This window comes from Sander lucioperca, chromosome 10 (assembly GCF_008315115.2).
Source record: "Sander lucioperca isolate FBNREF2018 chromosome 10, SLUC_FBN_1.2, whole genome shotgun sequence".
Taxonomy (NCBI): Eukaryota; Metazoa; Chordata; class Actinopteri; order Perciformes; family Percidae; genus Sander; species Sander lucioperca.
The window spans coordinates 34,392,753-34,535,902 of NC_050182.1; the positions used below are offsets into that span (position 1 = coordinate 34,392,753).

General features: G+C 41.1%; 9 protein-coding genes and 2 long non-coding RNA genes across 20 annotated transcripts; 7 read left to right on the plus strand and 4 right to left on the minus strand.

Annotated features, from left to right (window-relative positions):
- Positions 1 to 6,634: 6,634 nt before the first annotated feature.
- Positions 6,635 to 11,161, plus strand: LOC116035259 (kelch-like protein 38). 2 transcript variants are annotated; one of them, XM_031278261.2, is made up of 5 exons: positions 6,635 to 6,953; positions 8,047 to 9,267; positions 9,381 to 9,522; positions 9,671 to 9,776; positions 9,991 to 10,313. In XM_031278261.2, exons 2-5 carry the CDS (start codon positions 8,048 to 8,050, stop codon positions 10,311 to 10,313), a joined length of 1,791 nt encoding a protein of 596 aa, XP_031134121.1. In that variant the 5' UTR covers positions 6,635 to 6,953; position 8,047. The 2 variants fall into 2 exon arrangements, with proteins under 2 accessions (XP_031134121.1, XP_031134123.1); XM_031278263.2 differs by lacking the exon at positions 6,635 to 6,953 and having other exon boundaries at positions 8,048 to 9,267; positions 9,991 to 11,161.
- Positions 11,162 to 17,942: 6,781 nt separating this feature from the next.
- Positions 17,943 to 26,052, plus strand: fbxo32 (F-box protein 32). Its single transcript, XM_031278264.2, has 9 exons — positions 17,943 to 18,214; positions 18,766 to 18,887; positions 19,236 to 19,285; positions 19,415 to 19,507; positions 22,267 to 22,360; positions 23,029 to 23,213; positions 23,717 to 23,899; positions 24,453 to 24,596; positions 24,732 to 26,052. Exons 1-9 carry the CDS (start codon positions 18,102 to 18,104, stop codon positions 24,819 to 24,821), a joined length of 1,074 nt encoding a protein of 357 aa, XP_031134124.1. The 5' UTR covers positions 17,943 to 18,101; the 3' UTR covers positions 24,822 to 26,052.
- On the minus strand, positions 23,757 to 24,088 carry LOC116035262. The gene is made up of 2 exons (XR_004101311.1): positions 23,955 to 24,088; positions 23,757 to 23,924 (listed from the first exon to the last, which is right to left on the minus strand). It is a non-coding gene; the product is annotated as an uncharacterized LOC116035262 (long non-coding RNA).
- Positions 26,053 to 29,875: 3,823 nt separating the features above from the next.
- On the minus strand, positions 29,876 to 33,211 carry prelid3a (PRELI domain containing 3A). Its single transcript, XM_031278265.2, has 7 exons — positions 32,828 to 33,211; positions 32,207 to 32,375; positions 31,633 to 31,722; positions 31,399 to 31,469; positions 31,140 to 31,242; positions 30,283 to 30,357; positions 29,876 to 30,119 (listed from the first exon to the last, which is right to left on the minus strand). Exons 1-6 carry the CDS (start codon positions 32,857 to 32,859, stop codon positions 30,298 to 30,300), a joined length of 525 nt encoding a protein of 174 aa, XP_031134125.1. The 5' UTR covers positions 32,860 to 33,211; the 3' UTR covers positions 29,876 to 30,119; positions 30,283 to 30,297.
- Positions 33,212 to 34,715: 1,504 nt separating this feature from the next.
- Positions 34,716 to 41,383, plus strand: elovl4a (ELOVL fatty acid elongase 4a). 2 transcript variants are annotated; one of them, XM_031278326.2, is made up of 7 exons: positions 34,716 to 34,969; positions 35,954 to 36,036; positions 36,711 to 36,898; positions 37,086 to 37,166; positions 37,780 to 37,951; positions 38,494 to 38,621; positions 39,258 to 41,383. In XM_031278326.2, exons 2-7 carry the CDS (start codon positions 35,970 to 35,972, stop codon positions 39,573 to 39,575), a joined length of 954 nt encoding a protein of 317 aa, XP_031134186.1. In that variant the 5' UTR covers positions 34,716 to 34,969; positions 35,954 to 35,969; the 3' UTR covers positions 39,576 to 41,383. The 2 variants fall into 2 exon arrangements, with proteins under 2 accessions (XP_031134186.1, XP_031134187.1); XM_031278327.2 differs by having other exon boundaries at positions 34,724 to 34,974.
- Positions 37,968 to 38,366, plus strand: LOC118496127. Its single transcript, XR_004898589.1, has 2 exons — positions 37,968 to 38,070; positions 38,103 to 38,366. It is a non-coding gene; the product is annotated as an uncharacterized LOC118496127 (long non-coding RNA).
- A 4,797-nt stretch (positions 41,384 to 46,180) lies between the features above and the next one.
- On the plus strand, positions 46,181 to 72,560 carry LOC116035282 (protein SOGA3). Of its 7 annotated transcripts, none has more exons than XM_036006242.1 (13): positions 46,181 to 46,323; positions 47,348 to 48,195; positions 48,445 to 48,669; positions 49,163 to 49,321; positions 49,885 to 49,956; positions 50,326 to 50,645; positions 50,905 to 51,064; positions 51,560 to 51,629; positions 51,850 to 52,396; positions 52,523 to 52,652; positions 53,010 to 53,123; positions 56,260 to 56,432; positions 63,765 to 64,015. In XM_036006242.1, exons 2-12 carry the CDS (start codon positions 47,440 to 47,442, stop codon positions 56,296 to 56,298), a joined length of 2,592 nt encoding a protein of 863 aa, XP_035862135.1. In that variant the 5' UTR covers positions 46,181 to 46,323; positions 47,348 to 47,439; the 3' UTR covers positions 56,299 to 56,432; positions 63,765 to 64,015. The 7 variants fall into 7 exon arrangements, with proteins under 7 accessions (XP_035862135.1, XP_035862136.1, XP_035862137.1 ...); XM_036006243.1 differs by having other exon boundaries at positions 47,386 to 48,195; XM_036006244.1 differs by lacking the exon at positions 63,765 to 64,015 and having other exon boundaries at positions 53,010 to 53,126; positions 56,265 to 56,397.
- A 6,127-nt stretch (positions 72,561 to 78,687) lies between these two features.
- Positions 78,688 to 82,121, plus strand: echdc1 (enoyl CoA hydratase domain containing 1). The gene is made up of 7 exons (XM_031278204.1): positions 78,688 to 78,761; positions 79,329 to 79,397; positions 79,955 to 80,121; positions 80,273 to 80,415; positions 80,525 to 80,577; positions 81,123 to 81,203; positions 81,370 to 82,121. The coding sequence occupies exons 2-7, from the start codon at positions 79,330 to 79,332 to the stop codon at positions 81,785 to 81,787; spliced, it is 930 nt and encodes a 309-aa protein (XP_031134064.1). The 5' UTR covers positions 78,688 to 78,761; position 79,329; the 3' UTR covers positions 81,788 to 82,121.
- Positions 82,122 to 84,194: 2,073 nt separating this feature from the next.
- LOC116035223 (E3 ubiquitin-protein ligase rnf146) lies at positions 84,195 to 88,248 on the minus strand. Its single transcript, XM_031278200.2, has 3 exons — positions 88,103 to 88,248; positions 87,421 to 87,484; positions 84,195 to 87,048 (listed from the first exon to the last, which is right to left on the minus strand). The coding sequence occupies exon 3, from the start codon at positions 87,034 to 87,036 to the stop codon at positions 85,888 to 85,890; it is 1,149 nt and encodes a 382-aa protein (XP_031134060.1). The 5' UTR covers positions 87,037 to 87,048; positions 87,421 to 87,484; positions 88,103 to 88,248; the 3' UTR covers positions 84,195 to 85,887.
- Positions 88,249 to 88,286: 38 nt separating this feature from the next.
- Positions 88,287 to 89,882, plus strand: mdh2 (malate dehydrogenase 2, NAD (mitochondrial)). The gene has a single exon (XM_031278201.2). It carries the CDS (start codon positions 88,424 to 88,426, stop codon positions 89,435 to 89,437), a length of 1,014 nt encoding a protein of 337 aa, XP_031134061.1. The 5' UTR covers positions 88,287 to 88,423; the 3' UTR covers positions 89,438 to 89,882.
- A 723-nt stretch (positions 89,883 to 90,605) lies between these two features.
- rspo3 (R-spondin 3) lies at positions 90,606 to 108,668 on the minus strand. Of its 2 annotated transcripts, none has more exons than XM_031278203.2 (6): positions 107,728 to 108,668; positions 101,976 to 102,170; positions 101,264 to 101,407; positions 100,897 to 101,043; positions 97,623 to 97,808; positions 90,606 to 91,670 (listed from the first exon to the last, which is right to left on the minus strand). In XM_031278203.2, the coding sequence occupies exons 1-6, from the start codon at positions 107,825 to 107,827 to the stop codon at positions 91,456 to 91,458; spliced, it is 987 nt and encodes a 328-aa protein (XP_031134063.1). In that variant the 5' UTR covers positions 107,828 to 108,668; the 3' UTR covers positions 90,606 to 91,455. The 2 variants fall into 2 exon arrangements, with proteins under 2 accessions (XP_031134063.1, XP_031134062.1); XM_031278202.2 differs by having other exon boundaries at positions 90,606 to 91,673; positions 107,728 to 108,667.
- Positions 108,669 to 143,150: the final 34,482 nt, after the last annotated feature.

Here is a 143,150-nt window from a genome sequence, read left to right on the forward strand (position 1 = left end):
ACTTGTTACCACCTTTGTAGAGAGTAAGGTACGATAAGTATAGAGTTGAAGCCAAAGCCCTTTAATGTGTTGCAGCATTTTTGATTGGTGGTCTGTTTAATGGCAGGCCGTGCCTTTTCATGTCTTTGTCAATTATTCTTTTGTGTTATTATGGACACACTGACCCTAACTGAATCTTAAAACCACTCATTTGCTCTGTTTTCCACCACTCCCTCTGTGTCCATCTGTTTCTCTGTCTGTCTGCCTGACAGCCAGAATACAGAGGGCGATGACTTGTTTCACCTCCAGAAACCCCGCAAAAGTGTTCTTTCTCTTCATCCCCTCTCAATATATTTTCTCTCTTTCCGTCTCTCTCTGCAGCGCTTTCCTCTCTCTGTGTCTGCCTATTCATCTCCTCTGCCTTTGTATTTCTGCTGTCTTTCCTGCCCCCTCTCTTTTCCTCTGTATATTTCTATCTCACTCCATTGTTCCTTTTCCTCGCTTTCCTCACTTGCCCTCTCTCTTCTAAACGTCGGGTACACCTGGCTGGCTGCTGAGGGCTGACACTTTAAAGACATTGGCTTCAGCTTCGGCTGCTAGTGGAATATCAATATCTGCTGCACGCACGCACGCACACGCACGCACGCACGCACGCACGCACACACACACACACACCTACCTACCTCCCTCCTGCACATGTATAGCACACATAAAGGCACACACACATCAACAAACACCCCCCTTCATCCGCACACCACCCACTAACCCCCATAGCTGACTCTATTAGAGCAGACATATATTGAGGCTATCTGCCATGTTGCACTGAATGACCGCCATACTAGCAAGAGGGGAACCTTGGGAGGGTTACAGTGGAGGCCACAATGAGTAAACACAAAGCATTCCCCCCTCCACCTCCACATTTTTTTTGTCGCTACAAAGCACTTTTTTCTCTCCAAATAACATGTCCTGCATGTGTTGGTTACATCTGAAGAATTTTAAGCAGCTAACTGTAAGCCCTTTAAGACCTCATCCCTGCATGTGAAGATGTACAGAAACACACACACACACACACACACACACACCTCCCCACCACCCAACTCTCTCTCTCTCTCTCTCTCTCTCGCATTATCTCTGTAGGCTCCTCAAACCTCCCTCTCTCCTCTTCGCTCTTTGTTGATTTACGTGGACGTCTCTCCATCAAAGCCAGATTACTGCTCTTAGCGTTGCCTGGCATGGATCTCTCTGCACTTGGGAGTAATAGCCCGTGGCAGATTGACTCAAGAGGTTATCATATGATTCTCACTGTCTGTATCAATTGGTTTGGCTATCTGTGTCTGAGTAAATGGCCATTTAAAATTCTGCACTATACGTGCAATGTTTGCAGCAGTAGATGGATTGGTGGATTACAGTTTTTTTTCGATTGCTAAACAACAGTGGGCACGACTAGAGACATGCAAAACCCTAACCACAGTCTGCACAGCTGCAGTTCATGCGGACCAAACTCTAGTTTCATTGCTTGAACACAGTTTCAAAACTCTACACACTTGTCTCATGGCTTTAACCACAACGTGCACAACACTGTTTACAGCACTTTGTTCAAATGCTAACACACTGCTGTTAAAACTGTTAACCACACATTAAAAAAAAATTGATTTCAGCCCGGTGCATTTCAAACACTGCTGATTGCAATTTCAGCTGAAAGTCTTGTTGAAACGTTTATAAATTGTACCGTTCAAGAGAAACAGGTAAAAGAGCAAAGATACCAATATGTCCAGGTAAGATGTCTGAGGTTCCATACACAGCTATCAAAATGTGAAAACACTAGCTGTACTACGGTAAAACTGTGCACTTTCAGAAAGTAATGGAGGTGGAAGCAATGGAAACACCACATTCATTTGTATTTATAGATGATACAGGTGCATGGCAAGCCAGGATCTCCAATGTGTTGATGAAAACGTGTGGCCTGATGCTGGAGACAGCAGGTAGGATTAGCCCCACAATTCTTTGTTACTTTTCCCCCCAGTAATTACATAAATTACTACAGATGGAAAAAAAAAAAAAAAAAATATATATATATATATATATATATATATATATATATATATATATATTGAAGCAAACATTCCTTCTTATTTGCCTAGAAAACTGGTTATGTTATAAAACAAAATAAATTCATGTGAAAGAATTTCACTCTTTTCTTTAAAGAAAGTATTGATTGAAACTGTAAAGATGAAAAGTTTCTTTTTCTGTATTCGTGTTTGATGCAAGTGTTTTTACTCTCCATGTGTTCTGAGTGACCGTGTATTATCGCGATGAGAATTGTTCAAAGTGTTTCGCTGCACTGAGTCTGTTTTGAGAAGAGCAGTGGTGTACGTGATACGCAGGTCTTCACAGTATACCCACTAAGAAAGATCCAGGATTTCCATATACCCACTTAAAAATGCCCAATGACATGCAACAACATACTTTCCATTATATTTTTGATATATTTTGAATGTCATCTGTGTTTTTCTTCTTCGCATAGGCTAAATAAAGGTATTTCCACCGTAAATTGGTGCATAAAAGTGTATCCGAATACAGGAAATGAAGTATTTGACGCTCAAAATTTCCCTGGGGGAGGACACCCAGACCCCCCCACTATGATATGCCCCCCTCCCCCAAAGGCAGATTCTGGCCCATATATATATATATATATATATATATATATATATATATATATATATATATATATATATATATATATATATATACCCACTACAATACATTAGACTACACCACTGGCGAAGAGTTGTGTTGTTTGGAATGAGTTTAGCAGGTGATGTGAACTGTTTAGCTCAGGTGGCTGTTGGTAATGCAGACTGTAGTTTGAGTTTGGCACATGTGGCTCCAGTTGTGACCACTGTCGTTTAGCAATTGAAAAAAATTGTAATAGCTTCATGTTCTTTCTGTGAATTCTTTAGAAAAAATTGCCTAAAAATAGTTAAAATAATAGGGAAACAATTCTCATCGTACCAGTTTCTGCAAATTTTGTGTTTACGGACTGAATGTGAGTTTAGCCTTGATAGCTTCTGTAATTTCCATTTTTATGGATGAAATAAACTTGACTTGACTTGACTTCTTGGAAGACACAGTGGATAAAGTCAGCTTTTCATTACTCTGACATTTGCATAACGTTGGCCTGACACCTAGTGGATAAAATTATTTTGGTCTAAAGGGGGAAGCAAGACACTGAGAATCAGAATTTCTCATCTCCATCTGCTTTCTTAAAATCAACAATCCCTCATGATTCAGCTGCAATATGATGAATATTTTTTTTGTGCACTCTACTCCTACAAAATTAAGTACAGTATAATAGTCCATAGACATATAGGTGTCTGACTTGAACTGATGTTTAATTTACAAACGAGACACACATGTTAAGTCAAGTTAATACCAATCATCCAGGTCATTTAATACTTTAAGATGTTATCAAACATCTGAGCCAGAACAATATCAGCTGTGGGAGTCAGCAAATTAAACCTTACAGGAGAAAAGGCCATGTAATCTTAATTTATAATACTTACAATTTTTATCATTTCAAACCATTTTTGGATGTTATTCATGGCTGTTATATCCATTAGATTAATATGCACTCATCAGTTTCCTCTATGTAGAAGTTTGCAATGTAAGTGTCAGAGTCCGCCATTCCTGTGCTGGATTCAAATGGCGTGCAAATGCACAAGAGATTCACAAGAAAAGATGAATGCACATACTGGAAGAAGATGGTGGCCAGTGATGCACACATTGCACATAATTTGTGCACATGTAATGACATAATCTGGAAGTGCAGCACAGCCAGTCCCGGTCATTTTGAATTTGAAGAGAAACATATCAGTACGAGTATAACTACCGTGACACACAAGCTGCGTGGGTTGCTCATTTACCTCTAGTGTATTTCTGACAGATCAGCTCTATAAACCGAGTTTCCTCCTGGGCCGGCCCTGGTGATGAATAAATGTGTCATTTCAAACTGAAATCTACGAGTTGTATTATTAAGACATTCTCGTACCTTTACCACCAGCAATCACGGGTGTCACTAAATCAACCAGAACTACAAATCTTTAAGAGCTTTACTAGAACCTGACCTAATGGGGGCATTTATGGCTCAAGTCTAAGTCTTCATAAAGCTTTATATTGACCTTGTATAGCTTAGATAACAATCCATTCCCATTAGGAATGTAAGAATCATTAATTGGATTTTTTCTACTCAAAAGTCAGGGACACAAATCACAAGCGCTGGCTAGTCTTCTTTGACACTGCTGTGGAAGCGAGGCTTGTTTGGGCTGCAAGACTCAGCAAGCAATTCTCAGTCAAGCGCAGAATCGGTGTCGCGGCCAATGCAAGTTATATTAACAGACATGACAAAGTGACAAACCAATATACTTTAGACCAAGCCTTACATTTATAAAAAAAAACACCAGGAAAGAGAGGCAGGAAGAAACCTACAATTGAGGGATAGAAACAAGCACCATACAGAGTCAAAAAGAAAAGGCTGAAGGTTTATCGAGTGGTTAGGGCTAGATTAAGTGCTGGTGAGCACTGTAATCTCAAAAAACATAACTGTCTGCAGGAAACCTTAACTTTTACCTGATGGGCTGTGGAATAGCACTGTACAGCGATGATAAAAAGGGGTTTTATTCACATTCGAATTGATTTCATAACAAAGGATTTGCATTTAAGTGGTAAAAAAACAAAGGTCTCCACATGCAAAAACCAAATATTACCTGCAGCTCTGCACTACGTAGAGTGTAATCAACTCATCATGAAGTCAAGTACAGAACAGAATATAGACTCATGTGAACTCACAGTCCATGTCGCTTTCAAATAGTGTTTTATTTGACCAAGGAGAGCAGTCTGCCCTTCACACACACAGACACACAGACACACACAGACACAAAGACACACACACACACACACACACACACACACAATACTAATCAGCGAGATCTAAATCCTCTGGGTATAGGCTCTATTAGACCATGTGCTTATGAGAAGATAATCATTTGGTGATATGAAGACACAGCACCAGGCAGTGGGTGGCAACAGTAATGCTGCTGCATGAAAATGCTCTGCTGCACACTGTGTGCCAAAGCCTTAACTTTTAATATAAGTTGTTGCCTGAAGGCAGACATTAATGAGTCCTTTTTGTCAAGGTGAAGGAGCAGAGATAGCAGACAATGTGCTCAACTTTAATGGATGCAATCACAGCTTTGAATATGAGAGTGAGGGTTATAAAATGACACTGCTGTCCTCTGGGCAAACAAGTTAAGCTTTAGCCCTCGGCTATACAGATCAATAAGATAGTTTTAATGTCAATATCACGCAAGAAGGGCAGATTTTTGACATTTTATTTAATGACACAGTCAGGGTTGTCCTGCAAGTATAGATAACAACTTATTACCTTACAATTTAGCTGACCTGTTTATTGTGTATTTTACTTAGAAACAACCCTCTAAAAAGTCACAAATGCCACGGAGTTAATTAGAAAAAGAACCAGTTTTTTCAAATGTGCCAAACTGAAATGTTGTAGACACAAACACTAGATGGTGCTGTTTAGTTTGGACTGCTTGCTTCATGGTGCATCGCGTATGAATATTGTGACCTCAGTTTTCAGTATCACACGTAAGTTTTCAGTCTGCCTTGATATATAGTTCCCTTTCTTGTCAAATTTGTTGCATCAATCAAATTCATGCATGTCATTTGGCAATTTTAGAGTTTCACTGAATGTATTTGCTGCAGTGTATTCCACAAACACACATGACAAAGTGTCCACAGAAGACTTGGTTTTTGGTCTCAGCTAGTGATTGTTGTGCAATCCACAATTAACAGCAGTCTAGTGGTCGTCGAAGCTCAAGTAGCTATTTATGTCTGATTTGCCGAGCTCTGTGTTAACAAGCCTAAGTACAAGAAAAAATGTCACGTGTAAATGCACTCTAATGTTGTTTTTATGTCGCCACACTTATGAAACAGACCAGAGAGCATTGATTATTCTCCGGCTTTAAGGAATGGAAACCTTGTGGGATGCACTCCATGAAAGCTGGAACTATGACGAATACACTTGCTTTGTTTCAGGGAGCATGAAACAAATGAGATGGAAATGAGCTTAACAAATACAAAGGATAGGAAACACAAGCATCTGTTGTTGATGTACGACATGTTAAATGAGGACATTTCTTTATGCTTAAAGGATGAATGCCATAATAAAACAATTTTTTCTCTATTAACCTGAGGCTCTTGGTAAATCTGAAACATATTCACTGAACTCATGGCGACTTTGTTGTGATGCCAATAGTATTGGCCAGTTTTAAATGGGGTTGCTATCTATGTGTTTATGTTGCTTCTACAGTAACCTAATCCTGTTTTTGTATCTCTGTGTTTTCAACCAGCAGACCGTCGGTGTGAGCAGCCAAAAAAAATGGGTGTTATCAAGTATCAGTGCTGTTTTTACTGCTACAATCACGCAGCAGACAGAGATAGAGATGATGGAGTAAATAGGAATGCCCTTTATAGAGAAGAAAGGAGAGATCAGGCCAGGAAGCACTAAAGTAAGTGTATAATAAAAGGGAAAGAGGGAAAGAAAGACATTAAGATATTACAGATATTAAGTGAGGGAGTCAGGCACATACTGAGAAAACGCTCTGTAACATGTGACATGTGAGTCTGCTGCTGTGTTGCCAAAGACAGGCTCTATTTTTAGGGGAGGAATGTACACAGAGGCCTCGTGGAGGAGACCATAACAAACAAACAGTACACAGCACACTCATACAAAGAGACAGCCCCCTTTGAATCACTCACACAGCATCAACACGAGAGCAAAGAGGAAGAAAGTACAGGAAAATCAAAAATCAAGGCATCTGATTATCTGCTGAGATCTTGCTTCGAAAACAGAGCGGGACCTGAGAATACATTTAAAGAGAGAGAGAGACGAGAAACAGGTAAGTGATGTATTCCAGTAAGGCTTCATGAGCTGCCAGGATGCTATAATGTTGGCATGGAATTAAATACATTAGATGTAAATATTAAACAAAAGCTTTTTTATACTTAGTTAAGTGTGTACAATCATCTGTTAAAGTTGACATGTTGTATTATTTTGCTTTAAATGTAGACTAATACATTTATTTGTTATTTTACACATTTATCTAATGAATGCAATGGAAAAGCTGCAGTAAAATGTATCTAGTTTTAAAGCCAAAATGAAAACCAATTTGTGAGGCTCCACATAAAATACCATCATCTAACAGAAGCACCACTTTTTCCATGAGAATGACTCCAGCAGCAGAAATAGTTGTGCAGGTGTTTCTGGAGTAATCTTCTTAGACACCTAGTCTCCAAAGTAATCAGACAGGCTTCTGTAGGCTCTATTTGGAAAATGTCTGAGTGCAGCAGCGCTGAATTGGGTCCATGTGCCATAAGCCAATGATCTAAAGCCATATGATTAAGTTTCTGTTATAGTTGAACAGGTTTCAAATTACTTGCAATCTGTAAACTAGACATTAAGCAGTGGTTTGGGGGAAATCTTACCAAGAGTATTTGCAGGCTATATTTGAATACATGATACAGGACTTTATTAAATCTAATTCCACTAGCCACATTACTAACCTTGTGTGGTAATGTGTTTGTTTCACTACCCTTATGATCTTTGTAAATTCTGAGGATTTTAATCAGTATGGACAGTAGTTAATTCTAAGATGTCTTACGAGCAAATGTGACTTTTTCTCAAAATCTTTTTATTGCTGCACTAAAATCTATACTAAAACTAAATTGTAATCCAGTTTTGATGAAGTCTACGCCGCATTTAAGTAGAGCTACTGATCACTCATATTATGGTTGATAATCAATCTTTCACAGCAAGCCCTCAAATGGCTACTTAGTGAGCGAACATATAGCAAAAATGCTTGAGTTTGAAATTGTGTAAGAGTATGTGACTGCTTATAAAAGTTGATGGAGGAGGTTTGAGCTTCAATTAAAAAAAATTTAAATAAGCCTTCAAACCAACCGAGTTAATAATAACATGGTCTCTCTCCTCAGCATGGACCGACCAGTCAAGGTCTTCCACTACAAAGACCAGGAGCAGTCGTCCAGCCTGCTCCTGCAGCTCAACAGACTGAGACAGGAGAACATCCTGACTGATGTGTCACTGTGTTCAGGGATCAACACAGAGATCCCATGCCATCGCAACGTCCTGGTCTCCAGCAGCCCCTACTTCAGAGCCATGTTCTGCAACAACTTCATAGAGAGACAGCAGACCAAGATCACCTTGAAAGGTGTCCCATCGGCCATTCTGAGCAGCATCATTGACTATGTTTACACAGGACTCATCAGTATCAGCATGGAGATTGTGCTGCCTCTGATGCAGGCGGCTTCCATGTTGCAATATGGCCGCCTTTTTGAGGCCTGCTCAAGCTTCCTTCAGGAGCAACTGAGCCCTGACAACTGTTTGAGCATGATAAGACTCTCCGAGATCGTGGCTTGTAACAGTTTGAGAGACAAAGCAAAGGAGATGGCCGTGAAGAGCTTCTCCGATGTGTCGGCATCTGAGGATCTGTGTGAGCTCTCCTTACCAGAGCTCATGGGATACCTGGAGGATGATGGTCTTTGCGCAGAGGAGGAGCAGGTCTTTGAGACACTTGTTGCTTGGATCCACCATGATCCTCTATCAAGGCGTGGCGCCATCAGTGACCTTTTTAAGAAAGTTCGCCTACGTCACATCCATCCCACCTACCTCTTCCAATTCATAGCCAACGACCCGCTGATCCAGTCCTCCCCGCTCTGCACCGAGCTCATAGAATCTGTGAGACGCCTGATGTTTTCCGGCAGCACAAAATGCAATGGTGACTCAGCAGTTGGCTTCAAACCCCTCTGGGTGGCACCGAGGCGCTACTCCTACCACGACATGTTGGTGGTTGTGGGAGGGAGGAAGAACAACGAGCAGACCTCGAGGGAGGCCCTCTTCTTTGATGAGAAGATCGATAAATGGCAGTGGCTCGCCAAGCTGCCCATTCGTCTGTACAAAGCCTCCTACGTCGCCCTTCACAGTGTCCTGTATGTTATCGGAGGCCTAACCGCAAACACAAAGTGCAGCCAAGTCAGTACGACTGTCTACACACTCTCCCTCAAGACCAACCAGTGGAGGACGGCAGAGCCCATGCTGGAGCCACGCTTTGCCCACCAGAGTGTCTCATATCTCCACTTCATCTTTGTCCTGGGCGGCCTGGGGCCTGACAAACGACTGACAGGCAGTGTGGAGAGGTAAGGTGCACCATAATTATCCTCAATCAAAACTTCTGTTGGTAATAGCCTACAACACATACAGCATACATACATGTGGCAAATAATAACACATCTGTCAATAATGCTATCAGGTACAACAGTATGTTCAACCAATGGGAGACGATGGCGCCCATGCCTGAGGCTGTGTTGCACCCTGCAGTGGCTGCTACTAACCAAAGGATATATGTGTTTGGAGGAGCGGATGCCATGCAGAACCCAGTCAGAATAATACAGGTACGACACAATGTTCTTTAATCACTAAGTCACGGTTTACGTTTTGATTAGTCTGCGGCCCTATTCATTCACCCATCTATCCATTCTCATTTATTTACTCATGAAGCATCTATTTCTCTTCACCCCTGCTCCCCCTCCCCTCCTGTAGGTGTATCACATTGCCAGGAACATGTGGTCTAAGATGGAGAACAGAACAGTGAAGAATGTGTCTGCTCCTGCAGCCATTGTGGATGACAAAATCTACATCATTGGAGGTAGATACTAGCGGTGATAAGGGCTAATAAATGTATACACATTGCACCTTTGATTCAGCTAAGAGAAGAGGGAAAAAAATAGAACCTTATTCATTTTGCTATAATTCCTTACTATCGATTTATGTCTTGATGAATCAGATTGTAGAGTTACATCATGGCATTCTGCTTGAGCCACACGTGCTGCTCTCTTAAATGAATGTCTCTCCTGTCACAGGGTACACCAGGAGAATGATTGCATACGACACCAAGGCCAACCGGTTCGTCAAGTGTGCCAACCTGAAGGAGAGGAGGATGCACCACTCTGCCACCGTTCTCAACGACAAAGTCTACGTCACCGGCGGACGTCACATCAACGGCCACGACGTCATCGAGGACTCAGACAATTTTGAGTGCTACGACCCAAAAACAGACACTTGGACATCTAAGGGGTCTCTGCCGTATAAACTGTTTGACCATGGCTCGCTGACTCTGACGTATTTCTCAAACAGACACGGACAAAATCAAAGCTCTGATTCATATTCTAATGCTATTATTTGAAACCAGTTTATTTATAACTGACGATGTAGAAAAAAGGACTAATTTCAGAGGATTTCATTTTGTAGCAGATCTGCACTATTCCCATTTTAATGAGTAATGGACTTATTTAAAAGTCCCTGACACATTAAATCAAGCATACCTCAAGAAATCTAAATATATATATCGTATGATTTGTTAAATGCGTAAGTCATTTTTATACCTGGAAATGTACTTTTATATGTATAACATGTATATGTTTTATATTTATTTCTATGTTGTCTATGTACAACTAAAGCTATGAAAACAAGCTATCCTGTTCCACATCCCCTTCTCAACCTGTCTGACTTCACAAAGGGTGAAAGTGCTATTTTCGGCCTGCTTTAAATCATGAGATTTGACTTGTTGTGTTTATATCCCGGGGCTGTGTACTGTTTGGTACAAGTCAAAGCTGTGCTCAGCTGTTAGGTCTGAACCTGCTGCTGTGTCTAGTGAATGTTTGGGTCACTATCTGTTGCTTCAATGCAAAATGATGAAAATATTATGAGACATCAAATATCCAAATATTTCATGCAGTGTTGAAATCAAAATAGAAGCAATGAACATGTGTTTAAAATGTAGCTTTAGACTAAATTTAAACAAAAACTTTGGTAGTGTTTTTAGGTTTTGTATTTTTCCACTGCTGTGGACCCATTACCCTATGTAATATATTGCACAACATAGTTCTGCATTATCAGCATATACCATATATCTACTGATATATCTACTGTATGTTGAAATAATACCTGACTTTGCTTTATGAATCTGTGGCTAAAGGAAAAGTCTCAAATTCTGTATTTAGTAAGGTACAATTTTACTTTTTTTTAAAAATGGTTTTCTGATGTTTTTGTACTGTTTTTTTCTGGTTTTGTTTACTGATTTTTCACAATAAAAAATTCAATCCATATATGAGGCCTCTCTCCATCTGTCAGTGCAGCATGTCTTCACAGTGTTTAGTCAGTTGACAGTGAATGCAATCTGAGCGTCTGTGTGTCCGGTATGTGTCATCATGTGTCCGCTCACACTCCTGTCCACACAGGCCTTTAACATGCCCAGGCAGGTTCCTGACATCCACACACAGGGGGACACACAGGATATTATAGAAAATGTATCATTTTACAAAGAACAGCTTTAAAATGATCCAGTGGGGAACAGGATGAAATGGCTTTGCTCTACTTGTTGCAGGTGGAATTAAAGCCAGGGGTGCATCAAGGGGTCTCAGCTGGCTAACATGGATTTATATGTTTCTGCTCATGCAGAAAACACATGAGCTATGTCCCAATTCAGGGGCTGCAGCCTTCGGGATTGCATTTGTAGACCGATTGCGTCACACCGGCGCAACAAAGGCTGTCCCATTTAATTTCATTTCGAAGGCTCCTTCAAATGCGGCCTCCTTGAAAATGGAATGACATTAAAGCCTGATTTTGTTGCCTGTTTAGCCAGCAAGACAGAATAACAATAATACTACTAAAGTGTTTGTCGCACCACAATTTAGAGGGCTGGAATTGTTAATATATATTGATGCAGACAATTCAGATCTTTAGTAGAGTAAGAATCAGCAACAGCGATTACATTACATTAATTTCATTCATCAATTACTTTTAGAGACCAATGTCAGCTGTTTTGTGTGGAGTAAACATAATGTGACCAGGCGATATAACACAGGACTCTCTGTGTGCATTTCTTTAAAACTAGAAGTCACTGGGTCGGATGTTTCAGGTGCTCACTGCCAGCAAATAGAGTCCAGGGGACAGTGGGTGGAGCAGCTGAGAAGAGGTGGGGGACTGGAAAAACTATAGGTGATCTGATGTTATTTTGAGAAACAAACAAGAGGGCGAATGTTACACCACGTGAGGCACGTGGTCCTGCCGGTTGCCACGCAAGCTGGCAGATGTGAGAGACGACTTAGAGAGAGAGAGAGAGACTGATGAGCGGGGTTTCACAACAGAGAATCTGAGCGTGTGATGAAACTCATCCAGGAGGAGCAGCAACAGGTGTGTGTGTAACTATGTTTATATGGGAGAGTGTGTGTGTTTGTGATTACGGTTTTTGGAGGGGAAGGACAGCTGTCTCATCTAGTCACAACATCACAACAAAAACAGGGATCATGGACAGAGGAGAGAGAGGGAGTGGGATGATTCACTACTAACCTTTAAAATCGTTTATCGTCTAATTTGCTACTTAAAACTAAACACAAAGTACAGTTGAGGCTGATGGGAAGTCGGGTGATAACCAGTGAAGAAGTATTCAGATCCTTTACTTATGTAAAAGTGCTAAAACCACACTGTAAAAAATACTGTTACAAGTAAAAGTCCTGCATTGAAAATGTTACTTAAGTAAAACTATGTAAGTATCATCAGGAAAATGTACTGAAAGTATTGAAAGTAAAAGTACTCAATGCAGAAAAATCCTCACATTTTAAAAACGGGTTCGATCAAAACAGTTCTGTCAATCAACTACGTGTTTAATCGGCTAATCATTTCAGCTGGCCTTGTAGGCCTACAGTATATATTGTTGGGTAGTTTAATTTATAATAAAACATCATATTTTATACACGTGTTATAGAGCTGAACCATTAATCGTTTTCAAATCGAAATTGAGATTTGAAATAATGCGACTAGGGAATCGTGAAGACCGTGATAATCGAATGTGCAATACTTAGTTTGGTGTAACATTTGGTTTAACATTTTAACATTTATTTCTCTTTTTATTATTATATTTATGTATGTTTTTTTCATAAGATAAATGCTGGAATAATGTTACATATCACTTACTGCTGGAAATTCATATCTATGTTCCACGCATAAAGATATAGAGCAGTTTTGATGGTGTCTCATGTTATAATGTTCCATGACATGTTTTATTTGTTACACAGACAATATTGAACTTTAGCTAAAAAAAATCTTAAACTGAATCCGAATCGCAAAATCTGGCAAAAATGTTTCCTTAAATTGTTTAGCCCTAATGTGTCATGTGTAATGGCTGTAAATATTAACTCATTTTACAGTCTATGGTTATGTGTGAAAACATCTTAATTTGTAAAGTAACTAGTAACTAAAGCTGTCAGATTAATAAAAAAAGTGAAATTCCCTCTGAAATGTAATGGAGTAGAAGTAGAAAGTGGCATGAAAAGAAAAGACTCAAGTAAAGTACAAGTACCTCAAATTTGTACTTAAGTACAGTACTTAAGTAAATGTACATAGTTACATTCCACCACTGGGGAACATAAATATCTATACAAACTGTTGCGGCAATCAATTAAGTAGATGTTTTAAGATATTTCAATAAGTAAAAACGTTTGACCTGGTCGTGCTAGGTAGAAAGTCAGGGGATCACCAAAGTCAGTAGGGTCCATCCCTAGGGGACAATGAATATCTGTACAAACTTTCATGGCAATCCATCTTATAGATGTTGATATATTGCAGCCTGGAGCAAAGTGGTGAACAGACAAACCAACACTGCTATAGGTTGTTAATTCCTAACCTCTAATACGACCCATTGGAGCGTTTCATAAATTAGAGCCCCTAGCGGTGGCAGGAAACACGACGGTGCGCAATCACAGAAGGACTGTATCATGTGAATTTGCCGAAGGTTTTGTTATCATTACTTAGAATTTCTCATGGGGGAGACAGGAACTACGTACTATATCTTTAAACTAGTGTTGACGAACTGACCGAAGAGCCGGTTAATTAACCCGACTCATGTCACTGAACCGGAAGAACCGAGTGCCATACGTCAATGAACCGACTCACTCCTGTTGTTTTCTTTTACCTCATTCATTGTGTGTAGCTGGTATTCTTCTGCTACTGTGTGTGTAGTAATTTAGTTCATTAGCGCCTCCACTGGAGTGGTGGTGGTAGAATCAATCAGGAAATGAGCTACCTAGATGGCGCACCAGGCTACTGAACGAAACCAAATGTAACCGTGCAACCGGCCGCTCGAGTCTGCCGAGGACACGCGAATCGGTGACCGAATCTATTAACTCGGTAGGCCAACCAACGACCGTCCGGTTCAACCGACTCACGTAAAACAGTCGGTTGTCCCATCACTACTTTAAACATGCAAAGAAACATAACAAATATAAAACAATAGGCTACTTATCAATACTACAGAAATAATTTGTGTATATAAATATTGTTTTTTCCTGTGTGTCAGTAGAATTTGAAGAATAATGTATTCAATACATTTATTCCAAAAACACAGAAAGGAAATCATTCAACATAAAACACTGAAATTTCCAAGTACTGTGCTGCATAGAGAGTTGCTCTCAGGAGACAGAGTTTCTAATTTCCAATCAGTGAACAGTCCCCACCCGGGTCTCGGTCATGGTGCAACAATAAATGTAGATAAACATGAACACTAAATCAATCATACAAAACTAAAACCCAGATAACATAAATGCAGACCCAAAACATTAACAGAACATTATTAAAACACACTTTAACTAGGACAGAAACCGTTCAGAACATATTTTTTTCCCATGAGCCTTTGCATTGCTTCAGAGTAGAACATAGGCACAGAACAGTTCAAATGACCCCGTCCCTCCCATACAGAAACTTAACATCCTTAGTTATCTCTGCTTAATAAGATCTGTGCACTGCATACTTAATCTGATTATTACAAGCCACTAATGTGATTTAGTAATGAATATGGTAGTGACCACTAAAAAGTTTAATTACAACTAAATCTGGGTTTACAGTGTAGTTTGTTTGACCTATCCAGCAACCTATCCTAACTCCTTACGCAAAGGCGCTCCCATCATAATTACTATGGCTTCCTAACATTAATATGACCATATGGTTTGTAATTGCTGATTGTATAGACGATTTATGACGTTTTTCTGAAGGAAAGTCTCACAGAGCCACATCACTAACACTAAACCAAGCACATCTCTGATTCAACATTGTTTGTGATTCACTGAAAAAACTAAACTGATACTCTTTTCAGCAGTAGGTCATAGCTTCCTTCTCAGTTAGTCAGCCACCAACTGACCAAACACTTGCAGGGACTTTCCATGTTATCCTGTAGTTTGGCCTAGTCTAGAAATAGACATAATTAAACTTCAGGGACTCACAACACCATACACATCACTGTATACCCCCTGCAGTTCACACTATAATAACTTGAATAGTCTCAAAGTTCCACTTTCTACACACACCACTGGGCTCTGTGTGGTTATACGCATGGGGAACTGCTGAACTATTTCAGCGTGGCTCACTTCTGCAGTGACTGCAATTGTAATCAGTACATATTCTCATGTGACGTCTTGTTGACAGATTTTAAAATGCAGAGTGTGTGCAGAGCTTTGACCTCTTGCATATATCAGGGCGTTACAAAACGCCAGACACACAGCCCCAGATGCACCTGCTCCAAAAACTTCAGCAACACATGATCTGTAATGAACAGTGCAGTAATGTTTGAAATGAATTCAATGATTTCAATAACACTGAGATTGAAATGCACTTTTGCTGAGGGAGAACCACTTCCCATACTTGTTCATTCTTTGTGAATGTCACAATAAGGCAACTAATTAAACAGAAGAACAGAAGGAATCAACAGAGCCATTGTCAAAAATAAGTTCACTTTATAGCACAAAATGGTAGTTTGTAACCACAACTGAAGAGCCTGCATTGCGTAAACCAGATCAGTTAACAAGCCTGGTCATGCTATACACACACACGATGTGTCCAATACAAGCACTGAATGAGCCGAAATACTGGCCTGTTGGTTCTTGGAAAAAGTGCACGCTTGTTGTGCACCATGTGATGCTGCTGACATGTTTCCCAGATCGTAACCGCTTATATTTCCAGAATGTGTCATGAATTATGAGGACCCACAAGGTAAGAGACAGGTGAGACATTAACAGCACTTCCTCAATTGATGCCTTTGCTATCATCCTTACTGTATGCTGATAAAAAATCCAATCCACAACACTTTGGTCTTTCCCAAAAGCCTCACAGATGAGTGTGCAAACATGTCTTGTGTTTAATTAAGCTGATAAGAGTTGACCCAGTGGCCTGGACAGACTTAGTTACACATTGTCTTTGATGACATCATCCAAAATAAACAAAATACCCTGATTCAGTCTTCACAGATCAGTTAGTGCTGTTTTGGGATAATTGAAATACAATGGTACGCACACACATACACACACACACACACACACACACACACACACACACACACACACACACACACACACATAGTGCGTCTCACTATCTTTGTGGGGACCCGTCATTGACATAATGCATTCCCTAGCTGCTTACCCTAACCTTAACCATCACAACTAAATCGCTAACCTTAACCCTTACCCCCACCCTAACCATAACCTAATTCTAACCCTAATCCTAAAATCAAGTCTTAACCCTCAAACAGCCCTTTAACCTTGTGGGGTCCAGCATTTTGGCCCAACAAAGCTGTCGGGACCCCACAAATATACTGGACTCCTGGTTTTTGGACCCCACGAATATAGTTAAACAAGAACACACACACACACACACACACAATCCACAATGCAACATGATATTCTGGAGGACAACTTGATCTATTTATAATACCAGGAGTGACTAAGAATCAGGGGACTTTGTAGCTACGTTACTGTGAGGCTGAATGTTTCCTTTATATTTACACTAACATAAAGCCAGTACTGAAAAGCCTGGGCAAAACACTTCCTGAACGGTAATTACTTTTATCAGCACCAATGCATTAGCCATTAAAAACTGTAGTGCTACTATTGTTATAGTGCAGAGGTTTTCAAACTGTGGGTTCCTGAATGGGGTCTGTAACAAAGTCAGAAGCAGGCTGCAGTTTGGTTTCACTATTATATCACATACTTGGATGAAGAGTTTGATGTAAGCAACTAAGCAATACTACAATGTAAAAATACTTTAAGGTTCTGCATAGACAATTCTACTTCTGTAAAAGGACATAGTTTTGTTGTGGGACAGGTTACAAGACAAGGCCTTTAATATAGCCCATAATAATGTATCATATTTTATAAGTTGATCATATGTTTGGGCCAATGTCTCTACAACTACAAAAGACTCAAAACAACTACAAAAAGGCTTAAAACAACTACAAAGAGACTGATAAGAACAACGACAGAGCGACACAAAATTAGTAGAGACGTGAAACAACTACACAGAGGCTGATAATCGGTCCCTGACTTGTTAAATACATGTAGTGAAGTAAAAAGCACAATATTTCTCTCTGAAATGTGGCGGAGTACAGAGTATCAAAAAGTGGTAACACTCAAGTAAATGTATGTATTTTCAAAGTAAGTACAGCTGTACTTACTTTGAAAATACATACATACAATACAGTGTATTTGTTAATGTAGCCTAGCTACTTTCGACCCTACAGCAGAGGTTAACCTACACAATATTCTCCCAAGCCGTTTCACATTTAATAAATGCTTTCCTATGGGATTCATCTTATTGAAATCCTTACAAATTAATTGCCTTGGTGTCCCGTGTCTCTACCTTTCCATGACATGACACAGTTTTGTTACCTCTGCTGTTCTCGCCAAGAGATTTTGCAACGCTCAAGTTGATAAACAAAGCCACGTGTTGCAGGGAAGTTTCCAAAGAGGGCGGAGCTCATGTATTTCCGGGTTCTGAGTTGAGGATATAAGAAGAGCTGCGCAATGACAATATTAGACCAGAAATACGTCCAGAACACATTGCTTTCAAGAAGGGATACACATTAACTCAAACAGGGACTGTTTCCTGATATTATTTTAGATTTATTTTAACTCGACGTCATCGAACCAGGATGCCTTTCCTCGGACAGGACTGGAGGTCGCCGGGTCAGAGTTGGGTTAAAACCGAGGAGGGGTGGAAAAAGACAACAGCAGACGAGAAAAACAACAACGTCTCCGTGGAGAGGTTGGTCCTGAAAACAAGTCCTGAGAAATGTCGCTGTCTGCATCACAACAGTTTGCGCAACTCTTAAATGCGCCATCACTAGTAGTGAGAGGGAGATGGGGGGGATATTTTAAAGAAAGTCCAAGCAGCATTATGAACAAAGGCAGAGTGGTAGACACACAGTAGGCCTAACACCTTCATGTTTTTTTTTTGTTGTTTTTTCATCTTATTAACCTCTTTGTTTTTCTGAGGCCATATGTTCCTTTTCCAGGCTAATCACTGAGCTATTAATACGCTCACAACAAGTGAGGGGATTAACAAACGTCTGTTGAGTCTGTCCACTTTCCAAAATGCCCACACTAGCACGAAAAGCTTTCCTTTAACACGGCCTATGGTTACAGTTAAAACACATATATGTATATTAACAAAGGCAGTATGTATTTGACACCTTGTTTTGGTGTTGTGATGAGTATGCTCTCTGTCCTGAAAAAGAAACCGTTGAAAAAGCATAAAAAATGCCAAATATAATTGTAAAGTGGTGGCTTAATGAAATATGTGTGGTGTTTTTCCAGCTTCTGCAAAGCCGAGAAGGAGGAGTGTTTCAACAAGGAGAACCTGCTGCTCTCTCTTAGCTTCGACATGTCTGCCAAGAAGAGGAAAAAAGACCAAATGAACAACAACACCAAGGTCCCCTGTGAGTCACAATGAAAGGGCCACACAGTGCAAAGGATAATATTTTGTAATTTAATATGTGGGGTTACAATTTGCAATAATAATATCCCAAAGTTAGCTTCCAGACCAAAAACATTAACAGGAGAGGGTTGGGAGGATGTTATGCAATGTTCATGAGGGGAACACTTCTCTGATAATACTGTTTCTGATTAATTTTCCATCATTTATAAACTATTTCAATAACTATACTGACTTTGAAATTGCATCTTATTGGTGCTGTGTGTGTGTCTGTGAGTGTGCATTTGTCAGAATGCTTCTAAGCTGCTTAATGAGGGCAGGCCACTAATATAAACATTCTGTTTTCTCACAGATTTCCACAGGGAAAACTGGATTTATGTTCATAAAGGAAGCACCAAGGAGGTAACAAACCAACTCATTCACTTTCTCATCAACTTTTCATATCAACATTGCTAATGTAAACATGCTGAAAAAACCCTGTACTCCTGCTGAGGATTTCAATCTAATACCCTGATAATTGAATTTTCCCAGCGCCACGGATATTGTACACTGGGAGAGGCCTTCAACCGCTTGGATTTCTGCAGTGCCATCAAGGACACGAGGAGATTTAATTATGTCGTCAGAGTGAGTCCTCCTCTCTTTCTTTTTCTTCCAGTTTCTTCTGACCCCTTGTGATTCTCTTCCTCTGTGGTTGTCAATAAGTAATGTTTTGGAGAGGTTAAGGTTAAGCGGGGGGTGTATGCTTCTGCCTGGCTCTTATCAATGCTCTGCAGACAGGACTCTCTCAATGGTGATGATACCAACCCAAGGGAGTGTATGCGTGTCTTTTGTGGTAGGGTAAAAGTGTGACATAGCATGACATTTAGCTGTAAAAAATTGAATCAACCCAATGCTTTTATTTAAAAATCAATTCCTGTTTGCTAACCAGTGCTGTTTATTCACTTCAAGCATTTTATATGACTCTGAATTATAAGTGTACATCTGATGCACTATCATTATCAATAATGTAATTGCATTATGGGATATTAATAGAGAATCCCTTAGTTGAATTTGGAGCTTTTCCCCTCCATGTCAAAGTGTCATCACACTGAACCAAACACCAGCTCTCCCACATGTGCTCCCATGTGAGCTGAATGCATTGGTGTTCTCCTGTCCCGGGTTGGGTGTGGGGGAGGGGGGGGGGGTGACAGCTGTGCGGTGAGGTGCGACCACCCGACAGGGGTTTATGAAACATGATCCGGTAGTTGCCAGAGGATTCAGGATTCAGATATTCAGATATATACACACACACACACACACACACACACACACACACACACTTGTCTCTGCCAGACTCGGGCATCCTCCTTTTGCGTTAATCCTCTCTTTTATGTCTCTCTCTTTACCTAACCTATGCCTCAATTTTCTGTTGAGCTTTCTCTTTCCTATTTAAGTGCCTGCCTAATGAGATGTGATGGGATGTACCAATTGCTGCTTGACCAGGAGGAGACGTACCGATTTTCCATTTTGGCCGAACAGTAACATTGCAGAGGATCATGTTTTATGACTTGTTGTTTTTTTTTATCTACAGTCATAAACACAAGTATAGGGTAGAGATATCAGAATATAAAATAATCCATCATTCCACAAGTGATCTAAGTTTCTAATCTCTTTACACAGAACTTTCAACAGAAAGTTTGACATATACAGTTTTGGATTGACCTTTTTAGTGCAGGTTTCAGCTAACAAGTGCACTGCAGTGTGGTAAGCCCCAAAAACAATATCGCTGTGTAACACTAGCGTCTAGTCTGGACACGGTGTCCTAGGTCACTGCTCTTCACTGGTTGTGTCTGATGGCATTTGCGGGTTCATTTAACTCCATCTCAGTTACAGGGATCGGGTTCTTCCACAAAGAGACAACAAGAGGTCCTCTTTTCTTTCTCAAAGCAGACCAATGGATGCTGTTTTCAAGGAGACAGAAACCTTAAAATGAACGTGTTTTAGCAGAGCCATTATAAAATAACAAGAAGATGCCGTGCTTCTGATACTGTTGGGTGTGTTTGTGGAAAACTATTGAGCCACACGCCAAGCTGTGAAGTGGTGCAGTTTAGCGAACAGTAGGAGCTAAAAGTAGATATGGAAACGCACATTGTTCTGCACGGCTGCTCTACAAAGAGAGGAACACTTGATGAGCTGCTAAAAGAAGAAAGGCATGGGATTAGGTTTTAGGAATGGAGCTGAAAAAAATGAAAAAGGAGAGCCAGGAGGAAGCAAAGAAGCTTAAAATTGGTAAAAACACAAGCACGAAGGGTGAGGATGTAGAAGAAGTAATTTAGTTTAAAGTTGGGTACTATTAATAAAGATTATATTTTGGGCTTTTCCGCCTTTTTAATTTTTGACAGGACAGCAAGGTTAGAAAGGGGGGAGAGAGAGGGGGGAAGACATGCAGGAAATTGTCACAGGTTCGGATTCAAACCCTGGACCTCTGTGTCGAGGCATAAAACTCTCAGTATATGTGCGCCTGCTCTACCACTGAGCCAACCCGACCACATAAAGTTGGGTACTATTAAGAACCCCAAACTCATCTACTTTTCATTTAGGAATTTGGCTGAATGCTTACTTTGAGTAGGCCCAATTTGTAGTAATGAACCTGCATCTTTCGTTAACCAGTTTTATGAGCTTAGAGTTATGCAATGAGGAACGTTTGTGCTGTCTTCTTTTTATGCCTGCCATAACTTACTATCGCGAATATCCCCTCCAGTTTACCAGAAAGCTCCCAACAATATGTTGACGTTGGAATGATGACAAAGGTCATATGCTCTGCTCAGAATTGAGCAACGGGGAACTTAAGTTTCTCCATGATGTCACAGACATGCCACCTTGGAACCCACTGTTTGTCCGCTAGCCAACGGCAACAACTGCACAGACACACACACACACACACACACACACACACACACACGCACACAAGCATGCATGGACGCACGCACAAGTGCAGACACACTCTGTCAAATGATTCAGCTAATTCACATGACAGGAGGGTCAGGTGTCAAATGATTATACGCTTGTTTACAGAGGCTGATGTTGTTGACAGCACGGGCTGTTGTCCAACACCTTTCTAGTAGCTTCTTTCCCAAAAGAGACTCTGATCAAGAGCGATCAGAGCCAAACATGCTGTTAAATGGTTGTTGGATCCAGCTTCAGTTGAGAGGAATGACCAGTCGGAGCGGCTCCAAATTTGTTCTGGACAGCATTTATTGTTAGGATTGCAAGTGCCTTTTCTAAGAATGCAGCATAACAAACCTAAAGTAATGAGGCAGTGGAACAGGGAGTCTGAGCAGCTGACAGGATGGAATTTATGTTGTGTTTCTTTCTTTCTTTCTTTCTGTCTTTCTCTGCTCTAGCTTCTGGAGCTTATCGCCAAGTCCCAGCTCCCCTCGCTCAGCGGAGTGGCGCAGAAAAACTACATGAATATTCTGGAGAGAGTGGTACAGAAAGGTGAGCCCTGTTGCTCTTCTCCCATTCTTTTAAATTCATACTCAACTAGTTTGCCTCTCAGTTTCTCTCCTTTTGGTCCACGGGTTGATTTTCTGCTTCACACGCATATGTACATTTTCCATGCACAACAATACACAAATGCACAAATTGCCCCTCATTCAGTCTATTTAATTTTCTTCATTGTTGGATCAAATGTTAAGAGACTCCTCGTCTTTCTAAAAGACATAAATGCAAACGAATGAGGCCTTCCTGCTCAGTTTGCAGTAATAGGTGAGGAAATGAGCCCTAACGACCTGTAAAGAAGGCCGAGGAGTGAATTTAGTGCTTTAATGGCACAGTGAAAAACACTGACAGTCACCAGACGCCTCAGCAAGCCTTAGTGTAAACTAAATGTTCCCTCTGCTAAACAGAGATTCAGGTTGTTTAGGTGGCGTTCTGAAACCTGTTGGCCAAATATTATAAACGTCACAGGAGAAGAGTACAGCCACTCCAAAACATTTGCTTTAGTAATGTGCTTTTCGATGACTCACAATACATATTTCACTTTTTAGCGGTTTGCATGGTAGCTGCTAATCTCTCTGTAATACCCAGGCTTTAAAACCTCACTTATGAGTCACGATTGAAGTAATAAATTGAGGTAAATGAATATCTTCTGATTTCCTCCTCAGTTCTGGATGACCAGCAGAACGTTCGCCCCATCAAAGAGCTGCTGCAGATGCTCTATGTCTCCCTGTGTGGTCTGGTTCAGGACATGGGCAAGTCTGTCCTGGTGGGGAACATCAACACCTGGCTGCACCGCATGGAGAACATCCTGCAGTGGCAGCAGCAGCTAGACAACATCCAGATCAACAGGGTAAGCATCTGCCCAAAATACAGGGCTAGGAGCCTGATCCACCAAAGTTCTCTTATGATTAGGGCTGCACAATTAATCGTAATTTTATCGCAAAATGGACTAGTGCAATATCCAAATCGCAAGGGGCGCAACTATTGTTAAAGGCAATATGTGTCAAACATTCTTAATTAGGATGGTGCTGCAGAGACGTCCCGGCCTACAAATGCTATCCTACAGACTAAAGACAAAATCTTTGTTTGGTACAGATCCTTGCAAAAATCACACTTAAAATTTTAATATTTTTGAATGAAATAGGAAATAATGACACAAAAATTATCATTCCCTCCAATATCGCAAATCGTATTACAATCGCAATATCAGTCAAAATAATCGCAATTAGATATTTTCCTCATATCGTGCAGCTCTACTTAGGATGGAAAATTTAGAGAATTCAAGAAGGGCCTAAATGCAAATGTCCATTACTGTGTATTCACAACTTTCCTTATGCCTTCTGTTTTCTTCAGCCCACATCTACAGGCATGACTCTGACCGACCTGCCTGTCAGTCTCCAGTTGAACATCATGCAGCGTCTGACGGATGGCAGGGACCTGGTCAGCCTGGGCCAGGTGTGCCCCGAGCTGGGGGCCCTCACTGAGGACCGGCTGCTGTGGAAGAGACTCTGCCAGTACCACTTCACAGACAGACAGGCATGTAGAAATGAATGGATGATCCCTAAATGCATATAGAATGAGAATGATGCACTCTTCCTTGCCCTTACACACATTTGCATACATGGCAGGTTGCCAGTGTTCCTCGTTGTCCTCACAATAACAAGGTTACATACTTGAGACCCTAAAACATAAGACGACAGAGCTGTCTTTTTGACATGCACGTCATTAAAATCACTCTACGAGGAGTTCAAGCATCTCTGATAAACGAGACTTGCTACTGGAAAATAGGAGGCCTTAGTGTGCATACTGACAACCTAGCGAGTAACCTAGCGCCATGCTCAAAAGCATGCACTTGATAAGCGAGACGTTCTCAGGCGTTAAAAGTAGGTTACAGTGAAACTTTCCTACAGGTTAGAGTGCTTTTTAGATTTAGTTGTCCTATCTATTAATGCTCCATCTTTTACTCTGTGTGTAGTAGTGAATTGGGATACAAAAGAAATTCTCAAGAACGTTGACATTAAAGTAGATATTTCAAAGTATTTTTTCTCTCCTTGGGCCCTGTCTTAAAGTCTGTTTACCTCTTCTTTAGATCCGGAAGCGCCTGATGGTGTCAGACAAAGGACAGCTGGAGTGGAAGAAGATGTACTTTAAGCTGAGTCGCTGCTATCCTCACAGAGAGCAATACAGTGACACCCTGCACTTCTGCACACACTGCCACATCCTTTTCTGGAAGGTAGTATTTTTTTTCTTCTTCTTTTGTGCACTTGATCAAAGTGGATAAGAAACTCAAATGTCAGTGTTAGTAAAGCAAAAACAGAAAATAAACCATTTAATATTGATAGTTGTGTGTCTTTGTTTCTTTTCCCAGGACACAAACCATCCCTGCACAGCCAACAACCCAGACAGTTGCACCATGTCCCTCTACCCTCAAGACTTTATTAACCTTTTCAACTTCTGATCCCACCCCCCAAAAAAAAATCCAGATGAACTGACTGTACATACTGTAAATAGAAATGTACAATATTGTTTTTGTTTAATGGCACAATCAATTCCTGGATGTGTTTTTAGTTGAGGTGTGACTGGAGGGGGTTCAGGCAGTGGGACATTATGCAATCGAGTTTCTTTGAAAGGGTACGGAGACCTCTGGGAGAGTTCAGTTGAAAGCAAGTGAATGTGACGGAGAGGAAAAGAGATGTAGCAGCCAGTTGGCCCGTGGGTGAAGGAGCGGCGGATAAAGGGAACACTCAGCTGTCAGAGTTTAGTCTTAGTTCAGTTTTTTTTGGAAGTACACCTCCAAAGTAAACAGTAAACCTGTTGACCTCAGATGTGTGCACTTGTTTTTCCAAATTTGGAGAATTTGGTTATACTTTTATTTTTGGTTTTCAACCCTTTGTTTTTTTTTTTTTTTTTTTTTTTAATTCAAACCTGTTTGAAATTGTGATTTGTTATTTATGTTACAAAGCCTGCTCACATGGGGGAGATGCCATGTGTTGATGTTCAGATGCAATAATATCCTGTGCGCTGGGACGGAGAGATGTAAATCTTGAGTTGCTGCAGAGATATTGAATGTAAGCAAGGGAGTTGAAATTGATCGTTAGACTGAGTGAGGATTCTATATGTTGACACACCACAGTGTGTTTTCTATTTTCTTTGTTTTTTCACTTTTATAAAGATTTGATATGACTTTTCTTTTTTTATTGTGTGTTTTCTGCTGTGGCTGCTATAGCAACAGCACGGGAGTGCAGTATTACCAAAGATTGTAATCAAAGTCAGTATAAAGATGGCATGTGCCTTATCACGAAACTTGAAACCAGTACAGCTAAATCCTCGTTTGCAATGTTTTTTAGATCCTGATGCTGTTTTTATCATCAACAAATGTCTCATTTACAGAAGAGTGGTATTTAAGATCTGATGCTCTGATACCAAAGTTGACTGTCTTGGTGAAACACCTTGTTTTCTTTCTGTAGCCTCCTGCATGATTTTTTTTTTTAAAACACCCAGCTGATTGTGTTTACTTATTTATTAATTGAGATTCTGGCAAGGAATGGAAATATTTGTATAAAGGTGCAATTTGACCCAGACTTTCCTCTATTACTGCTCAGACAGTGAGGAATGATGTACATGCTATGCAATGCATTCTGTTTATGTTCTGTTGAATGAATAAATAAAAGAAAATAATCTTACTTCCATCTGTTTTTATGTAGTCATCACATCTTAAGCACACACTGAAGCATTATGTATATTATGTTGGTGAGTAAGAAGCCAGGCTCTGGCTGATGGCAAAATTGTGCTCTCTATTGGACAAATGATGAACTGCAAGGTAGTGGTTAAAAAAACAGAAATCTTGGTATGGGTACTGTTTGTACTCAGGACATCCTTACAACAACTATCTCTATGAGTGATGTTTTCTCTGCCTCAGAGTTTCCATCACTCTTCATACCTGAGTGTTTCTTTCTGGAGCAGAGAAGTGGAACAGTGCTTAGATGATGAAACACTAAGCTGAGGCTCTAATAAAAAACAAATGGCATTCCCCCACCACTCGTAATCACTATCTTCAAATACAAGTGTCCAATAATAACTCTGGGGCATTAGTGTTAATTAGGCAGCAGTATAATAACACTAGGTTGCTAAACAATGAATTGTTTGATCAACAACACTATGTTCTACGTTTGCAGATTATCTGTATCGGCGTTTTATTTGCCTGATAACCGATGAAGTTAATTAGTTAAAAAGTGCGCTACTTTGGCTCTGCTACAGCTCTGTGTCTGTCCCTCTGCTTCGGTTTCACTCACCACTGAGTCTGACTTAATGTCCCGCCCACAACACTATCAGACTATCTTTTACTGTGTATTATGTCGAAAGTTTCTCATTTATTAAATAATTGCTTAAAGCATCTAAACAATGTTTTATGTTGGAGGTTGTAACATTCTAAAATCTTAATTTTGACTTAAAGATTTTCATTTTCAATGTAAATGCATATCGGTTCCAAATATCGGTTAAGGCTTTCATTAACTACTAATAATCTGTGTCAGTATCGGCCTTGAAAAACCAGCATCGGTCGATCTCTACTATGTTCAAGCTTCAGAAAGTCATTTTCTCAAACAATTCTTTTAATTTTCAATAGGAGAACAGTTGAAGTTAAAACAAAATGTAAAAAGCAAATGAAATGCATGACATTCAGACAATATAAACAATTCACTGCTTGTTATACAATGTTTTTTTAAAATAAATAATATTTCTACAAATATGTAAATATTATTCACTTTAACAAAGAAATATGATTTAGCACATACGTCATTGTAATTATGTGCATCTTCCTCTGCACACAGTAGCGCCCTGCTCCTCAGGGTGTGTAGGTAGCTTTTACAGAGAAGTTCAACATTTGGTAGCATCGTGTGCGTGATTTGCAAAGGCATGAATGATACAGCTGCCAAAGCAATAATACACAGGCATCATTTAAGGCCATTTAAAAAAAAGGAATCCTGCCCACAGAGAGATTCACACTATCTTTTTACTATACTGGTCACAAAAGCTAAACATGCATCTTCCTCTTTAACCCTCTGAGGTCTAAAGGCATTTTCACATATCTTCTTAAGTTGACCTTTTTAGGGTATTTGTATATACCTGATCCCCATGTGTTTCATATCAAAATGTTCAGAACAAACTCAGCTTTCCGTATAGTGATGCCCACATTTTTTCTAGAGCAGTGTGTATAGAGATAATTTGGCGCTAAAGCTGGAACGTTGATGTTGGCTTTTTGAAAGTCCTCAAATCTCTTATGAAAACAAACCTTAAAGGTCCCATGGCATGAAAATTTCACTTTATGAGGTTTTTTAACATTAATATGAGTTCCCCCAGCCTGCCTATGGTCCCCCAGTGGCTAGAAATGGTGATGGGTGTAAACCAAGACCTGGGTATCCTGCTCTGCCTTTGAGAAAATGAAAGCTCAGATGGGCCGATCTGGAATCTTCCCTTTATGACGTCATAAGGAGAAAGGTTACCTCCCCTTTCTCTGCTTTGCCCGCCCAGAGAATTTGGCCCGAATGAGAGAATACGACAGAGAGACATCATGGGTTGCAAACAAGCGAAGCATGGCAGTTGGTCAAGGCCACACCCCCACCCTCCACCTTGCCCCCCCCCTCTCCTCCTCAATAGCATTTAAAGCTACAGACACAGAAATGGCACATCTTAAGGAAAGCTCATTGTGGGACTGGCTCTAGTGGCTGTTATTCTGCACCAAGGCTGAATTTCGGGAAAGAGACTTCAGATACAGTATTAGGGGACCACTATGGTCTAGGGCTGAACGATTTTTGAAAATAATCTAATTGCGATTTTTTTTCCCAAATATTGCGATTATTTTTTTAAGCTTTGTCTTCTGTATTATTCAACAAAGACAAACAATAAATCATTTTATAGTATGAACAACACACAATTACACACTAGACGTAGAAGTAAAGTAAAAGTATAGTATACACACACACACACACACACAACAGTGTATTTTTTTTTACAGTGCACAGAGGAGCTGCCTCCAGCCCCTCCCCCTCGTGAAGTTGCGTGCTGTGCACTTGTTCAGAGAGGCTATCGTTGCGTTAGCTAGTTGCTGGTGTTCTTGCCGTGGGATTAACTGTACTAATAAAACCGTTGAAACACCGCGGCCACGCTGCTGTGAAAGCTCCCCGAACGTCATTTATCAGAGTCTGGTTGATTACCCCTCTCAGTGGCAGCTCCTCCACTCATATCTTTATAACGGAGCTAACCGCTAACCGGAGCTAACCGCTAATCAGAGCTAACCGCTAATCAGAGCTAGTTGCAAACCGAGCCTTCAGTTCTGCGTGTCTGTATCCATTAACTGCACGTATGGACTTGAACCAGAATAAAACCCTTCATTTTATTAAAATGGCTGTAAAAGTTTTAAACTACAACTCAGAGTTGTTTGAATGACAGAAATCAGCTCAAGGTACAGTGTAGCGTTAGCATGCTAAGTTGATGCTTTCTCTGCGGAGTGCAGACTGATTTGCTCTCGCGAGTCATGTGACCAAATCGCAGCCTTTGCGATTAGGAAATCGCGTTTTAACATATCGCGATATTATCGCAAATGCAATTAATCGTTCAGCCCTACTATGGTCTATATAAAAGCATCCAAAAAGCAGCATGTCATAGGACCTTTAACTTCTGATGTGTTGTACAAGTTGTTTCAGTGCTTGAAATGAATTTACCAAAGTCTTAGGTTATATATGATTAAAATAGTAAATAAATGTCTGAAATGAAATTTTGTAATATCGCTTTTTGAGTAGGAGTTTTGTCAAACATCGTTTGCGTCTTTCATCCTCAGAGGGTTAACCCAGTTACAAATCTGCTGGTTTAAGGCAGTAATGCCCAGAATGTGTACATCAAAAAGGAGCCCCTGTATTGTTGCCTTGACAGCAGAAAAAGAAGGCAACGGTACATTCCCATCTTTTTTTCTGACATAAACAATATCATTTCTTTGAATTCTTTCTATCTAAAGCTGCATTAGCAAATGTATAGGCCGCTACTACAGATTTTTCTTTAATAACCCTCCTCCCCTTTTTTTTTCACGACTATCATGCAAACATATCATCTACAGTTTGTGCCTTTTGAAACACATAAGCACCAGTAAAAAAACTTTTATTTTTAAATAAAAAAAATGTAAACTCCTGCAATAGGAGTCTCCAATGTTTGACATTACAGAAGAATTACATCAGTTCAAATAAAAGTTATGAAGTTTGTTGCATATTTATTGTGCCATACCTTGCTTTCTAAGAATGTGTGTACCTCCTGCATTCCTCCTCCTCTGCATCTCTTCCACAGTATGCTAAACTATGACATGAGAGCAACGGAAATGTGGGGTAGTGATATTATATTCAAACTAGTGAAGTCTCATGATGTTGAGAGCAGCACCCTTACATTTTAGACCTTCAGTTTATTGACGGTACAGCTTGTTTAACACGTGGAGGGAAAAATGTCCTTTTCACCTCACTTGCCTCGATTAGAATAACTGTTAATGGATTTTAAAGTACTGAGTTAGCATTGAGCCACACCTACTAGACTTGGAAACACAACCCTTAAATCCAACTCTATAACCATTCAGCTTTGGCAACATTTCACTGTCTGTCTGAGTTTCCAGTGCATGGCGATATAAGTACCAACTGCAGAGGATCCCGAGACGCTGAGAATCCCCCGGTGGTGTATGAGGTGTAGCGGGGAAAGCAGTTGTCACTGTAGAACTGCAGTCCTGTGTATGCAAAAAAAATGAGCACTGAGCATTATGTGCCACATGCATACACACATGGAAGACTTTAGATTGTTGTAGTTTTGAGAGAGAACAAAAGAGTGGCATGCTTATAATGATCTGGTAAGACTGAAGGTTGCAAAGGAAAAATCAGGAGAAGAGTTACCAGAGTTAGTAAATGTCACAGAGGTATGTTCTCGCTTTCAGAGTTCTGAATAATCCACTCAATAGCATCCCAACCCTACAGATCCACACAGAAGAGAAACAGAAGATTAAAGAGGAGAAGAAAAAGTCATACACAGTGATAGACAGTGCTGGAAATAGTAACTTTTGACTATAGGTCCAATGAACTCACCCTGGAACTGCAGATACAGTAAAGTCCCAGTTAGAAGCATAGACTGTATATAAGAAGGTTAGAAGGCATGCAAAGAAATCCTCAGCAATGTCTTTATAACTTGCATCGACGTTTAGACTGCATGCAAAAGATACAACGAGCGTATAGGTATAAATGTACTGATTTGTATTACCAGGGTTGTTCCTGCATAGAGGACTTTTTGGCGCCCCCAAAGAGGTTATAGCCAGTCCAAAAGGGAAATCAGTGCCAAAATGAGAAGAATTGAGAGACAAAATAGCAATTCAAATCTTCTTTGACTGTGTTTAACAGCAATTTACCAAACAACAGTTGAAAAAGCAGAACATAAACTTAAATAGGAGTGCTTATATCAGTTTTACCGTCCAGAGTCTGGCTGCGTCAGGCTCTCCTGGTGATTTTAACGGTGGTATTTAAATATTTATATTACTTTTTTAAGCAGTTTTGTTGATTGGGGTTTCACTTACTTAGGTGTAATCAACATTTTTGTTTATCAAATTGTCAGAAATAACAGGCAAATGCACACAGATTTCTGTCAAATAAGGTAACACAGACTCATTGCCTTTACTGTACGCGGACCGATCATGCTTACTGTCGTGCGTAGTCATCCCCCCCCCCAAGGCCCATTCTGAGGCAGGAAAAACCCTGGTTACCTTCCTGGCGTTAGCTGACATTCTCCTAGCCATCATCCCCTCCAGGTAACTGCTTAGACTCACTCCCTTAACTGTGATGATGGCCTCCTGGGTCAGGACGGTACTAAGGAGGGAGGGGGACAGAATGTGATTACTGTAAGACATTAACAAATAGAATAACACCCTTACCTGCATGAAAGTATGAAACTAGGACAATAGTACACACACTCTGTACCCAGAGATGCTTTCAGAAATGATATAAAGTTGAACAAATACTTACACCTCAGGGTTGTCTGGATGCGGTCTGTAAAGAAGCCTCTCATCCACTGAAATCAGGTTGGTGAGAGTAATCTGGAAGATAAAATACATTTGGATTTCCTTATTTATGGAATATTATGATGCAAACACAGTGCACGCCATTGATTTGGAAATAACAATTTGTATTATAAGGTACCACGGTATTTCCTGTAAATTAGGTTTATGTTGGCAGTTGATGGACTCAGTATTAACTTACATTTGTTGAGCACAGCTCCATCTTTTTCTCCTCTGGGTCCACTATGGAGTGTTCCTTCACATACGTCTGTGTATGGTTGGTTCCCAATATCTACACACACACACACACACACACACACACACACACACACACACACACACACACACACACACACACACACAATAATACACATTGAGTACAATAAAATCAGTCCAAATATCACTTGCCTTGTGTATGCACGTGCCACAACTTTTAGAGGACACACTTTTGAATTTTTGCTCTGAAAACCTCGATGGAACGACCGCTGAACGACCCATTCTAGAAGCTGTGGTTTGTTTCTACAGCACGGTACTGTCGGTGGGGAATGGACAGAGTGAAACTGTTGTAAATGACTTCAGATGAATAACAACACATTAGCTGTCCAGACCCCTGCAGGTCACTGAACACCCAGTCAAGAAACCTATGTCTTAGTCTTCTCCATGTATGCACCTCACCTGTCTGCCTCTGACCGTGTATTCTTCTATATTTCTATACATCTCAATGTGTGTGTGTGTGTGTGTGTGTGTGTGTGTGTGTGTGTGTGTTGATGACTTACCGCTCGCACAATGCCCGGGAGGCCCCACTCTGTGCTGAGCAGTCTGTGGCTGTGCAGGCGTCCCTGTGTATCCAGGCTGCGGTCCAGAACGTCCACCCCGACCACATTAGTGTTCATGGGGTTTGGGTACTTTCTCATGGCAGCCTTGATCACCGTCTCCCATGGGTAACTGCACACAAAACATCCACATATTCAATGTTACTATTGGCTAAAACATGCTGGGCATCTTTTTGATAAACTGACAAAAGACTTAACTAACAGAGTGTATGGGACTATGTTTTATGATCTCCTTATTAAGTCAAGTGTGCAGGGTTATTGCAGAAAGTGCTTAAAAACCTTCCCTAATGTGCTTCTCCGGGACAAAACTGTGACTGGAGAGGCTATGGTTGTGGCTGACTCCTGATGTCAAAGGCTCATAGTGATCACCATCACCATGGGCTATAATATAGAGCAGGTGGCATTTACTGTCCAGAATCATAAAGTCGTGAGCTTCAGAGTTCTATTAAATTCAGATTTATTTTTAAACGAGTTATTGAAGTTGAAGGTCCCATCAACCTAGCCCATATGACAGACCAGTTCATTCTGCTTTAGGAATGTCCTAAACAATAACCGATGACCAACCTGAAAACATGTTCCGTGCTCCAAATTTTCATTTTTCAAAAAGACAAGTCTTGACCTTATCGCTGAGAAACCCTCCGTGATCGGAAACTACATTTCAACGGACCATTTTCATATGAGGAACTGGCTCCAGTAATCAGATAGTAACGTTACAGGGCCTGTGATGGAAGCTCACGACCATCAATGAAGTGAGTCCGGAGAGCACATCTCTGCTTTTCTTCGCATATCGACCTTGCGTAAAGAGTGCGCAATATGCTCTTCTGATCCCCCCGTCACAGGAAAAACATGTAATTCAGAGATTCGAACAGACAGCTCGTACAGTAGAGGACAAGAGAGAAGCCGGCTGGTGCAACAGCGGAGAAAAACCAAATGTCAAGCCAGACAAAGTGAGATAGCCTACAGGGGTATTGTCATAGATTTCAAAATAAAACCATTCACCTGTCACGATTGAAACTTCCGTTTAACTGACATCATCCTCAGCCTTTGAAATATCTGATGAAGATATAGAGCCTAAGGTTTTAGAAACGTTATACAGTTTGAGTCAGTTACAAATGATTTAAGACGAGGCTTTTTCTGTGTGACACAACAAGTTCGTACAGGCTAGTTTAGGCTACCCTTTTAAACAGCTGGGGATCAAAATACTTCAATAGCCTACTACACATTATCTTAATAACCAACTCCTAAATTCATTAACATGTTTGCTGGGTGAGTCATTCAATACGTTTCCTTTATTAGGCATATAAGCCTATATCCATTACCCACTTTTATCATTAGACCTTAATGCACTATGGTGCTATTCTCTTGGATTTATTTTACAGCGATGCTGACTCACTTTTAATGTGTTATGTCCACCAAGAACTTTTATGTACAATTGTTCTTTGGTCCAGTTAGGCGACACAAGACCAATGCGTTTCCTGTCTTACTGTGGTTGCGTCTGGCTGACTTGACGAAGCTGATATGTAGCCTTGCTGCAGCTGCATCCGCCTCCATTTGTGCGCATGCGCTTACCATCTTTCCATCATCCCGGTCAAGTGGCACCAAAAGAGCAAAGCTTTATCAAGCTAGACACAGACAGCAAGAAGCAAGCAGGAAATATAGTGACACCGCTTTCAAACAAAAGGATTTGGTTTGTAGACTAAAAGAATAATCACTAGAACGTGCCCTCTACTGCAGCAGTTAAATACGTGAAGGAAAATGTAACCAATGGTGTAGTCTAATGTATTGTAGTGGGTATACTGTACTATATATTGGCTTATAAATATGGGCCAGAATTTGCCTTTGGTTTGAGGGGGGCATATCATAGTGGGGGGTCTGGGTGTCCTCCCCCAGGGTTATTTTCAGCGTCAAATACTTCATTTCCTGCATTCGGATACACTTTTATGCACCACTTTATGGCGGAAATACTTTTATTTAGCCAATGCGAAGAAGAAAAACACAGATGAAACTTCAAAATACATCAAAAATATAATGGGAAGTATGTTGTTGCATGTCATTGGGTATTTTTAAGTGGGTATATGGAAATCCTGGATCTTAACATTATTATTATTATAATTAACATTATCTACACAGTATACCCACTAAGAAATTTCTTAGTGGGTATACTGTGTAGACCTGCGTACCACGTAGACTACACCACTGAATGTAAGTCCATGCATTGCCATTTAAAGGTTTCAACTCTAACTTACGATTTCATTCATTTTTGGTTGGATTATTATTAAAATAATAACATTTGATACAATCTTTTTTTTTTATTGAATTGATTTAATGGCTATGACACATTACATATTTTGTAAATGAACATTGTTACTGTGCTGTAAGGAAAACCTGCGTTAATGCATTTTTATTTGGAAAGTTTGACCGGAAGTGTAAGGTGTATTCTCTTTGTCTTGCTGCTGGGTTTTTTTTTGGGGGGGAATCAGAGGAGGAATTCAGTGAAGCAGACGCGCAGTCTAGGCTAGTGTGGTCCATTAACGAGGAATTCATGCCATCGCCGTTTATTCAGCGGCCCGTTTATTTCACTCCGGATACGGAACACTCCATCAATCCATAGAGAACAGGCTCAGCCGATTACAAGCCGGGATAACGCACACTGCATGACCTTGCATTGAATGTCATTAGACGGGTTTTTTTTAAAGCACCGACACGGTAAGGTAATAAGCATCTTCATCCGCACGGAGTAGCCTACAAGGCGAGACCAATGTCGATATTACGGGATAGTATGTCGCCTGTGTGCAGTCGTGATTTTGAGATAATATCTTTTATAGACTGTAATCGTGTTGTTTTACAGATGTAAGAGGAAACAGCTCAGGCGTTTTGGAAAAATCATATTGATGATAGGACTGCTCATGCAGCCTATAGCCTAGGTGAAGGCCGGACTGCATAGCCTACCGCAGAATGCAAATTATTCGCCACTCAAATAGTTAATAGTCCTGTTGTAAATATATGAGCCTTTAAGCCTTTTAGAAACACACCATTTGCGGTTAAATGTTTATTCTAACAATGATGTATGGTTTATTCTCAGGGCAGTTTACGAGGACAGCGCGTGCGGGACTGAGGCAGATGCTGCAGCAGCGCTTGATCCTCTCAGGGCGGGAGAGAGAGAAATGGGGCGTCATCTTTTTAGGGATCATTAAATCACACTGTGTCCGACTGTGCACCCTGCTACTTATCAGCCTCAGTCTGGTACCGTATAGGAGATGACCCATTTCAATGTAGAAGTGGGGCACGATGCCCTTATAAGGTCACACCAGGTTGGCTGGTGGTCGTGCTCACGCCAAAAATCTGCTGACACATGCGCTCTGCCGGCCGGTGCTCCCAGCTTTTGTGCGTAATGAAGCCTATAGTCTATCTATCATGGCTTCACGAGGCCACAGGCTCCTAGGCTTTAAACTGGCCTGGGCTCATTTCTTTTAAAGCTTCACACTATTTAAATATGAATCATTTTCAAAAATGGAGTTATTGTTATGTTCTACTAGAAAAACAAGCATATGGTGACATTGTTGATTACTGATCTTATGGAAAATGACACCATTCTTATTCAGTGGATCCAGTGCTCTAAACTAAATGCTGGTTAAAGCTGCTGAGATTTTATAGAGGCCTCTATTCTCACACCTGTCTCTTTAATTCCAGGTCATTGGCCACAGCCATGGAGATTGTCACACATTTCATTAATGACACCATAGAATTCTACAAATGGACTCTAACTATTGCAGGTAATAATCTTGTATGTTTGTCATTGTCAGATCTTTCTGAGAAAAATAGTGTGTTTTTTTGCAAGTGACTAAATACGCAAGTTCTTGTGTGTAGTCTTGTATACATTACGTGTACATCTACAGGTATGTTTTTCCTGCAATGAGTCAGTAGATGCATGGATGGTGCTTCAGTGGGAATTTGCAAAAGGATGAGTCAAAGTTGCACCATTGTTCAAGAATGTGTGTATGCGCCGGGACATATATTGACATGAAATATACAGCAATATATGGATTCTTAATGTGTCTTGTTCCGTTTTGCTCCTTCATTTGTACCTCTTTTTTTATAACTAAACTGGAATCAGTAAGCCTACATGAAATCATGCAGTAAAGGATCATATATTTCGCTTTGATTCACCCACTAAATCAATGTATGACTATTATATCCTTCACCCCATAAGATAATTAAAATTCACACTCATATATAACATTCTGAACATACCACATGCACTATTAATTAAACAAGGGTGTCTACATCAAACTGACCTCCAGACAAGTCACCTCTGGACAAAATCTGGCACCTGTTGTGTTTGACCTGCACTCCCCTTAAAATAAACTGCCATGGAACCCACGCTGTGTCAGTGTAATGCCAACATTAAGAATAGTTATGTAATGCTATGAGAACCTCTGTCCCACAGACAAGCGAGTGCAGAAATGGCCTCTGATGGACAACCCCCTTCCTACGCTGGCCATCAGCATCTCCTACCTGCTATTCCTCTGGCTGGGGCCCAAATACATGAAGAACAGAGAGCCTTTCCAGCTCCGCAAAACCCTCATTGTCTACAACTTCAGCATGGTTTTCCTCAACTTCTTCATCTTTAAAGAGGTAGGTTACTAGTAACTAGATGTGTTTCTGTTTAATGGCATGTGTGCAAAATTCTGTAGTGAGTAATGTTGAATCTGTGGCACAGAATCTGCCTGCACTCAGTCTCTCTGTCACTCTCACTGTGTGGTTCTGCCTTTGTCCATTAATATCAGTGATTCATTACAGATATTCTCTGGTTTTTTTTTAGCTGTTTATGGCAGCACGGTCAGCTAGCTACAGTTACATTTGTCAACCAGTGGACTATTCAGAGGACCCCAATGAAGTCAGGGTGAGTGTTTGCAGCTGAGACACACAAATACAAGACACATGCACACATACACCCACTTGTGTTAAAAGAAAATGCAACATTTACTGCAGTGGATCACACCACACCTGCCCTATTATGTAACTTACTTTCTTATGGTCTATGTGTGTGCAGTAATTAGCTTCCAGAAGTAACAAGACACCTCAGCTAATTTATTACGATGTAACATGTCTCACAGATACATCTAATTTTACTTCAGTGCTCTACTGTACTCCAGTGATTAAGAAAATCCTTTCCAGCATGCCAGGGAAGCTTTGCGCTTAGTGGATTTTAGAAACATGATCAGCTTCTGTTCATTTGGACCCTGCTTTTGTTATCAGAAAAAGTGCGAGCTGGAAGAGGGATCATGGAAGGTGTTTGCTTTCACCTTCCTTCCAACTGCTCCATGACGTAGTTACACATCTGACACATCTGTTGGTGGGGTCTCAGGTGACATTGTAGGATTAGAAATGAGAGTCCAACTACTCTTCTTTTTCTCTGTCTGTGTTCCCCTCTTTGTTTCTATTTCCTTCCTTCCTTTCTCCACCTGTGTCTGTCTTCTCCCATCAACCTATTTCTCATGTTCTGTGTGAGACAGGTGGCAGGAGCTCTGTGGTGGTATTTCATCTCTAAGGGCATCGAGTATCTGGACACAGTGTTTTTCATCCTGAGGAAAAAATTCAACCAGGTTACTTTCTTGCATGTCTACCACCACTGCACCATGTTCACGCTCTGGTGGATCGGCATCAAATGGGTGGCAGGAGGACAGTGTGAGTAGCTCATGCTACAATAGAGTTCTATATTGTGCCCAATGCTTATTCTTAACCTGTAAAGTAATACATTGTCACCCAACAATGAAAATTGTGGTCTTTACCCCCTATTTCCTGTAGTTCTTGTTAAAATGAACATTTCTTGTTGGAGGGTCAAAGGGCTTGATTATGTGTTTCTGTTTTGCTCCTGATCCTAAACTGAGTCCTTTCCTATTGAGCTTTTTGTGGTAGGAAGAGGATCCTTTTACATGTCTGTGCCCAGGCGCTCTTTGTGTCACAATACGTCCATGTCAACAGTATGAAAAACATGTGTGCCAAATTATTTCTTGGTAAAAAAAACTGTGTCAATGTGTGTTAACGTTAATCTGAAAATGAATCAATAATGTCAAGTATTCACAATTTGTCATTGTATTATATAAAACAAACTACCATTATTGACCTTAAATGGAAAAAAAAGTACAATAAAGTGTTAATTTGTGTAACAAAACTGTATTCTAGCAACACAGTTAGCGTGACAAAACGAAACTTTCTTTTATTTGCAGCATTCTTTGATGCACACATGAACGCGGCAATCCATGTCTTGATGTACCTGTATTATGGCCTGGCATCCTGTGGACCTAAGATCCAAAAGTACCTGTGGTGGAAGAAGTACTTGACCATCATCCAGATGGTAAGATATCACCTTACCATGTTGCTAATTGAAATTAATTTATTCCTTTAAAGTGCTCATATTATGCTCATTTTCAGGTTCATAATTGTATTTAGAGGTTATGTCAGAATAGGTTTATGTGGTTTAATTTTCAAAAAACATCATATTTTTGTAGTACTGCACATTGCTGCAGCTCCTTTTTTCACCCTGTGTGTTGAGCTCTCTGTTTTAGCTACAGAGTGAGGCATCTCACTTGTATTCCATCTTTGTTGGGAGTCACACATGCGCAGTACCTAGGTCAGCACTACTAGCCAGTCAGAAGCAGAGTATAAGGGCGTGCCACGCTAGCAGCTAGGCGAGCATTATAACGTGTGTTACAAAGTGACGCACGTTCATCACGGAATTAAAGGCTGGACTACAATAGAGCTGTTTGGAGCAGTTTGTGAACAGTGTTTTCTGTTGGAGATGGTAAGTCCCTTTGGGGTGGACTTTGGGCTTTTTACGTTGTAAACCTATAACATGCACAAAAAAAGATATATAACACAATAAAGGAAAGGGAAAAAGCCAAAAACCATAATATGAGCATTTTGGAAGGTTAACCCTAACTCGCGTCTTGAATCTTACAGTGAATCTCACAGATCTCTCTTTGTGTCTCAGATCCAGTTCCACATCACCATCGGCCACACGGCCTTGTCCCTCTACGTCAACTGCGACTTCCCCCACTGGATGCACTACTCCCTCATCTGCTACGCCATCACCTTCATCATCCTCTTCGGCAACTTCTACTACCAGACCTACCGGCGCCAGCAGCCCAGACGCGACGCCTCCTCCAAAGCAGGCAAGGCCCTCTCTAACGGGACCCTCAACGGGCTCAGCAAGGCCGCCAACGGAGCAGTGCTGACAGGGAGCAAAGAGGAGAAGCCCCAGGAGAACTCTGGGAGGAGGAAGAGGAAAGGAAGAGCTAAGCGAGATTAGAGGAAGAGGAGCGAGAGAGGTAGAGGTGAGGTAGGGCCTTGCTTTGGGTTCTAGGTTGACAGTGCTAAAAACATGAAAGACTTAATTTGAGTACAATTTAGATGGATGGATGCGTTAAGGTGAGATGTGTTTATTTAAGCCATGATCTGAGTTGTTGTAGATAAAATATGAGACAGGCTTGTGTTGAGAGAGGATCATTCCTAAGAGGTGTCAAAGGCCAAGGTGGCCGTTCTCACAAATAACCCAAAATACAGTAGTGTATGGTACGGTACGGGATAGATCTTAGTATTCCCTCTCTTTATTGTGGTGCCAAGTACTGTAGATCTGGTTCAAAAAGTGACTTTCAGCTACTAAAAACTGAGCCTTGAAAGGAAACAAAGAGTCGACCAGGCCCATTTGGCATGCTGGGAAAGCTACTTTAATGCGCCTGAGCTGCTTGAAAAAGATGATATACCATTCTTATTGTTACTGCTGTATTGAGACAGGAATACACATCATAACACGCACACAACCATTCATTGATATTTGAGCTATTCTTTTTTGTTCTTCACTTTTCCAGATGTAACTGATGATAATGTACAGTACCATGTCATTTTTGTCCTCATCTTCTTCAAGTTGTCATTGATGTTCTGTGAGAGAGACTTACGTTTACAGCTCTTGTTTACTGAATAGACACCTCTGCAGTTGTCCACTTATTTATGAACATGGAATTGTCTTATTTATTCTTATTTATTTCAAGTTGTGGACTCAGCTGCCACTCATATTTGAGCTGTCACCCATTAGTGTACAGTTACATTCTGAAGAAGGAAAATAAATCAATATCCACAGGTAAGATGTACATAGAAATAGAAATTATAGATCTAATCCTTTGAGACTTGGATGAGATTGTTCCATCACTGGTTTATGATGGAACAATCGCCAACTGTATCTCATAGGAGGTTAAAAATGTTCTATTTCTGTATACATCCATAGCAGGTTTTATATATCCCTACTTGTATGTAATGCGATGAAAATGTAATGAATATTATCCAGAGAAATTATGGATCTGATGATTATCTCAATGTTTCTCGTTTTGACAGAAAAGCCGGTGGAGTGAGTTTTGTCGCTGCAGATGTTTACCTGTCTTTTTATATTATATCTGACGTTGTTGTTTGTCTTACATGCAGGTGAAAATGTGTGCCGAACAAAGAAATGATGGTGGAGAATTCAGAACTAGCTTACAGCCAAGTTAGCTAGGCTTACCTTAAGCACCATTTTCTTCCCATGTTCAATCAGATATCTTTTGTGTCTATGTTTTTAGGCTTAATCTGAACTGGCTTGAATGTAAATTTATCAAGGGAAAGATTTGGATTTAAGAAGATAAACGTTATGAATTATATACAAAAAGAGCTGGTGGACCTCTATAGTGACTTTGTATGTTATACTATGATGAATAACTTTGCTCTGCCTGTAGTATATAGAGTATAATTCAGTCGCCGGTTCTATATCAGCAAATCAGCTTTATGTCATCCATTAACCAATGCATTTTGATGTTATTTATTGTTGTTTTTTTCTATTTATTTTTATGTAAATACAAATTTTCATGTTATTGAGAGTGCTTGTCTGTGTATTTGTGTTATGTTTGTGTTGTACATACTGTATTACATTGTGATATTTTGTACACTGCACATTTGGGAATGTTCCCAGCTTGTTAGCTCGGACAAAACACCTCCACATTGCTTCTGTGTTTTTTTTTTTTTTTTTTTTTTTTTAAGTATCATAATTTTGAACTCTCTTCAAATTCAATTAAACTGAATGCCTGTACAAATGATGGCTTCCTTTTGCCACTTCATTTCACTGTATACTTCATAATGTAGTAAATGTAATGCTTCTTTAATGATGATATACATCAAGACTATGTTTTGACATTGATGACTTGAAATGACAATAATGGTTACAGATTAGCAGAGTGGCTTTCCAACACTAGAGGGCACCCGGTTTGCATGGCAGTAAATTGACATCAGTGTTACTGTACAGTATGCTTACTGTGTTCCCCACGATTTCAACCAGCCACTGTTATTATGGAAATGACTTCTCCTCAAGATAAAGAACTTCATCAAGTTTCAAGAGGATTACAACATAAATAAGACCAATATATTACATGACGTATATGTGTGTGTGTGTGTGTGTGTGTGTGTGTGTGTGTGTGTGTGTGTGTGTGCCAATACAAATACAGTTAAAATGAGCTCCACCTTGACCAACTACAACATTACAACACTGCTTCCATATTAATGCATTGGCAATGATAATCAAAAAGCATACAATATTTTAACACTCTGAAATGGGACATTCAGCCAAATTAGTTATTTATTTACTTTGAATACTTTAATATATATATATATATATATATATATATATTAATTTGTAAATATTTGTTCACGGGTTTTCCCAAACTGTTCATCAGTGAAAGAAATCCTGGTGTGAAATGTGTTTAATAGGCCTACTGTTGCGATGCAGCTTCAGCTTCTCACTTTGCCATGTACTGTAAGTCTGTTTGCCAGTTTTGTTTGGTTATGAACAAACTAAATAAACTATCAACATTACAATTTTTATTGATTTTAAAAGGTCCCTACCCCTTCAGCGATCCATATTTATGGCAAATAAGCATAACAAATCTGTAGCGGTATAGAAGTGTGGTTCCAATATAGGGTGGAGTCATGTCTTGAGTCATATGTTGCTTATATGTTACTTGTCTGATACATTTTTTTTAATAACTGTGCTAAAGGTTAATCTCTGGAAACCTGTTTGGTAGACAAAAAGAGAAAACCCTCCTAAAATTTAATTTATTACATTGCTCATCCCATCCCTGAATTCTCCTCCCATTTTGATGAGTATAGACAAAGGTTTCCATGGAAACTGTACACAGCAGCTGCCTGACCCCTCCTACCCACCCATCCTCCCAAATACCATTCACCCCGACCCACTGCATCTCCTCCTCCTCCTGCTTCTGAATCAGCTGTGGTCTATGTGGGAAACAGTACCAGCGCAATAAACTATTTAACAGTGTTTTAGTGCTTGTGTGTGTGGGGGTGGGTGTGTGGATTAGAGATTGGAGGTTTCATTTGTGTGTGTGTGTGTGTGTGTGTGTGTGTGTGTGTGTGTGTGTGTGTGTGTGTGCTTGTGTAATAGGTGGAGAGATTGAGAAACACATTAGTATGTGTGTGTGCGTTTGTAATCCCCCGCAGAGTTTATGAGTGGGAGGCCTCCACTAGCAGAGGGGTATAACATGGATGATGTTTGTGTTATTCTTCAACCCAGAGCAATAATTTAACAACTCGGTAACAGAAAACCATAACCTCGTCATCATCAGCATTTCCCTTGGATGGTGGCCCCATATCCTTCCAACTGTTTCAGCCCTTTCCTCCAGTCTCTTCTGCTTGATAAACACATATCTGTAGCATGAGAGCTCTGTGAATGAGGTTTCTTAAGGGAAAATGATTTATAGCTGCAGATTTTTCATTGGCACTCAAACGCCTTGAAGTGCTTTTTAAATCGTGAGCCATTACACATCTTTTATAATGGACACAATGGCAGATTTGGCCTGCATGCATCACTAGCCTTGTCTGCCAGTTCATTGGTTACTGTACGTGTTAGTTTTAACCCTCATTAGTGTAATCTCATTAATGTGTAGCTTTTCAATTTCATGCCAGTCAACCCAATGCATTCACTCTTTTCTATATCTTCACACACAACATGAATAGAGCATAAGCATTAAACACATCTAGATTGTGTAGGCCATTATACATAAATGTATATGTGTACAGAACGCAAATGACCACATCAGCATTTATATGAGTGGGTGTCTTTGTCTGTGCAGAAGCACCTCCTTCAGTGAAATCCCATGTGGATTTCACAGCAAAGTAAAAACATTTTCCTGCCTGTCAGAAGCTCAGTTGATATCTGGAGCACAACAACTGAGACCGGAGACAGGTGTGTTTCTTTTATGCCTCATGGGAGAAACGTATTGCACCAATAAGGCACAGGCTTCACAAAGCCCTCCTCTGCGTATACCTGCTAGAATAATACGACTCATTATTTTTCATTACCTCATCCATGGCATTGTTTTAGCAATAATTATTAATGAATAATTATAATTTTTTTTACACTGGAGTTTAAGGCCAAAACCAACAATCTCTATGTGAAATTCTGTGTGTCCTCTTTTAATATGGCACACTTAATATGGCAATTATGCTAATGTATCAAACTTCATGTGGAAAGGATAGGATGCTAAAATGTTTTATGCAGCCATCTTAAATAATAGGAAACTACAACATGACACTGCAGATTATTCCTGACTGTGTAATAAAGAGTGTAAAGTACAGCGCCTGGGATCCCCCTCTACACATGGTGTTACTGTGATGATCTGGGGTAAGGGTGTTAATATAGAGAAAGTGAGAATGAGAGAGAGACTTGGAAGTGTAAAATGAATGAGGGTGATATTTTTAGATGAAAGTTCATCATGGCCTCTCTCTCTCTATACTCGCTCTCTCTCTTTCTCTCTCTCTCTCTCTCTCTCTCTCTCTCTCTCTCTCTTTCTCTCTCTTTCTCTCTCTGTCTGTCACTGCTCTCATCAGTACATGGTGTGGGATGAAGGACTGGGAAGTGAAAGATGTACTACTCAAGATGGACACAATGGGAAAAAAACTAAAACAATTGTGAACATATTGGCAACAATTTCTTCAGCCACCATCAGTTGGGGTTGCATATAAGTCATGTCAACATTTTCTGTCATGGGATAAGATACAGAGAGGCAACTTAAAGTGCAGAAATAAGTGCTAATAATGTATTTTAACAAAAAGACAAGATAAGGTATTTGATCCACGTTGAAAATTACAGTCGATTAATGTACCTCGTCCAAACGGATTTATACTGGAATGGGTTTTAATGTAATAATGAAAGAAACTAATGTCTTCTCAGTGCGTGAAATGACATTCTCTTGGCCAAACATTTCTCTCTTTTGTTTTATTTCAACAAAGCAGTATTAGTCATCTTGTCTGGCACATGGGAGCCTCCATGATGCAGACATCTGTCACTTTAATGCAAGCAAATGATTGAATAGTCCTGGGGCAGAAGGAGAGGATAGGTGGGGGGAAGTGGTGAATGTGTGTGTATGTGTGTGTGTCACTGTGAAAGGGAGTGCAAAACCCCAAACATCTGTTATCCCATTCAGGGAAAATGGATCATTGCAATGCAGTGCAACATCTTGTCTGGTAATTAAAATGTGATTACAATAGAGAGCAGTCTTATTTCTGAATAGATCAAGATATAGTGTTGTAAAAGCCTACAGTGACAGAAAGCAAATGGATTGCACAGAGGTAGGAGGCTAAGAGGAGCTGTGGTTACTGAAGCCTTAGCAGTGCTGTGGAGTAGGTTCTGGCAATGGCCGACTACTGAATCCTTAACAGAAGCTAAAATCCATGCCATAAAACTTCCAGAGCAGAGAAAATCCTAGCTTTCCCACAAGTCAATCCCTTACTTCCTGCAAACTTACTTGTTAGTTTACTCAGGAATGATGCATGCAACACCAGTCCGCCTCCTTTGCCGTGTATCTTCAAACAACAATGAGCCATTATCTTGTCGTGCTTTATCTTGTCGGCACTGGGCCAAGAGTTAAAAACTCTACATGACTGGTGAGATGGGTCTGGTCTGCTGTAATATAATTCATTCAAAGTGAAGATGCCTTAAGGAACCAATGAGAGTTGGGCCTGTTTCCAAACAGAATAAAAAGTCCTCAGTAACCATTTCCAATGGAAAACCTCACACATGAACCTGTTTTCAAACCAAATCCAATATAATTGCACATTTCCATTTTGTTACACAAGATTAAAAAACATATTCTGGGAGAAATGAATGGCAGGCAGAACTCCAAAATGAAATGTATTATTTATCCCTTGACAATGTTAAGTAAGGCCCATTCTCCTCTTTCCAAACACTAAAGAGTTTGACAACTAATTCCTGTGCATTCATGGAAAACTTTTGTCCAACAGCTTCAGTTTGGGGTTTGAGAGAAAGAAAGAAAGGAAGGAAGGAAAAAGGATGAGAGATGGGAGAAAGAGGACAGCAGCCAAGAAACAATAATATAGAACAATGATGGACAAAACTGTATGAGACAATCTATCATCACATCCTGTACAGTGTGTCGAAAATCCTAAATTCTTGATAAATATGCTGTACGCTACTTGCTGTAGTTCGATGACAGCGGTTGAATATTGTCCATTGAGGTCTCCATTTTTTACTGGCATAATGTGCAATGTTGTTCCCTTGGAAAGTTAAACGTTTTATAAAACTTTGGAAGAGTCACATTCTCTCTAGTGGTCAATTCAAATCCATATACTTAAGGTCACATCAAAATGACTGAATGCAAGGTGAATGCACAAGTGAATGTAAGTGGCTGCATCCAATCACTGTTGAGACAGCCAGACAGAGATAGCGATAGAAAGAGAGAGAGAGAGAGAGAGAGAGAGAGAGAGAGAGAGAGAGAGAGAGAGAGAGAGAGAGAGAGAGAGAGAGAGAAAATCCAGTTTTCTTCCAATGAGAGCAGCCTGCTGCGTGCAGCTTCATTTCCGTGCAGCCCCGGTCCTCCCAGCGATGATGTAATGTCATGAATATTGAAACAGGTTGTTTGGTGATCGGGAGGCGCTCGAGTCAGCATCCCTTCTGCCTCCCCATCACCACTACCCTTCAGCATCCGACAAAACACCCAGAAAAGGTAAGAAATTAATTTGGAGCTTCATGATTTTCACGTGATAATCTATTGTCTTTGAGCACACATGCGTTTTTTACATGAATGTGACAACAGTAAACTGTACGAAGGGCAAATGTCTGACTGTGCTTGCCATAGTCCACCCTATGTTCTGTATACTGTCAGGCCTCCAAGGTGGTTTGATTGACTGTTGCTGCTCCCAGTTGTTTATATGAAGAAAACACGAAACGGAGTTATGCTTTCTTCCTTGTTTAGACTAATTTGATATTCTTTATTTAATCAGCACTGAGTGAGCGATTGTGTGGCTGGCAGTCGTTTTTTGTGCTTTTAATACCAAAGAGACAAAAGAAGAAATGCATAAACTGTGGAACAGGTCAAAGCAGCGTTGTGTCCGTTGCTTCTGATACTTTTATTGCTCATCTTCCATCCACTTGAGTAATGAGTCATCGGGCATGTTGGATAGCCTGTGAGGAGATGGCTGACGGAAAACGGCAGAACTCCTGTAAGCCTGGATGTGGCTCATCTGATCTGATCTATCAACAAACTGGACCGTGCTTTGTTTCTTTTGGGTCGATCGAGAATCAGATCAGAGGCCACTCAAACCCTTATTCCTGTCAAGTGAACAGGCGGCGCGGATTAATTGGCTGGCTGCTGCTCCAGGTTTAACAGCCAATGACATTTTCTTCTCTTTGCTCTCTCTCTCTTTTTCTCGCCCATTGCCCATTCGGCACATGAAGCAAATGGCTGTCTAATTACCCGAGCTGCAGCTGATCTCACCGGCCGAGTGCATATAATCACTGGTGGTCACGTACCTGTCTCTGGGCGCTAGCCTAATTAGCCTCGCTTTATGTAGCCTAAAAACCCATCTAAAACATTCACGGTGCGTTTTTTTTGGAGTGCCTGTTTTTCAATAACCACATTATATCGTTTTTCAATCTGGTAACAAACTTGGACTATTTGGTCGACCTGTAGAGAATAACCTTTCATTGTTGAGTGTAATTTAGCCTTAATCATATCCATCTTTTTGTAGCTTTTAGGTCTGGAAAGGCTATTCTTTTCCAACTGCAGGGATACTGGAGGAGGGGATGGATGCTGTTGAGGATGAGCTGAGCCTTTGACACCATGATGAACCCATCCTCTGCCGACTCACCGCGGCAGCCAGACAATAGCAGCCGGAAGCAGCAGCGGTCGTCGTCTCCGGCCGGGCTCAAAGACAGTGGCTCTAAAGCTACACAGAAGGGCAGCAACTCGTCAAAACCCATCACGTCAAAGCAAGGAGGAGGGGGAGGGGGAGGGGGAGGAGGAAGAAACAGCCGAGGTCATTCTCCAGTTTCCACAGGCAGGGAGCGGCAGGCCGGAAGCGCTCCTGCCGTCAGAGGCGCGGCTGCTGTCCAGGCTGCTGGTGCTGAAAGCCCGACGCTGAGCAGGCCGGCGGCGGCAGCAGACAGAGGTGGCATCCAGACAGCAGAAGACTCCCCTCGCCTTGTCGCTGATACCTCCTCATCCTCTAGAGCAGATCCGAACCGCGTCGTCTCCGACCAGCCCTGCGCATCCAAATCCCCCAAACTGAGGAGCAAAAATCCGAGAGGTGGGGAGGCGGCAGCGGCGACGAGCGGCAACAAGAAGAGCTCCAAAAGCACAATAGGATGCGGACCCGGTTTCTGGAAGGAGGGATGCTTGCAGTCCGAGCTAATACAGTTTCATTTAAATAAGAGCTTGGGGAAGAAAGGGACAAAGATGCAGACGAAATCAGCATCCCCGCCGACCTCAGAGCCGGAGCTGTCCCCCGAGCGTGACAGTCCACGAGCAGCTCCACAGCCGGACACGAGACTACAAGAAAATATGGAGAGGCTGGAGGAGGAAAACGAGGATCTTAAGGTAAATTAGTAATATATTACAAGCCTAACAATTTGTATTTGTTTATAGAAGTTGCCATTTTTAGCGTGCGCAATGGTTGCACCTGTTGAATTTGGTTACCGGCTGAATAATGACTACTGCACGTAGAGCTGCAGGCTTTATTTCGATAAATATATTCTGAAAAGGCCCAGAACAATTTTCCTTTGGAGGGCCAGGTTGGATTAAATTATTTTGATACGCATTGTCGTATTTTTCTCCGTGTTTTGCTAGATTGAAATCGAGGAGATGCGGGCAGAAATGGATGAGATGCGGGACACCTTTTATGAGGAAGACGCCTGCCAGCTGCAGGACATGCGCAGAGAGCTGGAGAGAGCCAACAAGAACTGTAGGATCCTTCAGTACCGACTGAAGAAGGCCGAAAGGAAGAGGCTGCGGTTCGCAGAGAGTGGCCAGGTGGATGGAGAGCTGCTCAGAAGTCTGGAGCAAGACCTCAAGGTGAGTCTGTGGCGGGTTGATCATCATTATATAATATCCTCACTTTCCTTCTGCCCAGGTTAATTATCATAATCATATTAACAATTGTTAAATGAGGTTAATGCTGTATTTGCAATTTAGTATACTTTTTAAAAGTACACTTAAGTACAATTTACAAGTACGTTTTTAATAAGTACACTGAAATACCACTTTATGTATTGTAGAATTTGTATATTTATTATTAGTACATCAATTTTGTACTTAATGACATCTATTATGAAGTACACTCTTAGATGTATATATATATATATATATATATATATATATATATATATATATATATATATAGACATATATGTGTTAAATATACTATATAAGTTAAGTTAAGCACAAAAAGTAAAAGTGTACTTAGTACGTAGTAGCAATACATTTTGTATACTTGAATTATATTTCTAATTCACTGAAGTATACTATGTTTTCACCTGGGTGTCTTCTTTTTCTGTCCCTCTCCCAGGTGGCGAAGGATGTGTCTGTGCGCTTGCACCACGAGCTGGAGAATGTGGAGGAGAAGAGGACGAAGACAGAGGACGAGAATGAGAAGCTGAGGCAGCAGCTGATAAAGGTGGAGGTCACCAAGCAGGCCCTGCAGAATGAACTGGAGAAAGCCAAAGAGGTGAAGGGCTGATGACAGTGTGTTGCGTATTGTTTATTTCACCTACTGTGTCTGTGTGCTTATTCAAGTGCAATGCAAATTTGGCCTGAACCATATTGAAGGTCAGGTTGAAGATATTGTAAAATGCCAGAGCAAGATATAGAGTGTTTTCGAGGCGGTAATGGTGCATTCCCATTGCCCAGATTTATGTCCTAATATCCTTTGTACAGTAATATTTGTGAGATAATCATTCATACTTACAAACATGACAAAATGAAAAAACAAATACAATTTCTTTTTGGGGGTGTTTTTACTTTAAGCCTATAAAATCGCACTTGCACTTTCAGTTTAAATTGAATATTTTCATTTTATTTAATTTCATTTATTATACAGGAAAGAATTAAAAGTAACATTAAGTTACAGTTTAAACGGGCCTTTACCAGATATGTCCTCGAGGATGGCTTTAAACAGTCCTGTTCTTCCAATACTGAGTCTTCAGTGCTCCATAAATCTGGATGATATCATTGCCTTCAGTAAGAAAACAGTGAGCTGATGATAATGATGTAACCACTGTTTCCCTGCAGCTCTCGCTGAAAAGAAAAGGAAGCAAGGATGGGCAGAGAGCAGAGAGAAAGACTCCACAGACCCCCACCGAGGTGAGTCAGCATTTACATTATTAGATTATATAGTTATAAACTTGAATGAGGATGAAGATGTTTAATAATGAGGTTGCTGTTGCAATGCAATTTCCAAATAAAAACAAAATGTTATATGCAGAACTAGGCATTAGAGAGTCATACTTTGTATTGAGTGCAAGTAATGTAAGGAAGAATGACTATCACCCACTGCAATAGGCTATGTGCTGAGGTAATGAAACTGATCCCAGGAATGTACATTTATAACTTATACGAGAAAAACTACATTGCTAGGGTCTTTTTTCCCATGTTAACTTTGTGAAAATATATTTACAACTCAGAGGACTGAAAGTAATGGGCAAATGAAGAATAGTTCCTCTCTCTTCACAGGAAGAAAATGATGATTTAAAATGCCAGTTGGCCTTCATCAAGGAGGAAGCCATTTTGATGAGGAAAAAAATGGCAAAGATTGACAAGGAGAAGGACCGACTAGAACAGGAGCTGCAGAAGTACCGCTCTTTCTACGGGGATGTGGACAGCCCTCTGCCTAAAGGTGAGGCCGGAGGGCCTCCCACCACCCGCGAATCAGAGCTGAAACTCCGCTTACGCCTGGTGGAGGAGGAGGCAAACATCTTGGGGAGGAAGATTGTGGAGCTGGAGGTGGAGAACAGGGGGCTGAAGGCTGAACTGGATGACATGAGGGAGGACAGGTACTTTGCACTCATTCGTTAGAAAATGATCTTGATTTACAAGACTTGTTGAAATGTAGTAATAGTTGTAATGGAAAGGAAGTGCATCATATTCCCATATTAGGGAGAATTCAATCCTTAATTTGTGACAAGGACAATCATTTTCATTGTTGAGCTTATCCAGATTGTATAGTGAAAATGTTTAAAAAACAATGGAATAGAAACGAGGGGGCTGTTAAAACATTCAGTCACAGTTATCAATGCTTATTTCCTCTCCTAGTCTGGTGGCAGCAGGAGTGGACAGCTCTGGGATTGGAGGTCAACAGTGCAGAGAGCAGGGCGAGGCCCTGTCAGAGCTGAGGCAGCAGCTTCAGCTGGTGGAGGATGAGGCAGAACTTCTCCGCAGGAATTTAGCAGATGTGGAAGAAGAGAACAAAAAGGTAGATGGATTAGACTGTGCTCCAAAAAGGGCCAATTTCCTCAGCAGGTCCATTGCATTGTTACCTAAGATCCAAGAACAAAACTACTCACAGTGTGACTGTAATACAATAACAACTTTATACACTGAATGGAAATACTCCCCCTTAGTTTCTCTGTCTGGGACTGCTATCTATATACTGTAGTTCGCCCTCAATTTAAAGCCTTGTTAAGCATTGTGACATTTTAAATGTTTCAATCAAAATGGCAACAGACTGTAAATAGTATATGACGTATGTTTTCTGATATTAATAATAATGTTGCTTTAATTTCAGCGATGTAAGATGTAAAGTGTCTCCTCTTCCCTTGAGCTATTATTGGTATCATCTATGACTTTTGATGCCTTTTATAAAAGTCGTCTGTTATCTGAGCCTCATACATAAGAAATTCATATGTGCAAACTAATCATACTCGCAGCACTAAATACACATGGGAATAACATTCTTTTCCATCTTTAGGTGACTAATGAACTCAATAAACTGAAATACAAGGCTGGATCCTATGAAGCTGGATCGAGACATGGAGGAGGTTTGTTTGTTTTTCATCTTTTCAGTGTCTGTCAGTAAGTCATTGTTGCAGGAGACAAAACAACTGCACTGCAGAGCGTGATATATCTGTTCTTTTTCAGCTTGATAAATCTCTATCTGATGTAAAATGCATATGTTTCATAAAGCCTCCAGGAGCTGCACATTCAAGTCTCATTTGCAGAGGCGTTCCACTTTTCATTGTTGGCTTGTTTCAACCCCAGGAGGAGCTGACCCCGCTAAAGTGGAGGCCCTCCAGGAGGAGCTGAAAGCAGCACGTCTGCAGATCAATGAACTGAGCGGCAAAGTCATGCAGCTCCAGTACGAGAACCGCGTGCTGCTCTCCAACATGCAGCGCTATGACCTGGCATCCCACCTGGGCATCCGCGGCAGCCCTCGGGACAGTGACGCAGAGAGCGACGGAGGACGGGATGACGACACCCCCTCAGCCTCAGCGTCCTCCCCCCGCCTCCTCCCTCCCCACCGCAAGCGAGAGGGCCCTATTGGAGGGGAGAGTGACTCAGATGAGGTGAGGAACATCCGCTGCCTCACCCCGACACGTACCCTTTACTCACCTGTAGACAGCCGTTTTTTATCCAGAAGCCTGAAGGACCGGCAGCACATGATAGACATCCGCATCGAGGCGGAGAGGCTGGGTCGGACCATCGATAGGCTCATCACTGACACCAGCACTATCATCGCCGAGGCACGAGTATATGTCACCAACGGGGAGCTGTTTGCAAGGCTGGATGACGATGAGGAAGGTGGCAGGTATAAACATATGAAAGTGGTTAGGAATCACAGTATTTCCCCATTCAACTCACCCTGACCCTTTGTTTAACTAAAGCATGTCAAGAGCTATTTTGAGTCCAAACACACTCTACCTGTGCTCAACAGGATCCGAGAGCATGAGCTGCTGTATCGTATCACCGCCCAGATGAAAGCCTTCAGGAAGGAGTTGCAGAGCTTCATAGACCGGCTGGATGTCCCCAAGCAGGAGGATAAACAGGAAGAGGAGCCACTGTCTGTAAGATGATGCAAACACATGAATGAATGACATGAATGACTGTAATTTCTGTGTTCTCTAATATTCACTTTTCTTACGAATTGTCAATCTGCCCCTCATTCCCTCTGCCCCCCCCAACCTTTTCATTTTACCTGTCATCCATCAAGATGTTCCAGCCCATTATTTTGCTGATCCTCATTCTTGTTCTTTTTTCCTCACTCTCTTATGCTACCATTTTTAAATTGGTATTTCTTTTCACCCTGTTCTTTGTTCTGTAAAGCACACCCTCAATATCATATTATGTACATTTTTTAATGGGTTCTTTTTTTACTTATTCATTGATTTTTAATTTCTGTTATTTTGAACACATCACATAAGGTCACTCAAGGTACAGGACATTATCATTTTCCATGTATGATCCAAGCCACTCATCTACTCAGATGCTTTCAACATTTATTGGAGACCAAACACCTTGGAGCGACACTAGACCGTTAGGTGAGTAATGAGCTTTTTGCTGCCAATCTGATTTCCTTACCCACACAGGTGTTTTAATTTGTGCCTAATTTATCAGGATCTGTCTCACTTTCCTGTTAGTTTACACTTTTTTCACTCTCATTAGAGATTGGGGGCATTATGTAATTCTTCCGAGCATAGCTCGGTCCAATTTCAGCCTAAGCAGACGTGTGTAATCAGCCACAATAACTAAAAACACCTGTGTGATGGGTGTGGAGGGTCTTTTATTAGATTCAAAATGTTATGTTTATAGTGGAGATTTTAATGGGTCTGTAAAGCCAAAAGGTCAAAAAATGGTTTTACCCACACAGATACTTGAACCATTAGGATACTGCTGCAAATGTGTCTCTACAGTATGAAGTTTTCACATGACCGTAGCAATAATCAGGTTGGTGAGCAGTACATTGTAAATACTGAAGTTTGTGTTATGACTGTTGGGGCAATGCACACAGACTATACACAGACACTGTGCATGCCCAGTCACAATAATAACATTGTCATTCATACATTCACACACCATCTGACATTGAAACAAACAATAGGCCAGTGTCTTTCAAGTTCTTCTTCTGCAACTGTCTGAGTCATAATGGAATGTCAACATAATCTGTAACAAATCATACAAATGCCCATGGGGAATATGATAGGAGCGTTGGCATTTCACCCATAGGCCTACATTTGGATTTGACTTATGGGACTCTTAAAATGTCCTTGGTTGGGTCTGAATAATCAAGGCAAAAATGTGCTGATTTGTTTAACCAACGGACCTGACCACCAGGATGGGGGCGGAACAGGTCCACTTCTTTCATCCCACCGGTGGGAAGTTGTACGTCACATATTAGGGCCAGCTGTGGAGAGAGAGAGGGAGAGAGAGGGGGAGACATAGAGGAAAAGAGAGAGAAAGGAGGATTTTATTCCCGTTAATGAAAGCATCATTTCAGCTGTAGGCTGTCGCTCTCCAGTTGTTTTTGCCACTGCATTCCAGTCCAGACTTCATTTCAACTACTTCGTTGGCTCTTGTGCCTGTTTTTCAAGGATATTTATTGCAACTTTCAATATTAGAGGCAGAGGTAAGGGTCGCTTCATCCAAATGGCACGTGCTTCATATGGTGGGAGATGGGAGTCGTTTCAAGATTGATTTTGCGCTCGAGCGGAACAAAAACCGTCAACATCAGAAGTTTGTGTAGAAAGCAAGCTAACTCGCGCGTTATTAGCCTACTACTAACGTTACTTAGCCTATAGGCTACTATGTCGCGAGTAACAAGAGCAACGAATTACTTTTTTCACAGACAGGCTACAGGTCCAGCTACTTGTGTTATCTCTATCAAGATGAAAAACCCCACCCTACCCTCTCTCTTTCCTCGTGATACTCATCCCCCTCTCATGCTAAGTTAGCAGATGAGAAATGGCAGAAGAGTGGGAGTAGCTACTACAGCTACGGATGAGAAAGAGGAAAGGTAACGTTAGGCAAAATAGCTTTTTTTACGGGCAATGTAAGACCTACCGCTTATTTTGCCAGGGACACTCTCATTTAGTGTAACAAACAAATACTGCCCTCAGGTCGTAGCCTACTAAGTGGTTTATTGCCTCTAAAATGAGTGACAGTACTGCTGTTTTTTGTTTTGTTTTTACTATCAACGAGTCTACCACGGCGTAAATTGATTTGTTGCCATGGATACAGCGCATGGCGGTGTCCTGCGACGTAATTAGAGCAATCCGGTGTTGACTAATTGTCGCTCCTGCTGCTTCTTCCAGCTAATCTGGCTCTAGGAAAATACTCATGGTTACAGTGGGTAAAAATACTCCACTGCTCTTACATCAGTGCGCTCCGTGATATTTTTGGCAACCATTTGCGTCGGAGTGGTTATACTGGGTGTCTGTCTTTGCCAGCCCTGGAGTGTCGCCTGCAACGACTCGCGTCCTGTGATTTCGACATAAACATGTAAAAGGAAAACAGCGCAGGGGTGCAGCAGTGAGGAAGTCTTTGAGATAAAAAAGCACCGTGGAGACTCTGGCACACGAATGGCGGTTTGACGTTGTCTCTGTGAGGATATGGAAGGGACCAAAGCGTCCTGTCCCGTCGCCTGTATGAGCACAGCGGGGGCTGCTGTCCCGAGCGCTGCTGTGCGGCCGACGGGGGATTTGGCCGGGTTTGGATAATTGGCGCTTTCAGTATGTGACCGGTCACCAACTGAAAAACAGTTTCAATTAGGACATGGCTGAGTGAACTGTAAAACGTATTTCAATGTATGCTTACAGAGCAGAAATGGATACTTACAAAATAGCTTGGTTGCAACTTCTGATAATTTATCTCATTAAGTTGTTTTTTTAATGTTTTATTTTAATGCGCTGGAGAAATGTGGAGTGCGTTTATGAACGGCTCGGGGCTGCACAGCGGGGGCGGTGCTCGTGGGGGCTACGTCCCGTCTCAGGGATGGGAGTTTGTGCCGTGCTCCGGGATGGAGAGGGCTGATAGAGGCAGGGGCAAAAGTCGCAGCCCGTCGAGGAGGATCTCTTCTCCGCCCACCGTCTTCAGTCACATCTACGATTCCCAGTTCGGTGCTTCAGCGGATGGTAGAGAAGGTGGAGCAGGGACACAGCTTGAACTCCTCAGGGATCAAATGTGGCCGGGTCCCGAAGCCCAGCAGCAGCAAACACAACACACGCGGCTTAAAAAGAAATTTGAGGATTTGAAAAAGCGACACGTACAGGATAAGGAAGGATGGATGCGCGAGAAGGAGTCATTGTTGAGAGAAGTAGCTGACATACAAGTGATTGAACATATTTACTACCCCTGTGAAAGCTATATCTGTGTTTGCCTTTAATGCGACCTGTAGTACCAGTAGCCTATTAACCATGGTCAATGGTACATATGTTCAAGGTGAATTTGTTGTGTTTTATGGTATCATCTCTTATATTCCCAGAATATTCATCAGGGGTTCAAATTAAAAAATATATATATACTTTGATACACCATTGTAAGCATCAGTTTATTATAAAGTACTGATGTCCTTAGTTCTTCTCTGATTGCACTGTGTGATAGCCTATACTGACTGACTAACTTTTAAAAATATGTTCATCTAGCATGGTTGACAAGATTGCTGCCAATGTGTTTCCATGCAGGGGGGGGAGAACAGAAGGATTCTGCTGGACCTGAAGACGGTTTTGGAGGAAGTGCAGGCAGAGGTGAAGAAAGAGGAGGAGAAGAGGGGCGAGCTCCAGCTGCAGTACACCAGAGACAGATGTGCCTGGGAGCTGGAAAAGGCCGAGCTCAAATGCAGGATTGCACAGGTAACTCAGGAATGGTGAAGTGTGGGTGGGTTTTGAGGGTTAAGTCTGTATTCAAAAGCATCTCCAAACAAATAATTAGTCAGTTGCAATTTCAGTGTTTGTGTGTTAGAGCAATGTATAGCTGTGTATGTCTGGTGTGTGTGCTTGAAGACAGTTGTCCAAATACAAATGAACACTAATCTTGTTTAACAACAATATCTAAGTAACTTCACATAAAGAATGCTTTATTGCTATTAATATCTATATGGTTTCTTGTGTGTATCATGTTTGTGTATTTTGTCATGTCTTTGCATGTCTGGCCTCCAGTTTGGTGTAAATTGGGATCGCCACGTTTGCCACCCACATGGCAGGGTGATAAGTCACCCTGGCATCCATCCAACTCAAGCTTCAGCTTAGACAAAAGATTTGCACCAAGTAGACAAATGTTATCCCCGCTTAGCTAGACACAGACACCCAACTTGGCTTTTAACAGCTAACTCTAAGAAGGTAAAATATTAACCTATTGTTGCCTTTGGACAGCTACTGTTAAGTGTTTCTTGAAATGGGCAGAAAATACTTAGAGTTAAGTTTGCATACCTGTGCCACGCTGTGTCAGGCATTGCATGGAACACTTGAAGGACCATGGCTTTTCTTCAAAGCAATATGCTTTTAGGGATTTAGCTTTTTTCTGGTTATATCAGAAGATGGATTTGTGTGGTTGCCCTAAAGTGGCTGTACTCAAAATGCTAAAATAAACAGCTGGCTAGGATTGCTACCACAGGGCTCTCACAGACCGTTCCCCATTACATGAAATATCTAGTGACGTTGACCTTTGACCTTTTGGATATAACATGTCATTACTTTATATTTTTGTCCTATTGGACATTTGATTAGCGTAGGAATTCTTGAGTTATGGCTAAAACCATGTTTTGTGAGGTCACAGTGACTTTAACCTTTGACCACCACAATCTAATCAGTTTGTCCCTGAGTCCAAGTGGACGTTGTGCAAAATCTGAAGGAATTCCCTCCAGGGGGTCCTGAGAAATTGTGTTCACATGAATGGGAAGGGCGTATGTACAAACAGATGGACGGACAACCCGAAAACATAATGCCTCTGGTCACAGCTATTTTCGGCGCGGAGGCATACAAATTAAATGATTCTCTGAGTGAAGTGATGAAGCTCAGAAATGTGGTGCTGGAAGGAAAAAAAGGTGGTGTGCAATCACACTGCAGAGCAGCTGGACGAGACCGCTGCTGACACGACGACACAGGAATGCAACATGTTAACATGGCTTTCCCAGACACAGATGGTTTAACTGCTATAATGTCATTCCCTCTGTGTGAGTAGATGGCACAGTGTTACTGTTCAGCTCTTCTCTTTGTCCTGCTGGCTCTGTGCCTTCTCACGGTGTGGTTGACAGAGAGCCTTATAAAAACAGAGACTTTTACTGTTCTGTTTTGTGTTTGTAAAGCCCATTGTGGCAGTGGGAGAAAGAGGCTTAATCTACTGCAGGAGGTTATAGCATAATCACACGCACGCACGCACGCACGCACACACACGCACACGCACACACACACACACACACACACACACACACACACACACATGTTATCCCTGCTTAGCCAGAGAGACACCCAACTTAGCTTTTAACAGCTAACTCTAATACCCCTTTCACACTGATGGCTCAATCAGGGTTATACCCAGGTTGACTGTGTGTTTGAATGGGGTAATCCTTCTCGATCTACTCGACTTCCTGACCCAGGTCGCCAGGTGGGATTGATCAGGGTAGACTAGGGTTGTTTTCAATGTGAATTGCGCACGACCTGGGCCACTAACAGCCTGGCGGGGCAAATTATGTGATTGGTTGGAAATGACAGTTGGACAGTCGTCACAGGTCCCCGCACACTTTGAAAAAACAACAACATCAATTTTGTCTCACTGTGCTTTACGCTGGGTTTTTACCATAAAACTAGGATTTTCACAGGCAGCTTCAACAACAGCCGAGTGGGTGCCTGGATGTTCACTAGTCTGCCTTTGCAGAGCGGTAGCGGAGTTTTACAAGCAAAACTGCCTGTAATCATTTGTTTGGGACAGGAGAGATGTCTGAATGATTTGTTTCTTTACATATTTGCAAAGTGCTTATGGAAGTCTTTGTGTTTTTACTTGTGTGTGTGAACATGGGTACACAATAATTTGGAATGGAACATGCACACGCACACTATGCAGAAATGTCTATATTTGTTGCACAAACAGACCAAGGGAAATGTGACTTGGAGTTAAGCCATGCTGGGCGGGGATGGCTCCATTGTAAAAGTTGTTTTGTCTTGATGCCACATCCTGCCACAATTTATAGTTTTGGGTATGTGTTTACCCAGTGGTAATCTGGGGTTGCTCATCAGGTTCAAAACACATCAAGTCAAGTTTTCTGAAATCATTAGCAGCTCAGTAATCAAATGACTAATTTACAGACTATCCCTCATTGGGCAGTTTAGAGTAAATTTGTAATGAGTCTTTAACCAAAGTTTGGTCAGCTTTTAGTTCAAGAAAGTAGAATCAAACTGAATATGGCTGTTGATCTTAGACAAGGTTGTTGAAATCCTATTTTCTATAATCAATGTAATTCACTCTTTTATGCTACATTAGACAGAACACAAAAATGAATAGCCTGATAATCAGACTGATTTTTTAACTATTTATTTGTATGATACAGCTGCAAATAAGTATTTGAACACCTGTCTATCAGCTAGAATTCTGACCCTCAAAGACCTGTTAGTCTGCCTTTAAAATGTCCACCTCCACTCCATTTATTATCCTAAATTAGATGCCCTGTTTGAGGTTGTTAGCTGCATAAAGACACCTGTCCACCCCATACAATCAGTAAGAATCCAACTACTAACATGGCCAAGACCAAAGAGCTGTCCAAAGACACTAGAGACAAAATTGTACACCTCCACAAGGCTGGAAAGGGCTACGGGGAAATTGCCAAGCAGCTTGGTGAAAAAAGGTCCACTGTTGGAGCAATCATTAGAAAATGGAAGAAGCTAAACATGACTGTCAATCTCCCTCGGACTGGGGCTCCATGCAAGATCTCACCTCGTGGGGTCTCAATGATCCTAAGAAAGGTGAGAAATCAGCCCAGAACTACACGGGAGGAGCTGGTCAATGACCTGAAAAGAGCTGGGACCACCGTTTCCAAGGTTACTGTTGGTAATACACTAAGACGTCATGGTTTGAAATCATGCATGGCACGGAAGGTTCCCCTGCTTAAACCAGCACATGTCAAGGCCCGTCTTAAGTTTGCCAATGACCATTTGGATGATCCAGAGGAGTCATGGGAGAAAGTCATGTGGTCAGATGAGACCAGAACTTTTTGGTCATAATTCCACAAACGTGTTTGGAGGAAGAAGAATGATGAGTACTATCCCAAGAACACCATCCCTACTGTGAAGCATGGGGGTGGTAGCATCATGCTTTGGGGGTGTTTTTCTGCACATGGGACAGGGCGACTGCACTGTATTAAGGAGAGGATGAGGGGGCCATGTATTACGAGAGTTTGGGGAACAACCTCCTTCCCTCAGTTAGAGCATTGAAGATGGGTCGAGGCTGGGTCTTCCAACATGACAATGACCCGAAGCACACAGCCAGGATAACCAAGGAGTGGCTCTGTAAGAAGCATATCAAGGTTCTGGTGTGGCCTAGCCAGTCTCCAGACCTAAACCCAATAGAGAATCTTTGGAGGGAGCTCAAACTCTGTGTTTCTCAGCGACAGCCCAGAAACCTGACTGATCTAGAGAAGATCTGTGTGGAGGAGTGGGCCAAAATCCCTCCTGCAGTGTGTGCAAACCTGGTGAAAAACTACAGGAAACGTTTGACCTCTGTAATTGCAAACAAAGGCTACTGTACCAAATATTAACATTGATTTTCTCAGGTGATCAAATACTTATTTGCAGCTGTATCATACAAATAAATAGTTAAAAAAATCATATATTGTGATTTCTGGATTTTTTTTTTAGATTATGTCTCTCACAGTGGACATGCACCTACGATGACAATTTCAGACCCCTCCATGATTTCTAAGCGGGAGAACTTGCAAAATAGCAGGGTGTTCAAATACTTATTTTCCTCACTGTATATATATATATATATATATATAAAATGCTGAACAATGTGGGGAGTCAAAGAAATGGACAAGAATGCATGCAAACCAATGCGAGGAGGTCAGTAGAGCAAATGGGTGTAACTTCATTTCACTTCGAAATGAAATGTGTACAGTTTGGTGAACAGCATTGGTGTGAAACTCCTCTTTCATTTTCCACATGTTGGCTTCACTGTACCAGTGCAAAGGAGATCCCATTCATTTTTAGCTCAGATGGAGAGCGAAAACAGAGGGTGTTAAAGAAGGTAATTGTTAGGTAATTGTTGTTTGAATGCTGATACTGATCATGCTTCTAACAATCCAGAATAGCATGTCTGAGAAGAGCCTTTTGAGGTAATTAGCTGAATGAGTCATACAGTAAAGAGGGCTCAGCTGAACTCTTTCTTGCAGTTTGCTATGTTAAGCTTGTTTGTATTGCACTGTTAGCTGGACAGCTAGCTTTTGTTCGTTATTGCACTTTGACTTTAAAAGAGGTAGCACAAAATCACAAGGAGGCGCCCAGAATACTGTAGAGGATTATCCAAGCAGCCAAGTGTATTATACAAACCCAAAGTAATGAATGGAACAAGTGGTGGATAATGTAGTACCTGGGTCTAGGGTAAGTTGGAATTTTGAGGTCACTTTAAGTGAAATGGTATTTGCAAATCATGTGTCATAGTGAATATATCCATATCTGTACTTAATCAGGAGAGTGTGATTGAACCCACAGACTAAAGTGCTGCATAATTACCTTCCCCAAGAAGGTTATGTTTTCAGTTCGATTTATCTGTTTGTTGGTTTGTTTGTCTATCAGCAGGATTATGGAAAAACTACTGGCCCGATTTTCTTGAAACTGTGGAAGGGTGTAGCATTGGCCAAGGAAGAACATTACATTTTGGAGCGAATGCAAATCACGGGCGGACACACAAACTATTTATCACTTTCATTACCTTTGCAAGATAGGGCGATTGCGCTACAATCATGTGGTGTCGGAATAATCAGTTAAAATTACTTCCCGACTGGGAAAATTCACATTGCATTAACATTGTGAGATAGGGCATGCCTTGGTGAAAGTCTTAGCTCTCCCAGTGCCCTTCTAGTTGCTTTTTAATCAAGTTTTATTCATAAAATTTCCACATCTTAGATATGTTTACGTATTTCTGAGCTGTGGTTAGAAGCCAGTTTACGTCCCTTTTGTTGGTCAATTGATTGGTCGAGAAACTAAAGATCGGTAGCTACAAACAGTTACGTGCTTGTTCTATTCTTGCTATTTTAATTACACACCTTTCCTCACAGTAGGATATGGCTGTGAATGTAGCTACTGTATGTTGGTTCCACATCCCTTTTGGGCACTTCTACCACCAAATACCAAGGGAGCATCAAAGGTCCCAGGCAGATATTTCCTGGCATATTTCTTCGCATGCCACTGAGTTATGAAAGCTGCGGGCAGCTAGTAGACATGTCACTCTGCCTTAGCAGCCAACTCCCCTCCTCCTTTTACCTCGACTCCCCACCTCCTCTCGGAATGTGACATTGTACAAGGCTGTGTGTCCGTTATTTATAGTGGGTCACCGTGGTGACACAGTTACCTTTATATACCCTGTGCCATACAGTGACAGACTGGGTGTCCAAGGCTAGCAGGGGATGGCTCTGATAGAGTTGTGTGGGTGCATGCATGGGTGTGTTTTCCCTAAACTGGCTAAAATGATGTTGACCCGTGTCCCTGTTTGCATGTAAAATTCCTTTAGTTTTCTTTTTAAGAAGACAGTTTTTCTTTGCTGTCTCAATTAATAAAATTTTTTATTTTGACTCCAAACCTCTTATATTTGCACTTTCACTATTTGTTTACATTTGGATGTTTAAATAGACTGTGGACAGCACCCATCTGCATCCGTCTGTAATTGTGGAGAACTTTGAGAAGAGCCACAGGCAGACAGAAAGGGTTGACTTGTTTTTCTACACCATAATTTCATGACCCCAGGCCACAGGCAGAAATAGCACCATGACCGAGGCTTGTAAGAAGGCTTTGGTCGCTGTCTGTGACTGAACACTGAAATAATACTCAGGCATGCTCATATGCATTCTCTACCTCTTTCTAACACACACACACACACACACACACACACACACACACACACACACACACACACACACACACACTACATACACGTACATATGCTCAGGCGTTGTCTTGGGCTCTTTCCAGCCCGAAAGCCAACATTTCTTTCCCTTTTTTTTTTACGCGCAACAAAAATGCACATATTTACCACAGAATGCACAGATCTATATCACACCCTTATCCTTAAATACTACAAAAAAGGGAAAGTGTCTATATCAGATAACTCCTTTGCATTATCTCGTTGGTGGAGGACATTTCAGATTAGTTTTCCTAACACCATTATCTTATCCAGATGTACAAATCAGACCACCATGACAAACCTTTGATGTTATTAAATTCAGTCTGTTTTTAAGCCCTTTTTTTCTAGCATTTTTTTTTTGGCAATATTTCTTATTCATTCTCAGTAACGTGACAACATTTTTTGGCCTTACGGTTTTGGCCCAAACACAGTGAAATTTCCAGGGGAAATGCCCAGGGTATTTCACTTGAAAAGGGCATTGTGCAGGGGCACCCAGTAATATTCTCATTAAAACAAAAACATCCAATTGAACTAATGAAATTGGCATTTTTATAATGTGTTGAAAGGAATCGGAAGTCCTGTCGTATTTGTGTTGAAAGATCCTCTTTGTCTGAATCTGAGAGGCCACATGCATCCTCTACAGACACATTTTTCTGTGCCTGAATCTGCCATATCCTGCACTGCATCCTGTGTTAGTGAAGTACCATAGAGAAGAGACTTGAACCCATGAACCCTGCGTGTGAGTTCTTACAGGATATTTTCATCTATCTTCTCTCTTTTCTCCCTCTTCCCTCCTCTGAACCCACTCACACTTGTCCCCATGGTGCATTATTCCCCCACTTCCTCCACCTTCTCTTCCTGCCACTCCTTCATTCTCTTAATTCCACTTTTAACAATTTCTCTTCACTCCTTCCTTGCTTGTCTTATCATCTGGCTCTCATCCTCTTTTTCTCCAACTGTAATCTATCCTTTATCACCACTGACACGTATTCTCCCACTCTTTCCCTTTCCATCTTCCTGCTCCCTTCTCTCTCCTCCTCTGTGCCCTCTGCACTCCCTGTCTGTTTCCTTCTCTTCAGTTGGAGGCTAGAGAGGGTGCTGGGTTGATCAGTGGAGGGGTCCAGTCAGCGGCAGTTCCTGGCTCCGTGGCGTCACGGAGCGCTCGAGAACAGAACGGCGAGACATCAATACTCCGCCGGGAGAGGGAAGAGCAGCGGAGGCTCCTGGCGGACACACACTCGACAGCCATGGACCTGCGCTGTCGCCTGGAGCACAATGAGAGGGACTGGTTAAGGGAGAAAGCCGAGCTGCTGGAGAGGTTCGACGTGGAGAGGAGGGAATGGGAGTGCCAGCTGAAGGATATGCAGAAGAAAATTGAAGAGGTAAGATGCTCCAAATGTGTCCGAATGAGAATATTTCTGCATTTTGTCTTTGTTGTTTAATTATTTGCTTTGGGGTTAAGGTTGGATTTAGGTAAAAGCTAGGCAAGTGAATGATTAGATAAAGGAAAACCTTCAAAAGTATGTAATGCCATTTTCAAACGTATGAAACTTTGCTCCATTTGTTGTGTATGATATATGGCTTCCTATGCACTGAGCAGCCTACAGTGTTACACACTTCCCTCCTACACATCCTGTTCACCATCCACACTGTCAAAACAATATCCCTGATCAGTGCAGCTGCAGAGTATGAGGAAAGAGTTCTATTCTAGTTCTAAGCTATTTCTCTGATCTCTGTGTACTGAGACAGAGGCAGTGATTGAGACAGCCTATGACCTGGACTGATGTAGACAGAAGCTGGCATGTAACAAAAAGAACATTTAAGAGAGAGATTACTGTAATATACTCCTCCATAGGTGGCTGTTGATCATATGTGATAGTCAAAAGACCAAAACAGAAAAGCTTATTTATTGACAGTCACATCTTTTCATTTTGTTACATTTTTTCGTTATTTGTTGCATGCATTCACAATGTGCATTTACATTATATAATGACAAATAATTGAATGAATGAACAAAAACTTTAATATTCTTCTTCATTGTTTGTGTTTGGAAATATGCCCGACCATGTCAGTTAGAGCAAATTAAATATTAGATCGGTCTAACTTTTAGTTTTTGTTTGTATACTTAAGCAGAATTGTGCTAGGGGAATATGAGAAATAGAGCTAAAACAACTAGTCAACTAAACAGTTAGTATAGTGACCAAAAAGTAATATTTTACAATTTTGATAATCAATTAATTGTGAGCTCTAGGAACTTGTTATAAGCCTATTCCCTTATTTGACAAACCAAATGATCAATCAATTCATCGACCAAGTATTCAGCAGATTTATTTATAATAAAATTAAATGTTAGCTGCTGTCCTAATGACAAAGTTGAACTTTTTCAGCTTGTTGGGTTAAAAGGCTTGACTTAGATGAGAATTAGTAGATAAGAAAGTATAACAGGATAAGGCCTGTCAGAAAAGGGAAGTAATTCAGAGCAAATTAATGGCCCTAAGAGAGAGGAACAAAGCATGGGTAGTGACAAAGCCTGAGTCAAAATCTGACATGCCCAGAGGAGCAGATTAGTGTTTTTAATGAGGGAAGCCATACAAAAGTAGTTGGACAGAGTGCGAAGGCACTGGAACAATTTTCTATGAAAAGAACATGTGGCTCTCATTTGCCCCTCCGAGAGCAGAAAATGAGAGAGGAAAACAGCAGCGGAATAAAGCAGGCGAAAAGGCACTAGTCCCATCTAGACTTTGCGTGATGGGAAGGGAGCCCAGTCAACATGAAATAGTTACTATTTTAGGATCCCATGTTAGGAGGCCAGAGGTTATCCAATTTTATTTGAAAGAATTCTTTGAATGTTTTCTTTTTTTCAATCCTCTGTGGTCTAAATATGTTCAAACGATTCAGCGCTATGCTGTCTTCTCATCATCCCATATCAGTTTGTGGTGGTGTGTGTGATGATGAAGTATTACTTTATAATAATATTATGCCATTGTCATTCTTTATATTGTCTCACCTCATTCTAAGCATCCAGTTAGAGTAGATTCATAATGTATGCCCCTTTAAACACAATACTCTACTTACTACTCTACTTAGGTGTACCTTTTTGATCTAATAGACAATATAATAATATCATTAGATAAATCAAAAAAATGTATAAATGTCAATATTTAAATATGTTTTTGTTTATATTTGGTGTATTTGACTGATGTTTAATTTGTTTAATGTAATATTGCGTTTGCTCAATCCCATAGTGGGATAGTAAAGTGCCCATATTATGAAAAAATCACTTTTTCTGGGATTTGGGGTGTTATTTTGTGTCTCTGGTGCTTCCACACACATACAAACTTTGAAAAAAATCCACCCATGCTGTTTAGAGTGAGATACGGTTTCTGAATGTGTCCTGCCTTCAGTCTCTGGGTGAGCTGTTCAAAGTCGGCACGGCTTGTGACGTCACAAGCCGAAACGAGCAGGCTAACCGCAACCATTAGCTCGTAGCGTTAGCATGCTAACGCTATGGCTAACGCTAGCATGCTAACGCTAGCATGCTACCTCGTTCTCAATAGCAAAGCACTACTACAACACACACAAGTTCACCATAATCTACAAAAGAACTACTTACATGTGCGCCCTCATTTAGAAGTCTCCCAGCTAATCCTGCCTTGTAACTGACCGAAGTTGTAGAAACAGCCTTTCTTTTACTGTCTATGGAGCTAGCTAGCTGACATGATCTACATCTGAGCTACTGGGCATGTGCAGTGCAATCAAAGATAGTACAGAAGAAGAAGAAGAAGAAAAGAGGTCTCACTCTGTAGCTAAAACAGAGACCAGCTGAAAAGAGGATCTGCAGCAGTGAGAGAGAGCACTGCAGTACAACACAAATATGGTGTTTTTTGAAAATTAAACCATGTAAACTTATTCTGGTACAACCTTAAAATACAATTATGAACCTGAAAATGAGCATAATATGGCTGCTTTAAAGAATACATTTCAAAATGACAAAAGGGTCTTGTTTGTTTCATTCAACATAAGAGTAATGCAATAAGGCTAAAAAAAAAAAGATGACCTCTATTTCCTTTTCCTGTTTCTAGCTGTACTGTGATGTGAGGATCAAGCGAGAAGGGACCGGACTAGACAGTGGGAGGCAGGTCGACGATAACGTTGTGCACAGACTCAGCGTACGCTCAACCAGCACCGGATCCAGCCTGCTCAGTGACAACGAGCCGCTGAGCAGCAGCAGTCTGTCAGAGCCAATCAGACATCCTCCTTTACCTGGTTTTGGTCGCAACAGAAACATCAGTGGCAGCGATCGCGTTGGCAGAGATGGTCACCACTCCACCTTCTTCCAAGCAGACAGCCTCTTTGAATTTGGCGTTGGTGGTCAGGTCACTCAGAATGAGCATTCACAACCTGAGCAGGTAGATGAGTTAAGATCCAGAGGCACTTGGCAGCAAGACTCAGCCACTGATAGCAAGGAAGCTGTGGATACAATGGAGCTGGATGCTATGTTTCCTGGAGCTCCTGGATGTGGAGTGCCCCAGAAGAATGTCTCATACGGGAATGAAAACAATTTTCGTCCTGAAGAAAGTCCTCTTCAGCTGAGTTACGGCAGCGACAAGAAGAAGAACACCACTGCTCTCAATGCTGTGAGTGTTTCAAACCATGTTTCTATATGTATATATAGTATAGACACATTGGTGTGGTCGTCATTCCTTGCCTTGTCTTTTTTTGCTCTGCTGACACATATTTGTTTAAAGGTGCGCTATGCAGTTTTTAGCCATTTCTTTGCTGTTTTCTCGCTTTTTGCTCGCAGGTTTCTCTATAGAGCTCCCCCTACAGCTTCAGAATAGATATTTGACAGCTCCTATGTTTACTTGTGTCTGACTCCTTGCTCGGTCAGTCTGCCGTTTCCTCTTTCTCTGTTCCTCGACAATGCTTTCCTAGCTTTCTGCATCTTTTTTGCCGGCTCAGCCATGACGATAGTGTGAAAAACTCCATTGTTACCTTGTTAGCCGGTTCCTGAATGGGCGTATGTGTGCAGTCCCGTGAAGCAATTCGTTACATCACGAGACCTGATATCATACGATACTTTCTGACGCTGAGGCCAGCGGCTCGCCGGCCGAAAGTTGCAAGGGTGGTTTTTCCGCTCACAGGCGCTAGGGGGGAGCGAGACGACCACCATTCAACTCAAAAAAACTCATATAACCATTCCAATGACTCTGAAGCTGTTCAGTTAAGGTAAATTAAGCTAAAAAAAAACTGCATAGTTCCCCTTTAATCATCAGTGTTACTGTACAGTCACTCCTTGGTTTCTATAGTCTATATAATCCTCTTAAACTACCTCATCATCAATTTTAAGTTTTATTTTTACGGTACTTCAACAATACACAGTATCCAGCATGTCTGATTGTATCTCTGTCTCTCCCTTATCTGTGTCTCAGGCTCTGAAGGAGATAGCTCTTGTAAGCGAGGAGCTTTGCAGCTACCAGGATGAGATCAGAAAGAAGAGTGGGGATAAGAGGTAATTAAATCCCCTTTGCTATGGAACTATGATAATCACTGTGCCTGTTATGTCTTGATGCTCTTACTGTAAGAGTGAATGCATTTCATCGTTTCGTTCCCTTCAGGAATCGGTTTGAATCCCTGTGTCTACCTGAGGAGAGTGAGATGTTGTGTGGCCATGAAAACACCCTACTGGAGGTGGAGGAAGCCCCCTGCGACCTCAGCCAGATTTACAAAGACCTCCGGGCCTTGGAGAGGGAAAACTGGATCACCCTATCACCAGATCACACCTGGAAGGCCGACAGAGGGCCAAGCAAATCCTGGAAAGCAAACACTTTTGATCCAGACAGCTATGGAGAAACACAGACAAGCCCTGGAGTACTCTCTGAGATTGATACAGCAGGTCCACCCATCCCTCCCCGCACCTCCTCCTGGAATCTGAGCTCCCCCACCCATCCAGACACAGAACTCCACATCCCGGAATCCCCCATGATGACAGCGAGGAAGTGCCATAGCCCCTGTGTTCTAGTGGACAAAAAAGGTAGCAGCCCGTCTATTGTCAGGAAGTTCGAGGCCATGCTACAAGAAAATGAAGGAAAAGTTTTAATAGACGGTGTTGTAGCATCGTGCTCTGTACCTGCTAACTCTGAATGTAATATGGGCTGCTGCCACAACCGGTGGTCCTGTGATGCAAGCAAGTTCACTAGCAGTAAGCTGTCGACATACGGGACTGTCCAGAAAAGCTTCTCTGAAGTCAACATTTTGACTGCTGGAAAAGACTTGCGCTCGGATTACTGCCCTGGTGTCGGGAACTTGAAAAGCTCTGAGCAACAAATGCCTCAGATTGTCAAAGAGTTGCCTTTAGATTTGCTCTTGTCCTCTCTCGAAATACCACCTGCCAGCCCCAACCTCCAGGGCTCCAAAAGAAACATAATGCTGGAACAAAAAACAGCTGAGTTCAACAGAACTTTGTTTCAGGCTGAGATGGGCCGTGGCGTAGAGGAACCAGACAGTTTTATACGTACAGATGCCGGCTCAGTGGGTTGCCAACCAGTCTTTCCCCCAAGTTGTGCATCAGATGAGATTTTACCTCCCAGGGAGACACCATTTCATCCAAATTGTACTGATGTCACCACTAGCGTCATGGGTGTGCATCCTGAAGTCACATGTTCTACAATTCAGAACCCCAAGCTCCAACCAAGGCGAATGAGATGTGGTACTGGAGGTCAAGAGGTTAAAATGAAGCAAGAAATCCTTTCTGACCATTCATCTGAACCACAGCCACAGATTATAAGCTCTCAGAGTCCAGCACACCATTCTGAGGTCAAGCACAAAGTTCCAACAGCAAGCAGTCCTTCCAGGAAAACACAGCGTAGAGGGGCCACAGAGGATCTCTTTTCTGAGCCTGTCTTACCTGCAAACACCCAGCCAGGTCCGAATGTGGACAGTTACAGCTCCAAGAATGAGAATCCCCAGGGAGCAAGGTCTCAGTCGGCCAGAGCTGGTGGTTCACTCCAGCAGCAGTCTACTGAGAACAAACAAAGACAGATGACACAGCCAGGGCAACAGGCACAGCTAAGGCATGCGTCTGTTCTTCCTTCCCAGTCAGACTCCTCCAGACCTGGGCTTCGAATGATGAATGACCATCCCTGGAGGGCCCTTACTCTGGCTGCGTACCCACGGCCTGAGGGATCCAGATCCAACTACGGTGCAGTGGAAAGGATTCTGAAGAATTATGAGAGTGCAGCCCGGGCTCAACAGAACCAGAGCCAACCGAACGAGATGGCTTCAAGTCCTTTGGTCAGTGTCAGGCAGGAGGAGAACGTCACAGAACTGGATATGCTGGACATGGACCCTCTGCCCTTACTTCCCACTCCGAGACACACACAGACTTCACACACCTCACAGACGCACACCACACATGCACAGCTCAGCAGCCACTGCGCCATGGGTGTGAAAGAGATACATCTAACAGTGCAGGTGGGTAGTGTCTGAAAAATACAGTCTGCATTCACACTTTCACATATAAGCTACCGCCTTGCCACTCAGCAGGTGTGCTAATCACTCTACAGATGTTAGGATTTAGAGGCACTCTCTTGGAATAACATATGGAAGTCTGCACATTATTTGACTAAAATACATTAAGTCAAACTATATTTTCAAGGCCAATTACACCAGTGGACCTGGGTGAACTTGCACATTTCGTTCTGTTTCATTCCATTCTGAAACACTAAGCGATTGCCCTTGACTGAGTACGGCTCCGGTGGGAATGTTGTTTATTTCTGGTATGTGCTAAGAGACAGAAGCAGGCCAGAGCCTCCATTATTATCTGGGCATCTGGGCCATTTCACTGCTTAAAGGTTCCTAACAAAAGGAACTGGCAGTGTGGCATATAAAGTACTTGGCAGGAGGTCTGTCACCCTCAACAACTTGTCTTTCATCTTCCAGTCTTTCTATGGGGCCTCGTAGTGGAAGTGTTTTTCTGGCCTTTGTGTGGTAATTACAGAAGTATCTGCAAGAAGCCAGCTGAATAAATGCCCTTGGCAGAGCACAGAAATGAGAAAGCTGAAGTGATTACGCTGCTTTAAAGTCATGCAAATGTTAACAAAATCGTTCGAGCGATTATCAAACCAATTTTATTTGACCTCATAGAAAAAACGTATTAGAAGGCACCACTTTAGTTTAACCTTAACCCAGGAGCACTGTCCAAAATAAAATGCTGAAGAATTTGGCAGCAGAACCACAGCATGTGTAAGGTATTCTGCTTCAGATGCTGTTCTCTCGACCAAAAAGAATGGGATCTACTTGTGTGACCTTTCCACATGAGCATGTTCCTGTTTGAAATATGCCTGTTGTTTCCCCCAGGGTCAAGAAGACTTCCGATGGAACACGTGACAAAATGTAAAGTATCTGAGTGTGTGAATTTAATTGTTGATAGAACGGTGTGATAATCCTAAATGGTAATTCATTTGTTTCTCCACAGGAGAAGGAAGAGACCTCTGTCTCCTCCTCCGTTCAGAGGAACTTCTCGAGACCTGCCCGTCCAGCCAACCGACGCCTCCCCTCCCGATGGGCCAGCCGCTCCCCCACTTCCTCCTCCTCTGCCTCCCCCTCTCCCTCTACCACCCCTGTTGTGCCTCCATCCTTCCCCCTCCAGAAACACAGCTCCTCTTTTACCTACTCACACGCCTTTCACAAAGAGACCGTCATCATTTGACATCCAAGAAGTCTTCAGTGATAACCTCTGAACACTGAACGTTCCTTTTCATTACTGTTGTACATACCAAACCCAGACTGCTTCTCCACTCCTACAGACTAAAGAAGTGCTTTAGTTGTGAGTTCATCCACTCACCTTTTAGAATGTATGTGACATCCAGTGGAGCCTAACTGACCAAGGAAGGCAAGAAAAGGATCTGAAGCAGCTTTACTTATTCATTCAGCAGTTTGCTCCCATGAACCTGCCAGGCATCATGCATAGCCTCAGAGGACAGTGAAAACATCCCATCCACTGATCATGCATTTATGCCAACCATCTGAATGGATGTCCAATGCTCAGGTCTGGATTCTAGCCTTGACTAGTGTAGCCTTGCAGATCTACCAACAACACACCCTCCTTCTCTTCTATAAACTGTTTTTACACCTTAAAAGCGATGCTTGCCCATATTCAGATGATCCAAAAACTTCCAGCCAAATGAAATCCAGAGTGATGTATGTAATATGTACTGTATTTTGTATTTTGTGTGCAACATGTTTTGTGTGCTTTTTGCACAAAATTTGATGTTACAAACACAATATGCAGCATCATGCTGGGTCGGAGATAAAGTGGCAGTGAAGGAGACATTCCCCCCTAGCCCTAGCATCACTCTGTGTGCTGAATAAAGCAGTGTTGGTTTCTGCCTTCTTGAATATTACCTACAGTACATGCCTGGACTGTACCTTGCCTGTGACTTAAACATTTTGCTTTCCATCCATGACTGGCTTTACATTTTTTTTTCATGAATACAGTAACACAAATGTGATTGTGAGTTCCTTTTTTTTTTTTTTTTTTACAACTTTGTACCAAAGGCTGGTTTCGTTATATGCATTTTTCCTGATTTGAAAGTGAAATGCATTGTTTGGAATGGCTTTAATTTCTTGCTGTCAACTCATTGCTAATGTTTTACAATCAAAATGTAAAACATAATTCACGAGAGCCTGCTTTTGTGCAAAACAAATAATTATGCTTGTGACCATTTTTCTACTTTTACTAATTCTGAATGGTCATATATCAGGACATTACTCAACTGAGTAGTACAGTTTTTTCGGTCAAAGTGGTGAATCATATGATAAAGGTGAGGCCTTTGCTGTTCTTTTTGTGTAATAAACATAAGGACTTAATGCTTTCTCCTCTCTTTTCACATCACATACCAAAGTATCTACATTTGTAATAAACTTGCATTATACTGTACAGTATGTTATGTTGTCATGCTGTGCAGCTTTAACTGATTGAATAATTACACTTCTAAAAATGATTTATTGCCATTTGTGAAGCGTGACTGTGAAGGCACCAGTACAGCATAACACATTATAAAGAGAGCGCTATTATACAGTAGTGTTTCAAAAGTTGAGTAACCCTGTGCACAAACCTGTTTAGCCTCATTCACTCTGTATGTATCAATTTCCACAATAATCTTCAATATTTGGGTTAACAAACTACAAGCTAAGCCGACCTTACGGCTGCGCAGTTGCTGTGCCCCAGTGCAGGCCTCTTTAATCCGTAGCCTACAATTCAATTAATCAAACATGGCACAGAAATATGTCTGCATCAAGATGAGTCCTAGGTGACCGTCTAGCTCACAAAGATGAAGCACCAGGACCAAACGACTGTCTGGCTCCTTCAATCTTGCTGGCTGACATCTCTGGTGACACTGTGATCTCTGCCTCTTAAGTGATGGCTGCAGAGCTACGTGACAGCAGCACAGGGACCATCCATCCCTTTGATAGCGTGGGTGTGTGTTGTTTTTATGTTTGTGTTCAGTATGTATGTATTCCTCCATAAATGTGCCATGCATTGTGTTGTCTAAATGTGTGTGATTCTGTTTACATCAGATGGTGTAATAAGTTTGCCTGTCTGCACTGTCAGGTCAATTATTTAGTTTTGCACTTTCACACACACAAATATGCCCATTCACACACACACACACACACACACACACACACACACACACACACACACACACACACACACCACACACACATCCTTGGCCCTGAGTGGGACGGACACCCAACCCATCAACCTGAAACTTTGCACCCTAGGCTGACTGGAATAACAGGTGCAACAATGTTATGGTGCCAGAAATCCTACCCTGGCGCTGATATAAATATAAATATTGTCATCCTTCTTGATGCCTAGCCTATGGCGCTCTGTTGGCTGTCTCTCACTGTTTTCCTGCGTGAAGGCTGGGCAGGAGCGTGGATTCCTAGTACTACTGGCCTGTGCTCAAGTCTGGAGGTTTCCAGATGCTGAAAACATTATATAACCAGTACTAACTGTTTTAAATCAAGTGCTGCTTAAAACAAAATAACACTGGAAAGAATGTATGGAACAATGTGTATTGTATCATGCAAACATAGAACACAGGTTCAGCCAGAGACAAGGGTCTAATCAGACGGCTGATACAGCTTGTTTCCATTGATGCTCCAATAAAGGTCCACACAGACACACCCATTGACCATGTACACTGTTTGATCTAATTTGATTTGATTGGTCTAAACCAGTACTTTCTGTAGTCCTCATCCTCTTACAGCCTTGAGTAAAAGAACTGAGATACAATTTTCATACAAACAGTATACATGGTAAAGCTTGATTGGCCTGCAAGGAAGCTCTTGGCCATCTTTAGCACTGCTATGTCCACTGCAGTGCATAGCCAAACCATTAGGTAAATATTTGCAGAATATTTCCCTCTTATGTCAACAGGGATGAGGGTCATATCAGATTCCTTAGGAATGTTTTTGACGTTTTTGACTTTTTACTAAACCAGTTTGAGATAATACCACTTTTGCCATTTGGTCATATGGTTTTTACAGTTTAGGACGGTTGAATTTTGTCTTTTAATGACTGAGCATAAGGAGTTGCTGTAGACACATCCGAGTTGCTGCTGCTGTGGAAAGGTGTTTATTGGCCCTCCAGTGTCTCCTGGCTCTCTGCCCTCCAGCTCCACTGACCTCCCACACCTCATAGGAAACCTCCAGGCCCCTGTGAGTCTCTGGCACCTGCCAACCTGCCATTCTTCCTGCCCTGAAATAGACCCTTACTGGCACATATCTGGTGCGTGTGTGTGTGTGTGTGTGTGTGTGTGTGTGTGTGTGTGTGTGTGTGTGTGTGCGTGCGTGCGTGTGTGTGTGTGTGTGTGTGTGTGTGTGTGTGTGTGTGTGTGTGTGTGTGTGTGTGCATTGGAATAGAGCAATGCTGACTGCAGTGCATTCCCTGACTTCCTGTGGAGCCCCAGACAGCTGCATATTGATCAGTACACTGATGCATCACTATAGAAGCCACATACAGTACACACAGCACCACATACTGAAACACACACAGACGTACAAGCAACGACATTTGTGTATGTCTCCCTCTCTCTCTCTCTCTCTCTCTCTCCCATTAGCCAGTTTGTAATTTCAGACAGGTGTCCATTATCAGCTGGAGTCTGTGGCTGCATCACTGATATCCGGACAGATCATAAACCAGCAGGGCTGACTTGAATCAAAATGACTGAAAGGGCTGAGCACAGGATGAATGGAAGTGGACAGGCACAGTGAGATAATGGTTAGGGAATAAGCGTTAATGAAAGAGTATCAACACTCTGGACAGGTAGCCGGTCCATCACTCACCTAACACACAGACACAAACTTGAGGGCAATTTAATGTATGTATGCAGATTCCATGAAGCCACCATGTCCTCGAGGTGCTGCACTTCACAGAGATATGTAGAGACAGGTTGCAGGCTAGCTGACCAAGCTGAAAGAACTGTACAGAGCAAGAAGGAGAGTCAGCGTGTCTGGAATGCATGCCTGGGATGAGTCCCACCGACCTTTTTGAATTCCTTCCCCCCTTTTAAATAGACCGGAGAGGTATGGACTTTTGAGTCTATTGCAGTCTTGGATGCAGTAGAGTACACTGTATCCTTGTTGATGACCTTTTTGCAGTACAGTCTTGAATGAACTTGGTTCCACAAATTTAGGGGAAAAAAAACCCTTGATTGGTCATTGCAAACACATAATATAATTTAATCTAATTCAATGGTGATTATTATGTGAATAGAGTACAATACACAGTCACTTTTGCTACACTTGAAGGAGACATGCTTCATTTCAGGTTCATACTTTTATTTAAGGGTTTACAAGACAAGGTTTACATGCTTTAAAGCAGGGGTGGCGAACCTGTGGCTCTTTGCCTGCTCCTGTGAGGCTCTTACTGTGTGGCTGGGGGCTGTGTCATTGGTTGATTGTTGTTTTTAACTTTTCTGAAACATACAGTATTTCAGATAAGTAAAAAAAAAAAACACATTTGAATGCATCTGCCAATACATTTGCCAATTATTTTAAAATGGAAAATAATGCAGCAGAGTTTTGAGGACAGATTCTGCAACCTGAGGAAAAACAGCAGCCACAGATCACCTTCCTCGTTAACCCTTTCACTGCTGAATCCGATTGTTTGAAAGCCCCTTTAGTGACAAATTAGTGAGAGAGTTGCTTCGAGTGGCCACAACCGAGTTCAAGCAAGACCTGAAAAGGATTGTGGATAACAAAGACTGTCAGGTTTCCCAGTGAGTCAATCTAAGTGAGAAAAAAAACTATGAAAACTGCTATGTATTATGACTGTCATTAGATCTGGAAGACACTGTTGCTGTTGTAGTGTGGACGTGCATGTGTTGTGTGGCTTTTCGATATGGTGCGTTTTTTTTGTGGCTCTTTATACCTAACTGGTTGGCCACCCCTGCTTTAAAGCTTTAGTGCGTAACTTTGTTTCATATCAATGAACGTCTGTTACATTCAAGCCATTGCCAAATGAGTTGATACAAAGCTAATTAAGACTATCAGCTCCACACAACTCTCTTTATTTCTCAGTATGGCTATGTTTAGAACATGGTGTCGTCGGGAAACTTCCGCGTGCAGAAACTCAAGTGAAGATAATTACCTCTTCTGTAGAGTCCATCATGATTTTGTAATCCTCCGTGTCCTCCTTGACTACAAGTAACTGTGTGGTGGAGGGGTGGGGGCGGTGTGCGATTATGGATGTGGATGCATGTGGATGCAACTAGAGGATGGACACCCGACCCGAGCCCGACAGGACGATACACGTATGCCGAATGCCTTCGTACAGTTGCTTAATAAAAGCGGGCTTTCCACACAAACAAACGTACGTGTCATTAGTATGAAAACAAATGAGATTTTAACTGTGTCGGGCTTGGGTCGGGCTCGGACATAAATATCTTAATGCCTGTCGGGCTCGGGTCGGGTTTGGTTACTGTTCTGTCGGACGCGGGACGGGCTTGGACAGAAAAATGCGGCCCGATCCGCATTCTAGATGCAACAACAGTAATGTTGTCATTACTTTACGTTACTTAGCAGAAACTACGCACTATAGCTTTAATGTTCAAAATAACACATTTTTCTTATACTGTCCATTGCTGCAACACCTGTGCAGAGAGGCCACGTCCCTCCCCTTTAAGGTGTCCCCAATGGGGCCTTATTTCAAAAGAAATATGTATGGTAGTCAGTGGTGAAAGACAATTTTTTTTTTTTATCCTGTTTGAATTGTGCCATGCACTATACATAGGATGCTTGGCAATTTTAAAGATAATTTTGCAAGTCAAGAAAGTCACAGTTTGTCGTGAAACTGTTTTGAAGGGATGGTCACCTAGCTGGAGGTGGTTCTGTGGCACGGAGAACCCCACAGGACGCCGTAAGGAGCTGCAAGTCCCACTGGCTCGACACGTTTTCTGATAGGTAGAGAAGGAGAAAAACCGAGAACGTGGTCTTTTCTCATACTTTGGGGTTCTCTAGACACACCAGGGACACATAGCCTATTTATGTCAAAAAACATGAAAAAATGCATTTTGTATAATATATCACCTTTAAATTAATTTTAGACTTTTGATTCAGCATGTCTCTGGAATCCTCAGTGTTTGTTTACACAGATATGTTCAGGGCTGTGAATAGCAGTCGAGGAAAGAAGTGAATGATTTATGCTCGCAGTAACCATAGATCAGACCAAGAAGTGTCACCCTCCCTCTGTCTTGGCACATTTTCCTTCCTTTTCCTGCACATCTCTTGGTCTTTATATCCTCCTCTTTTCTGTTTGTCTGTTTCTGTTTGTCTCACTGTCTGAACACCCTCATTTCTTACTCTCAATCACTAAGCATTACACTTATCTCATATCTCACCAAAAGTGTACAAATCCTTTCCAAACCTCAGTATTTACACAGATGCTACAGTTATACTCAGACAAATTATTTTAATAACACGCCTACAAGTCTGTGGTAGTTTAAGTCTGTCTGTGTTTACACAGTAGAATGATCCCAGAGCATTTCACACTTTTTACTGCACTTCAGAAAGGTCGTAATCCCTCTTGGTATGTTATGTCAGGAGGAGAAGAACAAGACCATTTCTCAAATGTGGGTTGCATTTTCTAAGGATGCTTTTTAATACCAAAAGTGCAAAGCTAGAACAAACATATTGCCCTTAAATCAATAGTACAAGTAGTTAAGTGTTGCTTAATCAAATCCTAACCTTAATTTTGATATTATTCCAACCCCAGTATGTTATATCTTTGAAAACAATACCTATTATGTTCATCATTGAAATCTGAAACTGTATTTAGTGCCTGACACAAAACCAAATCTCAGAGCATGTTGTGACAGTATTAGACCTGAAAGTCTTAACAGTGATGTTACCTTTAAGATTTAATCAGCTCACTAGTGTCAAGAAAATGTGTTTTAGGGTTGAAAAATAACACAAAAACCTGCCATTTTCACATAGACACAGTACAACAATGCAAACTTTAGTTGACAATAGGCTAAGCTAATATAGCCTATATCCTATAATATAACTGTAAGCTGCCTTTGCCAACGCTGTATTATAACTCATAGGCATTATTTATAGCCCTCTGTCAATACTACTGAATAAGGACATGTCTGTAGAGCCAGTTCCCCGGTATTCTGTGTTTATTCTTGCGACAGACAAAGAGCAGATCTTTCTGCGCAGTGCATTGGCCAATGATGAATAATATTACAGTTCATATTGAATAAATACATTATTAAAATATAGCTTGTAGAGTGTTGTGTAAAATGTGTTTGACCCAAAAATCACAATGCCTTAATTAATGGACATATTTGCCTTTATGCAAGAGTTGATAGAACAGGCCTACAATTTAACCCCAAATCACATTTGCTGCGTGGCCAGAGCCGTATACGTCTCTGTGCGTGGCGGTATTATTCCGCCCCCTGTGGGGACGTTGAGGAACTACATCTGTGTGTTGCCATTATCTGCTTCCTGTGACCTCTAGTTTCCGGGGGAAGAATTTCAGAGTAACACCACACGATAGAAAGGTTGGTGCTTGCATATTTGTTTCTAAATGGTTTGTAATTATTTTAGTGTAATGTTAACATATATTTTACGGAATGTATTTATTTTCACCGTAGCTCGTTTTATGCGTAACTTACGTACGCTATTAAAGGTAGAAAGGGACACTTAAACCTCGTATGACAGTCATTTTCCAAATAGGCTTGAATGGTTTAACGTTAGCCTACTGCAAAACAAGTTTGTAAAAAAAATTGAAAAAACTTCGATGAAAAGCTAACTTGTAATTTGTTGTAAAACAACAACAACAACAACAACAACAATAGCTGCTGCTGTTAAAGAATAAAGATGCCTTTGTTGTCAACCCATCCTATACATAAGAGCAGTGGGACCAACTCCAGTTCTTTTTGCCAGTGCCTTTTTGGTCAGAGGGCTCTCTCTCTCTCTGTTAGACTCTCTGTTAGTAGCATACATATTGGCAATGCTCCCTGTACTCAAACTTTGTTCCCCTGTATATGTGCCCACCTCCTTTTTTTTAATAAAGTAATATGTCTGAATATTTCCGCCCACATTTCTCCATCTCTATGCTGCTGCAGGATGGCTCTGTGTGCAGTGAGGCGACATCTCCTAAAGAGCAGCAGCAGCTGCTGTGGAGCCTGGGCCAGGTAAGGGCTCAGCCAGCATGTTTATCACCATGCTGGTCACAACAAATAAAGTCATTAATAAAAGAACATCAAGTCTACCGAGTTGAACCCACATTATTTTTTCACAAATCATAAACAGAAACCAGTCCAACAAGCAAAATGCATTTCTGAGGTGCTTGTTTATTTTATTTTTTAAATGCCAATCTATACAAGTGATGATGACTCATGACTTCAATGAGTCGGAATCAGAGATGGTTCATTCTTGTAAGTTTGTTTGTGTGGCTCAGTACTATGCCTCCTTCAGGCTGATTTACAGGGAGGTAAGGGAGTGTATTAAGAGCATTCCTCCAACTCCTGTTTGTGAGTGCAATCATGAACAGTCAGTCCTGAGCAACACCAGTCTGATTTCCATTAGGCAGTTTTCATACAATTTGTTTATACCCTTACAATTACACATTTGCAGAGAAAATCTCAAATTTGCCGGAAGTTCGTCAGGGTTTTCCCAGGCTAATAATTTGATTGATTTGATTTCAAAATCACTCAAATATAATTTACTTTATAAATGTTGTCCATCCAAGGCTGCTCCAGAGAGGTTGTGTGTACTCCAGCGTCCATTGCTTCGACCAGGGGGAGATCAGAGAGAAGCTGCAGGCCTTTCCTGGAGGATCCATTGACCTGCTCAAACAGGAGTCTGGCATCGCTGTGCTGACCATCAACTACCCGTCCCGCATGAATGCCTTCTCCGGTAAGGTGACTGTAACACTGTATATATTCCGATTTATTAGTGCAGATTTTTTTTTGTTCTCAGGATGAAACCCATTTGTACACAATCAGTTGTACATAAACAAATGACTCTGCAGCCCAGTTTAGTGTTTGGAGTTTTTCCTTCCTCCCAGGCAGTATGATGGTGGATCTGGAGGAGAGGGTGAGCCAGCTGGAGAGCTGGATAGACTGTAAAGGCCTCATTGTTCAGGGTGCTTCTGGAACTTTCTGCTCTGGATCGGACCTCAACGCTGTCAGGGCGATATCTAACCCACAGGTAGCAAAGTAAAATAGTTTACAGTATCTCTCTGCTGTGACTGTCTGCATATTGCTGCAGGCAATCTGTCTGCATCTCTTTACCGTTGCCTCTGCTTATTTCCTTGTAGGATGGGATGAAGATGTGTATGTTCATGCAGAATGCTCTTACACGACTACTCAGGTAAGGGCTTTCATTTTCCTCTCTACTGCTCTAATAAATATCAATGCAGATCCACGACGTTCCACTTCCGGGATTGCTCCGGTGCCGCTGGAAATTCTGCCGGATGTCCCTCTTTTCGGCCGGATGTCTGTTACCTTCTGCTTTCCATGTGTTGTAATTTTAAACTCCGGTGGATTTATGACTCTGAGTTTTCTGTTGCACGACTAAAACAACTTTTGAACGTACACACGTTCCACCAAACCAAGTTCCTTCCCGAGGCTATTTTGCAGCGGCACCGTGGCTCCGTCCGGCGCTTAGCACCGCCCAAGATGATTGTGATTTGGTTTAAAGAAATATCAATAAACCAGAGCACGTTTTTCTCCCATCCCGGAATGCTGTGTGGACTAGCCAGACCCTCCTCTGCAGCGCTGTGGAGGAAGGTCTGGCAATGCGAGACTAATGCAGACTAAATCAGCAGAAACCCATCTGAGTTAAAGGAGTTGGAGGTCAGCTGTCATGTAATGTGTGCACCACAGTATGCTGACAGAGTAGTTCTCTCAGTGCAGGCTGCCTCTGATCTCTGTTGCTCTGGTGGAGGGGAGAGCGTTGGGAGGAGGTGCAGAACTCACCACTGCCTGCGATTTCAGGTAATGTTTTCTTAATACAAGCGAAAAAAAGTAAAATCCCTTAGAATCTCTTTTACGCCATCACCTTTCATCCAAAGGTTTGCTAATAATCTGTCTGTCATCTCTCTCTATCTCTATCTCTATCTCTATCTCTATCTCTATCTCTCTCTCTCTCTCTCTCATATAGGTTAATGGCGTCTGGCAGTGTGATCCAGTTTGTCCATAAACACATGGGCCTGGTCCCAGGCTGGGGCGGCGCCGCTCGACTTGTCCGCATTGTCGGAAGCCAGAATGCACTGAAGCTGCTTGGTGGTGCTCTAAAAGTGGATCCCGAACTTGGCCTGCAGATTGGACTGGCTGATGGAGTCCTGGAGGTCCCCCAGGCAGAGGAGGGTGCAGTGACTCTCCTCCAGCGGGCTGAAAACTGGCTCAGTCACTATACAAATGGAGCTGCCCCAGTGGTCCAGGCTGTGAAGAAGGTAGTGCTGTCAGGGAGAGAGCTCCCTCTGTCAGAGGCTCTGAGGACTGAGAAGGATGTATTTGGTACAGTGTGGGGCGGTCCAGCTAACCTGCAGGCTCTGGCCAGCAAGACCAAACACAGATGAGTGTCTGTGTTCACTTTTCTAAGAACTCCCTGAGATCAGCCAAGATGTTCAACTGACACATTTTTGGAAAGCCCTGTCCAGGTCACAGTTGTGTGGAAGAGAACTGCTACAAACTGACTCTAGATTGACATCAATACACTTAGTTAGTTCTTTGGTGTGCTGAAGACATTTACAAGTGCTTCTCATTTAATAATCTGAATGTTGTGTGGACTCTGGGAATGTAGAGACACATGTTTTGCTTGCAAGGACAAGGACTTAAGCTGCATCATTGTCTCTAATCCACTGATAAGAGATCAGTCATTGTCACATACGTTAATGGTTGTGATGTATTTTGTAGGGCTGTGCTCGATTAAAGAAATTCTTAGTCGACTAACACTCATTCAATTGTATCGACTAATCGATTAGTTGATTTAATCGACAGATCTGTAAATCTGAGTTTCTCTGCAAAGAGTCATGCAAAAGCACCACTTTAATTCTTGTGTTTACCAGAGATGTGCTCGTACGTTTCTTGGAAATAAGTCATTCAGCATGAAAGAAGCATAAAACATGACTAATCGACTAAAGAAATCTAAGTTGACTGAGACCAAAACGACCGATTAGTCGACTAATCGACTAAGAGGGAGCAGCCCTAGTATTTTTTTTGGTATCTCTCTATGTGACGTTATAGCTCATTATCACAAGAGGAGGAGCTGAGATAACAAATGTATAAACAGTGATGCTGATAATGTGCTTGTTTTGTTCATATATTGCAAACATACCTCTGTGGGAAATGATGGAATTAGGGAAGTTTTTTCAGGGGATGAAAACTGAATTAACACCATAAATAAAAACTCCCTTCCTTTGGGGTTATTATATTTTAGAAACTGGACTCTGCAGCCTCCTGTTTACGACAAAACATGTATTAGTTGTGGTGCGTCAGCTGACCTGAGAAAGGATTTTGTTTCATTAATACTCTACACTGATTCCTGTATATGAAGAATGATTAGGTTTAGATATCTGTAATGAACAGTGAATATGCTGTATTATTCCATGGGTATTATAGTCTTATATTTTCAGTATGGATGAAAACAAGGGCCTAAAGGACTCCGTACCCCATCATCTAAATCCCTTAATAAACTCCAGGTCCCCTGAAAAAGTGATTATGGTAGTGATTAGATCATGCCAGGGTGAGCCTAACTGAAGCAGACAGATAGCAGCATACAGATGCTGATGAGGTATAACAAGCATAAGGCATCAACATCTGTCTGTAGTGTAATGCTGCTGCACCTTTTTCTGCTTTGCCTACCAGTTTTGTAGGTTAGCTCAGCGGATCCTTTAGATTCCTCTGTGCTCATTGTGTGTCATTGAGCATCCCCACCCTTTCTATTTTACTGGGAGATTGTTATTGTAGCTGTAGGTAGGAGCATTATTTGGCTCTGCACAATGACAATGGCTTTCGTCTATGCACGCGAAAAGATGCTGAAGCACAGGGCCAGATGAAACAGCTAAAGGTGCAGTAGGTAAGACTTATAAAACTAACTTTCTGTCATATTTGCTGAGACTGACCCTATGTTCGAGTAGAACTACATGAAGCAGGTATTTAAAAAACCTACAGCCTGTAGTGTGAATTGCAAAAATCCACCGCTCCCTGTTCCCCATTGGCTAAATCCTGGATCTTCGCAATCCTACCTACAGCACCTTTAAAATATGCAAACAGATTTTTTTGTAAGGTCAGGCACCAATTTGTAGCTCATTTTTCATTTCACATTTAAATTAGCTCCTACAGCAAGTGAGGCATTACAAAAGTGCACCGACTGAAATGTCAAGAATAGGACAGATCCCTGGACGATGCCGGGCCTTTATCTCCTGTTTCCCTTCCAGAGCTCGTGTTCCCTGGCCAGTGGAGTGTTGATAGCTGCTGCGGCCAGAATACCAAACACCTACAAGGTGAGTGAGGGAAAGTCAGGAGTTGATCTCATTATGACATACAGCACATAAACACTTGTTTATATGGTTTCCAACAACAGAAAAAAGGTTGTGTTCCTGTGTTATGGATTAGTTATCAGTATCTTTCTTGTTACACCTATGCTGACAATATATTTATAGCTACTCAAGGAAACCACAATGACTTCTCCTTATTCTGCTATAAGCTGTTTTTGTCCATGTGTCATGTGGTTGCTTTGTTATATGAAAAATAGATAATGAATATTTCAGCTGCATCCAGTGGGAAGAATGTGACCTTACAAAATACTCGAGGTGGTAGTGTGGAAAAACTGTGGTGAAATCTTACAATGGGCCCATTGATAGTGCTACTTATGTAACACGTACTGTATATATATATTTTAAAATGAACAAACTGACATGACCCTATTACACAGTAAATAAAGCAGAATCATATACAAATAATCAGAGACAAGGTGCTCAAATATCATTTTAGGATGATGAAATGACACAATTTATTCTTAAATTACAAACCATGTAACAAAACGTTGCCAAGCAAAAACTGTTACACAAACTTTATTCTTCAGAATGGAAAGTCAGACTGAGCTGATGGTGTAAGCATGTAAGAAATTATAAAAAAAAATAAAAAAAAAAATAACATGACTTGAAACCTCTGCAGCATGGCCAATAGCAGTGGCATGTTCTTGTTCTCTTACTGCCTCAAGATATCATACATAAGAGGATTTACAACTTCAAGAAACGCAGAAAAACAAACAAATGAAACGAAAGGATTTACTCAAACTCAACCAAAACATATTTCTCATCATCCTGCCGACCAGTAGTGTTCAAATAACTCTCTCTTCAAACATGCACAAATCACAACACTTTAGAAACACCAATTGAGAATACTTTAGTCAGGGACAATAAGAATACTAACGAGGCTACAGAGGCCTCAACAGCTTTAAAATGAAAACACTGACACTTCACATTAAAATGCCAATTATTTAAAGCTGGGAAAGGTTAAAATAAATTTGATGTGTACTTCTATTACGCACATTCATTTAAAACATTATTTGTAATCTACACAGATTTTAGAAGCTGTAGGTTCATTGAAATCAAAGACAAACCATCGACAGGTAGACAGATAATCCTGTGGGCTCCTGTTGTAGAACATTTAAAATACCTACATTGCTTAATAGCGAAGCACGTCTCCGTTTCCTTTCTTTATCTGGATAAACAACCTAAAGATCTTTGTCGAACCACAATCTGCTCTGAAATGACACACTTTCAAAAGTTAACGGTTACATTTCAGAATGTTTAAGGAAAGGCTTCATAATCAGTTAAATCTTCAGTACGGACATTATTTAGGTATGGTGAAGTTGGGAAGAAGTTATCAAGGATTAAATTTCTTGCAAGAGTAGTCAGATGGCTTGAGCTCGAACAAGCCCAATTCTGCGCGCTATGTTAGCTGAGAGAGTTAAAGTGTAGATGATTACAATGCAGTGGTTCATGATAACGATAATAATGACACAGTTCCATTTCCAGGAGTAACATCCCCATTCATGCTCTCTCCCTCGACCGTCACAGATCTGGCTGAGACTCCCAGAGACCCTGCGGGTATTAGGAGAATCAATTTCAACACGAGACTACCTAGGATAGGCAGAAGCAGGTTGCCAAGCCATTTTTACATTTCAAATCCCACTTGTGTGGAATTTAAAAAGAACACTCGATATGCCTGCGACCAAATGGCAAAAAGTGAGCAGACTGATGGCAGCTGAACACCAAGTCTGTTTCCTCACATGATTTGCTGGATTGACAATCAGGAAATGCCATGGCTCACAACAACATGCTGTACCTATCTGACTCATTACCAAGCTGTACCTCCCGTCTAAGTACTAGAACGCTCAGTACTAGAACTGAAAACCCAACATTACTTCTATATATACGCTGGATGAGACTGACAAACAAGTCATACAGATAAATCCAGATCATTGTGAGCCAAATAGAGGCACCAAATTTGAGTCGTTTACCTAAAAACATGAAGTATGTTATGCTTAACTTCTTTTACGGAGCAATCCACCCACATCCAATCTGTGACAGAATGAACGACAGCATACAGTGAGGAATAAATTAATGAAATGGAACATAGCCGTTGAGTGATGATGGTATCATTGATGACATCACACTTCAGTCACTGTACACTGGCCATCAGGCATTCTGGACCTTCCACTGCTACTGGATGAAGAAGAGGGAGAGGCGGACTCTGCGCCAGGAGGGGCTCTGTCCTCTGGATTCAGTCTTTGCCTCCGTGGCCTATCCTCCCAGGGCTCCACGCGCTCTCCATCTCCCCCCTCTTCTTCTTCCTCCTCTTCCTCGTCGTCGCTCCAGTCGCCAGAGCCAGACTCGTCCACGGAGGTGTGAGGGTCAGAGGACCTGGAGGGTGAGGCCTCCTCTTCCTCATCTTCTTCCTCTCCTTCCCCAGCCTCAGACCGCTCGTGAGAAGGTGTGGGCCTGGGGCTGATCTGCAGTTGGGAGAGAGCATCCTCCAGAGTGGGGCTGCTGCTGCTGTCAGGCTGACCACCAAGGGAGGTGGGAGGTCTGGCAGGGGCCGTAACAGTAGAGGGGATACCTGTAACCGGCTGCTGTACACCTGCTACTGTGGTATCAGCCCCATCAGCAGAGTTCTCTCGACCGGCTGCCCCAATGGCCCCAGGAACACCCTCAGCGTCCAAACGCAGTCCCGCCACTCCCTTCTTGGGGATATCCAAAACGTCCCTCTTCATCTTGCGTCTACGACCGTGCTCGTTGCGCCTGTACTGCACCATGTTCTCCAAGTCGGCTACGTACAAAAAACCAGCAATCAGCATTTCAGCCGTTTTCTTGCCCTTGGAGAAAGCGTCCTCCAGCTCGCGGCTGGTTCGCTCATCATACTGCCACCAACCATTACGGCCCTCATAATACCAGGCATGATCACTTGCAGCCCCACCCCGACCTCCTGCCGATGCCTTTAGCTCCTCCGGAGAGAGAAGTGTAGGCCTTTCCAGGAAGTCATCCGGTACTTCCTGTCTGCAGAGAGCACATCGTTTGCTCTGCCAGGATGCTCCCTTCACACACAGGAAACAGAAGACGTGATGGCATGGCAGCTGGACTGGGTGGACGCAGCTCTGCAGACAGATGGCACACTCTGGTACAGACAGGGCTGGGGATGAGTTGCTGGAGCCAGAGCATGACGATTCAGCACTGTTCCCACTTCCACCACCGCTGTTGCTGCCTTTCTTACTTGATGGAAGCGAGCTAACAGAGTGGTCTACCTCCCCACAACTAGCCATCCTTAGGAAGTACTAAGGAAAGGGGGCAATGGTAAATAATGGTTATAGTGAGCATCTTTACTTCTTTTATCAGTACTATTCATTTAAAAAAAAAGAGAAATCAGTATTTAAGATTATTATTATTGTTGTTTTAAGGTCCACCACTGATCAAAAATTCTAGTGAGACAATATATAATCTGCAATGACAGCACTTTTATATTTTGCTGCTGGTGTCCATGATCACATCAACTGCAGGTCACTGCCACTAAACAGCAAAAAGTCCCAAGATGAAGTTAAACTAAGAATCATAAAGTATAGCATAGCATATAGTATCGAAGGATACTCTACTTTATAAGTCATATGTAACCTCAAACAGGGCTGACAGACATGCTAATTGATACTTACTGGAATTACCCTTAATTCTGATGTATCATTAGGAGAGCCGATGGACCTTCAAGCTTGCCACTGCCTAAAGAAAGAGAGCAGTCGGTGAAATTAATTTCTTTTCAGACGGTCCTGAAAATAGGTACAATTGTGATACACAACATCAAGTTATTCCTTATGTAAACCTTATATGACAAGCTGGCCTGATGTGAAAACGGATTAGCTAACGTTACAAGCGTTAATTCACTTAGCTATGACTAAAATGCAAGGGTTTACTTAAGTCTGTGGAACAAAGGGCTGCTCTGTTAACTGACTACAAACAGTAAACTGTGTCAGCTAACTAAACCCAGCTGGCTTATGACAGCGGTAATGAACACAGCTAACGATCTAGCTAATATTCGCACTAACTGGTGACAAACTAGTTAATCTAACGTACAAAAAAGTAAGCCGTTTGTTGTTACAAAGTACAAACACAGGTCAAACAGTACAGAAGGATTTCTCGACTGGCAAAGCGACCATAACAATAGGACCTGTTGTAGCTAACTGGCCAGGCTGATGGCAGCATTCTGACTCCAGCAAATAGACGGAGATCATCTGGCGGCGCTAGCTTCTTTTTTTTTTTTTTTTAGCAGGGAGACACAAACAACAAGGATAATGATTTTCTCACAACAGAGGCAATACAACGACTGCGTAGGTAGCGTACCTTTAGATGTTGCTGCGTTGGTCTGGTGTGGAGTTACAATTCGTGTAACGTCACTAATTTCTAACGCTAATTTACCGACTTCCAATGTTAACTGGCTTTGTTTTCCTCCGAAAAAGGAGCTGAGATAAAGACGACGACGTAACAGTACGCGCTGACGCAAATTGACGTACACACGCACGCCCTTTATACTCTGTACGCATGACAGTGTGCTTGTCTTCCTGTTTGCTCGTGGCTAGAGGACGTTTGAGTCACAGAGGAGAGCGGCTCGTCAAACATTTTTATTTTCACTAAAGTAAAAGAAAAAGAAGTAACAAACAAAAAATGTTTGCCCGTGCAGTGAGACCGACCGTGAGCCTGGCTCGGAGCCTTTCCACCTCTTCGCAGAACAACGCCAAGGTGGCGGTGCTGGGAGCGTCAGGCGGCATAGGCCAGCCGCTTTCTCTGCTTCTCAAGAATAGCCCCCTGGTGAGTCACCTCTCCCTGTATGATATTGCCCATACACCCGGTGTGGCTGCAGACCTCAGCCACATCGAGACGAGGGCCCAGGTGACCGGCCACATGGGTCCCGACCAGCTGGATGCTGCTCTGCAGGGCTGCGATGTCGTGGTCATCCCCGCCGGTGTGCCCAGAAAACCCGGCATGACCCGTGATGATCTCTTCAACACCAACGCCACCATTGTAGCCACCTTGGCCGATGCCTGCGCCCGCAACTGCCCCGAAGCCATGATCTGCGTCATTGCCAACCCTGTCAACTCCACCATACCTATTACATCAGAGGTCATGAAGAAGTATGGCGTTTACAACCCCAACAGAGTGTTTGGTGTCACAACCCTGGACATTGTCAGAGCAAACGCCTTCGTAGCAGACCTCAAAGGCCTTGACCCAGCTCGTGTCAATGTACCAGTCATTGGAGGTCATGCTGGGAAGACCATCATTCCCCTCATTTCCCAGTGCACACCAAAAGTGGAGTTCCCTGCTGACCAGTTGGCTGCTCTGACTGGTAGGATCCAGGAGGCCGGCACAGAGGTGGTGAAGGCTAAGGCCGGAGCCGGATCTGCTACCCTCTCCATGGCCTATGCTGGTGCCCGCTTCACCTTCTCCGTCCTGGACGCCATGAATGGAAAGGAGGGTGTGGTGGAGTGTGGCTATGTCAGGTCTGAGGAGACAGAGTGCAAGTACTTCTCCACACCTCTTCTCCTGGGGAAGAACGGCATTGAGAAGAACCTTGGGCTGGGCAAGCTGACTGCCTTCGAGGAGAAGCTGGTCGCCGACGCCATGGATGAGCTAAAGTCTTCTATCAAGAAGGGCGAAGATTTTGTGGCTAATATGAAGTAACAGGGGACATTAAGTCAGTTAAAAACAGACAAAAGCAGTTGTAATTGATAATTTGTTCCGGATCTTAAACGTAAAAGGCATTCTGGTTAATTTCAAGATCTGTCAGTGTTTCCCCTTTTTGTTTTTGTTTTAGCAGTGAGATCATCTTAATCAGAAGTCCTGGTCTTAACCAAGGTCCTATTGACTGTATAATTTGTCTTTTCTGCCCAGACATGGCTTTATCTTGCACTTATGATTTGTGTACATACTGTACTGTGACTTGTCTATATTTTGCAAATGTCAAATTTAAACACAAATTCATATATTTTCATGTACAGTCTATTAATGGGGATTTCTCTGCTTAATGAATGAGGAGGAAATACTGTGATCATGCCTGATGATACCAATGTAGATGTTACCGATGAGCAAAATACTCACTCCACTAATAAACAGTTTAGCTTTAAAACATGATTCTTTTGTTTTCTACAAACTTAAATCTGGCTCGACAGTGTACAACTGAAACAGTGACCACCTTCATTTTACATGTCAAATCTAGTTTGACAAACTTTATAGACACTGAAATAGATAAGATATGGGTTCAAATGCATGCAACTTAATATTAGAGAAGGAATTTAAATGAATTATACGTACTTTATGATTTTAATTAAATTAGAACATATATCTTGCTGTGAAGTTGGAGCTTCTTGATGGTAGTTGTCAGTTTCTTATTTGCAGAAACATTAAAGAGGACTTTATCCCTGTGAAAACCAAACTAATAATTACTCCTATAATTTTGACTTGAGTAATGACTGGAGGTAGCATAATTACTTTAAACTGCATGTTTGATGCACAATATGTGCTGAGGATAGTTATGGTGATAGTGATATACCTTCCTTGCTACCCTGGACATAACTGCTACTGGTATTTATTGGTAGCTCTGTATATTTCTCAATTGCAACAGAATGTTATATATCTCTTTAGTGACACTAAGAGATACCAGTCAGTGTCTATGACAAGTGTTCAGGTATTGCAGTATGTTAATGCCCGACTACAGCTTCAACTTTTATCCAAATGAGCTCATAGCAACCTTTGAATAGTGTACTGAGTTTCACTTTCCTTTTACTCTGAGGTTTTAAGCACGTTCAAGTGGATTACACATAATGGCAGAGGAACAGATAACAGACACAGGTACAAACCCATTATAGTTTTATTTGACATACAGGTGCTTTTGGTTCCTAGTCAAGGAGCTTTACTGAGAGCACAGATTCCATTTACACAAAAAGAAAAACCAATGGTAGATTAGATTTAACACTTATCTGGATCAAACTAGCTTTTGTTCAAGACGTACAGAACACATGTTAATGATATTCGGTTTTTGACCATACTCCTTTGATTCACAGCATGCAGGTTCTCCTACATCTGTCATTTGTAGTGATTATGAAGATGTCACAAGATGGCAATTAGCGAACTCACATTTATTTTTTCTTTACAAATTCTGCACCAAATAAAATAAAGTAAAGAGATCTACAGAACAGGAACAACAACAATAAACAATTGTTCTACATAATGTTGCAAAATCTACATTCAAAACCAAGACGCGCAATGTACCAGGGCCCCATTAAATAACCATATCAACAAGCACATAGTATAACGTCTTTGTCTCTCTGTCTGTCTGCCAGTCCGCCACACAGTCACAGACATTTCTCACTTTGTTCTTCAGTCCCAATAACAGTCTCAGCAGTGTCTCCTGCACATTTCAACGGAGACACTCTCTCAGTGGTGGAAGTGAAGGCTACAGGTTAGAAAAAAAAAAAAACACTTTTTGAAGTCCATAGTGGCCCAAGCCTTGTGGCTGAATGTGCCCCATCCCACTTGTGCATAAACATTATATTCAAATCATACAGGTAGCAGCAACACCCCTGCAGAGAGGGGTCGAGGGGGGTGAACAGTGGGTGAGGATGGGCAAGTTTGGGAGAAGGAAGAATGGGAGGATAACAGGAGGAGGGTGGGGAGGCGCTAGACTTTGTCTGTCCAGAGCACTACTGTACAAGGCCGTCTTCAGGGGAGACTGGGTCTGTGTCGTGGCCTCTGCGATGCCTGTGCTCCGTTTTGTTCCTGTTATCAGAGTCCTCGCGTTCACCTGTGTCCCTCTCTCGCTCCCTTTCTCTCTTCCTCTCCCGTCGCCCCTCTTGGTTCTCCTTATCTTTTCGGTTGTTGCGATTCTTCCGTCCTCTTTGCTCATTCTTCCTCCGTCCTCCTGGAAGTTCAGAAAATGAAATAAAGATTAGTAAAGCAAGGAAGAGGGTGAAGCTCGCCATCTTGTCCCCATCAATATCAGGAGAGAGTATTCAGTTAACAAATCTTTCACTACAGAATCTTTTCATACTGCTAATCAATATATTTCAATAAGAACATTTGTATCATATAATGTAATTGATACAGCAATAGAAAATGTCCAAAATGTAGGTCTACATGTCAAATAGTACCAATTGTTATGCATTTACCACTTAAGAAGTCAGTCTCGTAACATGTATGCTTATTGTCTAAATTAATGTGTATAATATTTCAGATAGGGATCCTCAATCACACATGTTCCATACTAAGATCATTTCTTATACAGTATTTTGCTGTGGCTATATTAAAGCTGTAATATTTTAGCTCAACACAGTTTCCTGCTGTTGATTTTCATCTGGAAAACACTAGTTACTGGGATTCATATCTTCAACTCATCCATGCATCAGCCTGTAGGTATATATATATATATATATATATATATATATATCAAAAAAATCCCTTCAAGTAAAAGTAGCAAGACTGACGTTGAGTGAGAGTGAACACACTACAAGCATGTTACAGGGTGCAGTTTTTATGACAATGCTCTGTATTCACCACTAGATGGCAGTCTTTAATCACAGACAGCGCGCCCTCTCCCTGTGATGAGCAGACCTTTGTCCAAAATAGAAAACCTTTAAATAAACCCCTAATTTATCTGTTCTTGCGACACCATCTCATAAACAAAACCGAGAGTTTTGGAATGCTGAAGGTTTATCTCTACTCGAGCTACAGTTATTAATGATAATAACAAGATCCATCCCCAGGGAGGTTGGAGACAGGACCTGCAAGTGAAAGCAGAGGAGGCCCTTTCCTGTTGTTGTACTGCTGCTGTTCATGTGTGAGTGGAACGGAGCAGCACGGCCTGCTTGGCCGGTTGGCTGGCCAGTCAGGGATTGTGAAACTGCTGAAGTAGGCAGTAGGCACAGACACAGGGAGAGAGAGAGAGAGAGAGAGAGAGAGAGAGAGAAAGAGAGATAAAGGGAGAGCGAGAGAAAGAAATCTCTCTCTGTCTCTGTCCTGTTCGGCCCCCTATACACTCATCCTCTCCCTCTCTGTCTGTTCATTATTCAAGCCAGGGCTCTGGTTGGACCAAGGACCATATCTGACACATTCTGGGCTAGTGATACCAAGCTCTACCTGCCCACTGTGTTTAATCTTCTTCTGGAAATAATAAAAGAAGACAGGAGATGGACTTGTGCATATGTGAATATTTGCACAAACTGTAGTATGGACAGCACAGTGTTCAATTGCAAGACAGTGAACAGTAGGTAAGAAAAAGAATCAAAATCAAAGGTATTGAAGATAGGTGGGTGCATGGATCGATGGATGGACAGATGGAGTAATCTGGTGCACTGACTCATTCAGGGTCTGTCCCCCGTCCTCTATAAACACAGGAAGTCCCCTACGCTCTCATTGTTTTCTCTGTCCTGACACCATTTACAACTATTTACAAGTTCAGTGGGTTAGTCATACTGTAGCCCTCCTGCTTTTGTCGAGCCAGAGGAGAAACCTAATCCATGCCAGTGTTAAAATGATTAGGAGCGTGTTTATCAAACCAACCTGCGTTTGGTTCGTTGGAACATTTTGGGATTACATGTGTGTAATGGTCCCCGAATGAGACACCTTTAGATGTTTTGGACCATTTTCAACAGACATTTAGCACATTCCCCAAAGCCAAGTTTGAATGAATAATGTCTGACAGGTAGTGAGTGAGAGGTTGGCTTTGGAGACAACACATGTAAATCTTCCAGTGATTTTATGAACTGGAACTGGAACCTGCACCTGCGATGATATAGCTTCATTTGATTTTAAAAGTTTAAGAAAAGCTTCCAAATTTGCCTTAATTAAAAGTGGAACTGCTCACATCACCAATAAGTCCTGTTCTGGCTGAGACTTGTACAATATGCTGTAAGGCTGCAAAAGTACTACACAAAAATATATAGAAATACATCTTTTCTACAAAATAAGGTGGTAACATTGTGTTAAAGTTTGTCCAAAAGTGACTATAGGATTGTTCAGGAATTGTAATATTTGACACGGACAAATGATGAACTATTACTTCATATTGTATCACTTACACTTATGGCACTGTAAGCTATCTTTTGTGCTAAGCTAAGCTAACAGTCTCCTGGCTCTGGATCAGTATGGATTTAAAAGTGACAGCAATCATTTGCAAAATGTTACACTTTTCCTTTATGTGGTTTCCGTTGATGTAACTGACAACTGTAAAGCAACTGAAACATTTATTTAACACCCCACTGTCTTTTTTGTTGTCTAGCAATAGCTCATAAAAGTGAGTACAAATATACAACACAAATAATAGTATAATATAAGAGAGCACTTGTAAATCTCTGTTTTCACTCTTTAACCTGTTACCTCATTATATAGCTTATATATACATTATACATGCTCCACTTAAGATTTTGTCATTTGTACTAAGACTAGATACACTGTAAAAGATTAGTTATGACCGATACAGTATAAATATTGACATTCATTTCAAATGAGAGCAAATCTGGATCCAGAGTCTGGAACTTCTCTTAGGTTCCACATATAATTAGTGCCACATTCAGGACGTACTGAGTGGGACACTACGCACTGTTTGTGTGTGTGTATGTGTGTGTGTGTGTGTGTGTGTGTGTGTGTGAGCATGCTGGTGAAAGAGACATGGAGAAAGAAAGAGAGCAGTCGAAGAGATGAATAAAAATCCAGAGAGAGTATTAAATGAACTAAAGATAAAGGTGAGAGTAGGAAACCAACAGAGATAAAATGAGAGTCGAAAGGCACTCTGGGTAACTGGTGTGTGTGTGTGTGTGTGTGTGTGCGTGCGGTTGGAGGAGCACTGTGTGTTTTATGGTGGCACATCCTCCGTGGCAGGCGTTCTGTCGTCCGGGGAGCTTTTGGCGGGAGCCAGGCTGGGATTAAAGGCTATGGGCTGTCCCACAAGAGGAATGCCTGCCGCATGGCCGCCAGGATGTCATGAGGGGGGTTCTGGGTGTGTGTGTGTGTGTGTGTGTGTGTATGTGTGTGTGTGTGTGTGTGTGTGTGCACGTGTGTGAGAATCAGTCCTCCTTATTGTCTGATGCTATGTAGCTTGCTCAACTGTATGTTTGTCTGTCTGTATGTGTGTCTTTGTGTGTGTGTGTGTGTGTGTGTGTGTGTGGGAGTTAAAGGGGGCTAAGTTTTGTAGAGGGCACACGGTATATCCGGCCACAGAGATAGAGAGGTGAACAGCAGGTCGATCGAAGGACAAATTAGCCAGCATTAACTTGAGAGATACGGCGGTGCGGATGATTACATTCGTAATCTGTAGCAGTGGATAACGGAGGAACAGAGCCAAGTTTCTCTAAGAGTCTTAGCCCAAATATGTCAGCATTTTTCTTCCAGTTTTAACAACTTTTCTGACACAATATCTGTAATTTAAAACATTGTTTCGGGATTAATCTGCACAAACTGGAAATTATTTGCAATGGTTCTGTAGAACTGGAGGAGGTAATCGCTGGAGGAATAAGTTTCAACATGTTCAACATTTTAGGAAATGTGTTTTCCGGTCAAGAGTTATATGACAAGATTGATACCTCTCTCATATCTGTGCATTAAATATGAAACTGTAGCCAGGAGAGGATTCCTGTAGTTTTGCATAAAGACCGCAGAGCCTGGCTTTGTTTAAAGTTATGAGAATTCACCTGCCAGCACCAAAAAATTGTTTTAGTGTGTAACTCCCCATAAAACAACAACTTTCTGTTTTTTGTTTGCGTATGGATTAAACAAACAAAATAAGTGTTAATTTGTGAGCTTTAAAGGTGCTGGTAGGCAGAGTTTTAAAGTCTTCATGCTAAGCTAAGCTAATCACCTGCTGGTTTAAGCTTCATATTTAATAGACAGACACAAGGGTGGTATCGATCGTGTCATTTAACCCTCTGCAATAAAGCAGTTGTATTTCCCAAAATGTCAAACTAAACTACTTTTAAGAAAGAATTGTTAATAAGTTAGGGCATACAAATGGTTAAAGAAGATGCAATGGGTAAAGTAGTAGACTCGTGTGAAGGAGTAAAATGATATAGCGAGGAGAAGAATGGGAAAAGGAGGGGCAGGACGGAGAGGGAGGAGAAGGCAAAAGGAGAAAGTGCAAAAGAGGAGGAAAGGAAAAGGAAGAGGAGGATGTATCAGTGTCTGAGGGCTGCTGGAGGATTACTGGGGGCTCTCTGAGGTCGGACCACTGACCCCCTAGCGTGTGCAGAACGTAAACAGTGAGGAGAGGACACGCCGAAGCAGATAATTAGCTCTCATTTACTGCAGATGCTCTTGGAGCAAGGGCAACTGGGTAATCACAAGCAAGGGGCAACATTGATAAACTACAGCTTTCTCTTTCTTTCTTTCTTTCTTTCTTTCTTTTTTCTGTCTTTCTTTCTTTCTTTCTTTCAATTCACTTCCCTTCTCTCTGTACCCCCTCCTTTCACCAGGCTCAGGCTAGATCAACAGAGCCGTCGACTCCACACTAAAGTCTCGGCCCCGACCCGACTGACTGGGAGCGCCAACAGGGAGCTTATATGGGGGTCTGTGTTTTCTTTGGTGTGGTAGGGAGTGTGTGTGTGTGTGTGTGTGTGTGTGTGTGTGTGTGGGGAGGGGACGAGGATGCGGCAATGGATCAGTAGAGCGATACACATAGAAAGTGAGAGAGAGAGAGAGAGAGAGAGAGAGAGAGAGAGAGAGAGAGAGAGAGAGAGAGAGAGAGAGATGGATAGCGGGGGTGACAGAGGGCACATTTCACAGTCTGCCTTACAAATCACATCGACCCAGTTGACTCTTCACAAGTTACCACCAAGAGCAATGGCTGTGTAGTTATTTTAGTGAGACAAAGATGTTGTGTGTGTATGTGTGTGTGTGTGTGTGTTTTGTGAGCACAAGTGAGTCTGCAAGTGCGTATTTGTCTGTGCATGTGTTGGTTTGCATGTGTGTGTGCATGTGCGTGTGCGTATTGGCAGCTGTGGGGATAAACCAATACTGATCCCCTGGTCGCCGCGTGCCTCCCAGGGGGAGGATGTTGATGTTGAGCTGGCTGTTTCTGCTCCAGAGTCAACTGCTTTTCTGCTGCATCTCACACACACACACACACACACACACACACACACACACACACACACACACACACACACACACACACACACACACAGACACGCATGCACGCACACACACACGCACACACACACACACACACACACACACACACACACACACACACACACACACACACACACACACACACACACACACACACACTGTTTTTTCTGTAAGTGTGAGGCCCCAGGGGGCTGGATCTCAGCCTCCTAGCCTGTCTGCGATCTGTCATTTAACACTACAGATCCCAACCAGCTGTAGCCGCCAACCAGCACAGTAACCACACACATGCAGTACACACATAACAGAAAGTAGTCGTAAATGCGCCACAGCATCGGGTTTTATAAAGAGTTGTCCCCGTCTGAAAGCAGTTCACTCTCTTCATTAGAAATGATCACGCTATTCCCTGTTGACTAGGAGCAGAGAAAACAGTTTTACTGTTTAAAAATTCAAAGAGGTCTCGTGGGAAAACACACAACATACCCATTGCAACATCACACATGTGTGTTCCCCCCACTGTCCTCACTCTAACCACAATGACAATGCTCTGAGTAAACATTCATAGTCCTGAGCGGAAGACCGACTAGCTCTGATGGTACAAGCTGAAGCAGCAAAGTCTGGAATTCATAGAAATCGTACCATGTATTACAAATACAATGAGTGTGATCGGCCAACAGCAGCTACAACAAGACAATGTCTATGATATGCCCATTTAAAAAAAAAAAAACTGTAACTTTGATAATGTTTTCTTTACCTGGACATTTCCTATTCTTGACCAGGCACTGTTTGGTTTCTGACATCCCAGGGCAGGGATTGCCAAAGGGTGATGGAGACTGGAGGAGCTGCCGTGTGCGGGTCTCCTGTCCTCGCTTAAACCCACAGGTTTTACCGGGCCGAGAGCAGGGGCTCCACTCGCTCCACTCACCCACCTCGCAGTGCACTGACAGGGGAAGAATTGAGACAGAGAAGTGAGGGTGAGAAAGCGTTTAGCCATCAAGAGCCAAAAAGGTGGCATCGGGCTATACCAACATGATGGCATCTTTTCTTTTCTGACACATCCCTTCACACAAACACACACTCATGCACGCACGCACGCACGCACACACACACGAACACACACACACACACACACACACACACACACACACACACACACACACACACACACACACACACACACACACACACACTGTAAACCCAGATGTAGTTGTAATTAAAGTTTTTAGTGGCTACTACTTATTCTTTCATGTTTTGTTAAAAACCATATTCATTACTTAATCACATTAGTTGTTTGTAATAATCACTTAAGTATGCAGTGCACAGATCTTATTAAGCAGAGATAATTACTAGGGCTGTCAATCGATTAAAAAATGTAATCTAATTAATTACATACTCTGTGATTAATTAATTGAAATTAATCGCATACATAATTAACGGTGCCTGAACCGAAAAAAAGAAAAGAAAAAAAAAGGGTACTAAACAACAGTTGGTGACATTAAAGAACGGTTTGTTTATTGCTAAGGCCATATGGTCAAAATGAAATGATTTAATAATAATGTATAACAATAACAATAACTTATTTCACTAGTAGCCTAAATTGCTGTTGAACGACAAAAACAACCACCAGATGGAAAAAGGACATTTACAATAACTTCAAATGCACCACGACGCTGTAGTTTACCAGTTTCTTTGAACGCACCGTCTGTGTGGTTTTTCCGACGGTAGCTGCAGATTGTTACATCCCGGTGTTGAATCCTCTACAGTAAAACAGTCAAACTTTACACCGTTTCGCGTTAGCTGTCAGCATTTTAACCGTTTTTAATCCAGCTACTAGCTAGCAGTAAGCTAACATTAGCTGCTGTTGAGTATAGTGTTAACTAGCGTCACATGCAACGGTGTTTGTGTATCGTCTGATTCAGAGCATCAGAGAGAAGCGCAGACATATCAGTGGCACCAGATTTCGGTAGCCAGGGTTGGCAGGAAGAAGTAAATGTTCCAATTAATGATCCAGGCAGCACATTCTCATCTCCCTCCTTCATTTTACAGTCAAATGGTGGCTAGAACGGCTCCGGGTCAAACGTCAATATGGAATGGATTAATCTGCGTTATTTTTTTTAACGCGTTATTTTGACAGCCCTAATAATTACAGATAGATTAGATAATCTTACAGTAAATTTCTATATGGGAGGGGCGGTGTTGTTTGAAGTGTTCTGTGCTGAAGCGATGCAAAGGCTCATGGGGGAAAAAAAAGATGAACGGTTTCTGTCCTACAGTAGTTGAAGTGTGTTTTAATAATGTTTTGTTAATGTATTGGGTGTGCATTTATGTTATCTGGGTTTTAGTTTTGTATGGTTGATTTAGTGTTCATGTTTATCTACATTTATTGTTGCACCATGACCGAGATCCGGGTGGGGACTGATGGTCTCTGGGCAGTGAGGAAGTGTTCATTGGCATACGCACAGATTGGACCCTAGTAACTTAAGTTTGAGTGTGTGTGTTATCAATCTGGTTTATTGGAACGAATGTATTGAATGCAGTGTTCTTAAAGTCAGCCTGTCATAAAGTAAAACAAATGATATTTATGTGAACGAGTTGTTTGTTAGTGTTGGTAAGTACTCTATGTTTCTTTGCATATTTAAAGCCATAGTGTGTACTAGTTTCTAGCTGCATCCCCCTGACCACATTCTTATGGACATGGCCTAAGCTTCCAAATATCAGAGTTATTAGTTTACAGTTGTATCCAAGTTGGTGAATGAGATCTACCAGTGGTTGATATTTCAATAGTTTGGAATAGTAGCAAATGTCCATATAAATATCAAAACAGCAGCCTACCTCAAAGAAACATACAGATTTCATAGTCTCATTTACAATTACAATGTCAGGAGTGTTTGGAATGTTTTTGAAGTAGTCACTGTCAGATGTGTTATGATGGAACCAGTTGAATTTTACAGTGCTGTGCTTGTAGATCTTGCTATCATGTCCATAGTTTATCTTTTGCAAGTCATTTGCAACCAGATCAACCAGATGGTCATAACCTAATATGCAGTAGGGTTCGTACTTTGATGGGTACCATGTTGCCAGATTGTACCTGGTTGGGAAACCCTTAATCTTGCTTTAATCATGAATATTAGGATGTCATCTGAGATTGAGGGGTTTGTCAGGACAGAATGAGATACAGAGTGGTCGGCAAACTGGAGTAATGCGAGTTTTCCTTGCAGTCTGAGGCCCGTCCAGTGCTGTCCGTTTTGGCTGTGTGAGGTGACGAATTGAGGCTCTTGCATGTTTAATCTGTAGCTGGTGAGATGTATTGTCTTTATTAAGGATCGCCAGGGTGGAAACCAGCGGGTCGTGATTATGTTGTCGTTGAGAGCGACTACTGCTCCGTCGTGTCCCAGCCAGGACAGCTGTAGTCCTGTGCGGTGGCAGAGGTAATTTAAATCCAGCCAGTCGGAGTGCACTCCGAATCCGGCTGCTCTGCTGTCTAGCTTTCCGTTCTGCTTTAGTTTGAATCCAAGAAACTGGGGCTCGTTTGTGGAAGCAGCAGGTATTTTGCGACGCTGTAGATGTAGAAACAGTGATTCGCGTGATAGCTCTCTAACAGTTGTATCGTCATTGTCAAGCATGTTGAGAAGGTGCACTATTCTGGAAGCGGTGTAAAGCCATTCGATGTTTGGGACGCCTAAACCCCTGCATGGTTGGAAAATAATGTCCCAAGTTGTGCGACTATTGAGACAGTCACGGAAATCCAAAAAGACAGTGAAGAACTTGGTAGATGAATGTTTGAAGTCATCTATTCCCGTTTTAAGACAGAAGACGTGTTCATTCATCCCCTGCCTATTGATATATGCTTTTTTCTTTGGTGTGAGTATTCCTGTCTCTACTAACCAGGGAAGTATTCGTGACAGCATACATTTCATGAATACCTTATAGACTGGTAGTAGGGAAATGTCTCTCCAGGTAGACGGATCGTCAGGAATATTGTTATACACACACACACACACACACACACACCCACACACTGGACTAACCTTGTGGTGTGCACTCCATGAGTATGTCATTGGGCTCGTAGTCCTCTGGACAGACATGGTGGCACCTCCCGCTGAGCTGGTACAGGCCTGGCCTGCACCACGTGCATGTCTCACTGTTCACACACGCCTCACACTCTGCAGGGCACCCTGCAAAGACAAAAGCACAGTTATGTATCCATGAATATAGTAGTAGCCAAAGTTTACACATAAACATATTGTATGTGTGCTTCATTCCAAAGTCAGAATTAGTAGTTTAGTAATTGTCTTCATGAATAATGTGGGATAATTACAAGGTAAATAGAGTTAAATAAAGGGCAAAATCTGTGTTTTTTTCTGTCCCTGATAATTGTGAACTCTAAATACTCACTGGGAACACACTCCCTCTGTGTGTCACTGCGGACCAGCCCCTCAGGGCAGTTCTCCTGGCACTTGCCCAGGTGAAGGTAGAATCCTGCTCGGCAGTGTGTACAGAAGTTCTTGTTGAAGCAGGAGTCGCACTCCGACCTGCACTCTGACAGAGAGACACAGACCCACCGCCAGCGTTTATTTAAACTGCACAAGTTATCGCGTGTGTCCTGTGTGTTAAATATACAGAGTGTCAGTGTGTGTGTTCGTGTGTGCATATCTTACTGGAAATACAGTCAGGAATATAGGCCACGGCAGTCAGATTCATGTGTTACACGGTGGATATATGATTTTAAGTAAAGCAACACTTTAACTTTAACTAATTTAATGTCAGCAAAAGGAAACATACTTAACAGGGATCAAGTTACTTAAGTACATACCATATGGATATATAATGCTATATTTCACAAGCAGGTCTTGAAACTTCTTGTAAAGAAGGTAAAACACTGTTATGAGGCCACATTTAGCTCAAGACAAGGTTGAGATACTTTTCTGTTTTTGTTATGAGAGAGGATTATACCTCTCAGGGGGCAATTAATTGTAATTAATTAATTAAGTCTGTAGGTGTGGTAATTATGTTTTTTATATTATTTAAATCGGGAGCATGCAATGCCAGGGATATTTACGTTAAAATTCTGCTACACAAATACAGTTAGTTGCTCATTGTGGCTTACTTGTGCAGGTGTTTCTTTCTGGGGAGCGTGTGTCGTAAAAGCCTGGAGGACAGGAAGTCATGCACACCCCGATCTGCTTCATCCCAATCCTCTCCAAATGCATGAAGAAGCGCGGCTTGCAGGACAGGCATCCATTGTAGTCAGAGCAGGTCAGACAGCCACCCTGCTGGCACCCTGAGCTCACACCAGAGATCTCTGTTGACAGACGCAGGGGGGTGTTTAAGTGTGATTTTTACATGGTACAAGATTTTTAGGTAACACTTTACAATAAGGTACACAAAAAAATAGGTAGTTAATGACTAGTTACTGTTTTTGAAAGAGTAACGAATGATTAGTTACTGTTTTTCAGAAGGGTAGTTACTGTTTTTTGAAAAAGTAACAAATGATTAGTTACTGTTTTTCAGAAGGGTAGTTACTGTTTTTTGAAAGAGTAACAAATGATTAGTTACTGTTTTTCAGAAGGGTAGTTACTGTTTTTCAGAAGGGTAGTTACTGTTTTTTTGAAAGAGTAACAAATGATTAGTTACTGTTTTTCAGAAGGGTAGTTACTGTTTTTTGAAAGAGTAACAAAAAAACAGTAACTATCCTTCTGAAAAACAGTAACTACCCTTCTGAAAAACAGTAACTAATCATTCGTTACTTTTTCAAAAAACAGTAACTAATCATTCGTTACTCTTTCAAAAACAGTAACTAATCATTAACTACCTATTTCTTTGTGTTCCTTATTGTAAAGTGTTACAGATTTTTACTTTTCAGGCATTTTAATATATGAAAGTGGAATCTATCTTAATGGATAGCATGCTGGATTTACACAATTTTAAGCCCCAGTGCACCTATTTAATGCCAGGCACTTTGTAAGTAGTAACACCAGCCTCCCTCTTATTCAAAGCTCATAGCAGAGAATCACTTTCTATTGGTGCCAAGGATGGACGTACACTAGTAACCTCTGGTAGCCTCTCCATAAAATTGTAATCAATTTAGCACTAAAACATTTAGGGAAGGAAATATATACTGTATATTTTTTGTATATTTTCTTCAGCTAAGGACCCAATGTTAGATCCATTTTAAGTCCTAGAAAATAAGACACCAAGTAGTAAAATCCATAACCTTATTGAGTTTTACTAAATCCAACTTCCCATTTATACCAGCCTCTTTAACACACATCCCTGTACTACCCAGGCTCTGAAACGTTCATCTTGCTACCTAAAACAGCCAAGGAACAAAGGAAAGCATCCTGTGTACTATACCTGCAACAAAAAGTTCCTTCTACGGATGTCTACCATGTGGTATGAATGTTATTTGTACAGAGTATGATGGGAAATTACATTTTTTGTTAATGTTTTAATTGTTTTTTGTTATGGTGTCATGCACAAATCAGGATCAGGCTGATAAATATAAATCTACATTTAATTAATTAATTATTTAATTTTGAGTTTATACATTTTAAACAGTGTAGGGTCAGTGCAGTGCAGGTATCAGGTCAGACTGTCCTGTGGCACCACTGTAATATGCTTGGCTCTATTATACCAACATCAGTGGATTTTTAAAGATGCTTTTCAGTTTCACAGTGGATCAACAATGTTACATTATGTTATAGTGTATGTTACATCTCACCTATCATTCTTCCAGTTTCAGTGAACAAATCAGTAACAAAAAAGAAAGAAAGAGAAAATCTTTTAAAATATTTTGACCAAAAATACTATACTGATTTGGCATAGCATCTTCATACAGTTCTTTTCAAATGAGGAAACAATCCGAAACTGTGTTTTAAGATCTGATAAATAAGTTTGTTATTTTAAGTATTAAAATATTTCAGTCAAGTTTTGTGTCATGTTTTTCCAACAATAAGGGCAAAGGGAAAACAGAAAGTCAACTTTATTACGAAGTGTTAATTTACAGTATCATATATAACTAATTACCTACTGTCTCAGCACAGTGACTGTGACAATAACAATGACAGCTATTTATACTATGTTTATAACCCTGTTTATGTACATACATAAGCCCTGTAGTGTTTAGTTTATGGTGATATATTTTACAGTATGGGTTCCATCCCCAGCTCTTTACTAATTTGTGGGATGATTCACCAGACTTTGTCTGCCATGGATGAAAGCTCTGGTTGTAGGTTTTATTCATTTTAATTGTATGTTGACAATTTGTCACATACATTTTAATGTATCTCTAAAGTTACAGCATGTGTATTCATAAAAAAAAAATCCAAAGATTTGAAAACTTAGGGCTTAAATTATTAAAGAACTAATTTGTTTTAAAGAAAAAGACACACATTTAGTGTGATTTCTTGCAGCCAGTTTCCTGGAAAAGCTTGTACAGTATATCATCCTTTTCAGTATCTGATTGCACTTTGTGGCCAAAAACTGTAACAAAAAGAGGGCTTGGGTGGTTGGATTGGGATGTATATATGTTCTGAAATATATATACCAGATACACCTGACAGGTTCCACTCCTCACTCCTCTGTTAGAAAGATCATTGTTGAGTTGAATCCAGAAAATGGTACGGGGCTTTAAGGAATGAGAAAGTCAACTCAGGGGCAAGCATGTTACAGCCTACTTATATATAGGAGCGACACCTGTGACATAAAGTCAATATGTAGGCATTAGACATGAGAGCCGTTCCATGCTTTACATCCTTGTGCAGTGCACCTATGCTGCATTGGTACTCCATTACCAAAGACATTGATTGGAAAAAGTTGCAGTAGTCACACATGGTAGGCAAATCAAAAGCAACCCCTGTAAGTGTCCTAGGAATTGGTTTTCCTCTCCAGCCTTGGCATCTCATGCCACTGCTTTAAGCTAGCCCTCTTCCTTATTCTCTAAGTTTGGGGTTTGGCTGCTGGTTTACCATAGATCATGGATACTTTGTTTGAAATATCTCGACAATCTTTACAACTGCTGTCCATTTGCCCACATGTGTTCCTGCCAAGCTGCCCTGATTCACAGAAGTCTTAAGACACAGGAATTTGGCCTTGCCCTCGCACTTTCACCAACAAAACCTCAGTTGGACTTGCATAACATACCAACAAAGTCACATATGAATAAACACATTCACATGCCTGCATACACAGACGCAGATGGTTCATGGAGAAAATAGAACTGTGCAACAAAACAGAGGTAACATGAAAAAACAGTACCTTTAGTAATGAATGTGTACCTCTATGTTTAACTTTAAATCAAATTATAAATAACCCCATTTTCATCCTCCACTGAGCTGACCTGATAAACTATACAATATATATAAACCCCACTGTTAGCACCCACATGCCTTCATTTGTGGATGCATCATCACAGACAGGAAGCCCAGAGCTCGGGTTCAGTCTCTGCATGGTAATTTTCGGCTAGTTGACTCAATGGTCATTGACTCCCATCTTACTCTTACCCCCTTCTTTCCCTCTGAAGTCTGTACTCATTCACCCCTTCACCAACTAATTCTTCCATCCACCCCGATATCTCTGGAAGTGTTAGATATCTGCATCCTTGGAGGAAGTTTGGATACTGTAGAAGCACTTGTCAATTAATGGGTACCGAGGCAGAAGTTTATTTCCTTACTGCAAAACGTGAACGAAACCTTCAGCTTGGAAAGAAATTAATTAATGCATTGGTGCTGCCGTTTCACAAGTGAATTACATCATGGTTGAGTCCATAAAACACATTTTTAGCATCTCATTTTGAACCAAAACAAATTGATACTAAATTGTAAAATGGAAATGTCATAAGAAGCACACTGTTAACACTGTTTCATTTTTAGGACATGATTCAAGAAACCAAGCACTAAAGTACTCTCAGTCGACCTTCCTGCCACCCCCCTCCCCCTCACTGTGTTGAGAGGCTCTTTAATATTGTTTAGGGGTAAAAAAACATTCAAAGGGAAATCTGCATGTCTTGATGCTGCCTAGGGTATAAAGCAGACTCTACAACGTCTAAATGTCCTACAATAGTACAACACAGACACACATTTAAGTGAGAATAATCAACCTATGCATACAGTAGGAGATGTACATTGACTTCTATCATTAAAACTGATGTCTGATGCCATTATATGTCAGTTTGCTGCAGTTTAAATAAGATCTACAGTATATATAGGCTATGTATAAGCTGTTTCACCCTGCTGAACAGAAAAATACGTCCATGCTTAGTTTGTCAGGTCTGACCTAAACTATATTGAACACAGCTTCCAAGAGCAAAGGTTACCCCAGGACCCCTTTAAAACTACATAATAAACACACCGTTAACCCCAGATGCTGCAACTCCCTGCTTTTTAAAAAAATCACCAATTTGGTGGTCAAGAGGGAAGAAATTGCATCGAAAACGGTCCAGGTGCGGATTACAGATTTTAGCTCTGTGTATAAATGTAAAGAAATGTAGAGAGAAGTTTCAGCCCCAGGTAGCAGGGATAAAACATCACTTTGAAGGTCTATTATTGTAGATCACAGGCAGTTTTCGGCCACGCTGGCAAGCGATACACAAAATATTTCAGTTGTCACTGCTCTTCTCTAACAGACTTAGTCACAGAGCACATCTGGAGACCCTCAGTGATAACGTGTGCGTAGGAAGAATAGAAAAATATACTTTATTGATACTTTTTTCATAGTGTCATGGAAAAAGGCTGGCCATAGCTCAGGAGATGAGACATAATGTTGGACCTCGGGAGATATATGGGGGATGAAATACCACCAGACTTGAAAGTGTTTTCAGTGTGGAACATCTCTGGTGTTTTATGGAGCCTGCTAGCAAATTTGCATTAACTCAGATTTTGAACAGTAAAAAGAACAAGATGGAACATGATTTTAAATTATGATAGAGTTCAATATTCTGACTGGCATAAAGATGAATACTAGCCTACTCTTTATGATCTTGGCCAACATCAGAAAAAAACTTTTCCGCATGAATTCCAAAATGTGGCAATGTGAGGGAGTAAATTGAACATGGGGGTTATTTAACGAAACATGGGGAGCATAGCGAGCTGTGAATATCCATATGATCAGGCCTGGCAGCCGGGCAGCACACTCCGCGCCTGAAGTCTGCTGCTCTGACCGCTAGAGAGCGACGGGAACCAGAGCGGCTGCAGGCTTCAGGTGACACGCACAGCAATTCATTTATTACATTAAGATTCAAAGGAAACATTGTAAAAGTGGTTTAAAAATGGTTAAATTACTAAAGGTATCATGGATGGACCATACAATCAAAGAGCTAATAGGCTGGAGCATGCGCTGGAATTTCTTCAACCAATTTAAGAGTAGCTCCCCCGTTTTATTACAGCAATTTAGTAAGTTGGAGTGCATAAACCTCATAATGCAGAAATGCTTTTTGGGAGTGTGGAAATTGGCGATAATATCTCTATTATCTTGAATAGCTTTAAACCACTCTTATATACTGCCAGAAAATAAGCTGAGTTTTGATCTTGTAGTTTTTAATCATAGGATATGGAGAGAGAAAACAGCAAAGATCAGAAAAAACTTACATCAAAGGAACATTGTGGCAGTTGCGCGCCTGTGTAGGATTGTTTAGTGACCTACTGTTACAAATTTACCAATTGATACCTGTCGCCAGTCATAAATTTAGACATTGGGAATAGACAATTGGATTCGCACTTTTGTTAGCAAAATATGTAGAATGTAGGCTGGAGACTTAACGACTCTTTGAGTATAACAGGCCAATAAATGCTGTATAAAAAAATATTTAAAAAAGAACATGCTGAGTTTACACGTGCACACGCATCGTATCGCACTTTACTCACGTTTATTTTGCCGGTGCCTGGAGCTGCTGTGCTGCTGACAACCAGTGTAATCCATGCAGTGCAAGATGATCAAAACAAAGGAGATCAGTTGTAATTGCATAGTAGCCCAGAGATGAGACTCTTAAAGCCAATGTCAATGTTTACCAAGTCACTTATTGGATAAGATTCCGTGTTCTTCACCCAGACGGAGGCAGAGTGTGGAGGATAGATAATTCCTAGCAGGACCCCCAGCTATGTGGTGATATGTGGTGATGGTAGTGTACAGTGGCCCAATGATGCCTGGGCCGCTTAGACTGTAACATCCTGGATAGGATCTTCATATGTGCCAAGAAAGCCAGACGGAGTCAGGGATCCGTTATCCGTGCTGTGATAAAGACCATGCCTTCCAAAAAAACAAACACGCCAAAAAGCTGGATTCTCATACGGTGTGCGCAAGAGGACAGCAAAACCAATCATTAGTATAGGTCAGAAAGATGGATATAATTATTATTCATGAGTAAACATCACCCTCAAAGAGTTTGCGTTATCATATCCATGTGCAGAACTCCAAATGGACCTTTCTCCCCCTCTCCCCGTGTCCCTCAGTGGAGATGCGCCGTGCGTCCCGGTGTGTGTGGATACCCTACTGTGCCAGGCGCGCCGAGGGTCTCGGCTTCATCGCAGCATCAGCTAAAGCACAAACAAAGTGAAAAGCCACCACATGACCAACACTAGTAAAGACAAAATAACTCTGTAAGTTGAAGGTTTCGTAGTTCTTTTGGCTGTCAAACACACTCCTGCTCTCGCTCGTTGTCGGCGGCTGCAGGCAACTGAACCAAAGTAAATCTCCGCAGTTTCAGCGCTTTTTTGCTTTGCGTGCAGGACCCATTCACTCCTCTCCTGCCGGCCGGCTGATGACTTCAGCCCTCTGCTGTCTCTCTGTCTCTCTCTCTCCCCCTATGAGCTCCAAAGTTTATTTAGAGGGCAACCCCCCCCCCACCCCCGCGTCAGGGAGAGAGAGAGAGAGAGAGAGAGAGAGAGAGAGAGAGAGAGAGAGAGAGAGAGAGAGAGAGAGAGAGAGAGAGAGAGAGAGAGAGAGAGAGAGCGAGAGAGTAGTCCTGTCTGACATTGTGCTCCCTTACAGCATCTTTTAACATGAACTGCATGTCAAAATGATTGAAATGAATAAACTCAACTAGAACCCAACCCCTATTTTTTAACGGATAAAATAGATATCTTTTTCCATTTCTAAATTGACGGTCTTGTTATTTGTTAAGTGGGTTTTTTTTTTTCATGCATGTCATTCTAACCAATAAAGTCCTTGAGAATGATTTTTAATTTGGCAAACACAACACATGCTGGACACAACCCCAGCAGCCAGGTTAGATTCCATCAGTGCTAAATGAGAAAAAGAAGGGCTCCCTTATGACAGCAAGTGTTACTCAGTAATTGTGTGCCTTTAGAGGTTTGGCTCCTTTCCTCCAAATGTTAGTACGAGTTTATTTTCAAAGACAGAGGTGACACGTCATTCCTTATCCTGACTGAGACTATTATTTATCCACCTTGACAATGTGAGATTAGCACACATATTACTGACTTTACAGTCACCTTATAGTAATATGGATTTTCTTCAGGATATATTTGTGCATATGTTTATGAGATTACTCTAGGACGAATGGTTCCTTGAGAAAATAAGTAGCATTTGAAAGTGATCTGCTGAAAAACTCCCCAGTTGACATCAGCCAAAGAAGCAGCAGCAGCATCTCATCTTATGACCTCTAGAGGGAGTTAGTTCCACAAAAGCTTGAAGCACATTGTCATAACACACACACGCATGACTATCAGTGAGTCATAGTAAACTGTTGCACTTGACCTTTTCCTGCTGTCCAAATGTGATGTTGTTTGTATTGCCACAATATGGAGGACTGATCAAGAGGAAAGAAAGCCACACAAATTTAAAATGCGTATCTTAAAAATCACATGACGGGAGCATTCCAGACTTTCATCACATTGAGCAAATGATAATACTAACTTGCCGATCATCAATCATTGTTCCAGTGCAGTTGTCAGAGCCTCAGTCGGCAGGTTTGGGAGTTTTGGTGATAATTGGTTTTAAATGAAGAGATTTTGCTGTATACCGCCAGGCTTAGTGAATGGTGGCCTCTTTAGATGGAAGCAGAGCGGCGTAAAAGGGGGAGCTGAAGCCTCATTTGTCTAACTGGTGTGTTGATGTTTAGGGGGAACAGTATGCACAAGTCCAGTGCTTCTCCTCGCTGTGGCTTCTGGGCTTTCATCAGTCACTGTGCTGAGGAAAGCAATGCAAACACAGTGTGGATAGGACAGTGAAACATAACAGAGATTGATGCATTATTTTAAACCCTTTCACCTCCACTGAGGCAGACTGCTGAACCCAAACTTTACCCAGGACATTAAGTGATGCATTAGGCATGTGACTGCAAATTTAAAAAGTAATTTTTTATAGATTTATATTTGAACAAAAGCACTGTAATGTAATAGAGGATGGAATTTGAAATCACATGTAAGCTCATGTGTGTTAAATTAACATGTTATGCAAAACAATAGCGACAAATTGTAAAATATTATGACGAAATTATGAAATCTCCCTCCTCCCTATCCTCCGTCCCAGCAGTTTGGTGTAAGGGATGATGAAGAATAATGCTCGTCTTTGTGTCCCAGTCTGAACTAGCCCCACCATCCCCTGGGGGTAGGAGTGTGTGTGTGTGTGTGTGTGTGTGTGTGTGTTTGGGTATGTGTGAGTGTGTGTGTGTGTGTGTGTGTGTGTATGTGTGTGTGTATGTGTGTGTGTGTGTGTGTGTGTGTGTGTGTGTGTGTGTGTGTATGTGGCATTGGGGTGCGCAAGGTTAAGGTCACTTGGTCAGTCCTTGTGACCGTCCAGTGAGTGAATCAGTCGACACCTGTAAATGAAGTCGGGCAGGTGCATAAACCCTCCCGACCAAGGATGGATGCACACTACAACTTTTTTTTAATCATACCACATTTAGTCCTATTTTAGCCTTACTCTAATGTAGCCCTTGCGCAAGGGCCAAACTTTATGCTGACATAAAGTTTGCAGATACACCTCAAAATCTCAACAATTCTACTTTGGTTACCACCAACTCCTGATGAGGAATATCTGATTTTTTAGCTGCTAAATGCTCCACTGTGTTTACCAGCTAGTTGCTAACTCCGTTTGCCTCTCTTTTGGTGCTTTGCTTTGGTGTACAGTTGGTTTATCAGAGCATAGTCATTTCTTCCATTGTTAATATAAAACTATTGATTACAGCAGCATTAAAGGTACCCTGTGGAGTTCTTGTTTGAGTGGGTCCCTATTTTGTTTAAAGTGTTTGTTAACGCTCAAGGTTACACACAATGCATTTCGGTACGTAATATTAAATGTAAACATAACTTTTGTTATGCAAATTGTTGCCATGCAAGGCTTACATTAAGAGACTGGAGTTCAAAGTGTATCAGAAGCTAATTACATTTATCATTATCCATTCTAAGCTACAATCATAGGTTACAATCATAGGCTAATATCATTCAGTTAAGCAGATGTCCACTTTGTTATATTCATATGACATTGCACAGATCCATTTACGCTCTTAATCCTCAGATCAGAGTAGCAAACAGCACAGCACAAAGCTCATGTCTGTGATGTCCAAACTGTTCATTCCCCGGCCTATGACTCATAAAATTCCCAGATGACAGTGACAATGTTGATCCGCTGTCCTGTCATCAGTTAATGAATTAGGCCGGGCTCAGTGTGGACAGCAATTGACAGCGTGTGTCTCGCTGGGGTCTGTGAAAACATAGTGGCTCAGTCTATGGCCTTATATGCAGGTTTTCCTGACGTTGCATCTATTAAAGCTGCAAATAGCCAAGTGGCAATCCTGTGCATTCTCTCAGAGTGAAGCAAGCAGAGAGAGACAGGGACACGGGGCAGCAGAGGCTGTACAAAGTTATGAAAATAGACATGCACACACACACACACACACACACACACACACACACACACACATACACAGGATCTAGAAGTTCCAATAAATACTTTTTGATTCTTGAAATTCTATTATACACAGAGACAGGGAGGATTAGATTAATATGAAGAAGGATAAGACAGGTGCATGTGTTGTGGGGCGGAAGGTGGGGCAAACTCATCTTAAATGTGTGTGTGCATGTTTGTGTGGCTGCATTTCTGTGTGTATGCTGGGGTGATTGAGGGGATCATTTCATAGTAAGAGGGATTGAGAAGGTAGTCAAGGACAGATAATCACTGCGAGCAAGAGCTGTCAGCTGTACACACAGAGGGAAAGCAGGTCAGAGTTCTGCATAGAGAAGGTCAAAAGAAAAGGGTAAGTGTGTGTGTGTGTGTGTGTGTGAGAGAGGTGAAGGGGGGCATTTACCACACGACTTCCCACCATGACCTGTATTCCCCTCAAATAACAACAAATAATCCTCCTGTGTTAAATTTGTGTTAAAAGCAACAGCTTGATATTTTGGGAAATCCGCTTTTTCGCTTCCTGCTCAGAGTTAGATGAGAACTACTGTAACTCTCATGTGTGTCCGTTCAATATGAAGCTGCAGCCGGTAGATGTAACTGTAGCTTAGCTTAGCACAAGGTAAGGTAACAAGGTAGGTAACAAAGTCTGCCTACCAGCACCTGTAAAGCTTATTCATAGGCTATGTTATATTATTTTGTTATATCTCTTTTGTTTCATTTTTAATTTCAACCAGCAGAGATGCCAGAAATTCATTGCACTGGGAGTTTGGCACATGACCCCCATAAAACTACAAATTGTAGTTTTTACACTTTGGTTAGCCAGGCTAGCTGTTTCACCCTGTTTCCAGTGTTTATGCCAAGCTAAGCTGAATCGCTGCAGCATTTTATTTACTGTACAGATATGAGAGAGGCAGCAATCTTCTCTTGGTAATAAAGCAAATATGTGTACTATTCCTTCAAGTCTGTGTTTTCTGAAATGGTACACTGCCTGGACTTGGAAGTTTTTTTGAATGCTGCTCACACTCACCATGTCCGTCAGAGTTTCCCCTGTATGTGTGCTTGTTTATAGATGAACGTGTATTTCCACATGTAAGTGTGGAAATATCCGGTTCATGTGGATGTGATGTACTGAAGTGTGTTGTGCTTTACTGTGGAAGTGACCCCAGGAGGAATCCCCTCAGCAGGCCTAACTAATTTGGCCATGAGCGTGGCATTAACTACACATTCCTTCCAAAGCGGTGTCTCCACTTCCCTTTCCCCCTCGACAGCAGCACTTTAAATAAACTGAGCATGGGGCTGTTAAGAAAGGCCACCACTTTCTGTATCTGACCCTCTGTACAACCTTAATTGATGTATTTCCTCTTCTTTTTAGCTTGTCTTTGAAAAACGGGACTGACCGGTGAATTGTCAAAGTGACTAGTATGACAGGAGGGGGGAAAAGTACCGTGAGTCCTGAGTTCACTTGAGTCAGGGTGGTGGTGGTGGTGGTGGTGGTGGGGGGAGGGGGGGGGACTTCATTATCCTCCAAAAATTAGAAGAAAAGTCAGTGAGCAAAGCCAGCCACCTCTTGACAAGAGTGAGAAAGTTTATATATTCTCTTCCCTCTTGCTACCCCAGCGCTGGGTTTCTTATGAAGCCGTGGAGAGACAATGACAGCATACTGGGGATCAAACACTGCTACCCAGGAAATTTTAATCAACGGAGCACCACCAGCTTTTTTTCCCATCAGTTGTTGCCAGGCAACAGGTGAGGCAGACCCCAGATATTCTGTATGTGTGTGTGGTATTGCTGGTTGGGGAATTTGGGGGGGGGGGTGCAGATCAGGGTGTGTATAGAAGAACCTTGGGGTCATTTTATTAATCTGCATGGGGAGTCTTTTCTTTTTCTTCTTGATAAAACCCTTTCAGCTCTTTCTTTATGGCAGGCGGTCCTTCTGCCCTCGACTTTTGTCCTGTGATCATTCCGAAAGAGAGCCTGTGTCGGAGGAGGTGTAGGTCTGTGTGACAGATACAGAACACTGTAGTCATTAGGGAACGTTTGTCATGCAAATACTCTAAATCATTTTTGTTGACTTTTTCAGAACACATAGTCCAGGAACAGCCCTCGAGAAACTTTGAGATTACTCGCTATAGAAAGTTGAAAGAAGGCAGATGGCCTTAGCTTTATTTTTCTAGTGAACAATTTCCTCTCAATCTAAGATGTTCTAATGGAAAGACCCTGAATTAAAACATGTGTGAAAGTCCAATTTACCCCTTCGTTTCTCACCCATGCAGAACAACCCCAGCGAACCACACTAAAAACATTTTTTGTCTTTATATGAAGTAAATTAGTGCTGACATTTTTCCATCCACTGAAAAAATTCGGACTCTTTCCCTCCTCCAGCAAAGCTGAGCGTTGGCCAGATCTGTTCTGCTGGAGTTAACAGTGGCTAATGTGAGGTTGTTGATTTCAGGAACTGATGAGACAGTGTGGTTTTAACAGTCAACACATAGCGTCTCAGATGTTCCAAACATTAAGACACTGGAATGATGTCTCTCCTCTCTCAAATGCATCGCATAATATCACACTGGAGCACTTGGACGACTTTTGAAACTTTAGAAATTGTACGTATAATTGAATACACAGAAACTAACTGTTATGAGCCAAGATAAGTTATCCAGACAGCTTCCACCCAAACAAAATGTAGACTTATTCTTATTCTGAACAAGATTGAGTTTACTGGCTAATGGCTTTATAAGGCTGTGCTAAGGCACAGCGGTGCTAAATGCTAATGTCAGCATGCAAACATACTGATGTTTAGCACGTATAATGTACACCATGGCCACCATCTTAGTTTATTGAGTTAAAATTAGATAATTAGCATTAAACACAAAGTACAGCTAAAGCTGATGGAAATGTCATTAGTTTTGCAGGTACAGTATTTGGTATAAGCCAAAGTATTGGTCAAATTAAAATTGTGACCTGATGATGGTGCTAGACTACAGCTACAGTGAGGGGATGACCAAAGTTATTAAAAGTTTACCTTGGGGAACATTAGTTTTTCTTGATTGCTTTGACCTGCTTAAAGAAACTGGGATCCACTCAGTTTTCATCATCACTGTCTCAGCAGAGCAGAAGACACCTCTTGCAAATATGTTAACCCTTTCTCATTGGATTGACACATTTTCCCCACCCTTTTGCAGAACAGTTAACACGGATGTCATTCAAGCAGTCCAAACTCCATTGTTTTAGCTATGGTAACCAAACAGAAACCATCTGTTCCTAACTATTAGAAACTACCTACATCAGTATGAAATCACTGAAGTACCTGTTTGACACTCCTTCACACAGATCTTCAATTAGCAATCAGTCTGCAGGGTTAGGCCATGTGGCCCCATCGTCAAGACAGAAGAGACTGAGTATCAATAGTGGCTATTTCTTATACTCTACAGTAATAGATGTTTATACTTTACTGTAATAGATTTTATTTTTATTTTCTTAATTTCTTATACTCTGATAAATTTTATTTTGGTTTACATGTATTTTGTGTAATATTTACAGTATTTCAGTTTTCAGCCACAGTGTGAAAATAAGAATCAATGGAATCAATAAAATTTGCATCAAAGCATTTCTGATTCTGGATCCAATTCTTTGCAAGAAGGCAAATTTGACAACAAATGGCACTGGCATGAAAGCTACGTACAGTAATAGACTACAATGACAAGCAATGGTGCACTGATTCGCACTGAGTGCTGTATTTTGTATTTTTTTGTCCACTGTGTAATAGTTAATTGGAAGAGCTCATACACTTGTTTGCAAGTTGTGTTGTTTGAAGGCAAAACTTGCTTTTGTTGCATATTTTAAATGTTTTGGCACGGTTAGAGCCTTTTGCAAACAAAATGTGTCATTTTGACCATGAGTGCCACTGTTTCGGCCTGTGTGTTAACTGTTTTGAAAATGTGGAGTTTGAGTTGACTGCTGCATCAAAGCAATCAAGAAAAACTGTAATGTGTCATGGCAATGTATTCAATCGTTGTCTATCTAAAAACTAAAAATGTCAACCTCATGGTGGCGCAAGGTGGGAAACGCCAGGGGATCATCAAAGTCAGAAGGATTCATCCCCTGGGGACCTTGAATATCTGTATATAATGTCATGGTAAGGCTTCCAAAAAATGTTAAAATACAGTGTGTCATTGTGCACCGGCTGGCATTGCCATCCCTAGAGCCACGGAGCTAGTGGTAAAAAACAACATGCAGTATTTTTCTAGATGTTTTTCTAGGTGGCGTTAGATAAGAGATTACAGGGTGGTGATGGTGCAGTGGATATGACACATGCCTTTGGTGTGGGAGATCTGGGTCCGATTCCCCCTGCGATGCATCAACCAATGTGTCCCTGAGCATGTAATGTAATGTAACATAATACCTTTGTGAAAGTCAGAAACCCAAATACAAGAAGGTTGTGAAACTAACATCAGTTATCTGTCAAAAAAAGAGAAAGAATCTCTTCCTTCCAGAGGCCGGAGGCTCTAAAATTAACAAGTGTTGATTTTTCACACACAAGTAATCCATTTCATGTTTGAAAACCAGTCATATAAAAATACCCAGGACCCATAAAACAGCAGAATTCAAGGGCTAGTGTTTTATAATTAAAGCCAAAGCTCATTCCTGCTAATGACCAGAGTGGGAATGTTTAGCAGGGACAATGTGTGCTCCACACAGGGTAAATTTAGCTGATGTGATCTGCAGCAGCTGTAGAACAGAAAATAAGACTAAGAGAAACTAAGAAAAAACAACAACTGGGAAGTGAAAATATAAGCATGAGGGAGGGTACAATGTCTCTGAATGCCCATCTTTTCGAGCCAAGCCTGTAAGTGCAGAGCTGGTCTGATTATAGTTTTACATTCTGGATGGTTTGATGTCATGGACCAACGCAAGCAGGGTTTATAAGTACTGGAGCTGTAACCAAAGTGTCTAAGCAAATGTATAAAGAAAAGAGAAGTGCCATACATTATTATGACACATTATAAAGCAATGAATAATTCACTTCCAATGATACAGCACAATATAGAATATATGTATATATAATATTATATATTACTGGCATATAACTGCTCATAGTGGTATGTGGTTTTATATATATTGTACTGTATCGTTATCTGAAAATATTGTTTATTACTAACTTTTGAGAAACTGATGATGAGAAACTAAGAATAACAGCATTGTGATCAAATAACATTCATTACATTGTCATTCATTACACAATTTTGAAAAGAAATCATAAAACCTCCGATGATGTTAATAAGTTGGAAAATCTTTTTCGACCCAAAGGCAAGCATGTAATGGTTCAATGGTAATGAAAAAATAAAAACAAAATCACCAATGTTTGCAAATTCTTTTTACACAACAACAACCACAACAATTACGGTGATGTAAAACTCTGTTGTTTATTTCCCAGAAAGTAATTGTGTTTCAAATCATAATTAGTGCCCGCCTTGGAGATTATTCCTCCTGACTGTGATCCCTCAGCCCATTGGAATTTACTTACAGTATTTACCCACAGAGAACTTAAGTGGAGCTGGACAGCACACATGCTCGACGTATGTGAAGCACATGAGGCCAGTAAAACAGGACTGATCCTGCATCTGACCAAAAGAGAGGGGCGACTGACTACAGTGGCTGTTTATAGCCAGTGATAATGGCCTCCATATAAAAGCAACAGTAGGCTAATTGTGCTTGTGTCGGGAGTTTCTGTATTTTGTAAAACAGATGCATGCTGCAAAGTGCATTTTTTAAATTGATGTGTCAAACAAAACATTCATGCTGACTACTACAGATTCATACTAAAACCACTGGTTTAATATTTAATGTAAAGTTTGTGGAAAAGATTTTTCTCTGCATGTTTTGCACTATTTTACCTACAGACATATATGAAGCCAAAAACATACAGTAGATGCAATACAAGTAGGCATGTATTAGTGGAGAGGGGTGAATATGGCCAGTGCCACAAATCTCCTCCGAAATCTCTTTTCCTTTGCGGTAGACTAGGTATTACACAATTCCAAATGGAAGCTGTGGCAAAAGGTGAAAGCACTGCAAACATCTTTGATTTGTGCTCATTTATATTTATTATCAGGGCCAGAGTGGGTCTCATTTTCAGCCCTGGAGTTTCATGCCTTAGACCGGCCCAATTTTACTTCACGACTGACTATATTAAAATAATGTAATTCAATTATTAGTAATTAGTATGTAAGTCTGCAATAGCGCACTGTTCTCTACAGCCTTGTAATTCTGTGAATTTTTGTAAAATATCATAATTTCCAATTCAGTGCAAACACAGTAATTGTCGCTTTGCAATGTAAATGTATTAGTTAACAGTTAGCAACATCTTTACAACAACACAATGATGTTCAACAATATCAGAATCTTTTTTCTGTGCAAATAAGTCTTCACAAATATCCAAACCTTGAAATGAAATACAAGAATAAATAAAAGAATAAAATAATATGCATCGCATTTTATGACACATCATCTATTTTTTCCTTTGTATAATATTTCATTTTACATTCATCCTATTCCCTTTCAGTCGTGGGCTTTGTATATTTACTGTCCTACTTTCGATGATAAAAGGCATAATGTGTCACTAGTAGTCTATATCAACGACGTTTCATTAACGTCACTGTTCAGGTGCTGGATGTCCCTCATTTCGGCCGGATGTCCTCTACCTTCTGCTTTCTTTGTGTTGGAATTTTAGTCTCCGGTGGATTTCTGAGGACTATGGTTAACTGCTCCTCAGATCTCTGCAGGGTAAATCCAGACAGCTAGCTGTCCAATCTGAGTTTTCTGTTGCACGACTTAAACAACTTTTGAACGTGCACATGTTCCACCAAAACAAGTTCCTTCCCGAGGCTATTTTGCAGAGGCATCGTGGCTCTGCTCGGCGCTTAGCCGCCCTTGACGATTGTAATTGGTTGAGAAATGCTAATAAACCAGAGTTCTTTTCCTCCCATCCCAGAATGCTGTGTTGACAAGTTAGCAGTTAGCCATCCCAACGCAAATTGGTAACTAGTTGTGAAATATGTCCATATGCAAACCTCACCATCTGGAAAACAGAATAATCTTCCTGGTTGACAAGGCAGACAACATGCAAAAAATATTCTCCCGAGGATGAACAATTACTGGTTGCTATTACAATCATCAGTGGTGGTTCAGTGTTCGACGCCACGGTCAGGTTGATTTAAATGTGTGTATCAGTGTCCGAACCTAAAAAGGTTTTCTGCACAGTCCCTAAATGACATGAGTCCTAATGCATCTGAATGAGTCTGAGATCCTGGATGAGGCTGAATTTCCTCTGATTGGACCCTGACCGGAAAACATGTTCGTCAAAAACCTTGGCATAGAGCATTTTTTCAATCAAGTGGATCTTTGTGTCCTCAGAAGAACTCTCACCCAGCTCAAAGGTCAAACGTCTCTGGACATAGACTGTCAAGCGACGTGGGATTGGCTGTTGGGAACGGCTAATGCAGCACAGAATTGGGGGTGCTGAGGGACTGTGCTTGGATGTGAGTTATATGGACAGGTTTGTTGTACTTGGATGATTTGTCTGGCAGTAGATATTCCCATCCTTAATCGTGACTGCAGTGAGTTGGCTCCGATGGTTCACACCAGGAGATACCACTTACCTTACTTTTAGTACAATGTACGTGTATTATAATCATGCATCAAAATTACCTTGGGAAATATAACCTAATTGAACAGAAAAACTGTGGTGAGCTACCAAAAGCCTGGGGGTGGAGTCGCATGAGCACACACACACACACACACACACACACAGAGGATATGGTGGATATCACCAATCATCATAATATATGACTCATTTTAATGTGGAACTTACTAGAATTTTCAAATTATTAGCATGTGTGTGTCTGTGTCTCTGTGTGTGTGTGTGTGTGTGTGTGTGTGTCTGTGTGTGTAGGCCTTACAAGCTATAGCATAAACATTAAAATGCAGAGATGAATGATATATAATATATATAATCATACGCTCACACTAAAAAAAACACAATAGATTAACAGCTGACAGATAATTGATGCTGTTCTGCAGCAGTCGCGGTTAACAACTGCTTGCTGAGTCACTGTGGCTCACACCAAACACAACTTCTTGTATGCTCTGCCACATGAAGCATTGCTTTCCTTTTCTATTGCCTTTTCCATTTTCCATTTACATCACTCTTAGTCCACCATATCATTTTTCTGAAGCCTGATTAGTGGTGAATAGTATTTTGGTGGTGAAAATCATTTAACAAAAACAAACGGCAGAGCAAATAGCTGCCAGCAGCTTTGGCCCGACAGTGAATTAGTAGATTGATGTGTTTGTTATAAGGTGTTAAATCAAAGTTATTAGGCTATAATCATTTTTTCAAGATGAGGATAGTGGCTCGATTCCCTGCTGCTGTAGTTTTGTGTATATTTGGTTCTGGGAGATAAAACATTTTTTTCTCCATCTGTGCTCTGTGATAAGGAGGATTTATGGTTTCTTTTGGTCTACAGCAATGGTCGTGGATTTACACCAGGAAGAACCACTATTTGACACCAGAGATACTAAGGAGCATTACCTGGCTCCTCTGAGAAAAGGTGGCTTACTCTAAAAAAGCTGGATTTAATGTTGTTTTGGTTGTGAAATGTCTTCCACATCAGACTGTTGGAATTTTTAAGCACTAATCCAATTGGAACATTTATACGTCATAAAAAGTGCACTAATATCCATGCTGTTTACATTACTCCACAATTTCTGAATCATTCTGATTTCCACAGCCACAACTTAACAATGTTTAATCAAAGACACAAGCAAAGAGAAAGAGTGGGCGACAGAACAGACAGCTCAGAAAGAGAAGAGGAATGCAAGAAGAGACAGAGAGGGATGGGGGAAGTTGAAATGGCATGTGTCGGCATATAAATCAAACACCCACAACATCCTTCTGTGCCAAAGTGAGTGATGACAACATAGTGTAAGTCACATAGCGACTGACTTAAGTTATTACAGAGCAGATATTTGTGAGAACTTTTTAGCAACTGCAGATCAAATCCCACAGAGCTCGACCCCACTGGATAACAATCTGAGAGGAGACAGGCCATAAAGACGGATACTCGCTCTCAGTCTGCAGTATAAGGAGTTGTCTTCCACCTATTTAAGCAGAGATGTTTTAGTGCTGGTAGTTAAGTAGCGGAGAGTTATTGGTGTGTGGAGAGGTGTTGCATGAGAACGGAAAAACATAGCCTTGCTGAACCCAGCAGTGTGGATGACTTTTGGTCGAGCTTTACCTCTCTCTGGATCGCAATCTCTCTATCAAGCTGCTGCCTCCTTCCTCTATCTATATCTCATTTACAGCTGTGTCATAACAACTCTGAACAGGAATATTAGCCCATACATTTGATCCTGAACACTTCTTTGCTATGCAAGGACAAGTCTATGTATGTACAAGAGAACACACACCAAGAATGTACACGCTCTTGGAGGAATACCTGCTGCAGTAAGTATGTCTGGAGTCGTAACGCAGCAACACATCCCAGTAGTGTTTTCATCAGCAACTGGGTAAACAAATACACTGAACCAAGTTGAATTAGTGGATAACAGGTGCCAGGGCGCCTGGGCAAAACAACGCAAGGCATTTATTTTGCATGAACACCACTATAGTGATGACACAGGCAAACAATGTAAACACACAATGTCTTGTGCTTAACATACACACACACACACACACACACACACACACACACACACACACACACACACATGCATGCACGCGTGAGCGCGCGCACACGCGCACGTGCGCACACACACACACACACACACACACACACACACACACACACACACACACACACACACACACACACACCAACTGATGCCGAATTACAGTAATTGCAGTAAACATACACAGCTGGCAAAACAAACTGCTCACCTAAGATTTATGACATTTCTAATATAGGCTATTGTAACATTCTCAGTGAAAAAAAGCACAAATTAGAAATGTTAGGTTAATCTTTGGTACAGCTAAATTACAAGACTGTTTTACAGTTTTTTACAATCACTTTGCTACTAATTTCAGAAACTTGATGTCATTTTTCAAAACTCTAGACAGAAAAATCAAAACGGTCATCACTTGTAACACAGGCTATCCAATGTTCAAAACATTGCATTGTGCATTCATATCTTTAAAGAAATATTGCACTTGCACAATCATTGGTTCAAAAAACAAATTTATTTTGAAATACCATTGAAACGTTACTTCACGTTACTAGATCACACACAAGCTACCGATGGTTTCACTGTGTTATTGTTCGTACAATCATTAAATATTATTTATAGTACAAAATAGGTGATACATGTTTCATTATGGTACTACATATACATATATCCCTGTAAAAGTACTGCAGTGTATATATATATATATATTTATTTATTTACTGTATTTAACCTTTATTTACAGTATCCAGGTAATTCGATTGAGAACAAATTCTCATTTGCAACGACGACCTGTCACATTCACACAGTTCCACATTCATACCTGGAAGCTGCTATATATATATATATATATATATATATATATATATATATATATATATATATATATATATGATATGTGGTACATGGGAGCATAGAAACAGTGTCTGATACAGTAAACAGTAGTACATTACAGTAAAGAATGATGATGAAATATTACATCCACAGATCATGTAGTCCAATTGGTTCATGCTCCACGCTAATTGGTGACAATGAATCTCGTTATTTTGAAACTTTCACGATCTAAACATGGAATATTGTTTGTCTGTTTCCATACAACTATGCATTAAGAGTAATGCAACAGTTACTTATCAGTTTGAGTAGTTGTATCGATTGATAGTTAGATCATTGTAATGGAATGAATAGCCAATCATCTGAAATGTAATGTGTGAATTGCCTTTTGAAATAGTAGTACTTTGATGTTAAGTTGTGTCATATTGAACAGGTGATCTTTGTTAAATGAACAAATGATCTTTGGTTTATGTGTTTGTGTATTGTATCCAAGCAATTGAAAAAAGTGTTAGAGTTTTGAAAAATGTGCATTGTGATCATTGGTTGTGAGTTTTGTGTCTAGAGTTTTGAAAAATGAAATTAGTGCCAAAAAACTGTATTAATCCACAGTGTGTGATCCTTGGCAAGGTAATCTCCTCGAATAGGTGGCAGGAATTGTGAGAACAGTGACACATGGTCAGGGCTCAGGATGACTACAGGGGAAGACCTCTAACTGTTTGTTTACTCTGCATCCCACTGAACATTTACAATTTTTACTTTAATTGATGATTATAGATTTTAAGTTTACCCAAACTATTTTTTTCTTTCATATTTAATATTTTTCCTACTTCAAATACAGTTGTGTCATTTCGATATTTTCTTTTAATTGTTTTAATAAAAAAAACCTACACAGTTTTGAAGCCTTACTGTTCAAGTCAAGATGACATGAATGTTGTTTCCACATGTCACATTCTTATCATGTTTAAGTAAATGTGTTTAATGATCAGAGACTTTTTTAAGTCAGCATTCCTGTGTGCTCTTGTGTGCAAGTGAGTGTGTGTGTGTGTGTGTGTGTGTGTGTGTGTGTGTGTGTACACATTTAATTGGTTTGGAACGAGATCGCCCTCAGGGTGCAAAGGGAATCTCCACTCTCAGGACTTATAAACACCTCAGCATGGGGCTATGAGAGTGTGTGTGTGTGTGTGTGTGTGTGTGTGTGTGTGTCTGCATGCCATGCTCTGTTTACACACCTACGCGGACACACTCCCTTTGCCCTGTATGTGCCCTAAGAGAAACATGCACACCACACTCACACATTTTATGAGCCATCTAGAAAAACAAATTAAAAAAACTCCACAATCCCACTGAGCAATGGCACACACACTCCAAAAACAGACATGCACTTTCTCTCCCGCTGTCTGTTTGTGTGTGTGTGTGTGTGTGTGTGTGTGTGTGTGTGTGTGTGCGTGTCTCTCTCTCTCTCTCTGTGTTGATTTCTATTACTCAATACCACACAACTACATACAGACATGCGTACAGATATGCTTAAAGAAACATTTAAATAAAAAAGACAATTAAATAAGGACTGAAAAAGAGAGTATCCAGTATCATTACATAATGAGGAATAACACAGTCTGATTAAAAAGTCCCTTTTAAATTGACATTGTGTCACCTCCCCCTGCCTTGTCAATGAAGATGCTGTGGCCCTCTTCATAAAGCTCCGTGCCTTCATCTCTTCTCACCCTCCTCTCCTCTCTCATCCCACTCTCCCCTCCTCTTTCTCTCAGAGTCACGGCTCATTGGAAGACAAACATCCTGACCCTCCACACACCAGCACCACTCCCCCAGGCCCATCTATAAACTATGCCTCCCTCCATTCCTCCCTCTTATCCCCTCATCCCTTTCTCCCTCCCTCCCAGCTTAGCTTGTAACCATATCCTACCTGCAGCGTATCCTTTACATGCATTCATCAACGTCAGCCATTTAGACAAGCTCTTAGAGGGCAAGAAAAAACCAAACACAACATAAAATTAGCGGCAGAGGGAGAGTTGTTGTGTGGTTGCTGGTGTGATGTGAAAGGAGGTGTCCTGGAGAGAAGGCATGCGTGGAATCAGTAGTATGGCCCCTTGCTGAGCCTGAGAATCCAGGAGGATCCATATGCTGAACACAGAATAATTTAAGTTAACTTTGGTTCATATCACAGAACTTCTTATTTTAACAAAACAACATAAATACATGTTGACTCTGTCTGCATGGTGCAAAAGTGGAGGGAGACAAAACAGATGGGAGCTCCATCCAGATGAGGCAGGGCCAGGCAAGTGTTGGTATTTCTTTTCTCCAAATTGGGACATGGACTGTTGCACCAGCTTTTATTGTTAACATTGTTTGAATGGTAAGTCAACAATAACTGCTACGTTTTAAACTCAAAACCTCTAGCGTACTACTTACGCTAGCTACAACTTAACCAGGTGGACTGAATGAAGCACCACCTTCAAATAAAATGGGAGAAAAACGCTACCACCTATTGACATTGGAGACAATTGAGGAGGAGAAGGAAAAGAGGTGAAAAGAGTTCATTTCCCGTTTTAATGCAGGTGCAGACTTTTTTTAGTAAAAATATTTTTAATATTCAGCATTAGTTTGGTTTTGAGATTGTTGAGGTTGATTAAGGTTACTGTTGGCAAGCACAAGACCCAAGGGCTCTATAACAAGTGTGACGCCGCCACCAGCCAACCACCATGTCTCTCTGCTTCCTGAATCAGTTCCACATTTAGGAAGCAGGGCGCATCACCAGGAGTGATCCTCCATGCTGGCTGCTGGGCTGATGCTCGCTCTGTAGAGAAATGACAATCTAAGTGAAGGAGATAACAGAGAGGAAATGCTCACCTGAACTCTGTGTTTGGGTGCAACCAAAAAAAGTTCCTTGGTTTGTTTTCGAGTCCTGTGGGTTTGCTTTTGCACTGAGGTCGATTGTTAAAATTGAAGCTGGACAGCGGAAAATATGAGTACAGATAAGCAGAGCAGCCAGGGGATGGTAAGAAACAGACGGATATTAAATAGACTTTGGTGAACAAGTAGACAGTCTAAATGCTCTTGTCTGGAGGGAGGAAGTAATCCTGTCTGAATTGTTTTTCTCCACTGTGATTAGAAGCTGTAATTTCCTTACCAATAGGATAATTGCTTCGGAATGAAATCAAACAAGATCTCCATTCATTCATGCTGGATTTATACTAAAGCATGCTTAATGCTATTTCCCCTGCAGACAAGAGGTATGACTTGACTAAAGTAAAACCTAAGAATAAAAAAGATGATCCTGTTGCTGAAGAAAGTGAACAATAAACATATTTTACTAATTCGCTGACCTTTTCAAGAGAAAACATTTTTAAAAATCAATTTCTCAGTGATCACATGCATTTAAAGTTGCATATACAAAAAAGTACAACGGTGTTGTATGACAGCAAATGTTTGGTACCTTAGTGTTCAGACTAAACTGAAACACAAATGTATGTTGTTAAAAGCAACCTTTTTCAAGCTATTGTTGGGTGAATTGGACAGACCCTGACAGGATCAAAAGTCCCAGAGTGCTGCTTTGTTTTCCTGTGTGTCATTCTCTGGCTGGACTGCGACTGTTTGAAGTCAAAGCCCTTCATTGATGAGCACAGTGCGTTGCAGAGCAAAGAGAAGTTCTCTGGAGTGATGTGTCATGCTTTCATCTTTTGCCTTGTTTCTGTCATATGTTCATAGCTTCTCCATGACAGGAGAGCTCGAGACTGTCTGAGTCACTGAATGAAGCCAGTGTGGACTTTGCGGGAATGTCTTTGAGGTCATTGGGAACAATGAGAGGTTAATAGTAGAAATAACGGGTGGGAGAAGAGGGTGTATTCTATCGGCCTGCACTGAAATCCTGCATTAAAGTGTAACAACTGGGTAGGTTGGTAAAAGTTCTGCTGTTTAAAAATGTGGGCCGACAACGCAACCTAGGTTTTGTTGTCGTGAGGCCTAGGACCTCTGTAGAAACCAAGCCATTTTGCTCCTATCACATTATTACTGACTGTGGGTCTGCAAGTCTGGCATTTCGAATTAACAAGCACAACCAATGCAAGAAGTGGAAATAGCTCCTAAATGTCTTTTGAAGAGTATAACACAGTTATAATGGCATAAAACATAAAAAAGGAAAAATGTAATAAATGTATCATTCACATAAAGAATTATTTAAATGTTTACAAACTTAACACCAGTGGTAGAATGTAACTAGTGTAAGTACATTTACTCCAGTACTGTACTTACAGTCCAAATGTTGAGGTTGTTGTACTTTACTTGAGTCTTTTCTTTTCATGCTTTAAGAAAATTAACTGGCAAATAAAATGCCATTCCAATTAAAACTCAGATTTGGTGCATTCGTTTCAGTAGTGGTTCTCTCATTAGCCAGCAACGGCAAACATTAGATCAACAGCAACATCAACAAAACACACTCCCCCGCCATGGGCAATCTATCAAACATGGCTGACTTTGTGGGTGGGAGGCCAGTAAGGGATCATGAGCTTGCACTAAGTATGGGTTACTGCACTGGTGAGTCTGGTTTGTTGGGGCACCTCCACAAAGGATAGGTGGGGTGTCTAACGAAATTATTGTGAACCTCTGCTCAAGTTACACTCTCCAAGTGAAGCTTATTTGCCGGTAGGTGATGAGAAGAGGTCGGAGTCTCCATTTATCACAGGGGCACTGCACATGGTCCACATTACATCTCCCCGCTCCAACAGAGGAGTTAGCAGTGACCAAGGCTACTGCATAGGATATTGGCAATTCAAGATTGGTTGAAAAATGCAGAAAAGATAAAAATGAAACAAAGAAATACCAACCACCCACAGCAAAAACTAACCCTAAGACAGATTTTTCCGTTTTTTAAAACCCCAGACAAAAACATTCTTCAACCAAATGAACATTATTTCCAACAGGATGAGTAAGTGCAGTGAGTAAGAATGGGAGAATGTGTTATTGGCTGAATTGTGTGTCAGCTACTGTTGGCAGCCAACAATTCTGGAAAATGGCGATACTATCTGTATCCATGTGCTGCAATCACGCACCAGGGAAGTCCCAGATATATTTTAGCCTAATTAGGTGCTGCTATGTTGCTCTGATGTGACTATACATGATTATTGTATACCAACAATCATATCCATACACATTATTTGTTATGATAGTGTGCATTAGAGTGTGTGTGTGTGTGTGTGTGTGTGTGTGTGTGTGTGTGTGTGTGTGTGTGTGTGTGTGTGTGTGTGTGTGTGTGTGTGTGTGTGTGTGTGTGTGTGTGTGCTTGTGTGCTTGTGTGTGTGTGTGTGTGTGTGTGTGTGTGTGTGTGCGCGTATGCACGTGTGTGAACTGGATCTCCTTTCTTAAAGTAATAATATATTAGATTACTTTTAAAATTCCTATTTTGTGAAACAGTGCTTTATTGACATTAAAAAATGCCATTGGTTTTTTGAATGCCATAAAGAAAACCAGAACAACAAAAAATAATTTAGGAAATGCTGCACATCCAGGTAACTTCAGATGATGGAAATGAAGCCCCAAGCACCCTCCGAGTAACAGCTAACATCCTCACATCAACCCTGTGCATGCTTGACTGATGACTTGGAGGACTCCCCTATAACTGATGGAAAGAGGGAATGTAGGAGAGGAGAGGAGGAAGAAGTGGAGGGAGCAGAGAGAGGAGGGGGTTGGAAATATATGCTTGGGCTCTTCAGCCTGTTTGTTTCCGTTCAGTGTTGAAAGACTATCCTTTCATCTCTACTCATATACTGGTGTCTGTCGTCACACAAAGGAAAGCTAGCACAGCTTATCTTGCAGAGATTTACAGAGAATTATGAGGAGCCCCAGTGTTCCCGTGTGTAAGTGGTCCGACTGATAACGCCTTCAGAGATCTCTGTCTGCGACAAGATGTGTGGAGACCTGTGTACAGCAACTCATGTCGGAGATGAGATTGTAGCAAAAACTCCACGTTGTGCAGCACGTCAGATTTCAGATAAAATAGGGCGCACCAGTGACTCACACAACATTAATGATGGGCATGAGTGTTAATTATGGTTAAAGATAAACTACCATTCTTGTTTTAAAATTCAAAAATATACACTGAAATATGTTTTATTCTAACATTTTTAAACGTATTTATCTCAGCATATTGACCACTCGTGAACAGCCCTTCAAAACATATAAATCAATATGAATAACTACGATTTTACAGAGGCACCAACATTCTAAGTATTGTATGCACGAAAGACTTTACAATTATTACACTCATGCTTACCATACACTGAATGAATTTAATGTAATGTGAGTCAATTCCAATGGACCAACGAAGAAGTGTAATCACATCCAGGATTTGTCAAAATGGTTTTATGTGTGCTTGAATGTTTTAAAATTGCAACAAATGTGCTTATACTGTATGCTACATTAGCTTTCTGATTTGATTTTGTTATCTGTTGTAACTAATTACACATTCGCTGTCCAGGGTGCTGAAATATGTGCTAATAGGGCATACTGTACTGTATATATTCCTGATATCAGAGAAAGAGAGTCATGCCATTGCATGTCTTTGACATTGTCATGAATGCAATAAGTGGTTTTAATAGCATCCAGTATGGTGTCCTGGGACTTTAATGTGTGTTTTCTCCAAGCACCTTGTTTGCTTCTACTACTTAGCTTTCTTAAAGCTCAAAATATTCTATGTATTGGCTAAAGCATAACAATGAACCTGTTGCTGCCTGAATAAACACTCTTCCCTTCTCTCTGATGGTCCTGCAGCTCAAAGTTTTAGAGACATGAATACTCTCAAGTAACTCAGTGAAAAAGGAACCCTTAATCATCATTAATAATCCTAAAAAGGTGTTTGTTTTCATAGTTCCTTAAGGCTGCACTGCAAACCCAGATTAATTGTAAATAAACTTTTTAGTGGTCACTACTTGTTCTTTCATGTTTTGTTAAAAAACATATTCATTACTAAATCACATTAGTTGTTTGTAATAATCATCTTAAGTATGCAGTGCACAGATCATATTACAGTTTTTCTCAATTGCTTAAACACTATAACCAGGCTTTTGAACTAAAATTTCAAAACCATAACGCCATTTTTTAAAAAGCACACCCATTTCACTAAACTATAAACACTATTCCCTGGTTTTGACACATGAGTCAGATTTGTTGAACTGTTACTGCAAAACTCTACACACAAATCCCTTAATTTCTCATTGCCTACACCATGTTGTCATTTAGAAAGCACAGCATTCAATATTGCTCACTCAAGTCAGCACAGCTGAAGCTCAATTAGCACACAATTACCCAGGTGGAAACACGGAAGTCAAAATTGATCACACACCAATCAGAACTTTCAATAGATAGATTTATGCAGCAAGTGTTTATTTTGAAACATGAAGTGGAAAAGAGGGATAAAGAGCTTCTACTTTTTTATGAATACAGGATTGCATGAATTATTCCTTGTGAGAGGATTATGAGTGAATTAGACACACCATCTTCATGTGTTGTCCACATGAATATGTTTAGCCAGCAGACAGTTATAGGCAAGTAAAACCATGTTGGGCTGAGATTACATTTAAAGCAATGCTAAAACTTTTGCTTAAAAGGGGTAACCGTTGCAATAACAGGATAATATTCAAAGGAGAGTGATTGAGGATAATAATCATTTTCAAGGAATAAATTCCATCAGCCTTTCCACAATTGATCGCATCCTCCGAAAGCATCGGTACCGCGTCCCTTTTGAACGAAACTCTGACAGGGTAAAAGACCAACGAGTGGAATATGTTCAGGTATGACTTTTGATATTGTATGAAGTATTGTGCACCATCACAGTATAGCAGTTTATGCTGCCATTTGTGCCCTCCTGAACTGTGCTTCAGGGTAGTGATATACTCTATTGTGTTTTGATGTGTTTTGCAGAGAATCTTTGAGATTGAAGGCTGGCCTGTTCCACCTGAAATTATCTTTGTGGATGAGGCTGGTTTCAACCTCACCAAAAGAAGGAGAAGGGGGAGGAATATAATTGGCCATCGGGCTATTGTAAATGTCCCTGGTCAGCGTGGAGGGAATGTCACGATGTGCGCAGCCATCAGCCAACGAGGGGTACTCCACCGCCATGCCAGTCTAGGACCCTATAATACTATGCTCCTTCTTGCATTCCTTGACGGTCTAAGAGAGCATATGTTCCAGCTGGACCGCTGGGAACCAGCACAACCAGAGCACCCTCACAATGTTGTTGTTTGGGATAACGTCAGCTTCCATCGCGCTGCTCTGGTTCGTGACTGGTTTACCGATAACCCAATATTTTCCAACCTCTTTCTGTCTGCATACTCTCCATTTCTTAACCCAATAGAGGAGTTTTTTTCGGCATGGCGGTGGAAAGTGTATGACCGAGAACCTTATATGCGTGTTCACCTCCTTCAGGCCATGGAAGAAGCCTGCCTAGACATATCAGTAGATGCGTGTCAGGGGTGGATCAGGCATGCAAGAGGATTTTACCCCCGCTGCCTGGCTAGGGCCAATATAGCCTGTGATGTGGACGAGATTCTCTGGCCTGACCCAGAGCAAAGACGGGATGCTGATGCAGAATAATTTTTTTTTTTTTTTTACTGTGTAGTACTGTAATACAGTAATTAATAAAATGTGCCAATGTAACCATTGGTTGTGTCTTGTGTTCATCTGAAAAGGTTTGTGGCAACATAACTTAACAGTTTTGCAAATGTTGTTTTGAATTTATTACACCAGTGTGTAAAACTAAGTTTTAGTGTGTATGTTGTGACGGCTTCTGTGTCCCGTCTGGGGTCAAAGTGTGGTTTTTCAGCAAGAGTTAATGGTTTTGATATAGTGCTTCATTTTGACCTGAAAATAGGATGTTTGGTGAATTGGGTGAGACGTTATGGATTTGTGTTTTGCAACCTTTGTACATTGTAATCCTTTCTGTTTTTCTGGAATGAATGTATTGAGTACATTCTTCTTAACACTATACTGTTATAAAGAAAAAAACATATTTATAAAATTGAATCCTTACTATAGTTTTCATAAGTAGAGCCTAAAGTTTCATATTTATTACATTTCAAGTTTCACGTTTACTAATGATTATTAGTAATGACTACTTATGAACTTGATTTGTCTACTGCATCAAACTACCAGTCTGTGCTAATACAACTTGATCTGTTAAGTTTCACCTTGTCTAAAAATGTAAACAGTTTAAGGCAATCGGTTTCCACGCAAATTTCTAGTAAAGTCAACACATTCGGGATAACAGTGTGGATGTGTGCATATCTGCACGGCTCCTCAGTCAGCCTGCAGAGCCTTACAGTTCATACATAATTGGACGCATTGTTCTGGAAGATTCTTCTTATCAGTTGCAGATAGGCTAAACTGCAGGTTGTGGTCCAGCTCCAGAGAAATGTACACTAAGTGCAGTCACCATGAAAGCTTTGCACATAGTTCAGCACGTGGATGGTGGAGGATCGGCTTCCAGGTGGAGATGATATCTTACCGTGTGTGTTTGTGTCTGACAGCTGTGTGTGTGTGTTTGTGAGTGTCTGCATGCATCATTGAATTCAAATGTTTGTGTACCAGCGGTGGGATAAAAAGCAAGGCTCCTGGCTCATAAGGCTTGGATAAACGCGGTAAGATGTCAGCATCTGCACCATTTTGTGCAATATCTACGTCAATATATTCAAACTCATTCATGTTACTTTTTTTTGTTGTATTTTTACTTTTGCTTTACTATCTAAAAATGACTGAATACTCCAGATACCATTTATTTTCTGTATTGAAAGGAAATGTCTAAAAAGTTGGATATTTAGAGAATTGTTACTTAATAGTTACCTACATTGGTCTTACTTGGTTGAGAGCGAGTGACATACTTTTGTCCTTTCAACTGTCACATCAAGACAAGATCGCTTCCCACAAGTCAGCTCAGAGAATCCTCAACTTGTATCCCTTCTTACTACATAAACCAAGACAGAGGGAGAGAAACAGACAGACAGAGGAGCAGAGGGAGGAACGGTTGAGAGAACCAGATGGCAGTCCTTTGATATCTCCTCTCTTGACGAGGCCAGAAAGTCAGAATACAGCCTGAGACAGAGAGACAGTACAGACTCAGAGGTCCACATCACTGTGGTTTGGGGTGCTTCAAATCTCCAAATCTCCAGCAGGCTCTGAATGCTTGAATAAACACATGCATGCACACATACTGATCAGTACAGTACATACACAGATACATGAATGCACCCACAACCACATACACATACAAACAAACTCATACAGACACTCAACCGCATGCGGCTGAAAAAAATGTTTAAGCTCAGAGGACGAGTTAGTGAAATCAAAACTGGTTTTCAGATTTCACAAAAATGGAATGTTATGTAATTGAATGTGGAAGATGAAATGACCGCCTTCATAGTTTTAGTGGTTGAATACCCAGTGTGACCACTCTGTTGATATGCAATCTATAAATCTAATCACCCTTTTATGTAAAGAACTATGTTTTTAAGAAGTTGCAGAACATTAAACAAAGATATTTCCATAATTATAGAAAGTGTCAACATGATTCACAGAGACAATGGATATGCAATATGTTATACTTGACTGGATTTAGTGTCCCAATGGGACGATTAAACAAGTCTGTTATTGTGGCGACCCCTCACCCCACCCATTTTAAATCCCATCTGACCTTTTAACACCCAAACAGTGGCATAGACAGCTTGTCTTCTTTTGATATTTTATGACACTGAGCTTTGTCTGGAATGTACATATGGACGAGCTGAATATCCAATGGTGTATAAGTTGTTAAAGACATTTATCACATTTCTCTGCTTTAGAGTAGCCCTACCTACAAGGGCCTCTGGCCATGAGTCAAAAATGTCAACACTTGGCCAGTTCTCCAGAGCACTTGGCGTTTATGTAGGCTTAATATCAGATTGATCTGAAAAACAATGCCGTGTTCCTATGCCAGCCAGCCATCCATCCAAGCTCAGATTGAAGTTTTCTTTTTTTCTGCAAAATTGCAAGCAGGTGTTTGTCCCGGTTTCTCTCTCCTCCTGCTACCCCCATAACCTCCTTCGTTAACCCACCCACCCCCCCACCTCATGCGTGTAAAAGAGTATAATTCAGAATGTACCAAAAACCTCCCTGGATAAAACTAATTTTCAAAACAAAGGTATCATTAAGATGTTGACCTGCGGATGTATAACCAGGAAATTAGATTAGGATCACTCTCGTTCTCTGTCAATACCTCAGCACTTACTCTTAAATAGTCACATTCATATCATCACAGTCATATTATTTCTTAACTAAGCAAAACAGAGGAGGGGAGCTATGCGCAGAGTAATGTGGAACTTGACAGCCAGCCAGACTGGGATGCAGTTCATTTATGCAGCAAGTGTTTATTTTGAAACATGAAGTGGAAAAGAGGGATAAAGAGCTTCTACTTTTTTTATGAATACAGGATTGCATGAATTATTCCTTGTGAGAGGATTATGAGTGAATTAGACACACCATCTTCATGTGTTGTCCACATGAATATGTTTAGCCAGCAGACAGTTATAGGCAAGTAAAACCATGTTGGGCTGAGATTACATTTAAAGCAATGCTAAAACTTTTGCTTAAAAGGGGTAACCGTTGCAATAACAGGATAATATTCAATGTTAAAATATAGTGTAACACTAACACAAGACAAAAAGAGTCATGAAGTCAGCAAAAAAACATAATAGTGTTAGTTGCGGAGTAATACCTATGTAAAGTGTGATAACATTAGCCAACATAAGCTACTGGTCATACCAGACCAAATAAGGCAGTGCGGTCAATTGAACTGAACTTTAATTTGTAAAAGTAAGAATATGATATATCTTACTTCAAAAGTTATATATCTCCCTTTACATAACCAACACCTTTGTTATGTTAAAGTTCAACTTCAAAATCTCTTTTCATGAGCTGGAAAATGAAGCCAAGTGTCAACACTAAGCTGCTTCATGTTCATGGGTTCATGTAGGAGGACTACATGTCAAGCTTAGAATGCAATATTTGCATTACTCAACCTGTGTGTGCATTATTTGTTACACCAATTATACTTGTGCCATGTAAAGGGTTAGTATCAGTATCGCTGCTTGGTGCTGTGCGAACGTGCACACGTTTAAGGAGCTGATTGGAGAACCTTCACTGGAATTGTACGCGTGACAAAAAAAAAATGTATTGATTGATTGATGGCTTTCTCTAAATCATGCTTGAAATCAATTATTTCGATATGCTTGCAGGTTAAATCATTACAGAAAAAAACATCTTCACTTTCATGAGCACTGTTGAAAATACAAAGTGTGTTCTCTGTGTTGCAAACAAAATGAAAAGAAGACAGCAGGTGCCAAGACTCACGGTTACACCCCTTATTTCAGATCAGACAGTAGATAAGCTTGAAATGAATCAACCTAGTGGAAACTTTTTCAGGAAATGTGTCTCTTCTCTCTTCCTCCTTTAATTTTTGCTCCTGTCTCCTTCCTGCCTGTCCCCAGTTTTCCCTTTTCCCTGCGACTGTACCCCTGAACTCAGAGTAGCACATGAGGAAAAGGATGTGATGCTTCTTTTCAAATCCACTGCACTCCTTGCCTGAGAGAAAAAATCCAGCAAGCTCTTACCATCTTGAATCTTCATCTTCACTCTCCATCTCCCTTCGTTCCTCCAACCACCTCTCCTGCCCTCTCACCTCCCCTCCCTCTTCTTCTCATTCTTCGTCCTTTGAGTCTTGGCGTCCTCCCCACCCCTCACCACAAAAAAGAACTCAATTTGTCTCGATGCATCTGGGAAAAGCTCCTTAAAAGGTGCAGCAAAATCCCTTGGATATGGAGAAGGCTCTTGTCTTTTTTCACCCCAAGCAGGTTGAGATTGATGAACCTCGTAAGTGCTCTTGTTCTCTCCAGCTATTAAACGCATCCATCAACCTTCTTCCCAATTATGAAGATGAGATCAACAGCAAAGGAGAGTCTAAGTGCTGGATTGCATGGTTACTGTTGCTGCCTTAAGTGATTAAATAGCATTTAAGAGGTTTGGGCTCCTCACTCATCTCTTCCTTTAAATGTAGTTGTGACTGATGCTACATTTCACAGGAGAGGCCATCAGGATGTTTGTGTGTCTTAGCATCAAGCCCAAACGTCATTCTTTGGTGAAAAACTAACGTTGAGCTGAGCTGTGCGGCTCAAACTCATGATGAATTGCTGAGCGGATTGAGGCTGCAAGAGAAATAATGTACTGCGCTGTCCGGCTCATTTCCTTTGAGTTAAATCATCCTGGTAAAGTGTTTCCCTGCGCTGTTGAGACTGGGAATTCTGTTTCAGTGGGATCCTGTATTTAGGGCCTGGCTGACACCATCAATGTTTCAGCAACACAAATATGTAGATTTAGAGATTCAAAGAGCTGTAACTTCTTTTAACATTCCGATTTTACGCACAGCTGTCTAAAAAATACTTGTGCAATTTGTTCTGCGGCTCTTGTGAGAATTGTGTAGAGCAATACTACATTTCTGGAGTATACTGGAGGAAATGCTGCCTTAACATGCAATACTTTGACAAAAAGGAAAGGGTAAACACACACACACACACACACACACACACACACACACACACACACACACACACACACACACACACACACACACCTAAGACGAGTGTGTGCTTTGTAACAGTTTGGCAGTATTGTAAAGAATTCATGAGTTTTAGGATGAAAATGCAAAAAAAAACAACCAAAGAAACATTTTGTTTAAAAAGGCAAGACAAAAGCAATTGTGAGTTCACTGTTGCCAATGAGATCATATTCTGTTTCCCTCACTGAGGTAAAGGAAAGCAGTTAACACATGAACTACTACTAATGTAATCATTTTAACCACTGCACCTATCCCAAACGTTTCAATGTTTCAGATACTGGCTACATACAGTTGCACTTCACGCTGGTCTTACTGCGTTTGCAAAGCTGTAATAGTGTTCCTGTTCCTAACATGTTTTCATTTACAGTAATAATGTACTCTTTATTTCTTGCTGATAGGGGAGTTTTATCTGCATTTTGATATTTATTTGAAATTCTTGACAGACTGAGGTCATCGTGAAACCAGCACCTGCTGCACATTACTCTCATTGGCACTGCTGTTACAAAGTATTGCTTACACTTGAAACATGCTTTAGTTTTCTTAATCCGACATTTGACTTTTGTGTGTTAAAGTGATGGTAATTGCGTGCTGGATTGAATGTTTTCCTCGTCATGAATACAAAAATATACTTAACAAATTTGGAAAGAACAAATATTTGTATAAAACAGCATTAATTCATAATGGTGAGTTATTTCCTGTCATGCATCCATTACAGGTTTAATATCAACACACTGGTTAGAACACAAGTAAACAAAGTCATTGTGTTGCTGTTATAGCAGATTTTGTTTGTTTGATTTATTTTGGCTACTTGCTGTAAGCTTACACATGTGCTCATATCGAATGCACACACACACACACACACACACACACACACGCTTGGGCTCTCTGTCTTTTGTGGGTGGTTTTCATTTGCTTCCTGTGGCATGCCCACCATACATTGCACCGCAGCATTCCACCAGAACAATTTATGGATTTTATTAAATTTCTACGAATGTATGCTTTTAGCATTGTTGAAAAACTGTGGCAATGTCCAGGATGAGGTTTTTTGAATGAACATCACACACACACACACACACACACACACACACACACACACACACACACACACACACACACACACACACACACACACACACACACACACACACACACACACACACATATATCAGTTCCATCTGCCTCTCCTAATGAGAGCTATCAAAGCCAGCAGCAGCTCAGTCTAATTGGAGTGTAGTCCCCTCAGCTTTCCGCGGGGGTAATCATATCTAGCTTCTGTCCGACCAGGAAATTCAGAGAGACAGGTCCCTTCCAAGCTCTGCCAGCAGGAATATCTGCTTTTTTGCCACTTCTTCAAAAATGTGAAACACACAAAGAAGCACAATCTGTTTTCTGATAAGGACTCCCATGTGTTTGACAGTTTTGCTGTTGACTAAAAGCTTTGTTTGTTGTCTTCTTTCGCAGTAATTAGCCTGGTTGCTAAGCCTAATAGAGTTTACCTTTTTTTCTTGTACTCTTCTTTAGCCTCCCCTTCTCTGTCTTTCCTCTTTCTTTTGGTTGGAATTTGATGATGATATAATACATTTCAATTGAACTAACGTGTTCAAGCAACAAACTCTTTAAAACAGGTATACTTATACATTCAAGTGACCAATTATTCCTGTTGGGGGTGGCAGTAGCTCAGTCCGTAGAGAGTAAGGTTGGCAACCGGAGGGTCGCTGGTTCAAATCCCTGTACGGAGTGTGGACTGGTAGCTGGAGAGATGCCAGTTCACCGGGTTCCTGTGTGAACTCCCATGTTCCATTGTCTCCCACTAAGTCATGACAGAGGGAGATGTGAGACAGTGTTTGCATGTGTTTCCTTTTACATGGATGAGTGATTTACTTATCAATTTACTCATCAATTAGTAATTCACCTTTTTACCACAACAGAAAAAGGTTGTAAAATTATGTCCCAGTGACATGAAAGTCAAAAGGTTATCTCAAGTAACATATGTTGGATAGATAGGTGAAAGGACATATGTTTGGGGTAGACAAAGGCGATATTGTTTTTTACTTTAAAGATGTTAAAGAAATGGTTTTAACCTACACTTGACTTTCTTAGTTTCTCACTCTGCTCACCACCACCCATACAGCATTGGTTCCTCCTCCTCGGCATGTTAATAATCCCAGTGTCATGTCAAATAGGAGGCTAAAGCATGGCAACATCGTTGAGTGTTTGTTCAGAGCCAACTGGGCCCTCCCTATTAAACCACAATCACTGACACATGTAGAGGTTTAAAGGCATTAACCTCAGTGTGTAGGCCTGAAAACCACTTCCTCTGTCAGAGTTATGCCCCTTAGCTGTGCTCGTCCAGGATAGGTACATTCAGGATGGTATGTCCCTGAAGTTTTGCAACACTGATAATCTGGAACTTTTTACAGTAAATTGTCTTAGTCATTCATCTGTTTCTTCCTTAAACTCAGTCCAAACTCGACTTTGCCTGTGATAAGTTGTAACTATTGCCAGGCTTACTGATCATTAGATGCATATTAGGATGGGTGGTTTTAGCTCAGTGAACAACAGCCCAGGATATATTGTACTCAGCCTGCAACACTTCCTCAAAGGGTAAACGTCTCTCTAAAGGCCCTGACACACCAACCCGAAGGCCGACTGTCGGCAGAAAAGGCAGTCGGACTGATCAGTCGGCTCCCTGAGGTCCAAAAAGTGCCTTAGAACATACTGAAGCGACGCTGACTTGAGAGTACGTTCTGCGCGTGCGCGAGACGTAACACGTTTCCATAACAGCAGGCGGCGCTACAATGAAAACCGGAAATGACGAACGCGTCACGTGGGTCTGGCTTCTCCAGCCGGACATAATGGCGGCTCGTTCGGAATACGATCTCGTATTTTACGAAAATAGTTCACTGAAACATGTTTCTGAAAACATTTTAAGCGAGAAATAGGCCATGCAGTTGCTGAACCTGTCTTCATTTCAGATCGACAAAGGTCAGTTTAAAAGATTTTCATCAGATTTTGAGAGGCGTTCATCCCGCTCGTCATTTCCAGGTTAGCGCTCCACCAATCAGATTGGTCATTTAGTCCGACTGCCCGCCGTCCGATTCAGCATGTCAAATCAGCCAAAATGAAGGCAGACAGCCCCTCGGACGGACGACGGCACGGAACACACCGAACAGACTCGAGTCACTGACCTCGCCAGACTGTCCGACGACCGATTATTTGGTTGGTGTGTCAGGGCCATTAGACATTATATCAGTTTGTGTTTGTTTGACATAGCAATTGGAAGTCGCGGTATAGCCAGCCTCAAAGGTTTATATACAATAGACTTGTAAGGGAAACAGAAACAGTTTTCTTTTTTAGAATGGGGACCTTTCTGCACACATGCAGACTCAGGTTGCTCCAGTCAAACTATGTGTCTCTTTTCTCTCTCACTCTAAGTCCTCCAATTGGTCACAAGATAGTCACAGAAAGTTATACTACCACAAAATAGATTACAGAGAACAATGGATTCCAGCAAAGGACAAAGGAGTATAACCCAACAAGACAACAAAACAAAGATGCAAAACAACCAAGAAGCATGGGAAGAACCACAAGTTAATGGCCAAGCATTCTTTGTTGAATAAGAATTAACATCAGGTGGTTTTGACAGTACCGCAGTGGAACATTTTTCCAGAATAAATCTGCAATGATCTGTTATTATTGTGGTTTTCTGTATAGTATTCATAGAAACCATAGAATAATAAAGGCAAACTTTGTGTATGAATTAAATGATGGCAGGTTTTATTATTGTCTCTCATGACTGCATCGCATGAAGTCATAATTCAAGAAATACTGTTTTTTAATAAAAAAAAGTTTTGCCCGGCTCCTGGTTGGCTGCCACATAGATTATTAAGATAAATAAAATAGATTAAATGTGTAAATGAAAATAAATATATACATTATACATTTCTATGTAAGCAGGGTAGTTTTGCTGAGAGCAATCTTGATGATTGCCTACAGCTACAAAAACTGACACGTGCACTTCCTCAGCCAAAGCAGCCCTACACAATCATATTCATAAAATTGTGGTTTTCATAGCCATGTTCAAACTGTTTTAATTATTCTTCACAATAAATGCACAATGTCAAACTGAATCAATCAATCAAAGAAGATTACAGAGGGCATCATCATTATTACTGCCATTAAGTGACAGTGTGATGTAGATCATTAGTGAAATGTTTAGACAGACATCATTCTCTTGGCATGGCATAAATGACCGCATGGAATTAATAAACAATACATTGTTTTACAGTATATTTGAGACTCATTAACTCATATTGGAATGAAGAGACAGGAATGTGACAAGTGGTTAGTGAGACCAGCTAATTGATGTTAAAAGGGAAACTGTTCTAATATGTTGTAGACATATACTGTAACTTCCAGATAACATGCCAGAATCCCATACATTCTGTTCTTTGTGGGGGAGACATTCCTGGGGCTTTATCTGGCTTTGATAACTCAAGCAAAGCTGACTGATTTTTGGATTTGTGTAAATTCTCCTAAAACATTTTTTTCCCTCTCATCTGTCTTGTTACTGAATATTCTTTGTGTACACACGTATCAACTGCATCGAATAATTTGACTTTTGACGAGCTATTTGATCCAGTGTGTTTCACAAGTCCATGAAAGGAGCTTTCTTTGTGAGCTGTAACAGTGTGAGCTCCACACACACATTTTCAATTCTACATGAAAAGATGACTGACAGACATATCTATATGTCATCTCTCCAACTTCTCTTGTCCTCTCAAGCCAGCAGTATTAAACCAAGAATACATATTTTTCTGTCAGCTTGAACCCAACATATATATATATATATATATATATATATCTATATATCTATATATATATATATATACATATATATATATATATATATATATATATATATATATATATGTGTGTGTGTGTGTGTGTGTTTTGTTCTTTGTTTGCTTTGACAGGTATATCAAATAGCTCTACAAGATTGGTATCAATAAACAGAGATAGAGGGATAAAACAATGGAACTTTATCTGATGTTATTTCACCTTTAACGAGAAACATTTTTCTAGCAACTAATTTGTTATATCTGGCTCCAATCAGGGATAATTCAAGCAAACACAAATGGTTTTGTTTCCTAACATTTAAGATAAACAGCTCTTTGGTCTGGAAGGTCAGCCAAAATCTCCAAAACATCATTGGGTGGGTGTTTTTCGCTCAGGTTGAGTGCTTCATGGTCATTGTGTTTTGCCAGTGAGTTCTTTTTGAGTTTGCTTAATAAATTATGAACACTTCCAATCAAAATCGTTTAGGCCTCAGACAAAACAAGAGCGGAGCAGCTAAACACATTCCAGAGCTGATATGTCTGGTTTTATATTACATGAGACACTTCATTTTGGATTAATAGATGCATGTCATGACAGTTGCAGTGTACACAAATTTGTCCGTAACAGTATACCACATCTTCTTCTCCTCTCTGTGTTTGCATGCAACTGCAAAGGAAACTGGCACGATTCAGTAGATGATATACAATCAGAAACAACAGTCAGATTTAGGAAAGAACACAAACTTTGTTTTGGGATAGTTTTACCCAGCCAATCAAATGCAATCAACGAACTGGAAATCATTTATCTTCAGGTAATAAAAATCTGCTGTATTTTCTCTTTACACAGAATAACCACACTCTGAATAGTTTGAAATAGTTTGGTTTACAGATGCATCCTTCAGTACCCTGTAATTTGTCTGATTTCTGAGTGTTTCCATAGTTTTATTTATACTTTGGTCTCAAAGGGTTACGGGCTCAATGTTGTAAAGAATACATTCATACACAATACATTTATTCATCCACTGCCGCACAATCCACAGTGCATCCAAACTAGAATTAGAACTATGGAAACTAAATGTTTCAACTGCAAATGACACATGCACATCAGCTCTACGTTTGAATCACATCAAAACTGCAAATGTTTTCATAACCTTCAGGTCTGGACCAAAAAACAGGTTGAGAGGGCATGTATTAGTGCCAGAGTAAATTGTTAAAATTATGACTCAGAGTTTTGAGGTTATAAGGTGCAGACAGGGCTTTAACCTTGCATTCATTTTACTGTCACTTTAGTCAGTCAGTTACTACCCACCCAGTCTTTCTTTGTGTGTTGTGGACTTGAAGCAGACTTATGATATACCTAGGCTTATTATTGACCTCTGGCACTCTGAGCATTGCTGCAAAATGTAAAAGACAGCGCCTCCAAGAACCAAACCTTACAAGGAAATGTAAAATGGAGCTGGTGGCACAGGTGGATTTGCACTGTAACTGCAGTTGGATGCAGATGGCAAATCTAAGGACTTATCTATTGCTGTCAGAAGCTGTATAAGATTGCAGATAAAAGCAGCTGAAATTAGTTACCTTCATAGTGGTCTCACATTGCCAGACTACGGTGGCCGACAGGGGCAAACGCCCTGCAACTTAAGAAAACACACGCAAATAGACAAAACACAAGCAAATTAAGAAAACAACTTCATTAATTTGACAACATATGTGCCGTATTCAGCAGACGCGCTTCAAATACCACAACACAACCAAATACATAAACGCACTGCAAATAAAAAACGATGCAAAAAGAAAAGCACGCAAACCCCGAAAAAAGAAACGATGCAAAAAGAAAAACAACTTCATTAATTTGACAACACATGCGCAGCATTCAGCAAACGCGCTGCAAATACCACAACACAACCAAATACATAAACGCACTGCAAAGACACACAACACAACCAAATACATAAACGCACTGCAAAGACACACAACACAACCAAATACATAAACGCGCTGCAAAGACACACAACACAACCAAATACATAAACGCACTGCAAAGACACACAACACAACCAAATACATAAACGCACTGCAAAGACACACAACACAACCAAATACATAAACGCACTGCAAATATGAAACGATGCAAAAAGAAAAGCACACAAACCCAGAAAACAAATGCAACAAAAAAACGCAGCATCCAGATTACACAACGGAAGTTCTCCAGACCTCTAGAGGGAGCAGCTAGTGGAACAGCTGGATTTTCGACCCCATGGGGAGGGGGGGAGGGAGGGAGAGAGAGAGAGAGAGAGAGACACTGCATAGACTGTAAATATTAAGTCTATGTTTGAGATCTGTTTTCTCTCGTTTGGTGGGTGTGTCTCGGCTCAGGTCCCAGCTG

Bases quoted from the DNA above. Each gene is read 5' to 3' on its own strand.
- LOC116035259 (XM_031278261.2), top strand. From the start codon at position 8,048: ATGGACCGACCAGTCAAGGTCTTCCACTACAAAGACCAGGAGCAGTCG. The intron at 9,268-9,380 runs GTAAGGTGCACC...TAATGCTATCAG, and splicing joins CTGACAGGCAGTGTGGAGAG to GTACAACAGTATGTTCAACC. The intron at 9,777-9,990 runs GTAGATACTAGC...CTCCTGTCACAG, and splicing joins CAAAATCTACATCATTGGAG to GGTACACCAGGAGAATGATT.
- fbxo32 (XM_031278264.2), top strand. From the start codon at position 18,102: ATGCCTTTCCTCGGACAGGACTGGAGGTCGCCGGGTCAGAGTTGGGTT. The intron at 19,508-22,266 runs GTGAGTCCTCCT...TCTCTGCTCTAG, and splicing joins GATTTAATTATGTCGTCAGA to CTTCTGGAGCTTATCGCCAA. The intron at 24,597-24,731 runs GTAGTATTTTTT...TTCTTTTCCCAG, and splicing joins GCCACATCCTTTTCTGGAAG to GACACAAACCATCCCTGCAC.
- rspo3 (XM_031278202.2), bottom strand. From the start codon at position 107,827: ATGCAATTACAACTGATCTCCTTTGTTTTGATCATCTTGCACTGCATG. The intron at 102,171-107,727 runs GTGAGTAAAGTG...GTCTGTCAACAG, and splicing joins CAGGCACCGGCAAAATAAAC to AGATCTCTGGTGTGAGCTCA. The intron at 101,044-101,263 runs GTGAGTATTTAG...TTGTCTTTGCAG, and splicing joins ACAGAGGGAGTGTGTTCCCA to GGTGCCCTGCAGAGTGTGAG.
- elovl4a (XM_031278326.2), top strand. From the start codon at position 35,970: ATGGAGATTGTCACACATTTCATTAATGACACCATAGAATTCTACAAA. The intron at 37,167-37,779 runs GTGAGTGTTTGC...TGTGTGAGACAG, and splicing joins AGGACCCCAATGAAGTCAGG to GTGGCAGGAGCTCTGTGGTG. The intron at 37,952-38,493 runs GTGAGTAGCTCA...TTTTATTTGCAG, and splicing joins ATGGGTGGCAGGAGGACAGT to CATTCTTTGATGCACACATG.
- prelid3a (XM_031278265.2), bottom strand. From the start codon at position 32,859: ATGAAAATTTGGAGCACGGAACATGTTTTCAG. The intron at 32,376-32,827 runs GTTGGTCATCGG...TTTTGTGTGCAG, and splicing joins AGCACGGAACATGTTTTCAG to TTACCCATGGGAGACGGTGA. The intron at 31,243-31,398 runs GTAAGTATTTGT...CTCCCTCCTTAG, and splicing joins CATCCAGACAACCCTGAGGT to TACCGTCCTGACCCAGGAGG.
- mdh2 (XM_031278201.2), top strand. From the start codon at position 88,424: ATGTTTGCCCGTGCAGTGAGACCGACCGTGAGCCTGGCTCGGAGCCTT.
- echdc1 (XM_031278204.1), top strand. From the start codon at position 79,330: ATGGCTCTGTGTGCAGTGAGGCGACATCTCCTAAAGAGCAGCAGCAGC. The intron at 80,122-80,272 runs GTAAGGTGACTG...CCTTCCTCCCAG, and splicing joins CCGCATGAATGCCTTCTCCG to GCAGTATGATGGTGGATCTG. The intron at 80,578-81,122 runs GTAAGGGCTTTC...CTCTCAGTGCAG, and splicing joins GCTCTTACACGACTACTCAG to GCTGCCTCTGATCTCTGTTG.
- LOC116035282 (XM_031278286.2), top strand. From the start codon at position 55,499: ATGTGGAGTGCGTTTATGAACGGCTCGGGGCTGCACAGCGGGGGCGGT. The intron at 56,433-63,764 runs GTAACTCAGGAA...CCTTCTCTTCAG, and splicing joins TCAAATGCAGGATTGCACAG to TTGGAGGCTAGAGAGGGTGC. The intron at 67,323-68,117 runs GTGAGTGTTTCA...TCTGTGTCTCAG, and splicing joins ACACCACTGCTCTCAATGCT to GCTCTGAAGGAGATAGCTCT.
- LOC116035223 (XM_031278200.2), bottom strand. From the start codon at position 87,036: ATGGCTAGTTGTGGGGAGGTAGACCACTCTGTTAGCTCGCTTCCATCA.